A 138452-nucleotide genomic window follows, 5' to 3' on the forward strand; every position below is an offset into this window, starting at 1 on the left:
TGTCTATATAGGCAGCTCACTAGGTTTTCAAACTGAGCAATACAGCGTTGCAGGCGAGTTGGCTAACTTTGTGAATCAAATCCATTCAGGGTCTTTTGGGAATGTTTTGCTAGCAGTATTTGTGGATCCGCTGAGGGCTAAATTTAGCACAGGTCTTCCCAGAGTCTACACGGTATAATTAGGAGGTGTGAGAATCCTGCTACAATTCTAAGGTTACTGCCGATAACCGTCACAGCGACGACCTTAAAGGTGCAGCATGTGTGTGGTCTTCTACACGCTTCATTGCACTTTAATATGTGTGTGTGTGTGAGGGGGCGCTTGTACACCATGGTGCGTGTGGTCTGCCAGTTTGTGTTGTCTCTGTTTGTTTGTGTGAGAGCTGTTTTGTGAGAGTGTGCGTGTATGTTTGTCAAGTGTTTCCCACAGTGGGTGAGTAAAAGTGACACACTCAGTGTTGATATAGTCAATTAAATGTCTGTTTTTTATTTGACTAAAAAAGAAAAAACAGGCTACCTGTCTACGGTGCAGTAGCCCCAAAACATATTTGGACACTTAAGTCACTGTCTATCCATCTGTCTGTCTGTCTGTCTATCTATCTATCTATAGTGGCAAGAAAAAGTATGTGAACCCTTTGGAATTAGCTGGTTTTCTGCATTAATTGGTCATAAAATGTGACATTATCCTATAGGATATCTTGATAAGCTTGGGAATTAATTTTTTTTCTCGATGATGGCAAGCTGTCCAGGCACCGAAGCAGTAAAGCAGCCCCAAATCATGAGGCTCCCTCCATCGTACTTCACCGTTGGGATGATGTATTCATGTTGGTATGCGGTGCCTTTTTTACGCCATAGGTAGTGCTGCGTGTTCTTCCCAAACAATTCAACCTTAGTTCCATCAGTCCACAAAATATTTTCCCAGTAGCATTGTGGAGTGTCAAGGTGGTTTTTGGCAAATTTCAGGCGTGCAACATTTTTTTTATATGAAAGCAGTGGCTTCCTTCATGATGTCCTGCCATGGACACCAAGCCTGTTTAATGTTTTCCATATAAAAGACTCATGAACAGAGTTGTAAACCAATTCCAATGATTCCTTCAAGTCTTTAGATGTCACTCTAGGGCTCATTGAGCATTCTGTGGTGTACCCTTCGAGTCATCTTGGCTGGACGGCCACTTCTAGAGAGAGTACCCACAGAAATAAATTGTGTCCATTTATAGACAATCTGTCTAACTGTGGACAGATGAATATCTGAGCTCTTCGAGATAACTTTGTAACCCTTTCCAGCTTATCCAAAGCAACAATTCTTGATCGTTGGTCTTCTGAGATCTCTTTTTTGCGAGGCATGCTCCACATCAGCAGATGCTTCTTGTGAATAGCAAACTCAAAAGGTTTGAGTGCTTTTTATAAGTCAAAGTATCTCTAATCCACACCTCCAATCTCATTTCATTAACGGGATGCCAGGTTTGCCAACTCCTGACTCTAATTAGCTTTCATTGACGTAAAGCACTGTGCATGTTTAATGGGATGTGTTCAATAAAGACATGAAAGATTATAATTGTGTGTGTGTTGTTAGCTTAAGCACATTGTGTTTGTCTATACTTGTGACTTTGATGAAGATGAGATCACATTTTATGACCAATTAATAATTTCCAAAAGGTTCACATATTTGTTTTGCCACGATATCTATTTATCTATCTGTCCGTCCGTCTGTCAATCCATCCATGCATCCATCCAGACAACTATCCATCCATCCATCCATCTGTCTTTCTGTAAAAAAGTTATTGATTGTGGAAAAAAAAAATATACAGTTCATCAAGCACACATTGATCTTTTGTGACAACACACTCCTATAGTAAGGGATGTTGTCACACAATATGGGGTAAGTTGTCACAATGGAACCTGCCATTAAGGTTTAGGTGGCGCAAGCTTCATGTGGACATTGGGTGGGACACATTCCCCCATCGTCACCCAGGGGCGGAGCCAGGAATTTTTCACAGGGGTGGCCGGGCAGGGGCCAGTGATCAGTCTGTGGTGGCACAGAAATTTTCGGGCAGTACATGTTAAGTCTTGTGCCCAAAAATGGCAATTGTGAGTGGGGTGACCAATGGGGTGGCCAGTCTTCAGTCCATGGTGGTCACGGCCACCCCTGGCCACCCCCTAGCTCCGTCACTGTCGTCACCTTTTACAACCACCAAAACAAAATCTACGCCTCTCTTCAACTCTAAACCTGCCTTAAACAGCCGATTATAGGTTCTTCAGCTAGATTTGAAAAAACAAAACAAAAAAACAATCATAAACCACCAAATGGTTCATTAAACAACAAAACTGGAAAAGGTAACACACATAAGCATTGCTCTGGCCAACAAATATTGTAATTGATAAATTGTATAAATGTATTATTTTTAAAACACGTGACAACTCAAACCCCGACCTGACATTCATGAATAATACCTTTGTACTAGGAACACATTTAAACCTATCGGTAAAAATCTGCCGACATAATATAGTTGATCCTTGACTTGTATGGCAGTGTGGTTTGATTATGTTTGCTTGTTTAATACCTGCCATATTGTGATCAATTCCAGTTAGCATCTGCATGTCTCCCATCAAGAAAGAATGAAATCAGGTATTAACAGATGCATTGAGCATTTCACTGTGGAGAAGAGAATCTGAATTAGACAATAGAAAATGTCACTGATAAAGGAATGCTCATATTAACACATGTAGTAAACTACAATCACACACACACACAGACAGCAGCTGCTCAAAACTATGCTTTCAACAATTGGACAGCCATAAGACTATGAGCTCATGCTAGGATCATGCGTGCACACACACACACACACACACACACACACACACACACACACACTTCTTACATCTTCAATCATGTCAAATCACACAGCTCACTAGTTATGTCATCTTCTGAGTTTGTATTTGTACATGACTTCGTACATGAGAGCCACTATGTCCAAGTGTGTTTTTTGAAGAATGCTTTGCTTCTGAGCTACGGTGTAACATACAAAAAGTTCAGCAAACATTTACTGTACACCAGTGTGTGTGTCCATCAGTCGTGAAATGTAGACAGTAAACACAATATCGATAATAATCTTCATAGCACTGTAACAAGATCAAACGGCTCGCTCACAGCAAAAATTAAACGCTTTACTCGCTGCTCAAACACAGATCAACAAATGAAGTCTTTAGAAACTTGAACAGTCCGTCTGCGAAACCACACGACAGAAGTCCAGCCCTGCAGAAACAGTGTTGATATTTCTGTTGAGTCTGTTCTTTCCTTTACATACAGTACATGATCAAAAACGACACTTTCATTTGGAAATAGCTTCTGTTCTTCTTGTATTTTCAGTGTAGAATTATTTTCAAGTGCATTTGTTAGAAATATAATACATTTCAGTAATTCAGTGTATTTCACACACTTCAGTCCTAACTAGACATGACTTGATAACGTGATAAAACATGAATCGTTTTCATACTATTTAGAGTTTTTTTGTCCTAACCAGACATAACCAAGATAGGCGACAAGGCATTTTGGCATTCTGAGTAGCTCCGCCCACTGCAAAATAGTAATGGTCCGAAATTCCGCTCCACATAGCTGTATATTCAACGTCAAGTATGATCCGACTGGTCGTGACTTCGCTTCACACTTTGCTTTGCTTCACTTTCAGTGTGGATGGAAAAATGGTGAAGTCGCACCTGGTTACGCCACGGCGTCAAGAGTATCCCAATGAGTCCTTCACAATCTGTGTCTGTATGGAAATTTGGGAAGGGTATTGCAGTATCCCGAGGAACAGTGGACACTGCAGTGCACATAACCGCAGTATTGACCACATACAAAAACATCAGGACATAATGTTTGTGTGGTGATATCAAACCACCATCTGTCTGTAAACATTTCACTTGTGAATACTTCTGGAAGAGCTTTTGTCAACAAGTAAACAAGGCTGAATTTACATCTTCTGGTACATTACAATTATTCAGTTAGTCATATTAAAGTGACACACATTACTACGAAAGAGTTTTAAAGCAAGATTGTACTGTTATATTTTTTTGTTCTGATGTTATCCATGGCAAAACACACTTTAGCTAAACAGAGTTGTTATTTCTCTTGATCAGTCATGTTCTGTACACACAGTTTAGTTATTTTCAGGAGTGACAACCACTTTCTACAAATGATTTAGGGTCATGCTGTAAGGTCAAAAGAGACTCTTCACACAGGATGCGTTCACAGGATTGTTTTACTATTTAACATGCACCACTGCGATTTTTTTAGCATCCCGAAAATGCCGTATCAAGTTGAAAACAGTTCAACTTTTAGAAAAATGTGTGACACCGGTGCTTTTTTCATTCCGTTGCTGTCTGATAAACTTTTTCAGTGTCTCGTGCATTAGTGCGCCGTTTTTAGATTTGAAAAATTTACATTTAAAATTGTTGACACCTGTGTCCCGCACAATACAGTCACAATTTTAAGATGCCATGTCAAGATAAAAACAGTTAAACTTTTAACAATTTGAAATACCTCTTTCGCTGCGCTCCGTGTAACTTTTGTCCCGTGCATTAGCGTCAGATTTTGAGATGCCGTTTTAAGTTGAAAATAGTTCAAATATAAAAAAAACTATTGTTCCATTGCATTGCACTCCATCTAACTGTTCTCAGTGTCCCGTGCATAAGCATCACATTTTTAAGAAAGCGTGTCAAATAGGAAACAATTCAACTTAAAAAAACGAGTCTTGTGACACCTGCGTTTAATTACATTCCATTGTGCTTCATGTAACTTTTGTCCCGTGCATTGCCATCACATTACTGAGATGCCATTTTAAGTTGAAAATAGTTCAAGTAAAAAAGAAACTATTGTTCCATTCTGTTGCGCTCCATCGAACTGTTTTCATTAGCATCACATAGTTAAGATGAGTCGTGCATTAGCACGCCACTTTTAGATGTGAAAAGAGTTCAAATTAAAAATTGTTGACACCTGTGTTTTGTTTCATTCCATTGTGTTTCACGCTGCGTTTTTAAGACGCCATTTCAATTTGAAAACATTCAACTTTTAAAAATGCGAGACACCTGTATTTTATTTCATTCCATTGCGCTCCATGTAACTTTTGTCCCATGCATTAGCGTCACATTTGTGAGATGCCGTTTCATGTTGAAAATAGTTCAACTTTTTAAAAACCTGCGTTTTGTTCCATTCCGTTGTGCGCCATCAAATGTTTTAAAGTGTCCTGCACATTAGCATCGTGTTTTTAAGATGCCGTGTCAAGCTGAAAACAGTGTAACTTTTAAAAAACGAGTCTTGCGAAACCTTTGTTTTTTCCATTCCGTTGCATGCCATTTTTAGATTTCAAAAGAGTTCAAATTGTTGACAACTGTTTTTTGATTAATTCCATTGTGCTCAGTGTAACTTTTTCCAGTGTTCCATTGTTATCGCAGTTTCAATTTGAAAACAGTTCCATTTTTAAAAATGTTAGTTATATTCAATTCCGTTGCGCTCCATGTAACTTTTGTCCCATTTTTGAGACGTCGCTTAAAGTTGACAATTGTTCAAATAATAAAATAAAGATTGTTCCATTGCGTTGCGCTCCATCTAAATGTCTTCAGTGTCCCGTGCATAAGCATCACGTTTTTAAGATGCCATGTCAAATTGATAATTCAAATAAAATAAAAAAAAACACGTGTTTTATCCATTCTGATGCACTTTGCCTAAATTTTCAGAGTCTCGTGCATTAGTGTGCCGGTTTTAGATTTGAAAAGAGTTCAAATTTAACATCGCTGACACCTGTGATTTGTTCCATTCCATTGCGCTCCATCTAACATCTATCTTGCATTAGCATCACATTTATAATTTACAATGTCAAGTTTAAAACAGTGTAACTTAAAAAAAAAAAAAGGATTCTGGAGACACTTACATTTTGTTCCTTTCCGTATCACTCCAGCTGAACTTTTTTCAGTATCCCATGAATTACCGTCACGTTTTTAAGACACTGTATCGAGTTGAAAACTTTAAAAAATGCGAGACACCTATGTTTTATTCTATTTCGTTATGCTCTGTGTAACTCTTGTCCCGGGCATTAGCATTGCGTTTTAAAGACGATATTTGTAGTTGAAAACTGTTTAAAAGTTTTTAAAAACAAGTTTTTTTTTTCTTTTTCACCCAATTTGGAATGCCCAATTCCCAATGCACTTTTAAGTCCTCTTGGTCGCGTAGTGACTCGCCTCAATCCGGGTGGCGGAGGACGAATCCCAGCTGCCTCCGTGTCTGAGACCGCCAACCTGTGCGTCTTATCATGTGGCTTGTTGAGCGCGTTGCCATGGAGACATAGCGCGTGTGGAGGCTTCACACCATTCACCGCGGCAACCACGCTCAACCCACCACACACCCCACCAAGAACAAACCACATTATAGTGACCATGTGAAGGTTACCCCATGTGACCAACCGGGCCAATTTGGTTGCTTAGGAGACCTGGCTGGAGTCACTCAGCACGACCTGGGATTCTAACTAGCGAACTCCAGGAGTGGTAGCCAGCGTCTTTTACCACTGAGCTACCCAGGCCCCGACACATGTGTTTTGTTTTATTCCACTGCGTTCTGTCTAGTTTTTTTAAAAACACAAGGATACATTTTGTGTGAGCGGCCCCTAATGAGCATAAACAAAACATGGCACCTCTGTTTATGACAGTTTACTAAAAACTGCTGGACGTTAATATCACTTTGGTCAAAAATATCTACTGAAATTTCGGAAGTGATTCCAGTATTCTGTACAAACTCAAATGATAATTTACTTGATTCAAATGTGGTTGTCACTCCTAAAACTTTGTAGTGTGTATGTCACCCTTGTAAACACTTACTGGTAGTGCAGGGTGATGCAAGGCATCTTATGTAATCTTTTAAAAGGGATAATCCACCCAAAATGTAAAACTCTGCTATTATTTACTCACCCTCATGGTGTTCCAAACCTGTATGACTTTCTTTCTTCTGTGGAACACAAAAGGAGATGTTAGGCAGAATGATAGCCTCAGAATTTGTATTTGAGGTGAACTATACCTTTAAGAATCAAAGCTTGTGCAGTGCAGTTAAAAGCAGTGATAAACAGAGCAGATCTATACTAAGAACAGTACACCTGTATGGTTCTAGTAAACCCATGGTAAGACCTTGTGAGCTGAAACTAAGCAACAAGGAAAACACCAAAAGTCAGTAGTCGATACACTTAGCTTGTGTGTAAGAGTGTGTTTATGTACACGTGTGATAGTTTCAATGATCGTAACTGTGCATTTGTGTCAAACAGTAGTGGCTCGGCTGTACTGCAGCGCGAGTGGCGAGTACTCTTTGAAGCGGACGCAGAGTTTCCCACGAGTCCAGGGATTCTGTAGTGTGAGCGGACAGAAATCATCCCGAAGCCATTTCTCTCTCCCCTCCACCAACAGAACGAGCCCGAAGTGCTCCAGCTGCTCGGTTTCGTACACACACACCTCGGACACACACGTTGGGTAGTCGCATTGTTTGGGCGTACATGTGCACTGCTGGGTGGCTTTCTGCAGGTGGCGACAAACCACGTTGATTTCCTGGACTACTAAACGAACCATCTCTTTCGCCGATGTCTCTGTAGTCACACGTAGCTAAAGAAATAGACAATCACATGTACACAAAGTCAGCAGACAGAGGATGTAGTCATTTAGCAGAAGACTGAGATGCAGAAATGCAATTATAATTTAAATTTAAATAAGTATAATTTTTAATTGTTTTCCTTTTGAATTATGTTTCTTAGTTTTGTCTTGTTTTAAGCACAAATTTTGTTCAATTTCTCTAAAACAAATCTTAAAGGGAAAGTTCGCACAAAAATAAAATTCGGTCAATTGTCGTTCTGAACCTATAGAAATTTATTGTGGAAAAAAATGCATGAATATTCCGGTCCGTCTTTTTAGAGCGCTCTTGAATGTGAAATATGTCAAGATTTTCACTAACAAACGACTTACATTTCAGGTTGTTTCTCACCAAAACAAAACATTATGATGTACGAGCCGCATGGACTATATTTATGATGCTTTTGGGACCCTTTTTAAACTTTAAAGTGAGTTCCACTGTATTAAAAAAGATGGATATTCATTATTCACTATATATGAATATTCATTTTAAACTTTTCTTGTTGTGTTCCGCATAAGAAAGAAAATAACTTGGATTTGGAATGCTTGAAAATGTTTATTTTTGGGTGAACTATTCCTTTAATATCTTATGTCATTTTACTTCTTAAGTAAATTTATCTTGTTTTAAGGAGGTTTAGATATTTTTACTGGAAAACAAAACAAAAATACTGACTATTTTTGTCTCGTTTTCCAGTAGAAATATGTAAATGTACTTAAAACAAGATAAATTTACTTCAGAAGCAAAATAACATAAGAAATTAAGTTTTTATTTGGAGTTTTTGCTTAAAACAAGAATACAATTTGCCAATGGGACAAGAAAAATATGCTTAATTCAAAAAGAAACATCCTTTTTTTTTTACCCCACTGGCAAATAGATTATTCATAAACGTCACTAAATTTTGTTAGATTTTTCTGAAAAGAAGACTTAATATATTAACTCATTTTAGAGTCAGAAATTAACTTTTCCATTAAAGGATTAGTTCACCAAAAATGTAAATTCAGTCATTGTTTACTCACCCCTGTGTTGTTATAACTCTATATGACTTTATTTCTTTTTCTGAACACAAAGGGAGTAATTGTGAAATAATGTTGTGCTCAGTGATGTCATACAATGGCAGTTTATGGTGACCACCTCTTCAAGCTTCAAAAGAACACAAAAGTATAATTCAGAAGTCTAATAAATTATTCCATGAGACTCATGATTGTTATGAAAGTATACGATAAGATCTGGTGAGAAACAAACTGAAATATAATGTATTATTTAGTGAAAATGTTCACTGACCGTTGATCTCCTGTGTGCGTTCATGATAGAGCACGAGAGCAACAGTTCACGCAGCGCCCTTGTGACATTGGGGCATTCAAGCGAAAACTTGTTTGTTTATCTAAAAACAGGTCCTCCACAGCGATAGTGACAACAGAACACAACACATCTGCACACAAAACAGAAAACAGAACTTACTAAACATGTCTGAAGAGTTTGTAGTTGAAGAATTGATGCATTTCTATGCCCAGCCTTATTTTACTTGGAAATTAAACAGAAACATAGAGGAGTCTACAGGCAGCCACAGTCACACCATGTCCTAAACTGACGGCAAACAACACGAGATAAAATGTATATTTTCTATATTAATCAGAGTTTTTGTCCTAATCAACAGTGACGAGTGACGGTACATTCTATCGATCACTTGTTTTCTATTTTCGGCATCGCGCGGGTAACTGCATCTTGTTTTAAGAAATTGTAGGCATTTTTTACTAGAACAAAAATACTTTTTGTAGTGGATCCCAGCCCATTCCGAGTATTAGCATAAACTGCAAAAAAATATATTTTGTTTTCCAATAAAAACTTGTAAACATCCTTAAAACAAGAAATTAAATTAAAAAAAAAGAGAGAAGCAAAATAACATGATATTAAAGGGATAGTTCATCCAAAAATGTACATTCTCTCATCATTTACTCACCCTCATGCAATCCCAGATGTGTTTGACTTTCTTTCTTCTTCTGAACACAAATGAAAATTTTTAGAAGAATATTTCAGCACTGCAGGTCCATACAATGCATGTGAATGGTGACCAGAACTTTAAATCTCCCAAAAGCACATAAAGGCAGCATAAAAGTTATCCATACGACAGTGGTTAAATCTTTATCTTCAGAAGCGATATGATAGGTGTGGGTGAGAAACAGATCAATATTTAAGTCATTTTTCACCATAAATCTCCACTTTTACTTTCAAATTTTTCTTCATTTGTTTTTTTTGGCAATTCACATTATTCGTGCATATCGTCACCTACTGGTCAAAGGTGGATATTTAAAGTAAAAAAGGACTTAAATATTGATGTTTTCACCCACATCTATCAAATCGCTTCTAACGGCTTGGATTAAACCACTGGAGTGGTTTGGATTACTTTTATTCTGCCTCTATGTGATTTTTGAAGATTCAAAGTTCTGGTCACCATTTACTTGCATTGTAAGGACCTACAGAGCTGAAATATTCTTCTAAAAATCTTCGTTTGACTTGTGTTTTTTTATAAACTGTAAAAAAAGACCAACGTACTGATTAAGAACATGTTTTTGCAGTGCAAACACTCACTCTGACACTGGTGTCTTTGGGTAGCCCAGTCTGGTATTGTGGGTAAACCTTCAGCGTGCTGTGGCACGTTCTCAGAGGTGAACCAGTCGAGTGGGCCGAGAGTCGCTGCACGCCACTGTCCTCTGATAGGGTGCGTACAGGCGTGGGGCGGGGCTCGTGAGCTGAAAAGCACAGATCGAATGAGGAAGGGCGTGTCCAGCCTTTATGGGAGGCAGAGCTGGTCGGCGTGGTTGCTGCTGAGACAGGGGGCGGGTATTCCAGGCTGCTCGTGCGAACACACAGCGCAGTTCTCTTCTCTGTGACTCGCAACAGTTCAATTTGACGACTGGGAAGGATGAAATCACTATCGAATGCGTTCAGTCCTGTATTCTCCCATCTGCTCACACCAACAACACTTCCTCCTCCGGTTTGCAGGACATCGGGCTGGCAAAAAGAGGAGCGAGGCGATGATTGTGACGAGGAGGAAAGGTGGGTGGACGTTACGGATCGGAAACATGTTGGGGAGGGTGGAAGCAGGTCCAGTTCTCTGGTGCTTTGCGATACACTGGAGGTATACTCACTGTCAGTGGTGTGGAAGACCTCAGATGTGTTGTCTTCATCAGACACACTGTGGGGATCTTGTAAAGGGAGAGAGAATGATAGAAAGACTCTTCTTACAGGGATAGTCATAAATAAAAACTCTTCACACAGCTCTCTATCAACTGTCGTTGGCAGTCAAGCATGGACAGTAAAGCTCCAAAAATGACAAACAAACAAACAAACAAACAAAACAAAAAAAATCACCATAAAATTTGTCCATACGTCTCATGCACTATTTTCCAAATCTGCAGCATTTGTGGCATAATGCTGATTACTCCAAAATAATTTTGACTTGTCTCTCGTTTATTTAAAATAAATAAATTGCATTAAGGAAAATTACAGTGGTGAATGGGTTCAGTTCATAAACATTAACATACTCAAAAGTAAAGCCATAAAACATAATACACACACACACACACACACACACACACATATATATATATATATATTATATAATATATTAGCTTGATTTTAGTGTGATAAATTTGCTTACTAATCTTATCAATCAAAAGTTCTATACAATATTACAACTTATTTTCCATGATGACGCAATGCAAGTAAACCCCAGATTTTTTCACATAAAAATCATGTTAACATGAATTATGTTTATGCCTTGTGGGTATACTTTGGAAAAAGTGTGCATTATTATGTTTATGGACAGTAAGTGTCTTAGTGTAATCACGATTAAAACTAATTTTTTTTAAATAAACGAGGGACGATTCAAAATTATTTTTGTGGTAATCCATCTTTAGTTTAACTTGTACTGAACCCGGAAAATACCTTTAACCCTTTAAGCTTTGAAGGTGTTTTTAAAGATTTCCTGTTTCATTGGTATACCCAAAATGAAAGGCTTATATTTAAAAAAAATAAAATAAAAAAATAAATAAATAAAAAAAAAAACCAGGAGGGTCAAGTGTTTGGTATCACTGTAAAGAAAACTTTTCAATTTTTTATGATATAGATTATGATACATTCTGAGACTCTCAGCCTAAGAAACTGCTGAAAAAAAATAAAAAAAAATAAATATTGAGCCAAAATTTTTATTTTTTCCGTATTTTTCTTATTTGACATTATATATCTCTGGGTGTAAATACTCAGAAAAACTGCTTTTGTTTGGTTCCAAATCATGTCAACTGTATCTGAGAAAAATGTTGTGTTGATCCAACAAAGCAAGCAAAAGTTATAACATTACAAAAATAATTTATCAAGTTTCATTCTGTGCCATTTGAGTCATCACTGAGTCTGTTTCATGTATTTGGCGCCATCTCCTGGTGGCCATATGTAACATTGTGCTTCATGTGGATTATCTAATGATCTATGCATCTGATTACCTTGTGTGTGGGCTCGTTTGAAAGATAATCACCTCCTCTAAGAAATTATATGTGATATTTTATGTTCCGTTTATTTCTTGTGAAGTTATTAACTAAAAATCAGCATATAAGCAACACCAACATAAAAGACATTTACGTAGCTATTACTCGCTATATTTTTGTCTGTGATGTAAAACAAATAGGCTGGTTGTATTCTACTGTTTGAGAGCTTTCTGCTGGCAGGGCCCATCTGAGCTTAATGGGTTAAGTCCTTATTTACTAAAAATCTTTCCTTCCCTTTACATGAAATACTGCATTTTAGTCATATGGACAGCATTAAGATTGTTTTTTTTTGTTTTTTTTTTGACAACCTCTGGTCACTATAAATTATTGTAAATTCACTATAGTGAGAAAAAAAAAACTTTTTTACAGAACAAATTATTTCTCACAAGGAAACAAAGTAATATCACATTTTTCCAAATCAGAGAAAGAGAGACAGAAAGACATATAATTTACTGATGTCATAATACCCCCAAAACTACCTAAAAAAGGACAAACACCTTCAAGGTTCAACATCACAAACATCTGAAAACTGGAGTGGGAAAGGAGAGGTAGATCAGTACAGAAAGGAATAGCGCTCTCACCGTTGAGTTTTCGTGTAGTCTCTGGTGAAGGGGTTGGAGAAGGAAGGTAGTCAGGCTGTGAGGAGGTGGAAACTGTTTTTTCTGGAATACTCTCTTTAGAGAAGTCAATAATCCAGCCCAGACTCACTCCAGAGCTCTGCTGTTTATATCGAGCAGATTGCAGAACTTCTACCATCCACCTGGCATCACGCCACAGGTCCTCCATATGCTACAGAGACATAGAAAACACAAATGCACCGATTTATTCTGTATATGATATAAGGGTTCTGCTCTGAACTATTAAAGATGGAAAAATACAAATCTATCATTAAATCCCTTTTTAATGTTTCATTAAATAATGACTTACTAAAATAATTTTGTTCGATACACTATATACTAGAATAAATCTTATATTTACTTACTCTAGTGCTGTAAAATTTCATTTAAGACCACCACAAAAATTAAATAAACTAATAATATACAAAATAACATATTAAAATATATATTTATTATATATGGGTAATTCTTCAACCTGTCTTCAATGCCTTCATCAATTATTTTTAGTACTTTTCAAATGTCTTTTATGTCTTGATTTAGCTGTTTTAGCCTTTAGACCCAGACTTTCAATAATAAACTATGAAAATATATTCTAAAAATACAAATTATTACATTATTATAAAGAGTGAAATAAACAAGCCATTTCAATATTTATTGTGTGAAAATGATTTCTATCAATAGTTCAAAAATTAAGACAACCACACCAAACAATTTTGCCCCTAATAAATTTTTTCCAAAAAATGTCAGTGAAGCGCAAGTTTGAGATGAAATATTAGACCAAAATAAATAAATAAATAAATAAACCTTAAATTCTTTAAAAAATATATTTAAAAGAGAAAAGTCATAAATTTACATACTGTAGTTAAAATGTGTATAATTATCTTCAAGACCACCACAACATTCATAAAAAAAATTATCATATATAAATATGTCAATTATAATGGCGAACATTTTAATTATGAAAGTCAAAAGAATTTTCTAAGAAAGAAAATATTATAAAATCCAGCCTGAATGTTTAATGGTTTGAACTTAATTGCAGAAATATGCAGAAATGTGATACTTCCTTTTCAGTACTTGTCGATACAAATACCTGTTATTTGTTTTATTTCGTTTTTTATGTTGCAGTTTTCAAATACAATACTGTGAGAATGATGATTTGAGGATAACATTTATTATGTTTCAGCAACTGATCCTCAAAATACATCATCAAAAAAAAAGTATTTTTAGCTGTCACAAAACTATAACAAAATCCCAAACAAATGTAGAGAATTTTTTTATATATAAAAATAATCACTATAAACTATTGCTGTCAATTAATCGCATAATTTTTCGTAGTTAATCGTGATTAATCGCAGATTTGAAAGTGCTGAAATTTACTCTAAATATACTTCTTGACCTGTCAAAATGCATTTCTTTCCTTCTTAGGAAAGAAAACAAAACAATACGTAAACATATAATGCTTCATTAAAATTTTCCAAACAAAGCCTTCCACATTATAAAGAAAGAAATGGAATTAAATAGTACCAATTCAAGTAACATTAAACATTTCCTAAAGTTTTAGTAGGAGTTTGACGAATTGAAAGTCAATGAGTCTCGAACAATTGCATAAATGTAAACAATTGCCAATAAATTTAAAACATCACCAACATTGACCGGAGTCGTATGGATTACTTTTATGCTGCCTTTATGTGCTTTTTGGAGGGTCAAAATTTTGGCACCCATTCACTTGCATTGTGAGGACCTACAGAGCTGAAATATTCTTCTAAAAATCTTAATTGTGTTCTGCAGAAGAAAGAAAGTCAAACACATCTGGGATGGCATGAGGGTGAGTAAATGATGAGAGAATTTTCATTTTTGGGAACTATTCCTTTAACACGTAGGAATCTATGATATCAGTCTATTTATTTTTTTTTATTTTTTATTTATTTATTTTTTCAAATTTCGTTTTATTTTATTGGTTTAATTTTTTCAAAAAATTTTTTTTTCAGTTTTATTTTTTTAAATTCCATACTCAACAGTTTAATTAAATTTTAAAATAAAAAAAAGTGTCTAAATACTGTAAATAAAGTCATTAAAACTTTAATCAAATCAAAACAGAACAATTAATTTTCAACATAATGTTGCATTATTTTTATCATAAAAAATGATCTGAAATACAAAAATCTTATTTTTATTTGTCAGATTTAATGCTGCACAACAAAGCATCACAGATGTGAGATATTGCTTAAATATAATACAATTATTATTGATTTATTATTATTTCAGTGAATATTAAATAACTATACAGTGGTGATATATATCAGTCTGCTTCACAACTCCAGAAAAGCAGGTCACAACATGACCTATTGTGATTATTAAACCGCAAAAGGCTGTTATGAAATAAAATAAACATGTAGTCTGTATGTGCTGCATGCTACAATGTGTATGACCGCTCTGCTCTGTGTCATCTGCTACAAACAGAGCGTGCATGATGTTTATTATGAGGTATTTTCAGTGTATGAGCAGCTGGCTTTACATATTCACTTTGAAGTGCGCAGCACATGCAGACTGAATTAATTTAATAATTAATAATTAATAGCAACCTTTGAGGTTTAATAATCATATTGCGATTTGAATTTGTGTGCTGAATGTTCACGCAATGACATTCGCACGTCAGGTGGTAATGGTTTTTGGTATCTGAGCATTTTTACAAGTATGAGTATAAGTATGTGAGCGCAGTATCAGAATCGGGACATCCCGAATATATATTTATACAGTCTTTGCCTTGCAAGCACTGTGATTAAGAACCTAATGATCTTGAGCCATTAAAGATGATACTGTAAATTCCAGCAGTTGCACAGTTTGTTCTGTCTTTTATTGCTCTTCATCAGTTACATCTTTGAAAACTGAACTGTGGGTGACGGGCTGCCAGTGTTGAATTATACAGAGGTCAGAAATACCTGCAAATACTCTTCAATCTGCTGATGTTTGTGTTTGGCAGCAATGAGCTCCGACTCGGAGAACGCTTCCCGCAGAGACTGCTGGGACATCAGAGACTCCAGACCCAACAGAGCGCATACACGGCAATACAGAGCGATGAAACTAGGGCTGTATGACTCAAAATGAACTACAGGAGAAAAGAGAGACGGGTTATGAGTGCACAGCTCTTTGCAAACTGAAAGATGACACTTATGTTGTATGTATATGTCTGCGTCCGCTCACCTAACTCAAAGAGCTGCAGTGGCAGAGTGAAGAATCCTAAGCGCGGTGAGCACAGATGATTCTGACCGGGGGGTGAACACACCTCCTCACATGGAGGAAGGAGCAACAGAAAGGACACGCCCTCACCCAACTCTACCACCTCTTTTACATAAACACGGAAATCTTGTGCCTAATACATGAAGAAAAAAGAAAATTAAGATTCTTCAAATCAGGGTCCACATTAGGTCTTTAGATCAGTGACAATCTCATTGCACGTGCTACCCTAATCAATTTGAATAGAAACTGCTCTTCATTTTGAACATGTACAGTATACATACATCAGACATACACTAAAAAAGCATGATCATTACGGGAAATGTGCTATATTGAAAAAGTTGTGCTATTTTGCTCGTTTAAAAGACGCAATTATCAGTACATCATGTCATGTTTAGATTAAACCTTCAGTAAATCTACACCTGTATGCGACTGCACAAACCTGCTTGTTAGGAATGTTGACGTAGCCAAGCAAATCTTTGGCAGCTGTTAGCAAGTCCAATAGGAGGCGATGTGGAGCGCTTTGGGCATTGGCGCGCACCTGCACGCTATCCTCGAGCGAGGTTAATGATTGAAGCCACTGCCATTCCTCCCTACAAACAAAAACACACAATTACTAAACATGAATAGACACAAACATATGTGTAAAACACTCCCACACACTCTGTCATACCTGGAGACGTGGCCGTTGTCTCGTATTTTGGTGTGGCACAGCACATTCGGATGTTTATGTGACACGAGCACTCTGATCTGGTCTACTGAGGTGTACAGCTTCAGGTAACCCAGATACAGACCGGCGGACAAACACTTCCTGCTGCGTCGGTGATATGACAGTTTCTCCTGCATGGACATGCATACAAAGACGCATTGGGTGAATCTCATGAAACATGTCAAAGAACACGTCCGGGACATATATATAACCTCAAAAACAAAAGAAAAAAATAAGAAATTGCATTGTGATTTTTGCATTGCGACATTTTTTTTTTTTATGACTTTAAGCACGCTTTTCTACCAAATTCGCAAAAATGTAAAGCGAAAAATCCACTGTATATTATTTTTATACAACAGTTAGTTTGCTTTGGTTTCATTTGGAACTATTTTCATTTGTGGGTGGAACAGACAAAATAGCTGTCCATTATTGTGCCTAAATTTACATTTAAAACTAAAATTGTGTCTAAGGCACTGTCCACACTGATACATTTTCGTTTGAAAACACATTACTTTCACTATGTTAACATCTCTCATCCACACTATAACAGTGTTTTCCTCCACCGAAAACACAGCGTTTCAAAATTAGCATTCGGATAAAATTCTTATTAATATAACGGTTGTAAATTAGCAATACAATACAATGCAAAAAAAAAAAAAAAAAAAAATCTTATTGAGTATTTTCGTCTTATTTTCTGGTAAAAATGTATCTAAACATCCATAAAACAAGAAAGAAAATTAGTTACGAAGCAAAACGACACAAGATATGTCTTAGGAAATGTAGAAACTTAGGAACAATATTTGCCAATGGGGATAGACAATTTAACTTGTTTTCCTTTTTCATAGCACATTGGCAAATAGCTTTTTCTTGTTATAAGCATAAATGTTACAACACTTTATAACACTTTAAAATAAGGTTACATTTGTTAACAATGAACTCACAATGAACAATACTTTCAAAACATTTATTAGCATTTATTCATCTTGGTTAATGTTAATTTCAACACACACTATATGGCCAAAAGTTTGTGGACACCATATGTGCTTGATGAACATTTGATTTCAAAACCTTAGGCATCAATTTCTCCCTTTGCTGTAATAACAGCTTCCGCTCTTTTGGGAAGGCTTTCCACTATACTGTATGTAGTAACATGGCTGCAGGGATTTGCTCTCATTCAGACACAAGGCTATCAGTGAGGTCAGGAACGGATGATGGTCGATGGGACCTGACTTACAGTTGCTGTTCCAGTTCACCCCAAAAGTGATCAGTGGGGTTCAGGTCTGGGCTTTGTGCAGGCCAGTCAATTTCTTCCTCGCCATACACAGTAAACCATTTCTTTATGGACCTCACTTTGTTCACAGGGGCATTGTCATGCTGGAACAGAAAAGGGCTATCCCCAAACAGTTGCCAAAAATGTGGAAGCACACAAAGCCCAAGCCATTACATAAAGAAACATTACGATTTTTCTTTACTGGATTTAACGGAGTAACCAAATTCGTTAATCAGAAAGGGGTGTCCACAAACTTTTGGCCATATTGTATATACTAACACATTTTTAAAATTTAAAAAAGTTACAAGTTAACAAGTTAATGCACTATGAACTAATAATGAGCAATAGACCCTTTTCACACTCCGGGTTTTGGAACGCAGAAGTAAACGTTTGCAGGGTAAACTTTGACAGCGGTGAATGGGAGACCACAGCAAATATTATTTTCACTTACCCATTTGCTCCAAGATTAAAAGAAAAAATCTACTCTTACGTTTGAGTGACTTTCCAGAAAAGTTTTTTTTTTTTTTTTTTTAATCCCCTTTTCTCCCAGTTTGGAATGCCCAATTCCCACTACTTAGTAGGTCCTCGTGGTGGCACGGTTACTCACCTCAATCCAGGTGGTGGAGGACAAGTCTCAGTTGCCTCCGCTTCTGAGACCGTCAATCCGCGCATCTTATCACATGACTCATTGTGCATGACACCGCGGAGACTCACAGCATGTGGAGACTCATGCTACTCTCCACGATCCACACACAACTTACCACTCCCCCATTGAGAGCGAGAACCACTAATCGCGACCACGAGGAGGTTACCCCATGTGACTCTACCCTCCCTAGCAACCGGGCCAATTTGGTTGCTTAGGAGACCTGACTGGAGTCACTCAGCACGCCCTGGATTCGAACTCACGACTCCAGAGGGGGTAGTCAGCATCAATACTCGCTAAGCTACTCAGGCCCTGAAGAGTTAAAAAATAGAGAGCGGTGGATTAAGACAGTAAAATGGCAGAAGATGCCAAATTTACTATCACTCTCTCAGCAGCTGTAATAGAAACCCCCTCGCAGCTGTGGTAAATGGTTTTTTAAAACTAATTCCAGGTTAAAATAACATAAAGCATAATGTTATAAATTTACACTCAATATGTAAAAAATGTATAATCGGAAAAAAAAAATTGCGAGATTTACGCTGATAAATTATATATATATATATATATATTTCTTAAACATAAAATAAAGTATGAATGCATCATAGTAGTATTTGTTGTACTGCCTTTAATTTATGCTGATTTTAATAATTAAAATCACTGTATTACAAAGATGAGAATCTAATGTATATAATCTTAGATAATAAATAAAAAAATAAAAAAAATATAAATAAAATATCCAGATGAATCACAGTAATGAGTAAGTTTCTTTTGGATTACCCTAATAAGGATTTGGGGGAAAATGTGTTTTACTGTCAAAAAAATAATGTAAAAAAGCGAAAATGGCCTTTATTTAGCAGCTTGTTAGTAATATACACTTTTAAAAACTTCAAAATTCATGACTGTGGTATGATTGTGTGCAATTTATGTACAAAACGTGAAAAACAATTTTTTTAAGTAATGTTAACCACAGAGCTTATTTGACTTATAAATCAAAAACTGCTATTCTGAAAAGCCAATGGAAATTCCAGAGGGAACCCTTGGATCAATAATGCCAATTCTCTTCCGGTGTTTAGGACTACAAACTGAACAGCTCTCTAGATATACATTGTATGGAGAATTTTGCGTGTGGTCTAAAGAGCTTGATAGATATGAAATGGAAAATGAGCAAAAACACACACACACACGCACACAGAGTCAGTGCTGGCGGTAACGCCATAAAAATATTTTAATACTTTTTTGAGTAACGAGTAAAGTATGCAATATTTTTTTTTATTTTAGACCATAATATCGGAGTTACTTTTTAAATAAAGTAACACATTGCTTTTGTACACCTCTACTGTCCCTGTATTGCGAGAAATCAGGAGTAAAAGTGTGCAAACTTCGTGGAGGAGACGTAGTGCATGATGGGCATTGTAGTTCTATAGTGTGTGAGGCCAGAGACTATTAAGCAGATAGAGACGAGTCACTTCTATTTAAATGAACGGGAGAAACTGGAACGCTCAACCAAGAAGCTCTAGCACCCAACAGTCAATGGATGTAGAAAGGAAGTCCCGCCTTACAGGAAAAAGAGCCAATCACCTTTTAGATACAGACATCGCCTGTCAATCAACCCTGCATATGCATTTCGTGTTTTAGAGTAATATGAGGTCAACATTCGGTTGAGTGAAACGCAATTGATTCATGTGTTGATACACACTGCATTAAAAAAAAATCAGTAAACGCGTTTAGCCAGAGGGATTATAAGACTAGTCTTTCACTGGCCACGACATGATACACAGGGTGAAATACTCGCTCAATTCACTGAGTTATGCAGCCGAACTGCTCCGTGTTACAGCTCCCCATAACCGGGAGAATGGGATGAGAAAAGCTGACTCTGGATCAGTGGCTCCGAGCAAAGTTTTACATCGATTGTGTACACAGAGAAAATGTCGTAGTTTCTAAAAATATTCTACGTTTTTGTTTTATAATAAACAAGTAGTTTGATTCATGAAACAAACCGTTTGTATGACATTTTGGAAGCATTAAAGTTGTATCAACATGCGCCTTTGAAGTTGTGGCGTCTGCATGCACCGTGGATCAACAAAACAAGCGTGCATTGAGATGACTTAAGTGAAAAATATTCATTTATTCCTTGAACATGTTAGGCTGGCAATCCCCACTGAATTTTATCCTGACTTTTGAAAAACATCTTAAGTTGACTGGCATTGTCAACGGGCACCGCACATGATGGCATATGTGATGCAGGTTCAAGTGTTGGACTTTGCTGCTTTAAGTAAGACTATGGTTATTCTTCATTATTCATATTGGCTGCCATGCTCATGGAAAAACAAATCATGCATATTCATGTTTATGATTCTTTATTATAAATATGACGTGAAGACCTACTTTCTAAATATCTGTTTGCTTTCTATGTTGTTTTGAAATGAGTGTTGTACAGTAGCTAGCATGACCTGTAATGTCTCTTGTATGCAATGCATGGCTAATTTGTATGGAATGCATAACAGAAGAGAAAATGGCTGTGAGAATAAACGCTTTACTTTCCATAAAATGTACTTTTTAATTAAGGAGTAACGCAATATTCTAACGAGTTACTTTTAAAAGTAACATTACCTAACACTGCACAGAGGTATGAAGAACTTCCTGCAACAGCCTGAAATTGACCCACGTTTATCATTTCTAAACTATGTGACTGTGAGACTGACTCTGGAGCCATGTGGTTGTTGAGCAGTGGAACCACTTTACCACAAACACACACACACACACACACACACACACACACTGCTTTACCACAGGGAAAATGTGAGCAGCTCAGACAAAACATGATTTTCACACTGGGTCTGATGTTTTACAGGCGAGAGCTGCTTTCAGACACACAATCAGTGGTGGATGAAGTGTTTACAACATTCAGACTAAATCATCAACTGAACAATGCTACTGTTATACACCCACAATCCACACAGACACAGCACTCGAGGGAAAAGAAGGAGATAGAAAGTGAGAGAAAACAGATGTGAAGGTGTTTACAGTTTAAGCTACTGACAGCCCACTAACTGTTTGTTTTATACCGCTTTTCAGCCATTAACCTGTTGAGTTAAAGCAGGGTTTCTCAAACGGGAGTTTGCTATTTTCGCTATAAATCTTGACATCAGCAGTCTCTTTGGCAATCATGATTTTAAGCTCGATTACACTTCCTAGCGCCATCTAGCGCTTTGCACATGCATCAAGCACTAGGAAGTGTAATCGAGCTTGAAATCATGATTGTTCCTAGGGACTGCAATGACAAGATTTATAGTGAAAAAGGTTACATTTTGGTCTGTTCTCATCCAAAAACGATTGGATCACTTCAGAAGACATGGATTAAACCATTGGAGTCATATGAATTCCTTTTATTCTGCCTTTATGTGCTTTTCGGGGCTTCAAAGTTTCAGCCACTATTCACTTGCATTGTATGGATCTACAGAGCTGAATTTTTCTTCTAAAAATCTTTTGTGTTCTGCAGAAGAAAGTAAGTCACACACCTCTGGGATGGCATGAGGGTGAATAAATGATAAGAGAATTTTCATTTTTGGGTGAACTGTCCCTTTAAGAAACACATATGCTGCTGACAGACCCAAAGGTGTGGTCAATGTTGCATGTGACTCTCTCAAGTTTCACCATTTAATAACTGAATGCACTCACGTGCAGTGTGGTGAGCAGGGTCTCCAGTGCGGTGGGCTCTTCTGATGAAGATGAGGAAGACCTGCGTTGCAGCTGGAATTTACTGACGGGAATCCAGCGAATGCCTTCCAGCTGCGCACACGAGCTCATGTCTCTCATCAACACCAACAATGCATTACCATGCTTATCTTTGATCGGCTCAAAATACACCTGACCCAGATCCACCGTGCCGAGAAGTGCCTTCAAGCAAAATAAATTATATGTCAATATGTCAAAACTATATGGGAATTTTGAGAAAAAGTGGTCCTGTAACTATCTTTTTACTTAGTCTTGCAGTGTTCCCTGCAGTCTCTCAATTAATATGAGCTCATCAGATCTGCATGCAAAATAATTATAAAAGCACTAGCCAAATGCTGTTTAAAATAGCATTAGATGAAATATAGCATGTCAAATACTCACTACCTACTTTGGTTTACAATTTAAATTTTAATGGTGCTTAAGTAGCATTTATATTTTGGTGCAGTATTTTTTGTACCAGTGGTGGTTTTTGTTTTCATCACCTGTAGTTGTGCAGCAGCTTGAAGCAGTTTGAGTCGCGTCTGAAGCGTGCAGGAACTGGAGGCGTGTGCGGGACTGATGCACTGCTGCATCCAGCTGAGCTCCTCCCAGAGATGTGACACCTGCCGACACAAGTTATCATGGAGACAATGTTCAATGCGGAAAGATTGTTAGTGTCTAAAAAGTCTCAGATTAATGTACGCAGATACTAAAGAATAGATTTCGGAAGTTTGCTACAAAGTTTAACTTCTTTATAACTCAATAAGCAATGTGAATGTTTTAATTAGGACTGTCAATTTACAGCGTTAATTCAGTGTGACTGATTATATAAAAAAGGTATACAATCAATAATTTCCCCGGACTGTAATATCAGGACCGTTTCCTGCTATCGGAACAATTCAAGCTTGAAGTACCACCTGTTTTCAGCAGGGGGCAGTAAGCGAAACGCCAGCTGTACAGACAACAAACCACAATCAGGCTCAGGGCCGTATTAACGCACAAGCTTACTGGGGCTTAAGCCCCGAACTCCCGGTGGGGACGTTCTCGGGTAGGCGCGCATGAAAACACATTCAGCGGGAGATGCTGATGTAAACACAGAGAAGGTGAGCAATGGTTAAATCCGTCCGTTCAGCGCATGGTGATTGAGTGTGAACGCTTTTTTGTAGTTAAATCGCAATTAAACACAGATCTTGAAAGTGCTGAAATTTGACACTATCTACTGTGTACATGTACTTCTTTTCCTGTCAAAATGCATCTATTTCCATCTTTGGAAAGAAAACAAAACAATATGTAACGATACAATGCTTTATTAACATTAATATTAACATACAAACAAGGCCTTCCAAAGTATAAAGATAGAAAAGATAGCAAATCCAAGTGGGAGGTTGACTAACTGAAAGAACTAGTCTCACCATAGGATGCATATTCATTGCAATGTGCATTAAATCTCTTAAACTCTCATCCTCCACTATATTATTCTGCCAGTAGACTGTGGCTAGTGCTTAATTTGTAACTGAAGAATTGCCGGATCAAAAACAATGATTAAGAGGCATGGAGACCAATGTTGACCATACAGCCTCAGCTTTACCAGATCACACAATGATGTCACTAAACGCTGACCCATGAACCGTGTATGGATTACCGTCTGAGAAAAAAATCGTGGTTAACCAGTTTTACGATTATTTGCACATTTTCTTTTAATGCAACAGAACTGAGGCAAAAAATTCATTTCACATAACAATTGAACGTGTTAGTGGATGAGTTTCTAAGTGAAGCCATACAATAGGAAAACTGATTAATACACAAACTATAAATAGGAGGTATATAATAATAGATGCTCCAACATAGGGCACAACATCGCTTATCTGCATCCTGGGCACGCTTGAACATTACAAAAAGTTGCATCTCTTAATTCATCCCTTTTAAGGCACAACAGCAAACAATATTAAACTCACTAGTTTGTTTTTGGGCGACTTGTGAAACATCCTGTCCCATTGTTGTGTATCTTTATATGATTTCTGTCCTCTGACTTCTTTACATCTGCTGTCTTCAGTAACCCTCGGTCATTCAAATGCTCCCAAACAGACGATTAAAGTCGCTTTTTTTTTTTTATGTATGGTATATCAAATTCATCTGTCATATTTTGGAGTTTCTGTGTTTAAACCCCAGTTTCACATGTATTGAAAGTTCCTCCTGATTAGCATTGCCATTATTAGCGCTGTCCAGGGGTGTGGTTTCATTTTCTCTGGAGCTCTTTTGATCAGGAACACTTTCAGCTTTATTTGCAGTTTTAAAAAATAAATATAAGCTTGATTGTCTTTTTGAAATTTTCACTGAAATTAGGCTACTTTTATAGGAAAATTTCGCCAGTTAGATACGCTCGCTCTCCGCTTTCCTGTGCTCAGTGTGCATGCAACTACAAACATCAACCGATGAGAGAGATTTTGCACAAAAAAGCCGGCACACCTGCACGCTCTCTCTTTCTCTCAAACACATATACACGCACACACAGACTGTTGCAATTTGACAACGCTCTGGTTAATGCCGGATCATCTAAAACAACTACCGGAACACAAATATCCCAAATCAAAAAATTTCTGGAACAGGATCCGGCTCAAATTAAGCACTGACTGTGGCTATCCACCTTGTTACAGCAATCGTGAAGCTGCGTTCATTTTTAGCGTCAGAGCGTCAAACGTCGCTTTGAACTCCACATGAAAAGCGCTTGCAGGCAAAAACGTCTCATTCTGTGTTTTGGTGATAGTTTCGATTTGGTGTGCTTCTGAGGTATTTCAAATGTGCTTTACATACATGTAGACTGAAAAATACTTGATTTCTGTCACAAGTCCCATCTGGGCTTGTTTTGTACATCAAATAGGGTCAAGAGCTCCTTCTCCATCATTTGATCACTGACACGGAAGCGCTGTTGTGTGTGTGTTTGTGGTGTGTGCCTCAGTGTAATGACTCAGGGCGGACACATCGCAAAGTTTACGCCCATCCATCAAGTTTTATGACGTTTATGCTGTGTTAACTGTAAATGCGTTAATCACGGTTAAGAAAAATTAACATGTTAAACTTTTTAAATTAATCGAATGTGTAATGCGCTAATTCTGACAGCTCTTAAAATTATTATTTCATTATATTATATGTTGAGTTATTGTCATTTGAGGGCCTTTCTCAGCAAATATTTTTGCATACGATGAACTGCGATTAATTCGATTAATTAATCAGAATATCATAAAACTTTTAATCAACTGACAGCCCTAGTTTTAATATAACACAGCATGATATCCCCCCAAAAGATACTGCTGTATATTTTGTCTTACTCTATTGTAATTGGTCAATTGCAGCATGTTACATTACATTTACATTTATGCATTTGGCAGACGCTTTTATCCAAAGCGACTTAAAGTGCCCTTATTACAGGGACAATCCCCCCGGAGCAACCTGGAGTTAAGTGCCTTGTTCAAGGACACAATGCTTACCAGTACTGTGCTTTAGCCCACTACGCCACCACCACTCCATATCCACACCACGCAGCAGTCAGCGGTCAAACAATACCGAACAATGACCGCACACCGGGCTCAAACTGATATTTAACGAGTCATCCGGGTACTGTTATTTGCTAATAAAATCATTTAAACTGAAATAAGTAGTTCATGTCCATTTATTTATTCATTTATTTGGGAAGTAGCCATGTAATAAGTGAGATAAAACTCGAACGGGTTCATCAGAACTCTAACACAAACCTGATGTGAAATTAAAAGACTCAGTGGTCTCTTTCTTCTCACATAATAACATAATTTCAACTCAAATCAATATTTCATGTCCATTTATTTATTTATTTAGTAATTAGTCCATCTGTTAGTTTCTATATTTGCTATGTTTTATGTTTTCTGCATTGTGTAATGCTTTGAATTTTAAAGCTTTTATTTGAAAAATAAAACAACGATTAATCAAGTTGTGTTCCCTGAAGTCCCATTTACAGTTGTCGGGAGTCTTTTATGTAGTGAAAGATATATGCATTTTTAATCTACAATTGATCACTTTTATTTATACGTTTTTATTGAATTATATACTGTGAAATGCCACATTGTTTATGATTTCAACATGTCACCCCACCCAACAGTTTTACTCCAAAACAAAGTTCTTCCTGACAGTGATTTACACTTAATGAATCAGTTCAAATGAATTATTCATAAATAATGATTCTTTTGCAAATCACACAACACTACCAAACAATCCACCATTACACTCTGTGTTACCTTTGTAAACCAGAGGAAATCCTGTGCATGACAGCTGTAAGAATCGTCCACTTCCACGACAGGCAACTGGTCTTCTGGAGTGAGCAGAATATTCTCATCTTTGTAGAAAACACAGGCCAGATACAGACCTCTGCAGAGAGAAAGAGAGAGTCACAGACAATGCAAGACATGGCATTCTGAGGCCGTTATATATTGAAATGTTTCTCGTACCTTTTCAGATTTTTGACAAATTTGCAAGTTGGCTGGAAGAGATGCCTGAGGCTTTTAGACACTGAGTGTTTCCTGTTTGGCGGGGCTTTGCACTGTTCTAAACACACAGACCCAGACAGAGAGAGTCAGACACTATTGTACTATGGAATACAACAACGATATAAACGCAGAGGAGTTTAGAACAGCTCCTATCCACAACAGAGATGTGAAGTTTTTAACATTAGATGAAATGGGTAAACTATGCTGAAAGTGATTCCTGAAGTTAGTGCTTTTCTAGAGCCATATAACTTTAGATTCAGCAAGAAATGTTACAGATTGGATTTACAAATTAGTATAAAGTACACATGAAACATCATAGCACAGAAATCAAAAAGTAAATGGCTGAAATGGAATAAAAGCAAACAGGTAAATACATATAAATCAATGTTGACTTTACAAACAGGTGAGTAGGTCTATTCATATAACCTAAAAATGGATTAAGAATTCAATATACAGTATATATATATATATATATACACACACAGAATTCAATTAATTTGAAAATGGTCAAACAAATACTTCATGATTTCCCTTCTCTTACAAACATGTACTGTGGTGGTAACATGGTTCAGAGTTGGTCTCAGGAGGTAATATTGATATATACCATGGCAATAAATGACTGGGTGAATATTACAATAACTAAGAAATGTCTAGGTCATGTTACACCCCAAAATAAAATAAAGACAGAAAGAAAACAAGCCTATTTTTTATAGAAAATGAAGCTAATTTTTAGTACCATTAATATTTTTTGACACTCTGACATTATTTTCATGACAATTAAACACATTTGTTTCTGCTGTAATGTAAAACAATAACAACAACAAAAAAAAACATCCTTATTATTAATTTAAATACCACTCATGAAATAAATAATTATATCAACTTTACAGTGTTGAACAGGATCATTTTCATTACTGGCAATTTTTACAGAATCAGGGGTTAAAATGTACTTAATTGTCATGAAAATCATGTCACAGTGTAAACAATATTAACAGTCCTAAAGATAGGTTTCTTTATGCAAATATCATTTATCATTATATAACAAAAACATTGATTTTGGGTAAAATTTGACCTGGACACTTCTTTGTGAGATTCACCTGATGGCATATTCATGTGGTATTAACGTGTATTCCAATTTACTTCAAATAATGCCATGGTACTACCAAACAAAACAAAGTATTACCATGGTACATTTCCTAAAAAACATGATATTACCTTGGTAACATAAAAAAATGGTACTACCCTGGTAACACGTAACAACACGGTATTAATATGGTAACATTCAATAACATGGTAATACCTTGGTAACATGTACTAAAAAACATTGTATTACCATGGTAACATGTACTAAAAACATTGTATTACCATGGTAATGTACAAAAAAAAAACATGGTATTACCCTGATAACAGGTAAAACAGTATTACCATGGAAACATATAAAAACATGGACAAAAGAATGGTATTACCATGGTAACTTGTACAAAAAATATGGTATTACCTTGGTAACATAAAAAAATGGTACTACCCTGGTAACACGTAACAACACGGTATTAATATGGTAACATTCAATAACATGGTAATACCTTGGTAACATGTACTAAAAAACATTGTATTACCATGGTAACATGTACTAAAAACATTGTATTACCATGGTAATGTACAAAAAAAAAAACATGGTATTACCCTGATAACAGGTAAAACAGTATTACCATGGAAACATATAAAAACATGGACAAAAGAATGGTATTACCATGGTAACTTGTACAAAAAATATGGTATTACCTTGGTAACATAAAAAAATGGTACTACCCTGGTAACATGTAACAACACGGTATTAATATGGTAACATTCAATAACATGGTAATACCTTGGTAATATGTACAAGAAATGTGGTATAACCATGGTAATATGCACAAAAACATGGTATAATCCTGAGAACATTTAAAAAAACAGGTATTAATATGGTAGCATACAATAACATGGTATTAACATGGTAATGTACAAAAAAACATGGTATTATCCTTACAACATGTAAAAATCATGATAATATGGTAACATACAATAACATGGTATTACCATGGTAACATGTACTAAAAACATGGTATTACCATGGTACATGAACAAAAAAACAGCAATACCATGGTAACATGTACAAACAAATATGGCATTACCATGGTAACAAGAATTAATGTGAGTGGGGTTAACAGGGTGACTGCGTCACTAAAGGCCCATTTATAGCTTAATTACAGTTTAATTAACAGTGTTAAGACAGGAGCAAGAAGGCAGCAATTTCCTTATACAGTATGTGATTACATGCAAGAGAATGTGTGCATGTGTGTGTGTGTGCGTTTGTGTGTGTGTGTGCATGTGTGTGTGTGTGCGTGGCTAATTTATCCCCCTTAACTCACAGTAAAGTAAACCTTCAGCCCTGACGCCCTAAAAACAACAAACAAGACCCCCGGAGTCGACCCCACGAGACACACACACACACACACACATTTAGTCCATTCAGGATCCAAACCTCTGGAATATTAACTCAGCAGTTGTTAAAAAGCATTTAAATGTTTGTGTTGGTGTTTTCAGTGGCACAGTGAATGTGGGGAGTTTTCATTCAGGTCCTGGGTGAGTAAGTGGGATTTTACCGTGGCATGTACAGTGACGATGTGCCCCTTTAATATGCCCCAGGAGAAGCTCTAATGCCTCATTCACGCCCTGCTGGCGAGGTGACAGCCTGTCCACATCCCTCCAGCCTGACGAGAGAGAGAGAAAGAGATAAAACCAGTGAATACTGGATAAAATCGACAGATATACATGATAAAATAAGTATGACTGGAGATGCTTAGTGAATGAGTCTCTCTGTGAACTTACCTGCTATCATAATAAAACACTTTTATTGGTTTTCAGGCTCACATGAAATCACAATAAAATATAGATTTTATATAAAAACAATACACAATACACAAAATTTATATTCTATAATTTTGGTTACATTTTAATTGTTTCATGTTGTATTTTGTTAGTACATCATTTATTGTGTTGCAAATGTGTCTTTATCTAATACATGTTGTCATATGAACAGTCAATAACTGATTTAAGTTTCACAAACTTTTAAGTACACAAAACAATTCTCTCATTTTAAGTCGGGCATGACTGAAACGAATGTCTTTGCGTGCGGTTCAGTAAGTGAGTCAAATGTTTATTCAGTAACCGTTTTTGACTGATTCGTTGAGCTCACTTAGTGAAGGATTCATCAGACTGATTCAAACCTATAACATGTGAGTTGTTTGGAATGATTCATTCCAAAGAACGGTTTCATAAGAGTCATTTAGAATAATTCAGTCACCGAACCGGTTCATAAGAGTCATTTGGAATAATGCAATTCAAAAAATGGGTTAGAATGATTCAGTCAAAGAACCCTTTCATAAGAGTCATTTGGAATGATTTATTCCAAAGAACGGGTTAACAAGAGTCATTTAGAATGATTCAGTCAAAGAAACTGTTCATAGAAATCAGTTGGAATGATTCAGTCATAGAGACCCAGTTCATAAAAGTCATTTAGAATGATTTAGTCAAAGAACTGGTTCATAGAAGTAATTTAGAATGATTTAGTCAAAGAACTGGTTCATAAGAGTCATTTTGAATGACATTTCGGGGATGCTATCATGCATTTCTTCCCACAGATCGAACTGCTTTAGGGGAGCAGCGGAGTGCGTAAGCACTTAAAACAGTGTCGCACTAGGCAAATATATTGGAAGAGTTTATGATGCATCACAGACTGGTCTATTATTTTTTTCCCTTTTTGGAACTGGAGGTGCCGGAACGCTGCGCCGAGGTGCTGGAATGTGCCAATTGAACCCCTGCGTATAAGAGTCATTTAGAATGATTCAGTCAAAGAACCGGTTCATAAAAGTAACTTGGAATGATTCAGTCAAAGAACCAGTTCATAAAAGTAACTTGGAATGATTCAGTCAAAGACACGGTTCATAAAAGTAACTTGGAATGATTCAGTCAAAGAACCGGTTCATAAAAGTAACTTGGAATGATTCAGTCAAAGACCCGGCTCATAAAAGTAACTTGGAATGATTCAGTCAAAGAACCGGTTCATAAAAGTAACTTGGAATGATTCAGTCAAAGAACCGGTTCATAAAAGTAACTTGGAATGATTCAGTCAATGACCCGGTTCATAAAAGTAACTTGGAATGATTCAGTCAATGACCCGGTTTATAAAAGTAACTTGGAATGATTCAGTCAAAGAACCTGTTCATATAAGTAACTTGGAATGATTCAGTCAAAGACCCGGCTCATAAAAGTAACTTGGAATGATTCAGTCAAAGACCCGGCTCATAAAAGTAACTTGGAATAATTCAGTCAAAGACACGGTTCATAAAAGTAACTTGGTATGATTCAGTCAAAGAACCGGTTCATAAAATAACTTGGAATGATTCAGTCAAAGACCCGGCTCATAAAAGTAACTTGGAATAATTCAGTCAAAGACACGGTTCATAAAAGTAACTTGGTATGATTCAGTCAAAGAACCGGTTCATAAAATAACTTGGAATGATTCAGTCAAAGACCCGGCTCATAAAAATAACTTGGAATGATTCAGTCAAAGAACCCCTTCATAAGAGTCATTTGGAAGGATTAAATCAAAGAACCGGTTCATAAAAGTAACTTGGAATGATTCAGTCAAAGAACCGGTTCATAAAAGTAACTTGGAATGATTCAGTCAAAGAACACGGTTCATAAAAGTAACTTGGAATGATTCAGTCAAAGAACCGGTTCATAAAAGTCATTTGGAATGATTCAGTCAAAGAACCCCTTCATAAGAGTCATTTGGAAGGATTAAATCAAAGAACCGGTTCATAAAGGTCATTTGTTTGTGATTTGAACTTCAGCACACTAGTCAAACGTTGCATATTTATTTTTGGATAGCAGCCGGCCAACGAACAAATGCAATAGATTCAATTCACAACGCAATCATATTCAATTCAAACTACAAGCTTAGAACTCGTATGCAGTATTTATTTTGCCGTGGAGCTGGAGATTCATGACTTTGGAAACACTTTATGATTTTCTGGTCTCTAGACATGACTCGGGTTCCTCCTTCAATGTAAGTCTATGGGATTTTTCCACTGTTTTATCACCCACCAGGCAACAATCAGCAGTCTGATCACTTGGAAAAGCGATATCACACCTCTCCTCAATAAGTCGCATGACGGAATGAATTACATGCTAATGTTTAATACTTACGGTTAACCCTAAGTATGAGCAATAGTAGCTTGACTTAGTAAACACGACATATGATTGTGTAACATTTGAGTGTGTTGCTCGAGTTGAGAAAGCGTTACACACACATTCGCTGTGGTAAACAGGATGATGTTGTGATGGTGTGTTGGTTGCAGGCCGATTCCTGAGGAAGCAGGGAAAACACGGACGCTCTATTCCCGGAACGCTGAACACAGACCCTCTCTTCAGCCCGGCTAACCTCAGTGTGTGTGTGTGTGTGTGTGTGTGTTATGAAAGAGTGTGTGAGAAAAACACAAGACAGAAACATGTAAACAAGAGAAATTGTTTGAAATCATTTCTACATATCCCTGAAAAGCGCTGTGTATTAAGTGCAAGGGTAAATTGTAGAGGGAGACAACAAGTGTGAGCGTCTGTAAGTGTGTGTGTGTGTGTGTGTGTGTGTGTGTGTGTGTAAGTATGTGTGCGTGTGTATATAAGAGTCGTTCTGTCTGCGACTTTACGGTCTCTCACAGACATGCAAATATTTCCAGAGGGAGTCGAAATGGAAAACACAAACACACACATTTAAATGAGCATGCTCAAAACACACACACTCAGTGTAAAAGTGCTGTCAAATCCATGAGAGAAAAGGAGAGCTTGTCCTCATACATAAAAACAAGGACACAAATATCACACAACTAAAGCCACACATAAACACACACACAATCACTTAACTAATTCAAACACATTATACGTCATTCAGAATCTTCAGTTGACCTCAGCAGCAGTTTGTTGTTTAATTGTGGATAAAACTGTTTGTTTGTTTGTGTGGAGGTATGTGTGCTTGTGTGTGTTTGGATGTACTCACTCGAGGGTGTGGAACATGCAGGTTCAGATGTTTGAGGTGAACTCCAACCCTTCATGTTATATGCTGATACCTGGACATAATAACAGGTGCCCTGTAACATACAAACACACACACAGAGACATTGATTTTTGTGTTCCACAGAAGAAAGAAAGTCATAAATTTAAAAACAAAATGAGGGTGAGTTCATGAATGGTGAACTTTCCCTTTAAGTGGTGTAATCAGTAAGGTGTTTATATATATATATATATGGGGTGTATTGAGTTTAACAGGGTTGTTTCTAGCTATAAGCGGTATAAGCGGCCGCTTATGGGTCCCGGGCCACCAGGGGGCACCACAAAGCAAGGTCAGTTTTTATTTTTTGTTTATAGTTATTTATTGTTATTTATAGTCACTTACTGTTAATTTGTATAGTTATTTATTGGTAATTTATTGTATTTTTTTTTTTTTTTTTTTTTGCATTTTGTTTAAATTAATATAAAATTTGTGCCTCCAAGTAGGAACACATTTAGGGCCCCTATATGCTCAGAAACGGCTCTGGTGTTTAATAGAATTGTTAAACTGGAAATGACATGGATAGAACTGGGCTGGTGGAAATATTTGAAAAATGTATAGAAATAATTTTCACACAATAAATATTGAAATGGTTTATGTTTATTTCACTCTTTCTTTAGATGATCATAGTTTTAAAAATGTAATAATTTGTATTTTATAAAGGATTTTTATAGTTTAATACTATAGGGGGGCCTCTGTGGTAAAGACGCTCACTACCACCCCGTGAGTTCGCGAGTTCGAATCCAGGGTGTGCTGAGTGACTCCAGCCAGGACTCCTAAGCAACCAAACTGGCCCGGTTGCTAGGGAGGGTAGAGTCACATGGGGTAACCTCCTCATGGTCGCTATAATGTGGTTCGCTCTCGGTGGGGCGTGTGGTGAGTTGTGTGTGGATGCCGCGGAGAATAGCATGAAGCCCCCACACGCGCTATGTCTCCTCAGTAACGCGCTCAACAAGTCACGTGATAAGATTGACGGTCTCAGATGCGGAGGCAACTGAGATTTGTCCTCCGCCGCTCGGATTGAGGCAAGTCACTACGCCACCACGAGGACTTAGAGCGCATTGGGAATTGGGCATGCCAAATTGAGAAAAAAAATAAATTATGAAGGCATGGTAAAAAGGTCTAAAGTGAGGTTTTATGTGATTTTCAAATACCAAAAAAAAAAAAAAGAAAACAAAAGTGTAACTCCTGGGACAAGAACATTTCCAGAAGAAACCTGTATGTTAATTCTAAGTGTATACATTGGTGTGGTATGTTATCCTCTACATACACAAATCTATATACTAACCGCTGTAAGTCCAATTATGTCATACTGAAGTTGAGTCACGTCTTCAATGGTCATCTCACCCAGTAACGGGCTGAATGAAGGAACGCTGCTCCAACCCACTGAGATACAATCAAAAATAGTCATTTAGCATGTGCTTTTACAGGACACTTACTATAGGAACAATCCACTTGGAGAAGCCAAAAGTTAAGTGTCTTGTCCATGGTATGTTCCTTGTGAGTTTCAAACCTACAACCTTGCGGTTATCAGCTCAGATATACTAGCCCAATAGAGAAATAAATAGTTTTGGGTAAGAATTTAAAATGTAATGCATTACACTAATGTTTTGACTAAGAAGAGATTAGATTACTGTAACTAATTCATTTGTAATTAGATTACACCCAACACTGGTAATAATCAATGTGTTTATGACTTTTTGATAAGTCATAGAAGATCACGTGTCTGATAATGTGCTTTAAAGGTGAAGTGTGTGATTTTTCATTGAGTTTAATGTGCAGAAACAACTAAGTAAGCTATTTGTAATTTGATTCCCCTGAAAAGTGTAAACAGTGTGACTATGTGGCACTTTCAAAACACTGCCCTGTTTATTTGAGCAGTCTAACATGTCTACTTTTGCTTCAAACAATCATGTGAGTTAGAGGCGGGACTGCTTGTTTGTTTGGAAAACAATGTAAAACGGGGCAGAAGTGTTTGGGAAACCTGTTTGGAAACCAATCTTTCCATTTGGTGTTGCTAGTGATGCCAAAAATGACACGCTCCACCTTTAAATTACCCACTAAAACACTGTACTGACTGTTACTCACCACGGTATTTGGTAATAACAGCAGAATTGTGACATAGTGGCTCTTGGAAGTGGACTCTGAGACTGGTGTTACTGCTGACGGAGAGATGGACTACGCTGGGCGGCTCGGGAGGACCTGAAATCAGAACACACATTTAAAACAATAGTTCGCCGGGGGGCCTGGGTAGCTCAGCGAGTATTGACGCTGACTACCACCCTTGGAGTCACGAGTTCAAATCCAGGGTGTGCTGAGTGACTCCAGGCAGGTCTCCTAAGCAACCAAATTGGCCTGGTTGCTAGGGAGGGTAGAGTCACATGGGGTAACCTCCTCATGGTCTCGATTAAGTGGTTCTCGCTCTCAATGGGGCGTGTGGTAAGTTGTGCGTGGATCGTGGAGAGTAGCATGAGCCTCCACACGCTGTGAGTCTCCGCGGTGTCATGCACAGCGAGTCACGTGATAAGATGCGCGGATTGACGGTCTGAGAAGCGGAGGCAACTGAGACTTGTCCTCCGCCACCCGGATTGAGATGAGTAACCACGCCACCACGAGGACCTACTAAGTAGTGGGAATTGGGCATTCCAAAATTGGGGAGAAAATAAATAGTTCGCAAAAAATTATCCTTCTGTCATACTGTGTAACTCACTGGCGTGTGTATAACCCATCTGCATGCGCTTGTAGAGGCGGAGCTTCCATTCCCATGCCTTTAGCTGTCTCTCTCTATTTGACTCCTCCCTCTCCACTGGTTCCTCCCCCGTCACCTGGGCGACCAGCTCAGCTATGCGATGCTCTGCCTCTTGCACCAGCGAGACCAGGTGAGCAGCTCTGCCTTCAAGACTTAAAACTAGAGAGCACATAAAATATATTTAACTGTCAAATCATGCAAAAGTTGTCAATACTATTTTTCATCAGTCTGGTTGAAATCTGACATTGTTGAAGCATGCAATCATCATATGAACACATTTATAGTTCACAAGCATAACCAAGGTCTTTTTCCCCATGACACATCTTACATTTGAGTGTGAGAGATTTTTTATACCCTCTTGCGTGTTTGATGTCTTTGATGTGAAGTGTGTTTCTATAAAGTACATTAAGAGATGTTATTAAAACTGTTAATGATCTAGATGAACACATGTGTGCCAGCCAGACAGCTCCGTTTGGATCTCACACTCTTCCAGGACACACAACGTGCAACCACTCCTGCATTGTAATGGATTGAACTTTTGTAGAACAGTCTAGAACTTGAGATTACCTTCGCCTTTCTTTCATAATGATTTTTGGAGGTGAGGTTCAGAATTTGGTTCCATGTCTTTCATATGACTAATGCTGCAATACAACAATACAGTGTGTACACTCATAACCTTGTGCGGACCCGTGAACACATGTGTGGACATTGTATTTTGGCTTCGCTATATGCAGCGCATAATTTAATTTAATTTAAACTGACTGATCTCAGTTCAGGAGACTCTGTGCTGTCAGTAAAGGGTTAAACTTTCGACGTACGGAGTCATGTGACAGAACAACATGGCGCCGATCACAGCGGAGTTTGTCTTTCGGAGAAACGGCAACAAAGCTACATCTTGTAAGAAACCTAATTAAGTTTGTACATTGAAACCTGTTTGAGTCAAAAGGTTAGAGTCTCTAGTTTCATACAACATGCCATTTTTCAGATTTGAGTGCTTTATTGCGAAACGCCATGCTGCTAAACACAATGTACACTAATGTGCACAACAGCACAAGGTTTACAATAGAAATCCTATATTGTGCATTTTCACACTGAGAAAAAAAAAATCCTTTCAGAGGCTTTATATGGAGTTAGGATGAAAATAAGATGCATTTAGAACTGTTCTGAGACCAGTGCAGACAAATAGCACACTGGAGGTTAAGTCATTCACTAAATAGGGAGCAAGGGAGCATCCTATAGCTCTCTATGCAGTTAAGTGCATTCACTCCTAAAATCTGATCAAAAGTTCAGTTTCAGGCTGCAGATGATGTTTGGATCACTCAACATGTTTGACAGACATGTGACAATGATAATCAGTACATAGATTCAGAATTTATAATGTATCATTTTATTTTAACATGGTTGACAGTGATTGGATGATGCTGGACATTACTTTGAATCTGAATTAATTATGCTAGTTTCTGATTGGTAAAATGCTTCAGCACTGGCTATCACTTGTTTGTTTGACAGTGCAAAGAGAGAACATTGAGATATTGTTGCCAAAGTAGAAAAAAAAACAAACAAACATTGTAACATAAAAGTAAAATCAAGTCAAGCATTTGTAAAGCTTTTTATCCGTGCTTTTCCCAATACTCATTGTTCCAAAGCAGCTTTACATAAAATCAGCTGTAATGTCTGTAATGTCTCTAAGACATGAATAACCAACACTTATTGACACTAAAATATAATAATAATTTGATTTAAAAAAAAATCTGACTTTCTATAGCGTGGTATTTAAAAATTCACAACTTAGTCCTGTTGTCCACATGTGAGGACATACATTTTTAAGAAAACTATTTGCTCTAGAATTATTATTTTTTTTGTTTGTTTGTTTGTTTTTGCATGTTTATTAGGTGCTACATGTTACAAATTAAAAAGGGAAATGCACACAGCTGTCACACTTGTGTCTCAGGAGGATAAACATGGTTTAAATTGATGGGATTCACTTTTAAAAGTATATGTACACCTTTGACTGCACATCAATTAAATTCTGTATTAAAGTAAAATAAAATTGGTAAAAGTCATGTTGCTTTTTTTATCATAAAAACTTTAATCTCGCAAACAAATGTCTAGGTCATATTTCACTGCAAAATCAAAAGAAAAAAATAAGTAATTATATTAAAGAATATTAAGACTGTTTTTAGGACCACTAGGGGCATTATTTTAAAAACGAATATTTTAAAGCAAATTTATCCCCCAAATTCACATCCATCCTGTCTGGACACAATATGTTTATTATTATTATTATTATTATTATTATTATTATTATTTTTATTATATACTGCATAAAGCATGGATTAAATTCTGCACGTCAAATACTGTCATTACAACTGTACTTTACAAAAATAATTTACTATTTAAATTAGATTTCTTTCTTTTTCGATTTTCAGTACAGTAATAAGAGTCAGATTTTCTTATGACAAATTATTTCCTTAATTATCATGAAAATATTGCCAAAAAATCTTAATTGTCCTAAAAATAGGCTTTATTTTTTTTAATGCAAAATATAATGAATTTTTTTATTATTATTTGTGGTTAAATTATATAAATCGGAAAATTTATTGGTGCATGGAGATTCCCAAACAGCCTACAGTTAGGATAATGAGCTACATTAATTGGTCAAAAAATGGTTAACTATTATTATTATTATTATTATAAATTCTAATAATTTATTGAACATTGGAGACTTTTATCCTGTTGCTGTTCCTGCTGCTTGATAAAAGCAATAAGCCCTTATTGCTTACTGTATTGTATCGCATGTGGCGTGCATCTGTGCATTTAATGCATGCTTTATGAATCATAAAGGGGCTCATGCTCATTTGTTTGATCAGAGCGAGTGTGTGTACTCACAGTGGGGGCTTTCTTTGGCACCAGCCCTCAGCAGAAGTTTGGCCATGGGAACGTTGTTGGTCATGATGGCGATGTCGAGGGGCAGCAGACCTTCACTGTTGGGTGTGTTTAAATCCAACTCCTCCAAACTGAAGGTGTTCAACAGAGACTCCACCACATCGAGCTCCTGATGCTCAACAGCTTCAAACAGAGCCTCATTACCCTGAAACTGTAAATACATCTCACACATGTAGAAATATACATGCAAACACATGCAGGCACACTAAACAAACATTGGAAATACAGATATGCACTCAGTGTCAACGTTCTGTCAGATTCTACATTGTTGGTCAATTGCAGAACCTTAGATTCCTCTTGTTATCTTATCTGTACAGCGTTCTTGTACAGGGACACCATGAAAAGGGGGGAGGGACAATCTCATTATAGAGAGCATTTTCCTGGACAAAAATGTGCCTGCGCCTCTGCGGATAAGATCAATATTCATGGAGTCTTCAAAAAAGTTCTTGATGCTTCATTACATGTTTTTCCAATTTGTGTGCTGGTTTCTAAGTATCTTTAAGTTTGAAGTGTTTTGTGCTATGTTGCAGGCTGATCTCACCATAGTGTTTTTGTGCGATTGATCCTTGACCGACTGGCCCATAAGTGGCGTATCATCCTGAAGCAGGTTCACCGTGCGGAACTTTCCAGACAGGTTTCTGTAGAGGCGTCGCGCCGCGCTTGGAGGAGACGAACATGACGCACTGGAATACTTGCGTGGGATCAGAGGATGAGGCTCAGGGATCTGTTGAGTCATTTTGGATTTGGCCCTGAAAGAGAAACGACACTGAATGCGGAGGAATGAAGAGAGATGTTGCCTAGATGATGTTATGTCATTAAGGAAAACCCTTGCATAAAAGCAGTGTGGTGGTATAATGGTACACTGATGGTATCAGATGGTATAGTACATTGACTGGTACTTAGTTCATGTCACTCAACTAGAAGAGCAACATCAAAGTCATGAGTTTGATTCCCAAGAAACACACATACTGTTAAAATGTAGCCCTTTAATGTACTGTAAGTCACTTTGGAAGCATCTTAAATGCATACATGCAAACATGACTTCAATTAATATTGCAGTTCCCAATCAAATGTACATGCTACTTTTAAATATAACGCGTTCGCAAAATAAAGTGACAAATGTAGTGTTTTGTCAATTTACTCGCAAAGATTGCCGGCGGCCTCGTGATCGGTATTGTTTGCATTTACATTACATTTATGCATTTGGCAGACGCTTTTATCCAGTGACTTACAGTGCCCTGATTACAGGGACAATCCCCCTGGAGCAACCTGGAGTAAGTGCCTTGCTCAAGGACACAATGGTGGTGGCTGTGGGGATTGAAACAACTACCTTCTGCTTACCAGTTCAGTGCTTTAGTCCACTACACCACCACCACTCCATTTCACAGTTATGAAAATTAAACCGTAATAAATGATGCACATACCCATTCAATAGTGTAAACTCCCAATTATTTATCTCTTGTAGGCTTCAGTGAACAACATCCAATAGAATGTTTAGTCCAAAAGTGAGAACATTTAGAGAAATATTGATGGATTTTCATTTGTTTACTTAATATTTCTTCAGAAGAAAAATTGCACTAAATTATGCATTCGGAAGCACTAAAGCGCTATAATACTCTCGCACTGTGTAAGTTACATGCATCAAGAACGGGGAGGCCGCTGTTATAATTTGTCATGCTAAAAATGGACAATAAAAGAATAAACTTCTACATGTACTAAATTGAAATTAAATATATTATTATGGCAATATATAGTTATCTTTATATTCCAGTCTCTTGTATTTTTCTATATGTACATTATAGAAAAGACAAAGCTGTCACTGCAGCTGTCATTTGCTCCATGCTGCATATTCTATAAATAATATCCTTTCTGCCTCATTCTATCCATATTAGATGCAGTAGATTGCGTAATTTGTCATGTTTATTCATGGTACAAAAGCCAGGGCCGTCCTAAGGGCAGTCACTACCAAAACGTTCACGATTGATAGGGGACCGAATGTAAACGTTTAAGAATCACTCACTGAAAACCCCATATTGGTGGAGCACTTATTTGAATATTGGAGGGGACGTGTCCAAGTTTTTGTAGAGCATGGCATTCGAAATGCTAAGGACATGGGTTCAATTCCCAAGGACTGACAATATGTACATCTTGAATGCACAGTAAATCACTTTGGATTAAAGCATCTGCCAAATGCATAACTGTAAACGTGTCGCATTCAATGTCTCTGGTGCTTACGGCCCTGAGAAGGCTCTGAAACTTCATTCAGAGGAGCTGCATGAGTTTAGGAGTTCCTCCTGCGGTTTGGAATTTGGAAAGAGAACAAAGCGCTCCAAGAACTACAACTGTCACAAATGTTCTCATATTAGGACGGACCCATTGTCTGCGTGGGACACACAAACACACATCCAGATACAGGCGAACATCTCCTAGTGTTCTGATAATAACGTGCTTATTTTAACGGGCAGGTATGTGCTGTGAGCAGATAAAAGTGGGTATATTTGTGGCAGGCGGGATCAGTTTCAAAGGCTGCTGATCTCCCAGCTTAAAGTTTCTCATCTTGCGCCGAACACACGGGCTGTCGAGCGAACAGCGAGCACACTCGCATGAAAGACTAGCAGATGAAAGAACGAGGGATAAAGAGAGAAAGACAAAAGAAACAGGGACACCACATGTTAACACAGCCGCCTCAACAACCCATAAGACACATAGTGATAGAATACAACACACACAGAGGAAAGTTTCCCACCACACTACCCGTCAAAAGTTTGGACACACAGACTTATTCTTTATATAACTATTTTCTATCTTTTTGAATGAAGTCAATGGGAATTTTATAGTGACCAAAAATACTTATCAAATTTCTGGGCAAGGAATGGGTCACCAAGTTCAACTAGTCATCCAACAACCAACTAGTCGATTAATGAGGCTGACTAGTTAATGCCAATTTTGTTCCTATTTTCGTATTTTTTTAAGCAGCGATGCTTCAGTTATCATGCAGACAGTTTGCTATGCTTTAGCTGTTAGTCTTTTTGCACACTGAAACTCTTCCTGAAAAGTTGCGTCTTTACATTTTTCCTCATTAAAACTTTTCCACTAAAGCCATTCACATTCTGACGAACATCTTTCGCTGTTGTGTTGAGTTTCACACTGTTTTAGATCTCCCCGTATCGAACATTGCAATAGAATGCAACAATCTGGTTCCGGAAGTAAAAGTCACATTATTTTTAATTTTTTTCCATAGGTGAATCGATTTTAAACAATAACTTCTTTAAATCTTTAAAGACAAACCTACTGTGAGCTCAGAGGTTGTTAATCGATGGTGCATGCTTCAAGTCGGTCCCTACACTTTTAAACTACTTGTATATTTGCAAATATCTGAATATCTTGCAATAAAATTAAAATATATTGTTTCTGTACTTATAATAAATAACATTAAATCAACAGTTTTTTATAGTTGTGATTCACCTCGGAGCTGGTTGGATTGGTTCATGGCTTAAAACTCTATGAAGGATTTTATGAAATCCCTTTGGAAAAATGAATGGGAAAAATACTTCCGAAACCAAGACGGCTAAAAAAGTAGACTGGCACTGTTGCTCTCTGTGGTGCCGTGTCAAGTTTAAAATGGTTGAACTTTGAAAAAACAGGATTACTTTTATTACTGGATAAGGAATTAAAAAAAAATAATTTTATAGAGTTTGCACTCATGAAGAGTAGTGATACACCGAAATGAAAATTCTTGGTCGAAACCGAAAATTCTGGACACACTGGGCCAAAAACCAGAACCAAATCCAACACATAAATTGTGGACACACTCAGCCAAAAACTGAAACGAAAATTCTGGACACACTTGTCCGAAACTGAAACGAAAATTCTGGACACACTGGGCCGAAAACTGAAACCGACACAGAAAATTCTGGACACACTGGGCCGAAAACTGAAACCAACACAGAAAATTCTGGACACACTGGGCCGAAAACTGAAACCAACACAGAAAATTCTGGACACACTGGGCCGAAAACTGAAACCAACACAGAAAATTCTGGACACACTGGGCCGAAAACCGAAACGAAAATTCTGGACACACTCAGCCGAAAACTGAAACCAACACAGAAAATTCTGGACACACTTGGCCGAAAACTGAAACGAAAATACTGGACACACTTGGCCGAAAACTGAAACCAACACAGAAAATACTGGACACACTTGGCCAAAAACTGAAACGAAAATTCTGGACACACTTGGCCAAAAACTGAAACCAACACAGAAAATACTGGACACACTGGGCCAAAAACTGAAACGAAAATTCTGGACACACTGGGCCGAAAACTGAAACGAAAATTCTGGACACACTGGGCCGAAAACCAAAACCAAATCCGACACATAAATTGTGGACACACTCAGCCGAAAACTGAAACGAAAATTCTAGACACACTGGGCTGAAAACCAGAACCAAAACTGACACAGAAAATACTGGACACACTGGGCCAAAAACCAGAACCGACACTGACACATAAATTGTGGACACACTCAGCTGAAAACCGAAATGAAAATTCTCGACACACTTGGCCGAAAACTGAAACCGACACAGAAAATACTGGACACACTGGGCCAAAAACCAGAACCAAAACCGACACAAAAATTGTGGACACACTCGACCGAAAACTGAAACCGAAAATTTTGGACATACTGGGCCAAAAATCAGAACCAAATCCGAAACAGAAAATTGTTGACACACTCGGCCGAAAACCAAAACCGAAAATGATGGACACAATCTTCTAAATTAGATTCATGGTTGCAAAACTGACAGTGCATGCATGTGTGTGAGAACTGCCAATCAAAGTAATTCCAATTCTATTCACATAGTCGTCAATAAACAAAAAATAATAATAATAATTTAATTAAACAAATTCTAAAAGTTATATTACATTATATTACATTATTATAATATAATATATATAATTTATGTATTAAAAAAGTATATATATAATTTGTATAAGTGATTACACTTAGAAAACGCACATATAATATGAATAATGAATAATATTTCTTAAATACTGAACAAATCTATAGATGTAAAACTTTGGGCAAATATAAGCACATCTTTACCCTACAAAGTGCTAATTAAGTGCTTAAGAATACACAACAAAGGACAAATGCATACTTTCTATTCCCAATAGTTTCCTTGCGTCGGTCCATCATTCATGTTGTCATTATTGCCGTGAGTGGGGAAAATGAACTTGGTTTCTCTGTGACAGTGTCACTCATAGATCCAGTTTCCAATGAAAACCGTGAATTTGTGGGAATTCAAATTTTACCACAGTATGCATTAATGAACTTTTTATTTTTTATTTAATTTATGTCAGTGTTTCATAGCGGATATTAAAGCAACAGTTTCTGTTTACATTTTCGAAAAACAAAAATAGCATTTTATGCCATTTTCAGACGGAAATTTTCAGCGGCCGAAATTTTGGTGCATCCCTAATTAAGAGCAATTGCTAGCCAATGAACTATTTTTCTAGACCATAACTAGAAAAATGTATATTTACAGTAGAAATTTCCATTCTTTTTCCAGGCCTGGAAATTCCTATTTTAAATTTCCCTGATATTTCCAGGTTTTCCATGACCACGGGATCCCTGTTAAACAGTATTGAAGATGTTTCCATGTGTGCAGGACACCTGTTGGCTACTTTTCCTTCACTATCAGCTTCAATTTATCCATAAAATAAAAAATAAAATAAAAAATTATAAAATAAATGTTAGTTATGTAAAGAAACTCATATGTACATACTGTTTAGATTTGTCTATAAAACTATTTTCAAGAATTAAAGCATAGGCCTTTAGATCAAAAGGTTTTCAACATCATGACAAACATTTCAGCCAAGTGTGTCCAAACTTTTGACTAGTATAGTTCATCAAATACAATCTCCACTTCCATGCATACACACACGGTCAAGTCTTCAAATATCTAGGGAGTGTGTCTGGCATCATAACAAGGCGGCATCAAAAGGCACAACAAAATTTAGCACACAAATACGAGCACATAGTGCTGTTTAACACATCCAGTGAGCCAAGGCTAAATGAGAATAGGCCATGGTATGGAAAATGTAGCGAGTAATGCCTCTGTCTAAGAATAATAGCCATTGAGAACAGTAGGCGCATATAAACACATGCAATCCCGCACACATGTGCAGTGTTGAGCTGACTGCTGGTAAGAGATTACTTTGTGCCGCTTTCCCGAAGTTAACACACGTTTTACCTCTGAGATCAAGTTCTGTCCGATGCGACAGCTAATGTATCCTGTAAATTATCTGCCTGCATTAAAATGAAACAACGGGAAAAGGCTGCGAGGTTGTAAAGAGTATTTTTGTCACTCGTTTGAAGATGCAATGTTTCCATGCAACATTGTTATTCGGACACTAAGCAACAACAACAACACTGTTACTTTGCTATTTGCTCGTTTAACTTCATTGTCATGATGTGAACACAGAATAAATTGATAATTCGAGATATTTGATTATTCTGTTCTACTTGATCTTCTTTTTATTTTGGATTTTTCCCCTTTTTCTCCCAATTTGGAATGCCCAATTCCCAATGTGCTTTTAAGTCCTCATGGTCGTGTAGTGATTCGCCTCAGTCCGGGTGGCGGAGGACGAATCCCAGTTGCCTCCGCGTCTGAGATCGTCAACCTGTGCATCTTATCATGTGGCTTGTTGAGCACGTTGCCACGGAGACATAGGCTTCACGCCATCGACCGCGGCAACCACGCTCAACTCACCACACGCCCCACTGAGAACCAACCACATTATAGTGATCACGAGGAGGTTACCCCATGTGACTCTACCCTCCCTAGCAACCGGGCCAATTTGGTTGCTTAGGAGACCTGGCTGGAGTCACTCAGCACGCCCTGGGATTCGAACTAGCGAACTAAAGAAATCCAGGGGTGGTAGCCAGCATCTTTACCACTGAGCTACCCAGGCCCCCTGTTCAACTTGATCTTATGTAATTGGGACTTGATGCTTAGATGGATCTTGTAAATTAGATTCACGGTCGCAACTTATCCAACACTGACCAAACTGCCAATCAAATTAACAGACCAATTCTATTCGCATACAGTGGTGGCCAAAAATATGGGCACCCTTGGTAAATATGAGCAAAGAAGGCTGTGAAAAATATGTCTTTATTGTTTATCCTTTTGATCTTTCATTCACAATATTCACAAAAATATGTCCTCTAATGGATATCAAACACAACACAAGTTTTATCATAAAACAAATATTTTTGTCAAATATGTGTGGCACAATTATTGGCACCCCTAGACATTCTTATGAGTAAAATATATCTGAAGTATATTCCCATTCATATTTTACATATTTTAGTACACCTGGGTGACTAGGAACATGAAATTGTTCAGCCATGACTTCCTGTTTCACAGGGGTATAAATATGAAATATGAACACACAAGCCAAATTCTCTTAGTCTATCACAATGGGTAAGACCAAAGAATAAAGTTATGATGTGCAGCAAAAGGTTGTCCAGAAAATGGAAAATGGCTATAAGAAAATAGCTAAAGCATTGAAAATACACATTTCCACCATCAGGGCAATAATTAAGAAGTTCCAATCAACTGGATATGTTAAGAATCGGCCAGAAAGAAGACGCGTGTCTATATTGTCTCCATGCACGGTGAGGAGGATGGTTCAAGTGGCCAAACATTCTCCAAGGATCAAAGCTGGAGAATTGCAAAATTTAGTTGGGTCTTGGGGTCAGAAAGTCTCCAAAACTACAATCAGATGTCACCTTCATCACAACAAGTTGTTTGGGAGGGTTTCAAGAAAAAAGCCTATGCTCTCATCCAACAACAAACTCAAGCATCTTCAGTTTGCCAGACACTACTGGAACTTCAAAAGGGACTGGGTTCTATGGTCAGATAAACAAAAATAGAGTTTTTGGCAGCAAACACCAGAGATGGGTTTGGCGCACACAGAGAGGTAGCCATGTGGAAAAGTACCTCATGCCAACGGTTAAATATGGTGGTGGATTTGTAACGTTATGGAGCTATTTTTATGCCAGAGGTCCTGGACATCTTGTTTGGATACATGGATTCATGGACTCTATCAAATACCAACAGATAAAAAAATCAAAACCTGACTGCCTCAGCCAGAAAGCTTAAAATAGGCTCTGGTTTGATCTTCCAGCAAGACAATGATCCAAAACACAAAAATGGTTCACTGACCACAAAATCAAGGTTCTGCCATGGCCATCCCAGACCTGAACCCCATAGAAAACCTGTGGGGTGAACTGAAGAGGAGAGTCCACCAACATGGACCTCTGAATTTGAAGGATCTGGAGAGATTCTGTATGGAGGAATGGTCTCAGATTTCTTGCCATGTGTTCTCCAATCTCATTATGCATATAGGAGAAGACTCAGAGCTGTTATCTTGGCAAAGGGAGGTTGCACAAAATATTGAATAAAAGGGTGCCAATAATTGTGCCACACGTATATTTGACAAAAATATTAGTTATTTGATAAAATTGTGTTGTGTTTGCAATTGTTTGATATCCATTAACGGATAGATTTTTGTGAATATTTTGAATGAAAGATCAAAAGGATAAACAATAAAAACATATTTTTCACACCTCCTTTGCTCATATACCAAGAGTGGCAATATTTTTGGCAATAAAATGACGTTTTGGTGATGTTTACAAATGTTTCGTGACAAACACTCAAACAACAGGGATGACATAAATGACATTAAACATGCATAAAATGACAAAAATATGTGTAGAAGTCCCAACTGTTGAATGCAAACATTGTTTACAAATATAAAACTCATAATTACGAGAATAACGAAATAACAAGAATGCAGTATGAGGGGCCCGGGTAGCTTAGCAAGTAAAGACGCTGACTACCACACTTGGAGTCGTGAGTACGAATCCAGGGCGTGCTGAGTGACTCCAGCCAGGCTTCCTAAGCAACCAATTGGCCCGGTTGCTAGGGTGGGTAGGGTCACATTGGGTTAACCTCAACAAGCCATGTGATAAGAGGCAACTGAGATTCGTCCTCCGCCACCCGGACTGAGGCGAGTCACTACGCCACCACAAGGACTTAGAGTGCATTGGGAATTGGGCATTCCAAATTGGGAAGAAAAGGGGAGAAAATCCAAAAAACAAAATAAAAAAATAATGCAGTATGAATTAAAACATTTTATGGTCTACAAAATATTACGTAACTGGAACGTGAATCTAATTTCTTCAAAATTAGATTCATGTTTGCAAATTACGCAAAACTGACAGTGCATGCACGTGTGCGAAAATTGCCAATCAAACTAGCCAATTCCAATTCTATTCACATAGTTGTCAATAAAATAAAGTTTTGCCTATGTTTACGAATGTTTTGCGACAGAGGCGAAAAGGACAGGGATGAAATAAATGATGTTAACCCTGCATAAAAAGACCAAAAAAATGCATAGGCGTCCCAACTGTTAAATGTGAATATGTTTTACAAGTCGGAAACTCGTAATTACGACAATACCGAAATAACAAGAATACAGTATGAATTCAGTATTTAGAAATTAGATTAACGGTCGCAAATTACACAATACTGACGGTGCATGCAAGTGTGCGAGATTTGCCAATCAAACTAACCAATTCCAATTCTATTCACAAAATCGTCAATAACATAAAGTTTTGCCTATGTTTACGAATGTTTTGCGACAAAGAAGAAAAGAACAGGGACAACATAAATTACGTTAACCGTGCATAAAAAGACCAAAAAAATGCATAGACGTCCCAACTGTTAAATGTGAATATGTTTTAAAAGTCGGAAACTCATAATTACGACAATACCGAAATAACAAGAATACAGTATGAATTCAGAAATTAAGATTTTCCTGTTGTACAAAATGTTACGTAACTGGAATGTGATTCTGAGATTAATTTCATCTAAATTAGATTCATGGTCGCAAATTACGCAAAACTGACAGTGCATGCATGTGTGTGAGAATTGCCAATCAAAGTAACCAATTCTAATTTTATTCACATAGTAGTCGATAAATAAAGTTTCGGCGAAGTTTACAAATGTTTTGCGACAAACGTGCAAAGAACAGGGACGACATATATGGCATATATTTTTCTGTTGTACAAAATATTACGTAATTGGAATGTGATTCTGTGATTAATTTCTTCTAATTTAAATTCACGGTCACAAATTACGCAACACTGACAGTGCATGCATGTGTGCGAGAATTGCCAATCAAAGTAACCAATTTAAATTCTTTTCACATAGTCGTCAACAAAATAAAGTTTTGGCAATGTTTACGAATGTTATTTGACAAACACACAAACAACAGGGATGACATAAATGACATAAAACGTAATTAAAATTACAAAAATATATGTAGAGGTCCCAACTGTTAAATACAAACATTGTTTATAACACAAAAACTCGTAATTACGACAATAGCGAAATAACAAGAATGCAGTATAATTTAAAATATTTTATGTTCTACAAATTTTACGTTACTGGAACGTGATGCTGAGATTAATTTCTTCAAAATTAGATTCATGGTTGCAAATTACGCAACACTGACAGTGCATGCATGTGTGCGAGAATTGCCAATCAAAGTAACCAATTCTAATTTTATTCACATAGTCGTCAATAAAATAAAGTTTTGGAGAAGTTTACGAATGTTTTGCGACAAATGCGCAAAGAACAGGGACAACATAAATGGCATTAAATGCGCATAAAATAACAAAAATAAATTTACAGGTTCTAACTGGTAAATGTGAATATGTTTTACAAGTCAGAAACTCGTTATTATGACAATAACGAAATAACAAGAATGCAGTATAATTTAAAACATTTTCTGTTCTACAAAATATTACATAACTGGAACATGATGCTGTGATGAATTTCTTCTAAATTAGATTCACGGTCGCAAATTACACAACACTGACAGTGCATGCATGTGTGCGAGAATTGCCGATCAAAGTAACCAATTCCAATTCTAATCACATCTAGTCATCAATCAAATAAAGTTTTGCCGATGTTTATGAATGTTTTGCGAAAAACGTTCAAAGAACAATGATGACATAAATTACATTAAATGTGCATAAAATAAAAAAAGTGTACTGTTGAATGTGAAACGTTTTACAAGTCAGAAACTCATAATTACAGCAATTCCGACACATGAATGCAGTATAAATTAAGAAATAGAGATACTTGATTATTCTACTTGATCTTACATAATTGGGACGTTATGCTGAGATGGATTCACGGTCACAATTTACGCAACGCTGACAATGCATGTCCTGCTAACAAACGCTGACATACTGTTATCGAAGTATCAAAAAATCTTTTCACATAGTCGGCAATCAAATAGACCTCAGGTGATGTTTATGACATGTTTTACGACAAACGTGAAAACAACAGGGACGATCTCTCTCTTTCTTTAGAAATAGTAAGTTATAATAGATGTAAGGGGGGCAGAGGGACTCCTCTCCAAGGGTTATATGTGGCTGTAAGAAGGAAAGTCTGAAATTTGATTCTTGGCACCAGACAGACTGGAGGCCGAGCAGCCAAATTTCAGAGTGGGAGTGTGTGTGTGACAGTACGCAACAGGAGGAGGGCAGCGAGGACAGTATTACCGATTAGTGTGTGTGTGTGTGTGTGTTACTAAGGTCAACAGATCCCCTCTCTCTCTTATGTACTTCAGGCCTGGTGGAGCCAGCTTAACCCTTCGACCTCTGACACACACACACACACACACACACACACACACACACACACAAACACAATGGGGAATCAAAGCTAATCAGTTGATTCCCTACTCGTTTGAAAGGCATGCCGACTGGTTTGCATACCACCACACAGATCTTTAGCAAGCAAAAGCTTCCCGCCAATCAGATGATGCGGGTGAATCTCAAGAAAACATGTCCAGGTCACATTTCAACCCAAAATCAAAAGACAACAAATATATATAATACTATATTTTGCATAAGGAAAATGAAGCCTATTGATAGAATTACCACAGAAAATAATTTTGTCATTGTTTTCTTTAAAAAAAATAAAAGAGAGTGCCTCACTGTAACCCAGATTTTTGCTTTTTTTCAAGAAAAGGAGGAATGAGTTGAAATTAATTTTAGTGGTAATCAACATTATGCCACAAATGCTGTCAATTCAGTTTAACTTGTATTGAACCCGGAATATTCCATTAAGATTTTTGGCACTGAAAACATAATTTTTTCTCTTAAATTCTCATTACTGTAATGCAATTATATATATATATATATATATTACATTACAACATGAATTTAAAACAAATTCACATTGCAGTAACGGCAATTGGGGTGGAAATGTCCTTAATTGTTAAGAATATTAAAATTTTAAAAGTATTTATACACCATGATAGTATTTGCTGTACTGCCTTTAATTTATGCTGATTTAAATAATAAATAAAAAACATTGTTTTACAATCATTTTAACCATAATACAGCAAAAATTACAGTAATGTATTGAGAATAATGAGAGTTACAAAAACATTTTAAACATTAAAACGTCTGGATATAATACAGTAATGGAAATTTTGGAGGAAATGTGCTTAATTGTCATGAAAATAACGTCACAATGTAAAAATCGCCACAATATTAAAAACAGAGGGGGGCTTCAGTTTCTTTCTTTTGATTTTGGGGATTGTATTCTTGGCTGATTTCGTGAGATTCATCCGTGCACACGTGCACATCGCTTCAATGTCATTAGAACAGAAGTGAGTTTGTCTAACGCCGTAAAGCCGCGTTGTCTTTTCCAATCAGCCGGACGTCTGCTTGCTTGCGTGTTCCTGCAGTCGGCATATGTATTATAATCCCGTCAGATTAAGAGATTAACCGCGGGAGTATTTGTGTGCATATGCCGGTATGCGCATTGTGTGTGTTGTCGCACTAGTAGTCGCTCCCATGTGAGAACGTTTGCTGTGTTGAGTTCAACTGCCTGCCACCTGTTGGCCCCCCACCCCAGCCCACCCCAGGGGGCAAATCTCTCTAATTCTGATGAGCAGAGACAGAAGACCGTCGCCATGGGGATGTTGTGCATGTGAGAGCGGGATCAATCAATGTATGGATGCGTGTGTATGGATGTTTGTGCATCAACCCCATACGTGTGTGCGTGTGTGATGTTAGTCCAGTCTAAGAGGCACTGGCGACAGACAGCTCGGCATGCAGGAGGTGACACAGAGTCTATGTGAGCCTCTGTGTGCCTCCCAAAAGCAGGGGGGCCCAGCCCTCATCATGCCCAGCCAGGGTGGCTAGAACCTGGGCACACACCGCCCCATGGTTCCCTGGATTTATATGCGTCTCTGGAGCTCCAGTCTGCCATATGCCACCAAGCAGGAAGGTGACCCAGATGCGACCACCAGTCTCCATGAACGGTTCTCTTTTCATTCACAAGTACAAAGAAAAGCACATAAACTCTTTCAAAGCATGATGAAAAGATTTTAGTGTGCATACTAGCAGGTTTTTATTTTTTGGTTGAAAAATAAAATGCCTTGGAAGAGTTTGGCGGGTGGAGATTGTGAACATTTTCAGTTTGTGGTGCACAACCTTCCAAAGTTGATGGAAAACACAAACGAGATAAAAAAAAAAAGTTACCATGGTAACATAATGGTATATGGATATACAACAGGGCCGGTACAAGGATGAGATCTTTGAGAAAGGGGCATTTTGACCTTTAGGGTGGGCAATGGGCTCTCTTGCTTTGCCGTCCGGCAAGGGAAGGGGGGGCTTGGTCGTTTTGCCATCCGACCGCAGTGGAAGCGTCAAAAATGTCTGGGGGGGTATACAATTTGATATATATCAATCATGGTATATTTCAAAATACTATCTGATACTATCACTGAAATACTACTTTTTTAAGGGAATACTGACACCATTTTTATAGTAACATGTATTCCATAAAATGGACACAGTAGGTTTAAAACTGTGCATTTATCATCTCTCTTCAGAATACATTTCGAAAGTTACAGAGATTTGTGACCTTTGGATGTAATGAGATAGAGGGAGCCATAGATGGAGCCGTGGTGTCTGCTGGGATGAGCCAACATGGCTGCACTGCAGTGTTTAGAGCCAACTTGGCTGAACTGCAGTGTTTAGAGCCAACATGGCTGCTTTGCAGTGTTTAGAGCCAACATGGCTGCACTGTAGTGTTTACAGTCAACATGGCTGCCTTGCAGTTTTTAGAGCAAACATGGCTACACTGCAGTTTTTAGAGCAAACATGGCTGCACTGCAGTGTTTAGTGATAGAATCCACCTGTAGAGCCGCAAGCCAGCAGTTTCAGGGTGCAGCAGAATTCCCAAAACGTAGGATGGCAGGGAAAGAATCATTTAAATTAAAGAGAAAAGCAATACCTGACTGAATGATTCAGTAATATTCTTCAGTAAAGCACTACCTGACCCTAACCCTACCCCAAAACCTAACCCTTACAAATCAGGTAGCGCTTTACTTGTACAGTAAATATGAATTACTCTTCCAGAAATCCAGTCTCAGGGCGGAAGTTAAGGCGGAGCTAGAGCCTTACGTCAACACAGTTTCCAGCCAGTAGTTTCAGAATAAACTTCACAGCAGAAAATAACTGTTGGGTGAAGTTGTTAACTCGCTATTTGCTTAGATGTATTTTCTGTTAATGTTGTTAAAGCTTATTTTGGCTGTCGTGTTTGAAAAAAAAAAGATCAGGGATATTGTGTTTACTGTTCGGTTTGGTGAAGTGTTTATTACATAGGTTGTCCAGTAAAGTTACTGTAACAAGTTTAATCAACATTTATGTGTTCTGAGTGTTTCTAGAAATAAAATCTACTGTATATATATCCACAGTTTTCCTGAGCAACCACTGGGCGGCGCAATGATTCTTTTCTTTAAAAAAAAAAGCAAAAATCGAGATTACAGTGAGGCACTTACAATGGAAGTGAATGGGGCCAATTTTTGGAAGGTTTAAAGGCAGAAATGTGAAGCTTATCATTTTATAAAAGCACTTGTGCATTATTTGAGCTGTAAAGTTGTTTAAGATGTTTTTATGGTCATTTAAGGGTTTGTTTACGTAACGTCATCATGGCAACAAAGTTGTAAATTGGCTATAACTACTGTAACATGCATATTGTTTACGTCTTGTGGCTATACTTTTGAAACAGTGATCATTTTTACGTTTAAGGACTGGCCCCATTGTATCTCACTGCAACCCAGATTTTTGCTTTTTTTTTTTTTTTAAAGAAAGGAGCGATGAGTCGAAATGATTTGTTGTGCTAATCAACATTATGCCACAAATGCTGTCGTATGAGCTCAACTTGCATTAAAGCCATTCTATAAATAAAAGTGTTGGTGATAAAACAATATCTCAATATCTCAGTTAAAATAGCATGTCTTAGCTCGCCCTCACTTCCTGCAGATGTCTGTATCTCGAGTTTAGAGCCAGCATGGCTACCCTGCAGTGGCCCAAGTGGTCTTATCAGCATATAATGAATTTCAGAGGTGGAGAAAGTTATTACATCATCATCATTTTGATTATGAAAATGCTTTCTTTTTCCATGCACAAAAAGACTAGGGACATTTATTTAGAAAGTAAAATAAGTGTCAGTTTTGATATTATGTCTTCTTTAACACTGAGCATGTTTACATGCACACCAATACGCTGATTACTCCCAAAGATCAGCTTATTAAAAAAAATCAAAGCAAGAAAACAAATAACTGCGTTATTCTCTACGTTTGACGTTAATCCGTGAAGAGACAAGCGCTCAACATGTACGCACGTTGGATAAGCCGGTGAGAACACCGGTAAAGCTGTTTACATGCCACGTGAAATCGGCGTAATGGGCAAAAATCTACCCGTGTCGACTGGTTTATTCTTACATCGTTTATGACCATACACCAATAAAGGAATGCTTTTTGTTGCTTTTACATTTCCACGCACGTTGTCGTCTAACGATGCATAATCAGTGCAAGAACGTGCATGTAAACGCGCTCAAAGATTGGGATGATCTACAGTGGTGACGCACTGGATGTTGTGTTTCTACATGATTCTGTACTGTTGTCATTGGTTAAAAGTTGATGCATATGTTGTTATTAGTAACATCGATTCTGTCTTATTTACTCTTGTGTAAATGGCAAAAAGGGTTTGTGGTACCAGTCGACGCTGAGAGAGCGCCTCCTGTAGGCCGGGGGTCTAGACTGCAGGCTCCTGTCATCCTTCAAGTGTTTGTCCTTCAAAGAAAGTCGCTGGGTAAACTTCACAATCCCAGATTCACTCCTGCAACACACACACACACACACACACACACACACACACACAAACAGAGAAATAGCATAATTACTGTCATTAGTTTTGATCAGTTTTGTGTAATGCATATCAAATTCAATTTCTCATCTAGTAATGAGAAAAGTCAGTTCTGTCATCATTTACTCAGTCTTAAGTCGTTCCAAACCCATAAGACCATCTTTCTTCGGTGGAACACATAATAAGCGGTTAGACAGAATGATTGCCTCAGTCACCATTCACTTTCATTGCATCTTTTTTTTAATACAATGAAAGACAGTCATTCTGCATAACATCTCCACAAAAGAAATTGTTATACAGGTTTGGAACAACACATTTTCATTTTGGGGTATTTTTAGGACCATTAAGATGGACAATTGAGCACATTGTCCCTCCAAATTCTCATTACTGCACTACAGAAAACAATAAGATTCCCCTGTAACTTTTTGTAAGAGGCAAAAGTGTCGTCATAACAACAGCAGTTGCCTGGGCAGCAATGGGCACTGCATATTTGTGTGTTTTTATGTTGAGTTTGACAGCCCTGTAAAGGCGTGAATGAACTATCTTTGACTCACTTATCAACAAACAAGTCAACAAGTGTGACTCTGGAGAGATCTGTCGATGATACGGCGCTCACGCATGAAGAATGTTTAAACAGTGAAGGACAAGGTCACCGAGCGGACGCCGGTGCCAGTGAGCAGCTAATGTGTCCAAAACTCTCATGATATCAAGAGCTGACCGCATCCGTATTTCTAGCGGGAATGTTCCTAGAAGAATCCATTTGGGAATAAGAGAGGAAGAAGGACAGCGGCATGGATCTGATTGCGCGGCAGCTGTTCCCGATGACACGATGCACAGTAGGGGTCCCGCGTGCTGATGTAATGCCATTAGAAGATTTCTTACAGGCCTGAGTGATGACATCATCTCCTTCAAGAGATGCACACGCGCACCGTGTGTATAGACGTGACACATACACACAAACACTAGTATATAAATAAACACCAAACATAAACACTGCACAAGTTGACGCTAAATTTGAACGCACTTTTAGTGGAGAGAGACTAGATCTGTTCCAAAACCTAGTGAGCTGCCTTGCTGCCTACTGCCTTCTAAGGGAGCATCCTAACCAAAATGGAACCCATGAACAGGCCCATAGGGAATCATTGAATGTATCAGAAGAATTTGCATCAAAATATCATAGTTTAATTGGACAAGCAGCCTTTGATGTCAACATACAGACCATGGATATTATCGTATACTAAAACTAAGACAAAAACGATTGATTTTAAAATACTTTGGTAAACTGAAATATAAAAACTAATGCAAGGTAAACTAAAAATAGTGGTTGAAAATCTAACTGAAATTTTGTTTTTTATTAAAAATAATGGCTTTATCAATAATTGAGCACACATCATAACAAGGAAGAATAATCTAAAAAAAATCTAAAAAGGTGATTCTCACGAAACCTGTCAAGAAAATGTCCTGGTCCTATTTTTATTCCAAAACCAAAAGAAACAAATTAGAAATCATATTTTGCATACAGAAAATGAGGCCTATTTTTAGGACCATTAAGATATTTTGTGCACTTTTCCCCCTATTTCTCATTACAGCAATGCAAAAAAGATGATCATTATGATATTATTATTATCACAACATGACATTTTTTTAAATAAATAAATAAAATGTAAACTTAAATAAAATATATTATTTAAATTGTAAAGTATTTATACTAAGGCTGTCAATTAAACGCATGAATCCAGTGCGATAAATTACATAAAAAGTAACGTGTTAAAAATATTTACGCAATTAATCATGTCCCCGGACTGTAATAAGGAAGATTCCTGAGCAATTCAAGCTTGAAGTACCTCCTGTTTTCTCCAGGGGGCAGTAAGCGAAACTCGCTGTATAGGCAACGTGCAGCTTATACAGAGAACAAACCAACCCTTCAGCAGACAGCACAACACGAGGACTCATTCTTGCATTCAAAACACTTAGGAATCTCAAGACGTGTTTTTCTAAGTATTAAACTACGTTTAACTTGACGCAGTGACCTAAAAATGGACGCAACCAAAGTTAGATGTTCCAAAAGTGTCCATTGACGGGTCCTTAGACAACACCTCATAATAAATATCGGACTGACTGACGAATTCAACTGCAAAATGGATTGCTGTGAACTGTAGACCAATGATTAGCTTATGTTCAATAATATGGAAATAAACAATTTATTGCATTCTAAAGCCACTTTTTGTCTTATCAATGCTTAACTCCTCTGCCACAATAATGTAATGCAATTTAATTATCTGATTTTTATAAAATAATATATATATATATTTTATTTAAAACTTAAGTTTTACATTTTATAATTTTAATTATTTGTAATAATTTAAATATAAGTATTTATAATTATTTCATCATTATATTGAATTATTGTTTTTGAAGGGCTTTCTCAGCAAATATTTATACTGTATATGCGATTAATTGCGATTAATTCGATTAATTAATCTACACACCATGTAATTCATTCGATTACAAATTTTAATCAACTGACAGCCCTAATTTGTTACATCATACATTGATTTGATTTTTTTGGTGAAGTAGATATAGCAGACAAGATTAAGTACTTTCTATATTGAATAAGTTAATTTAAGCATTAAGTAAATTCTACATTTATACTCAAAAATTAATGCTCTAGCTTATAGGTAAATATTACTTATGATTGTTTGTTATCTTTACAATGCGACAAGCAGTGTTGGGTGTAATGCTTAATTACTAAGTAATTAATTACTGTAATTAAATTACTTTTTCATTGAAAAATTAAAGTAAGGGATTACTCTTAATTTTTCAGTAGTTTAATTAGTTACTTCTGATGTAATTGTGTTAAATACTGTATAGACTATAGAACAATTCTATATAAAACAATAGTGAATTTAAAATTGAAATTTAACATCTAATGTTAAAATATATGTTTTCTAATTTAACACCGCCCCCTTAAATTCTTTGGCCAGTTCATGATTCATAATTTATTTGATTTTATGATTTATTTGAAAGAATTAAAAGAACAGTTTCATGTCTATTCTTGTATTTTTCATCTGGTCGAGGTTGATCAGCGTTTTATAAAGTAATTAGTAATAAGTAATTCAATTACTTTTCAGACAGAGCAATTAGTACAGTAATCGAATTACACTGTAGAAGATGTAATTACTAGTTAGTAAATTTTTTTTTTTTAGAGTAACTTACCCAACACTGGCAACAAGTATCAATCCTAAATTACTCAGTTATTACTCAATTCAAAAAATTACTCGATTACAAAATTGCCGAATTGTCAAATCGAAAATAAGGCGAAAGTGTTGCAGTTCACGGATGAGGGTAAAAATGCAGGCTAATGAACACATTTTAGTCAAATGTGACTTCACCTCGACAACGTTATGCCATCCGAGCTATTAAATTCTTTTTCCGATTACTCGATTAATCGTCAGAATAATCATTAGATTACTCGAGTACCAAAATACTCGATAGTGACAGCCCTAATGTCATGTGGTTCATGATTAAATGTGTTTATAAGGAAAGTTCAAAATGTGAAATGCTCTAATAAAATGTATTAGTATTATAGTATATTTAAGTACAACGTCCATTAGATAGTAAAAGTTACTGAATTAACTGAAATGTTTAAGTTAAATTTATTTAGAAAAACTGTGTAGAACAACAGCAAAAAAGTTAAATCTCACTAGTAATTTTTTCACTGTAGTAGTTTAATTTTAATTAAGAAAATCATTGTAAAACAGCACTATTTTTATTGTGATACAATAAAAACATGACTGTGTTACTGTGATGAGAATTCCCATGGGAAGAGTAAAAGTAAAACTTAATGGCTCTAAAATAGGCTTAATTTTTTTTATTTGCAAAATGTAATTTAATGTTTTTTTCACATTGATTTGAAGTTAAATATGACCAGGACATTTTCTTCACAGGTTTCGTGAAAATCACCCAAAACTGAAAAATTAAAAATTAAAAAGTGAAATAGAATGTGTCCATAAAATAAAATCTAAGCAAATTTGACCAAAGCCATTGCTGAAAAGAACTAAAACTAGAGAAAATGCAAAGAAAATGTTAAAACAGTTTTAAAATAAAAATGAATTTAAAAATGCTAAATTGTAATCTCGATATAGCATATAGAAGTATTTTCTCTCCCCTCAGAAAAAAATTATTTTGCTATCCTAATAATGCACGATTATATGGTTAATTGCATTTTATTATTTGCATTAGGCAAAGTTTTTATTTTCTATGTCTGCAACAATATCAGAACAGACCTGCAACCCATTTTGGGATCATGACCCAACTTTTGGAACAAAAGAAAAAAGTCATACAGGTTTGGAACAACATGAGGGTGAGTACATGATTACAGAATTTTCATTTGTGGGTGAACTATCCCTTTATCCCTGCTGTCTAAGTAGGTAGCGCACTAGGATTTGGAACAGAGCTACAGGAAATGAGGGAGAGACGAGCGTCTGCCTTCGTTGTTTGATGTCGATCAGCGCTCAGACTGCAGCCAGCACATAGATCCAATGCTTCAATCCCGGCTGCTCATTAGACAAGCATATAAATACCAAACACACACAGCATTAGCACCAGTGCCAGCGTAGACATAAATTGGTTAGTTAAGACTAAAATAAAAGCTCTCCGTACCGCACATCAAATGTGTCTTGCCATGTTATTCAACTTCAAGGCTTTGACCCTCATACACACACACATGCAGACTTCTGGGGTTTGTGTGGTACTTTTACAGAATAATATCACTGTTAACATCAATATGAAACGACATTCGCAAGCCATTTTAATTCTATAATGTGACGTATTTCCATGTGAATTCCATGTGACGATATTCAACGAGGAATAAAACTGTCTGTTTTACTTTTCCAGTAACAAGCTACGTTTTCCAACAAGAAGCAGCAAAACATGACAAAATGCTTCATCTATGTTTTTTCTCACATTGCGCACGCAGCCTTACAATCTGCAATGGTTACTGTATATTTGTTCACCAACAATAATTAATTCTAGTGAATCAGTTCATTCAAATGTACAGTACATGAACCGGTTAAACATAATGATTAATTGATTCATTTGATTCTTACTTGCTGATTCATTGTTGATTCAAAAATGTGGTAAAATGCTGCTGTTCGTACATCTGTTTAATGCTGATCCTCCTAATTGAGATCCGATGCATTTTTGAGCCAAATAAATAAAAGTATTTTTTTTTCTGTATGGATTCGTATAAAAGAGTTGTAAGTCATGAACCAAACCAACCAGCTCCGAGATGAATCACAAAATTACAAACTTTGATTTTAAGCAAAAAAGTATTTGAAAATTGGACAAAAAGACAAGGGTACAAGACTGTGTACTTAACGTATTTAATGAGGGAATTAACTACAATCCCATGAGGCACTGCGAATGATGTTATTGAATTAAAAATGATGGTAAAACTACCACCCCTGGAGTCACGAGGTTGAATCCAGGGTGTGCTGAGTGACTCCAGCTAGGTCTCCTAAGCAACCAAATTGGCCCGGTTGCTAAGGAGGGTAGAGTCACATGGGGTAACCTCCTTGTGGTCGCGATTAGTGGTTCTCGCTCTTAATGGGGTGTGTGGCAAGTTGTGCGTGGACCATGGAGAGTAGCATGAGTCTCCACATGCTGTGAGTCTCCGTGGTGTCATGCACAACGAGTCACGTGATAAGATGCGTGGATTGACGGTCTCAGAATCGGAGGCAACTGAGACTTGTCCTCCACCATCCGGATTGAGGTGAGCAACTGCACCAACATGAGGACCTACTAAGTAGTGGGAACTGGGCATTCCAAATTAGGAGAAAAGGGGATACATTTTTTTTTTTTAAATGGCATAAAAAAATAAAACTACTGATTTAAGTTGATATAAGTATAGAAACAATATGTTTACGTTTATTGCAAAATATATATTTATTTGCAAAGATATAAGTAGTTGGAGAGTGTAGGGAGACTGCAGAGCTCTTTTGGTGCACTTTGTTCTCCATGATTCTCTGATTGGTGGATTTTCCCTGTTAGGATCATGGTTAGTGTAGTTCTTCACCAGTAATTTCGCTATTAAGATTATTTTTTCAGCAGAAGCATGCACCATCGATTAACAACTTCGGAGCTCATGGTAGTTCTGTCTCTAAAGGTTTAGAAGTTTTTGTTAAAATAAATTAGTCTATGGAGAAAATGAATGGGATTTTTACTTCAGGAACCAGACTGTTGCATTAACATCATGATGTTAGCCGAAAAAGAAAGTAATTTCAGGAAGATTATGAAAACATTATTTTCCTTTAGAATAACATGCACTGATTAATTGTTTACCTTTAAGTGTTGTATTATGGTTAACATGTGTTATTAAAGGGACAGTTCACCCAAAAATGAAAATTCTCTCATCATTTACTCACCCTCATGCCATCCCAGATGTGTATGACTTTATTTCTTCTGCTGAACACAAATAAAGATTTTTAGAAGAATATTTCAGCTCTGTCCAAAACTTTGAAGCTCCAAAAAGCACATAAAAGCAGCATAAAAGTAATCCATATGACTCCAGTGGTTTAATCCATGTCTTCAGAAGTGATATGACAGGTAAGGGTGAGAAACAGGAGTCTTTCTGACTATAAATCTTGACATCAGCAGTAGTGATAGACCGATATATCGGCCAGGCCGATATTTGGCCATTTTGCGATTATCGGCAGATAACGGTGTTCGCTTGGACGATTACCAGAAGTGTTAACTTTCCCTTGTGTCAGTTCCAAAATCTACCAATAGATTTGTCAATGGATAATCAACACTTTCTGTTTTCAAAGTTTTTTCTGTTCAAGTTTATGCAAATTTGAGTAAATATTGCATTAAATAAGTGTTCATTTCACTTTAGAAATTTTGTGTACATCTGATTTGCTGTTAAATTGTATTATGTTTATCGGAATTTATATCGGTCATCGGCCATCCTGCTCTCTAGATATCAGCCATTGAAAAACACATATCGGCCGACCACTAATCAGAGACTCCAGTCTCTTCTAAAAGCGATCCAGTCGGTTTTGGGTGAGAACAGACAAAAATGTAAGAACTTTTTCACTACATCTTGCCATTGCAGTCTCCAGGAATGATCATGATTTCATGCTCGATTACACTTCCTGGTGCTTGACGGACACGCAGAGTGCTAGATGGCGCTAGGAAGTATAATCAAGTCTTAAATCGTGATCGTTCCTGGAGACTGCAATGGCAAGATGTAGTGAAAAAGTTCTTACATTTTTGTCTGTTCTCACCCAAAACCAATTTAATTGCTTCAGAAGACATGGATTTAACCACTGGAGTCATATGGATTACTTTTATGCACCCTTTATGCGCTTTGTGCAGCTTCAAAGGCCTGGTCACCATTCACTTGCATTGTATGGACCTACAGAGCTGAAATATTCTTCTAAAAACCTTTATATGTGTTCTGGAGAAGAAAGAAAGTCAAACACATTTGTGATAGCATAAGTGGGTGAGTAAATGATGAGAGAATTTTCATTTTTGGGTGAACTATCCCTTTAAGAAAGTAAACTTTGTTTTTGACTTTCATGTTGACTTTAACACTAATTACTCAAATAAACTGCCTTAAACACACAATGTAGTACACACACCATCTGACTCATGTTCCCAGAATTCCAAAATAAAAAGCGGCTTCCCTAGAGGGCCACCTACTCGCCCTCTCTCTCTCTCTCTCTCTCTTTCTTTTTCTCTCTGTGGTTGTTGACGGAATGTCGTAATGGACGGAAAGTGGCTTCCATCTCGATGTTCCCTCCAGAACCCCACAATTCCAAACGGCGTCAAGATGGCAATCAGAGTGCAGACAGATATCAGGGTGATTATTTATGCTGGAGTGAGTCGTGAGTGTGTGAATGTGTGACACATTAATAGATACATAACCATATACTACAACACACGAGTGTCTCCGCTGTGTCATCGATGTACCTCCATACAACAAGAACTGGGACGAAACGTTTATGTTCCGAACTAGCGAACTTCCATGCTGTCTATTGCCTACATAGGCAGCTGCCTTCTAAGGAACCCTGCTTAACAAGCATGCAATTATGATAATCTAGACTGGTTTATGCTAGTTTAGTGCTGGTCTAGGTGGTGGACCAGCATAGCCATGTTGTTCACCAGCAAAACTTAACTTGAGAGACTGAAAAATGCACAATGGAGTGAGATGCCATGCGTGCGTTCCTCGAGATGTTTTTTCGCGGGAAAGTTCCTCTGGCTTTATTAAAGTGTGTGTGTGTGTGTGTGTCTGGCACAGTGCTGTTCCGTCAGACCGTCAGACTTTTTCATAGTCAAACCACATCAAAGATACAAACCACAACGCCAGCCCCTCCACACACGCACACACACACACCGCTGAGTCAACTGTTACACATACACACATTAACCACAAAACCAAACAGTAAAACATGCACACTTATTAAAGTTATTAGACTGTCTATGTGAAAAATGCTTATGTGGGTCAGAAAGAGAGAGAGAGAGAGAGAGAGAGAGAGAGAGAGAGAGAGAGAGAGAGAGAGATGACCACTACTACAATATATAATTTAACCTGATTCGGTACATTTTGAACATTAGTTGTGCCAAACACAATATTCCTCCATCTCAGCTGGTCTTGCAAATTACAGTTTGTGTCATTTGTTCACAACTGTACACTGGACTTCAAACATACAGAATGCAAATTAATTTTACTTCTTGATGATTTTACAAAAGCATCACCCTCTTAGTGCCCAAACAAGACATGAGGAAATAAAGTGAGAAGCAAGTCTTCCATGATAAAGTTTCTGTCCAAAGCAATCATGACTGTGATTCTTAAAGGTGCGTTCAATAATTTGGGGCTACTTTAAAACGTTTTACACATTAACGAATGAATAGTGCTTTTGTGAAGAGTGATCTGAATGGTGTCACATGAGATGAAGATTGTACTCATAATGGTTTTCTATAAAAAGTGTTTTATTTTACATGGTCATGGTATTTTACGGGTCACCCCCTTCATTGTGTTTCGCCATGTTGAAATGACATGACCTGCGGTGTTTCACTAAACTAGAGTAAACATCGGTACGGCCTACACAAGGTGGAAAGATTTGATGACGGAGAAAACTTGAGTAGTGATGCCAATGTTGCTTCTATTTTGAAGGACAGGTAAGGAATTATTAATTGTCTACAACAGTAACAGTGGAATTGACAGAAAACTCGTACAGGTTTTCCTCGAACTTTTTAAAATGACGTGTGTAGTCAACGTATGTTAGTAGTTTTCAGCATTGTTACAAACGCAACCAGAAAGCAACGTGTAATTTTCTTTTCTTTGTTATCACAGCTATAGTAAGAGGGGCCCATCTACCTCCACCTCTACGAAATGGCACATGTCTTCATTCGTTTATTGCAAAGTATCTTGGCAAAGTGATTGTGGGTTTTGTGTAAACCATGACTTTGGATTCTTGGAAACAAATCAAGTTCACCATATACGTACAGTATTCGTGGACATGCTAAATTTGATCATCAAAAACAATTCTAATCTTTCCTTTACCATGACATTCTGTATCGCTAGATAATTGAGGGATAAAACTTTAGAAAGTACCTCAAACTCATTTTCCAGATGCAAATGATATTCCAGAGCTGGCGAGGACAGCAGAGACAGTCATGCTGATCCACGTCGATAGATGGCAGTATAGTGTCTAACACCACTGTCGCGTCGGTATTTAAAGTACATGAAGAAGAGCAATGCTTATGCTAGCTAGAGAACAACTGAGGCTGTGTCTCGTTTGGAAGGCTGCGTCCTCCGGAGGTCGCATTTGTTGGCCGCATACGTCATCGTGGCTGTCTCATTTCATAAAAGCGAGTACGACACTTTGAATGCAGCCTTCGAATGTGACCTTCTTTCATGGGAATTCGGAGGATGCATGAGGTGTATCCTTCGTGGGCACTCACAACCCACAATTCTTTGCTTCAACGGAAATGATGCCAATTTGCCCGTAAATATGATGTTCAAACACAAGGAATGTTAATTCCAAAGTTGAAGTACCTCAGTAGATGGGTGCAGAGTATATAATATGTATAATTATATTAATATAAAGTATTAGACTAAAAGTACACTTGTAAAATCTATTTTCTTTTCTCTTTACATCATTATAACTCTCCTAAAATGTACCTCATACATTCCCTTCCAGAGGGACTATGTTACCGTCTCATTCGAAGCGCTCACGCTTGTTAAAGAGTGGCGTGCTGTCATAGCAACCATGTTACGTTCCGTTTCCGTTTGTCCTACGGAGGCCGTCTCATTTAAACGAAACTTGTTTAAAGGAGGACGCTCAGTATACTGCAGCCTTCAAAGGACGCGTCCTACCTAGCACGCAGCCTTCGAAACGAGACATAGCCTGAATGCCCTTTTGCTGGGTAGCTCCACCCACAATTAAATCCCATTGGTCCAAAACCTGGCTCTGAATATGCTTTGTTCATGAGGTGCCGGAATTACCATTATTGGGTGTTTCTTCAACTTCAGGCTCTTTCATGTCCCAGGGGTTATTTTTATTAAAAGAATCAGATTTCACTTTATTTTCTTTTTGTTATATGAAGGTCTCGTTAAAACTGAATAGGAAACTTTTTACCAGACCTCCATCATTTATTTTTGGTATTTTTAAAATGACTTTCATGCCTTTTATACAGTAGATTTGACTGTTTTAGCCTTGACCCTAGGCATGGGACGATACGGTTATCTCACGATTCGGTTCAATATACAATATGAGGTTCATGATTCGATATAATCTCGATTCGATATAGTAACACTTAAATGACAAAGTTTTACAGAAATGTTTTTCTTTTCTGATTTTTTTTTTTTTTTTTTGGCAAAATGCTCATTATAATTTCTCATCAATATAAAGTTTTTAATACACAATATAAATGCTCAAAGTTTAAATAATAAGAGTTTCTCTATAAGAAAAGATCACAAACAAATAAGCTTTTAAAAAATTAGTAAGCTACATTCAGGCTGATCAGGTGCAGAACAAGCAACAGAACTGAACAAAACCTGTCCTGAAAAAAGTGAAAATGTATATTTTACCTTTTAATAATTTGTTTTTCATCATTATTATAATAAAAATGTAACTTTGTAAAAATAAAAAAATCTACATTATATTAATTAATATTAGATCATGAAATGGTACTGTATATATAATAATGATTTGAGCTATCACTGTTTGAAATAATGTAATAACACTGAGTTTACATTCATTTGTATAAGAAACACTAATAATGTTACTGTCACTTTAAGAGTTCAACGAGCGGCTCACAGTGTTCCAGTTCAGCGAACATCAACGAGAATCTCTCGGTTTCTTTAGTGCATCCAAGCTGTGTTAGATTAATATTAATATTTCATTTGACATTTTTATCTGACTGTAAAGAACAGAAGGATATTAAGACACATTATTCAATGAAAGTGGAGTCGCCTCATCTTTGATGGACACACATTACACGGAGGAAACGATCTGTTTTAATCTCAAGCACTTTTCATCAAAACAAGGTGATTTTCCAGTTCTTGAATTTGTAAAAGCTTAATTCAAGCACTTTAAGGACCTTGTGTGAACTCTGTAAACAGTGTAGAAAAAGTACAGCAGTGGTAAAATCAAGTGTTAGAGAGATTCTGATGTTTGACGGGTCATTTCATATCTGATCACGTGGACAGAAAACAATGATGCAAATTTCAAAATATAAAATTATGCCACGATATGGTTCGTAATTATTTTGGTTCGTGATATATAGAAATTTTATACATATATATATATATAGTCCTATCCCTACTTGTCCCAGACTTTCAGTATTAAACTATGAAAATACATTTTATATATATATATAAACTGTTGGACATTGTTAGAAGATAAATTTAATAAACAAGTGAGTGTGATTTTTGTTTATTTTTAACAAGAAAACCCCAATTACAAGTTGACAACTCTAATTTTCTAAGATGTAAACTAGTTAAAATACTTAAACACTACATTAATTCACTTTATATTGATCTTGCAAAATATCAAAGAACTAACAAAGTGCGGCAGGTAACAAGCCATTGCCATTTTGATAGTTTTTACATAACATCACAACGATCAAGTGGGAGGAGTCTGAGGCCATGTCCACACCAAAACATTTTAGTTTGAAAACGCATTTTTTCTCTACGTTTTGGCCTTTCGTCCACGCTGAGATGACGTTTTTGACAGCAAAAATGTCGCTTTTCGAAAACGCTCTCCCAAGTGGATAGATTTGAAAACGCCGAAGATAGAGATATCTGAAAACGATGACGTATTTGTTGTCATGTGATGCAGTCAAATGATCCCAAAACAATCAAGATGGCGGCCCACATTGTAGCAGCATTATTGTGCCTGTTATTCACTTTGGAGCAGTGTTAAAGACAAATGTTACTTTGTACAACCTTCTCAATGCATTCCTTCATAGGCGACGCAAAGTTTACTCGGAATTGGTGTCTGGCGACAAAACACGAGGACAACTGCGTTTCAGCCCATACATGGAATGGGAATTTTTCGCATGCGCAGTAAGGTGATTTAAGCGTTTTCATACGTTTTAGTGAGGATGAACAAGTTTTGGAAAGCGCTTCAAAACGGCAGTGTGGACAGAGAGCATTTCGAAAACAAAAATGCCTTTTTCAAATGTATCCAGATTAATGTGGATGTAGCTTTAGCTTTCATAAAATTCAGAGTTTCTAAACTTTTAATAAAGAGTTTTATTTATTTATTTATTTTTTAATTTGTATCCCCTTATCTCCCAATTTGAAATGCCAAATTCCCACTACTTAGTAGGTCCTCATGGTGGCACGGTTACTCACCTCAATCCGGGTGGCGGAGGACAAGTCTCAGTTGCCTCAGTTGTGCATGACACCGCGGAGACTCACAGCATGTGGAGGCTCATGCTACTCTCCGCGATCCACGCACAACTTACCACACGCCCCATTGAGATCGAGAACCACTAATCATGACCATGAGGAGGTTACCCCATGTGACTCTACCTTCCCTAGCAACCGGGCCAATTTGGTTACTTAGGAGACCTGGGTGGAGTCGATCAGCACGCCCTGAATTTGAACTTGTGACTCCAGGGGTGGTAGTTAGCATCTTTACTCGCTGAGCTACCCAGGTCCCCTAATAAAGAGTTTTATTTACAAATTTACAAAACCATTTTGAGATTCAGAAACTAATTTTTATGGTAATTGCGACATGACGTGAGCATTAAACATGTCTGGTTGCGTTTGACTGTCACTTTGCACAGCATTTGTTTTATCAAATATTGCAAAGAGCAAATTACTTGAAAGTAATTCATTACATGTTCCAGGTTCAACACAAGTTAAGCTGAATCGGCAGCATTTGTGGCATAATGTTGAACACCACAAAAATAATATTTAGACTCGTCCCTCATTTTCTGAGTTTTTTTAAAAAAAATCAAAAAATCAAGGTTCCAGTGAGGCACTTACAATGGAAGTGAATCGGGACAGTCCATAAAACGTTAAAATACTCACTGTTTCGAAAGTATAGCCACAAGTCGGAAACAATATGTGTGTTAACATGATTTTACTGTGATAAAATCGCTTACTAACATTTTCTGTGTAAACTGATATCCAATTTTACAACTTCGTTGTCATGGCATGTAACGCCAGTCAGTCTAGTAATCTGGTAAATGCAATTATGTGGGAAAATCCCTAATTTTATCACCCTAAAATCAAGTTTCAATCAATGTTTACGTCTTGTGGCTATACTTTTGAAACAAAGTGTATTTTAATGTTAATGGACTGGCTCCGTTCACTTCCATTGTAAGTGTTTTTTCTTATACAGTAATAGCTAATTGGACCAATTAAAGCCATTATATATCTTAGTTTGGGTAGTTTTGTGAAAGCTACTCAGAAAGACACAACTGAAAGACTTTGTCTGCATCGTTAGATCAGATGTGATCAGTGATTCAGTTCTCATAACCAATTGTGAAAGATTTATGAAATTTGCATTTTTGATCTGGTAACCAAGGTAACATGATGTTATTTTTGATAGGAAGACTCTCCTACCCCACAAACAAACAAAGCACCTCTAAAAGACAAACTGTAGCTAATTTAAGATCTTCAGACCACTAAAGCATTAAAGAGTCATGTAAAAAGGCGAGGTAATATGTAGAAGCTTTCTATAAAATGGCATTGGTTGTGTGGTTTGTACAATTTGTATTTGTTAGTGTCAAATTGAAAAGGGGCACCATTTTTAATATTACAATTTCTTTCACTAATTTTCTTTTATTTTTTGAGATGCTAAACGTGTCAGATATGGCAAACTTCTGGAGACAAGTTTGTCCCCATAGCATAGCTTTGTGAATCAACACACACATACAGACACTTAACATTTGGACACAACATGGCGATGAGGTGCCGAGAGACACGACGACTCTTCCCGACTGATACAACCATGTTATGTTTGTAGGTACAGGGGAAACACGCAACAGGGATAAACGTGAAATTACGCACAAGTAATCAAAACAGGAGATTCTTCTTCGCCCGAATTCCATTAAATGCTATAGCGGTCATATAAAGCACACTCTGCTTTACCCCGCTGCTGGAAACCAAAAGCTGTACATGGCGGTGGAGAATATCTGGTTCTACTCTCTACTTTCTCTCGGTTACTGTGGATTATCCTCGCAAGAGAAGCCCTTGTCAGTGGAACTGAGCTGTGGTGCTGGTCCGATCCATGTGGTTCTGGAGCCTGGGAACCCACTGCTGCTGGATTGCCACCTGGGGGCCAGTGAGCCCCCACTCAACGTGACCCGGCTGCAAGATGGGTTGGTCTTCTCTGAGAGCCAGACCATCCGGCCTCTGCCCAATAGCTCACTGCTCATTCTGCCCTCCTCCATGGATAGTCAGGCTTCAGCAGGTGTGGAGGGCGGGTACAGCTGCCTAAGCACCAGCTCAACAGGAGCCATGACCAGCTGCGCTATCATCCTGCATCTCGCCAGCTTGTCCCGTATTCTGCAGGTTCCTGAACCTCAGGTGGTGTCTGTAGGAGGCACTGCACGGTTTGAGTGCTATGCTGATGGCATGCCCACCCCAAGCATCACCTGGAAGAAGAACCAGACACCTCTGCCTGCACCAGCTGAAGAGCCATCCAGGTATATATCTCTCCCAAACGGGGTGCTGCAGATTTTAGGGGTCACAAAGGAAGATGAAGGCTCATATTGTTGTGTGGGCTTCAACTCTGCCTGAAAGCGCTTCAGCCAAGATGCATCTCTCAAAGTCAGCCCAGACTTCCATGTACAATAAATGCCTTCTTTGCATGTGAAATGAGAATCACCGCTTTGGTGCACTTTCGCTGCATTCCATTCAAAGTCAGATGTGAAATATTCCTCATTGCTATCTTCCGACTTCCGAAAATAAGGAAATCCATTGCTCAACAAATCGGATGAAGACATGAAGCCACTATTCCACTACAATCACCGAAGTATGTACATGTAGCCTTCTGTTTAAATAGCATTTAAATAAATACATTTAAAAAATAAATAAAATAAAAACACACACATACAAACACATTCACAAACAACTCATAAACTCAGTGAGTCTAATACAGTAATCACAGTCATGTTGGGATTATAAATGTTCACTCTAGATTACAGTTAGTCTAAAACTAGATTAACTCTCTTTTCTCTGGGTCATTAGGCCCAATTAAGGTCAAACTGTAAAAGCATGTGGGATTAATTACTTTCCCTATGCCTGCTAAAGCAATATTTTTTTTATTATTATTATTATTATGAAAACTCATTAAACCATTCCTCAGCATTCTAATGAGAGCACAACAACATGAGAACAGAGAGAAAGAGTGTCTTACCTTCTCTGATGCATCCCCTTCCTGTCTATGGAGCCCAAACTCTGTAAAACACACAGACACAAGCTCAGGCCAGCAGAAAGAGATACAGTTACCTCAAAAAATACATTTAACAAAGACTGTTACGCTCTGGAGCAATTGATTCTGATTGGTTAATCACGTCATTCCCACTAGATTAAATCATTCATTCTAGACAGACAATGCAGATAATTTAACTGGATGGATGGATGGACAGACGGACAGAATGACAGATGGATGGATGGATGGATGAATGGATGTATAGAATGACAGACAGAACGATAGATCGATAGATCGATAGATATTTTTCAAGACAGATGGATGGATGGATATTTTTCAAGACAGACAGGTTATGGATGATGGATACAAAGACAGACAGAACGATGGCTGATGGATGGATGGATGGATAGAAAGACAGACAGAATGATGGATGGATATTTTCAAGACAGACTGGTGATGGATGGATGGATGGATGGATGAATATTTTTTAAGACAAACTGGTGATGGATGGATGAATATTTTTCAAGACAAACTGGTGATGGATGAATATTTTTCAAGACAAACTGGTGATGGATGGATGGATGAATATTTTTCAAGACAGACTGGTGATGGATGGATGGATTGATGGATGGATATTTTTCAAGACAGATTGGTGATGGATGGATAAATGAATATTTTTCAAGACAGACTGGTGATGGATGGATGGATGGATATGTTAAGACAGACTGGTGATGGATGGATGGAAGGCTGGATAGGTGGATGGATGGATAAAGATGGACGGAGAGAGAGAGAGACAGATTGATGGATGGATGGATGATGGATGCAAGGCTGGGTAGGTGGATGGATGATATAGATGGACGGAGAGACAGAGAGAGAGACAGAGAGATGGATGGATGGATGGATATTTTTCAGACAGACTGGTGATGGATGGATGGATATTTTTCAAGACAGATTGGTGATGGATGGATGGATGAATATTTTTCAAGACAGACTGGTGATGGATGGATGGATGGATGGATATTTTTCAGGACAGATTGGTGATGGATGGATGGATGAATATTTTTCAAGACAGACTGGTGATGGATGGATGGAAGCCTGGATATAGATGGACGGAGAGAGAGAGAGAGAGAGAGAGAGAGAGAGAGAGAGAGAGATTGGTGGATGGATGATGGATGCAAGGCTGGATAGGTGGATGGATGGATATAGACGGACGGAGAGACAGAGAGAGAGAGAGATGGATGGATGGATGGATATTTTTCAAGACAGACTGGTGATGGATGGATGGATATTTTTCAAGACAGACTGGTGATGGATGGATGTATGGATGGATGGAAGGCTGAATAGGTGGATGGATGGATATAGATGGACACAGAGAGAGAGAGAGAGAGAGAGAGAGAGAGAGAGAGACAGAGATTGATGGATGGATGGATGGATATTTTTCAAGATGGATGGATGGATGCAAGGCTGGATAGGTGGATGAATGGATACAGATGATGGAGAGAGAGAGATGGATGAATGGATGGATGCAAGGCTGGATAGGTGGATGAATGGATACAGATGATGGAGAGAGAGAGATGGATGAATGGATGGATGCAAGGCTGGATAGGTGGATGGATGGATATAGATGGATAGAGAGAGAGAGAGAGAGAGATGGATAGATGGATGGATGGATGGATGGATGCAAGGCTGGATAGGTAGATGGATGGATATGGATGGATGGAGAGGGAGAGAGAGAGAGAGAGAGAGAGATGGATGGATGGATGGATGCAAGGCTGGACAGGTGGATGAGGATATAGATGGATGGAGAGAGAGAGAAATGGATGGAGAGAGACAGATTGATGGATAGATGATGGATATTTTTCAAGATGGATGGATGGATGGATGGATGCAAAGCTGGATAGGTGGATGGATGGATATAGATGGACGAGAGGGAGAGAGAGAGAGATGGATGGATGATGGATGGATGGAAGGATGCAAGGCTGGATAGGTGGATGAATGGATATAGATGGATGGAGAGAGAGAGAGATGGATGATGGATGGATGGATATAGAAGGACGGAGAGAGAGAGAGAGAGAGAGAGAGAGAGAGAGAGAGAGATGGATGGATGGATGCAAGGCTGGATAGGTGGATGAGGATATAGATGGATGGAGAGAGAGAGATGGATGGAGAGAGACAGATTGATGGATAGATGATGGATATTTTTCAAGATGGATGGATGGATGGATGGATAGCTGGACAGGTGGATGGATGGATATAGATGGACGAGAGGGAGAGAGAGAGAGATGGATGGATGATGGATGGATGGAAGGATGCAAGGCTGGATAGGTGGATGAATGGATATAGATGGATGGAGAGAGAGAGAGATGGATGGATGGATGGATGGATACAGACGGACGGAGAGAGACAGAGGGGGAGAGAGAGAGAGAGAGAGAGAGAGATAGATGGATGGATGGATGGATGTGTGTGTCATTTGGAACAGTTCATGTGGTCTTTCAAAGGCAACAGCTGGAAACAGGAAGATCACTGCTGTGATTGTGACCTTTACCTGTGTGTGTCTCGCAGAGAGAAAGAGAGAATTTTAGCACAATATCGAATATGTGGTTTTTAAATAACCTTACCGACTATGATTAAAATCTCTGCCACTCATACAGTTGTTTATGCACCTGTTAATATCTGGTAATGGTATATATCATCCTCTGACAGTGTGTACACCTGTACCCTTAGGAAAAACCCAGTGTGAGCTACAGTCAGACATTAAGCTTTTGAATCACAACAGCGATGTTAATGTTGAATGAAATCACTGAACTTCATAAGAAACAGGTCATTTTGCAACTCAGCACCCTCAAACCAGAGAAATTAGACAATTTATCAGCAAAATGAGTACTACAATAAAAGCGTAACCACTATCATTAGTGTGCTACAGGTCATCTACAGCTATTTAACACAAGCGCACACACTAAGAAGACATTCCAGTGATCACATACCTGTGCAGCCAAGTCTGACCCAAAATTAGGTGCTTCAGGTACGCACAAAGTAAACCACATGCGCTGTATCTGTCTCTCCTTCTCTGTCCTAGTGTTTAATCACAGCCTGTTTCTGTGCTACTGCTGAGTTGGTGTACTTTAATTGTGGTTGCCAGGTGATAAGTTTCACTAACTGTGCAGTGAACAGAAAGAGAGCGAGCGAGAGAGAGAGAGAGATGGGGGGCGTTCAAAGTTGGGCCAGTGGCACATCACACTTATTGTGATTGTGTGTGTTGCAGAGAAAGAATTAATAATCGTGTAATTCTAATTCTTATTCTGTCACTAAGAAACCCCTAAATGTCTATAAGATTACGAATAGTGTTTGTTAAGGCAAGCATTACTATTATAACAGAGTGTTTCTTCAACTTTGAGCACTTTCATGTCCCAGGGGTTGATTTTTATTAAAATGACCAGGTTTATTTTCTTTTTGTTATATGAAGGTTTCATTAAAACTGAATTGGAAACTATTTACCAGACCTTCATCATTTATTTTTAATATTTTTCACATGCCTTTTATGTATAAGGCTCTAGCTTTTTTATTAGCAGATATGGAACATTGTTTATCAGACAGAAATTTATGTCATATTTTACATCATGCTTTCTTTCCAAGTGTATTTCAGTGATCCGTCTAATCTGCGTTAACTCTTTGATTTTTCATATTTTAAACTGCCTAAAACACCACCTGAAATGAGCTACTTTTCTTGTTTGTAATATTCAGATTACGTGAAATTGCAACATATTTCTCGCATCCGATATTTGTGTAACGCAGAAGCGCAGGTGAGCAGGAATGAATTATTGATTAATTCACATCAGCCAGTAATTCCCTCCTTTATCCTTTTGCATGACACTATTTCTCTTTTACTCCATTGATTTAGTTAAGATGACACCATTAACAGCTCTTCAAATATTCCTTTAGAAACCTCTAAAAAAGTATTCTACCCCTGCTAGACAACCAGCTGAACGAATGCAATTAAAAGCATGATCGGATAAACAAAATAGTTCCGATAAGGAGATAGTTGTGCATATTGAAGCATGTTCCTGAAGAAAAATATATAAATCCATGATCCAGCACTCGCTACGGTTGACAACTGCAAACTGTGAGAAAATCATGAAAAAATCTATCAGTTTTCACAAGGTTTTCAAGTAATGAATATTTGAATCAGTCAATCGGACAGTGAAATACAATTTCAAGCATCAACAAATACTAAAATATCCCAAAATGATGGTGTGGTGGCAAAACTTAAGATGTGATCGTCTCGGGGCCTGGGTAGCTCAGCGAGTATTAACGCTGACTATCACACCTGGAGTCGCGAGTTCGAATCTAGGGCGTGCTGAGTGACTCCAGCCAGGTCTCCTAAGCAACCATATTGGCCCAGTTGCTAGGGAGGGTAGAGTCACATGGGGTAACCTCCTCGTGGTCGCTATAATGTAGTTCTCGCTCTCTGTGGGGCATGTGGTGAGTTGTGCGTGGATGCCGCAGAGAATAGCGTGGGCCTCCACACACACTACATCTCTGCGGTAACGTGCTCAACAAGTCACGTGATCAGATGCACGGATTGACGTCTCAGACGTGGAGGCAACTGAGATTCGTCCTCCGCCACCCGGATTGAGACGAGTCACTACGCCACTACGAGGACTTAGAGCCCATTGGGAATTGGGCATTCCAAATTGGGGAGAAAAAAAAAAAAAGATGTGATCTTCTGTTAGAGTGAATCTCACGAAACCTGTCAAGAACATGTCAGGCTCGTATTTCAACACAAAATTGAGAAAGAAATAAGACATTATATTTTGCTTTAAAAAGAAGAAGAAAATTACTTAGGATCTTTTGCATTGTGACATTATTTAAATAAAAAAATTATTACATTTCCTCTGCAAGTTCTCATTGGTTTAATGTAAAAAACAAATATTATTTACACAGCAAGGTATTTATACATCTTGGTAATTTTTTGCATGATATTTGTTGTACAGGCTTTCATTTTTGATGATTTAACTCTGTGCGACCCCCGCGTCCACATGCGTGGATGTTGTATTTTGGCTTCGCTATACACAACACATCATTTACATTAATTTAAACCAACTGAATACTGTTTACAAGACTCCAGACTGTCATTTAAGGGTTAAACTTCTAGCACACCGAGTCATGTGATAGAACAGCATGCTGTCGATTTCCTTGAAGCACTCCTATGGGCACAGAGCCGACAAAAGTGCCACTGGTAAGAAACCACTTTAAGTGTTTTTATTGAAACCTGTTTCGGTGTAAACGGTAGCGTCTCTAGTTTCGTTTGATGTAACGCTTTAAAAAATGCATACATTTTTTGAGCGTCAGTGCGCTGATAAACATGATGTCCACATACGTGGATTTTGAGACATTATTCCCTCAAAAGTTACTTTTAATAACTTTCAGCTCTAACACATCTGTGGGTCATTTCGCTTCATTTTAATATACATTTTGTTATATTTTATTTTATCACTGTGCAATACGATTCTATTCATTAACATTAGTAAATTCATTACTATATATTTACTGTACATTATCACATTGAGAATAAATGGGTTCATCCAAAAGCTGAAAAATGTTGCTTTCAGAGGCTTTATATGGAGTTAGGATGAAAATAAGGTGCATTTCAAACTGTTCTGAGACCAGTGCAGACAGACAGCACACTGGAGGTTAAGTCATTCACTAAATAGGGAGCAAGGGAGCATCCTATAGCTCTCTATAGAGTTAAGTGCATTCACTCCTAAAATCTGATCAAAAGTTCAGTTTCAGGCTGCAGATGATGTTTGGATCACTCAACATGTTTGTCAGACATGTGACAATGATAATCAGTACATAGATTCAGAATTTATAATGTATCATTTTATTTGAACATGGTTGGCAGTGATTGGATGATGCTGGACATTACTTTAAATCAGAATTAATTATGCTAATTTCTGATGTAATGTCTGTAACGTCTCAAAAACACGAATAAGCAACACTCCTGGAAACATAATAAACAATTTGATTAAAAAAAAAAAAATCTGACTTTCCATAGCTGGGTATTATTTAAAATTTCACAGCTTAGTCCCGCTGTCCACATATGTGGACATACATTTTTAGGAAAACTATTTGCTCTTGTTTATTAGGTGCTACTAGTTACAAATCAAAAAGGGAAATGGAAAATGCACACAGCAGTCACTCTCAGGTCTCAGGAGGTTAAACAAATTATTGCGTTATGTAAAGTAACAGATAAATCATGTGAAATAATAATGTCTATCTAATGATTGTCATTCAAACATATGGCTTATGTACTAACAATGCTAAATGCATTAATATTTGAACATATACCGTACACTCGCTTTTCAAATTAATTCCTTTAACTACAGCTGTCCAGACATAGCTTGGTGTATAGTATAACTCCTTTTCTTTAGTGAGGTTGTTCTAGTAAGAAATGGAAAATTGGAAAACGTCTGCAGTGTATAATATGAGATGGAAAATTTAAAACCGTCTCTCTCTCTGTGTTCGTTTCCCAAAATCATCTGCAGTTTAGCTCCAGTCTACACGCACGGCTGTGCACTAATTATAAGAGAAACAGTTCTCCAAAGCATAAGCGAAATAATTGTTGGGACATACATATATATATATATATATATATATATATATATATCAGGCATGTGCATCAAAGATTTTTAATACACATTATTAAACACTGTGCCCAAATCGCGTTATACGGGTGAGTGTAATGTCACGGAAATGTTATTGACGTAAATGGTTGTCTTAGAACCCACCAGTCAATGGAAACAATTATGTCACAGTGGCGAACTTCATGTCAAATTGTTTTAAATGCATGACAGTAATATTGCTCATATCACACAAATGAAAGATTGTCATATATTGAGCCAAGCATGTTTATGTCCATTAAATCATACAATGAACCATAGTGCCGGAAGAGCTTGTTCTGACATGCAACAAGAAGAAAAAGAAAATACTGGCAGTTAATACAGTAGTTTCAACATCACAGGCCACACACGTCGCTTTTCCCACAGTTCAGAACCACTGGAATGGACAGCAGCTATTAACTAATCTGACCACAAAAGACAACAATCTTAACCTGAATGCACATTTAGTTTTTTTAAACAGACACTACGCCCTAACGTTAGAACTATGTAACAGACAGAGCATAGCACAAGAAAGACATGACTGCCACATCACCACTTCATAGTCTCAGACTAACCAGAAACAATGACCAAGTATCAATAACACAGATTTTTAATAAATACATTAACTTACCTTTACTTAAACACAAAATCCATGCATCTCTGCTTGCGAATGAACATCTCCGTCACTTTGTTGTAAAAGTCACCCTCTTGTTGAAGTTTCGATAGCCTCTCTTTCTCGATTTTTTAATTGAAATGAACTTTGCCAAATCCACGTAGGTTGTCGATGCTTACACTATATCCATATAAGTGCTTAATAATGCATTAGTTACATAAACTTGAACAAAACAAAAATCTAGCCAATCAGATAGCATGACTGAAGGAAGGAGCTTCTGATTAGCTTACTCATTTTGGTGAGCATGCTTACCTTGGCCATTGGTAGTAGTGGGCGTGGTTCAATTTGAATGAACGTACAGTGTTAATGAAAGGGCAGCAAACAATGGAATCAGAGAAAGCATAACATACAGTGCTCATACCTGAGGGTGGCGCTAAAGCGAATACATGAATAACTGTCTGTGCTGCTCAAGATGACGAATTTGAACGAAAATGGTAGTTTATATTAACCATTATATTTAAATATTTCATATTGTCATTTTTCTTTTCACCCTTCTGTTAGGTAAGCATTGTTTACCTTGCTTATATACCACCTGCCTTATATAATAACACCTACCAACAATCATGCCCCAGTCCAAATCAATGAGATCACATTCTTCCCCATTCTGATGGTTGAAGCTCCCATGGATGATTGTTGGTGCCAGATAGGCTGGTATGAGTATTTCTGGGATTTTCACACACAACAGTCTCTAGAATTTACTCTGAATGCTGCCAAAAACAAATAACATCCAGTGAGCGGCAGTCCTGTGGACGGAAACGCCTTTTTGATGAGAGAGGTCAAAAGAGAATGACCAGACTGGTTTGAACTGACAAAGTCTACGGTAACTCAGATAACCACTCTGTATAATTGTGGTGTGAAGAATATCATCTCAGAATGCTGTTCTGAGATGCGGGCTGGCACTGTTTTGGTGGCACGCGGGGGACCTACACAATATTAGGCAGGTGGTTTTAATGTTGTGGCTGATCGGTGTGTATATATATATATATATATAAATAAACACACACACTGGCAGCCAAAAGTCTGGAATAATGGACAGATTTTGCTCTTATGGAAGGAAATTGGTACTTTTATTCACCAAAGTGGCATTCAGCTGATCACGTATAGTCAGGACATTAATAATGTGAAAAATTACTATTACAATTTGAAAAAAAAATTTCAGAACTTCTTAAAAAAATCCTACACGTGCAGCAATGACAGCTTTGCAGATTCTTGGCATTCTAGCTGTCAGTTTGTCCAGATACTCAGGTGACATTTCACCCCACACTTCCTGTAGCACTTGCCATAGATGAGACTGTCTTATCGGGCACTTCTCACACACCTTACAGTCTAGCTGATCCCACAAAAGCTCAATGGGGTTAAGATCCATAACACTCTTTTCCAATTATCTGTTGTCCAATGTCTGTGTTTCTTTGCCCACTCGAACCTTTTCTTTTTGTTTTTCAAAAGTGGCTTTTTCTTTGCAATTCTTCCCATAAGGCCTGCACCCCTGAGTCTTCTCTTTACTGCTGTACATGAAACTGGTGTTGAGCGGGTAGAATTCAATGAAGCTGTCAGCTGAGGACATGTGAGGTGTCTATTTCTCAAACTAGAGACTCTGATGTACTTATCCTCTTGTTTAGTTGTACATCTGGTCTTCCACATCTCTTTCTGTCCTTGTTAGAGTCAGTTGTCCTTTGTCTTTGAAGACTGTAGTGTACACCTTTGCATGAAATCTTCAGTTTTTTGGTAATTTCAAGCATTGTATAGCCTTCATTCCTCAAAACAATGATTGTCTGATGAGTTTCTAGAGAAAGCTGTTTCTTTTTTGCCATTTCTGACCTAATATTGACCTTAAGACATGTCAGTCTATTGCATACTGTGGCAACTCAAAAACAAACACAAAGACAATGTTAAGCTTCATTTAATGAACCAAATATCTTTCAACTGTGTTTGATATAATGGCAAGTGATTTTTCTAGTACCAAATTAGCAATTTAGCATGATTACTCGAGGATAAGGTGTTGGAGTGATGGCTTTTGATGACTTTTTCAAATAGTGATGGTGCTGTTTTTTACATCAGTAATGTCCTGACTATACTGTGTGATCAGCTGAATGCCACTTTGGTGAATTAAAGTACCAATTTCCTTCTGAAACAGCAAAATCTGTACATTATTCCAAACTTTTGGCCACCAGTGTATGTATAAGTGCTAGAGAAGTCCTAAGAAGTGCTAGAAATACTTAAGAAAAGGGTGAATCTTAAATAACTCCTTGAGTTTTCTGAGCTATGAAACAGCAACCTCTAAACAATCAAATGTTCATCTGGGTGAGGATCCTGCGGAAACAGGCAGCATGTAAGAATGAAAGAACCGCAGATCTGCTTTCAATGTCACTGGACAATTAACATCAACATGATGTGAGTCATTCTAAGAGAGACACGTGCGCTGAAGTGTGTGTGCTGAATGGGTGCGGTTTGCAGAATCGACCATGTCTTGTGGTTACTGTGAGCGACTGAATGCTACTCATAAATCTCTGCAGTGTGGCCAGGGTGTGGTCAGGGTAATAGGGCTGGAAGACATGCTGTCATATGCTTGATGAAGTCATTCAGAGACAGACCGATGCCAACCAATGGTGGTGGGTCCATCAGACACTACTGTCACATACTGCTGATTTACTGACTGCTAAAGTTCATATACAGAGGCCCCAAATAGTAGCCCAGCTCCCAGAGAACAAATATACATGTGAGTTGTAATTAATTCATTCAGCATTGACCAAATAATTTAGAGTTTATTGTGTTTAAGTTTTAGGTCATTAATGTACCACATGTATTTACTGACACAAATGAATTTTTAGCATTCATAACTTAAAGTATATTTCTGTATATTGCTCTGTGTATTTGGATGTATTGTTCTCGTCATGTGCGTTAGCATATGTTGTGTTCTGTCTAATGATGTCACTGTAGGAATTGTTAGGAGTTTTGAGAGTCATGCGATTTAGCCAGAGGAACTGAAGAGAAGAGCACTCTCAATTTATTATTCACCTCTGACCCTTATCTGATGACCAACTGAGACTTAGTGGATCTGAATAATCAATGTTATGTCTCTAAATAACAACTTTTGGGTAGAGCAACAGAACACCATGTTTGGACGTTTCTAGAATTATCTGTACTGTTCACCTATCAAAAGCCTGTAAACATGAAGTCAATTAATTTGCATATGCCTATATTTGCACTCGTTTCAGTAATCTGAGTTAGTTTGAGGTTAGATCTTCAGCTCATTTTCAGTTTCTGTCTTCTGCCTTTGGAAATGTGAAGAACTTTGTCTTCAATACATTCTCTTTCTCAACTAATGACTCCTGGTCTTCATTGTTCATACTGGTCTATTCATCCATCCATCCATCCATCTATCTATCCAGAATTAATATCTATCAGTCTATCTAGAATTAATTTCTATCTATTGATCTAGAATTAATATATATCTATCTATCTATATATCTAGAAATAATATCTATCTATTAATCTAGAATTAATATTTATATATCGATCTAGAATTAATATCTATCAATCTAGAATTAATATCTATTTATCTATCTAGAATTAATTTCTATCAATCTAGATTTAATATTCATATATCAATCTAGAATTAATATCTATCAATCTAGAATTAATATCTATCTATTGATTTAGAATTAATATCTATTTATCTATCTAGAATTAATTTCTATCATTCTAGATTTAATATTCATATATCAATCTAGAATTAATATCTATCAATCTTGAATTCATATCCATCTATTGATCTAGAATTAATATCTATCAATCTAGAATTAATTTCTATCTATCTATCTATCTATCCAGAAATAATATCTATCTATTAATCTAGAATTAATATTTATATATCGATCTAGAATTAATACCTATCAATCTAGAATTAATATCTATTTATCTATCTAGAATTAATTTCTATCAATCTAGATTTAATATTCATATATCAATCTAGAATTAATATCTATCTATATATATATATAATTAATTTCTATTAATCTAGATTTAATATTCATATATCTAGAATAAATATCAATCAATCTTGAATTAATATCTATCAATCTAGAATTAATATCCATCTATTGATCTAGAATTAATATCTATCTATTAATTTATAATTAATATCTATCAATCTGTACATCTAGACATATTGTCTGTCTGTCTGTCTGTCTGTCTATCATTAAAAAGTCTGAAATCTTTCTTTAAAATACTGTAAATGCCCCTTGATATTTTATTATGTAATGAAATGGTTTTAATACATTTGTTAAGTGTTGCTTAAATGTTTAAATATATTTTGGGGTCACTTATAAATTGATCCGATCAGAGATTTTTGTTTAGGTGTGTGTGTGTGGTTTATGACGAGTGTGGTTCTTTTCTCAATATTTTCTAAATGCTATGTCTCAAAACAATGACTGTAGCTACAGCAGCACACAGCCAAGACCACAAAAATGCTGGTTAGATCACTTCTACATGTTCTCTCTCTCCCTCTTTCTCTCATGCCTGCCTGTTTATTTTCCTTCATTAGAATTAAACTAGCCATTACACATCAAACACTACTCTGGTCTCTGCTAATCATGTTTGCGTAATTAAGCATGTATATGTGTTTGCATGCTCAAGTAATGTTCTGGAACTTTGTGTTGTAACCAAAAGAATGTTTCAAAGAGAAATGAAAAGAGAAGAAATTCAGGAAAAAAGACAGACAACAAAAGAAGAAAAGGATTTGGGGTGAAGAGTCTATACGTTATTTCTTAACTTGTGGGTCACAACCTAGGGGTCAAGGTTTGGCTGGTTAGCCTCTGCTGGTGGACGTTGCAACTACACCATCAGGTTACCAAAAACATCTTTCTCCAATGACACCCATTTAAAGCCGTAGCCGTGTTTTCGGACAGAATACAATTTATCGGATTTAATCATCACATAAAACGTAAATGCACAACAAATCCTATTTTTTTTGTTAAATCAACCTCTTGACATATCCCAATGGAAATCTTTTGTTAACTGTTATTATTGCTGTAACCTCTTTTTCATTAACATTAATCTTCATTAAATTGCGGCGTTTACTATCGGCAAGATTTTAGAAAGGCAGTAGCCTAAAACAACGTCTAAATAGCTATTTGGCCATTGGTAAACATTAACCACATTAACATGACTTGGGTGACGTCCCCCCCAAAAAAGAAAATTATTTCAGAGACAAAGCAAGCTATACATTTTTTATTAAAGATTACAAAGAAAATATCATTATTATTATCATTATTATTGCAAAAACATGCACTGAATAATCATGCACAAAAAGACCAGGAACATATATTTCAAAAAAAAAAAAAAAAAGTAATATTAATGTTGATTATCAAGACTAGTACATCAGAAATAATACAAAAGCATTTTAGAAGACTACAAAATATAATAAGATGCAGCTTAAACCTTGATTTTCAGTAGCCTTAACAGTAAAAACATCTATTTGGCAATATATATTACAGCCAAAAGATGCCACAAATTAAAACGAATCTTTCCATGACATTTGTACTTGTATTTATTTTCTCACCCTCATGTTGTTACAAACCCGCATGACTTTATTTCTTTCGTGGAACACAAAAAGAGATGTTAGTCAGAATGTTAGTCACGATTTACTTTCATTGTATCTTTTTCATTACATGTACAATTAAAGTGAATGGTGACTGAGACTAACATTCTGCCAAACATCTCCATTTGTGTCATATGGGTTTGGAACAACATGAGGGTGAGTAAATGATGACAACATTTTCAGTTTTAGATGAACTATCCCTTTAAGAATGTATGAAAAACAGTACTACTAAAGTAACACTCAAAAAAAGAGGAAAATCCCTAAATAAACTCAAAAGAAATGATCCGGAGAGGTCTTGAATATGTGAAAGTGGTGGTCTGTTTACTTGTTTGTTTTCTTTAAACTCGCCTGTGAGTGTGATAGGCACTCTATCGTGTTCTGCACGCAGGGTAAGGAACGATCTCTGATTATTTGCTGACACAAGAGGAAAACTCATTTTGGAGTTGGAGACAGCCTTGGAGACAGACGGAGCGACTGAGTAGGAGAGAGCGAGAGATAGACAGAGAGAGAGAGAGAGAGAGAGAGAGAGAGAGAGAGAGAGACGGTCTGATTCACACCTCTCCATTCCCACGGTATTTAGTTTGTTTACGTGCCACAGTCAGACACAAAAACAGTCACATAAATGCAGACGTGCACACAACAAACCGCAGTCAATATTTGTGCTTTCAATTATCAGCAAGGAACTACGAACAACTTGCCAACATGTTACAACACAAAAGGACTTTTCCACTAATCTTTCTCACTGCCTTGATCTCAATTTAGTTTTAATTTAGTGTGCTTTATTGGCACAACAAAAACAGTACATTTGTATTGGCTAAGTGTTGCAGAATAGTTGCGTACAATAAAAATGGCAAGTAAAATAGCAATAGCGCAAGTAAACAAATGATTTTAAAGGTGAATTTCCATAGTGTCAACAAATGAAAAAACAGGTTTCCAGAACACTCCCACCATCTGCCATTGGGTGTACAAACAGATAGTCCCGTCACAAACTCACAAGAGTCAATATTGCTTTGTCGTGCTGGTCGGGATGCTCAAACAAACAGAGGAATGCTTTGATTGCACCACAGAGTTACAGTGTTACACTTTTTAAAGGAATCTATCGACAAATGGTGTACTTATCATTTTTAAAATTCTCATATAATGGCATAATGGAGGTCACAATGAGGCACTTACAATGGAAGTGAATGGGGCCAATTTTTGGAGGGTTTAAAAGGCAAAAGTGTGAAGCTCGTAATTTAAGAAACTGGTGTATTGTTTGAGCTGAAAAGTTGTTTTAATCATTGTTTTTGCAGGATTACAGGATTTACAGCTTGTAAAAGTGGCTATAACTTTACACTAAAAAGGTTAGTAAGCGATGTTATCACACTAAAATCATGTTAACACGCATTATGTTTGTCTTGTGGCTACTTTTGAAACAGTGAGCATTTTAACATTTATGGATTGGCCCCATTGACTTCCATTGTAAGTGCCTCACTGTGACACAGATTTTTAATTTGTGGCTTAATGTTGATTACCATAAAAATTAATTTCGACTCGTCCCTCTTTTTCTTTAAAAAAAAGCAAATATTGAGATTGCAGTAAGGCACTTTCAATGGAAGTGAATGGGGCCAATTTTTGGAGGGTTTAACCCCCTGTGGTAGGGTGTTGTCACCAGGCAACATGATCAAATTTGGCTTGCTGAAACAAAACAAACAAACAAAAAAAAAATGGCCAATTTATCAGTTCTTTCTTTATCAAGAAGGGAAAAACCCAACAGTAACCAACAGAAATGCAAAAACTGATGAAATGATCTACTGTGAGACATTTTGATTCCTCTTTCGGGAGGTGTGCACATGTGCTGCAGTACCATATTTTCCAGCGTGAAAAGTATACCTTTAACTAACGTTCCTGTCATTAAAATTTGATTCACATTTATTGGTAAGTAAAAATTTTTTTTTGAAGAACTTTTTACTATATATTAGGCCTGTTGTGATTATTAAATAATGTGATTATTGTGCACTTTTTAGTGCCCAAATAAAGGAATTTTAAGCGACTATATAAATTCAATGAATGGTTTGTGTGTCATTCAGTTGAACTCTGAGCGTCACTGAGCCGGACCGCAGACGTCAACCAGAGCAGCTCCTGTCCGGAAGAGTGCGTGAAACGCTTCTCAAGCGCTCTGATACACGCACCATCAGCAGAGGCTCACGCCAATCCCGTAAAAATATAAACGAACAAATATAAACTCTGATAGTGAACGCAAAGCGCTCCGGTTTCACATGAACTGAACGATTGTGTAATGGCAAATGTTCCTGGTCAAAGCGGGTTCATACACACTGTGTTAATGACACACAGTGACACAGAAGAGGAGACTCCCGCTACTCTATTTCTGTAATAAAATGATAAAACTAAATCTCAAAGTTTTGGCTATTTGAGAAATAAGGGCTTGTGGGTTTAATCAAAGAGCATTAAAATAAGGTGTGAAAGTGAAGAATTAGTAAATATTTTACTATTGCTTAATAACATTTTATACTATATAAATATAATAAAGAATATATTTTGTATATTTGTTTTTTTTTTTACATACAATTTTTTTAATATATATATTTTTTATGAGTTCCAAAAACAACATTGAAAATGTAAAATTGACCAGAACTGAAGTTGACCGAAAAGAGAGACACAGTTTAAGCATTTAGAAATATTTTGATATTTAAAAAAGTCTTTTATGTCTGGAATTATATTTATTTTAGGAAATCATTTATCCCTATTTTATTATTTGATTTATATATTTGAAGTTAAATATGTAAAAATGACTTCTTAATGTGTATGAAGCACACATGCACCTTAAGAAATTACATGTATATGACAGTTAATCATGAAAGCCCTAAAAGAGACAATTAATCGTCATAATCGCAATTATTCGTTTGACAATTAATCGTCAGTCAAATGTCATAATTGTGACTGCCCTATTATATACACCGATCAGCCACAACATTAAAACCGCCTGCCTAATATTGTGTAGGTCCCCCTCGTGCCACCAAAACAGCGCCAACCCGCATCTCAGAACAGCATTCAGAGATGATATTCTTCTCACTACAATTGTACAGAGCGGTTATCTGAGTTACCGTAGACTTTGTCAGTTTGAACCAGTCTGGTTATTCTCTGTTGTCCTCTCTCATCAACAAGACATTTCCATCCACAGAACTGCCGCTCACTGGATGTTTTTTATGCATGTTTTATAGAAAATTACAAAAATGTGCATACTGTAGCATAATGGAATCACACTAGGCCACAAGTATTAGATATGAACGTTTTTATGTTATAGCCATGATTAAGCCTTTATAAAATAATTAACATATATCTCAAATCCTATAGTATATGTTCTGATTGTATTTAACTGTATAAAATTATATATATATATTTTATCTTCAGAGAGAATGTGAGAGTGAGGATGAGGAAGATGGAGGTACAGTCTGGATGACTCAGCAAAGCAACTGAACACGATTTGTAATTAAATGCAACATTTGTAATGAATAATAAGTAGATAAATGTGTTTATGTTATTGGCTATGAAAATGTATGTTTTCAATAATTTGTTTTCATGCAATAAAGTAAAGAAAATCATTATTTCAGTTTGTTCCATTATTGTACAATGTTGCCTCAAAATGTAAAAAAATAAATTAAATAAAGATAAATATATATATATATATATATATATATATACATTATGTTTAAATATTCAATTTTAAAGTCAAAATAAATTTTTGTGGTAATCAACATTATGCCACAAATGCTGTTGATTGAGCTGAACTTGTATTGAACCCGGAATATTCCTTTAACAAATAAAATAAAATATTTGTAGTGCAAAATAAAAAAATGAAATAATATAATGGTGCAGAGTAAAATAAAATGTAGCAATTTAAACAAAAAGCATTGAATTTAAAGATGTAATATTAAAGGGACAGTTCACCCAAAAATTAAAATTCTAAAAATGAATCATTTACTCACCCTCATGTCGTTCCAAACACATAACAAGTCAAGTTCTTTATTGTCACTGTAGAGGTGCAATTAACTGATTGGTTAAAAAGCATTCAAAGCCGCTGTCGGTTCATTATGATCTGATGAATGAACTCGCGCCTCATTTGGACTTAATTACGCACTGTCAATTGTGATAAGACATGCCAGTGTTATGGACGTCCCCATCGTTAGTCACTGTCACTATGGTTACAGCTGTCAGAATACGGGCTTGACTTCGGTTGTTCATTCATGCAGACAGTATTCAAGCCGCTACTGTTCACTGTTGTATGAACAGGACATTTAAAAACAAAATAAAAAAAAAATTTAAGTAAATGTGGTTGTCAATCCCAAAAACTGTCTGTGTGAACATTGCCAAAGTCATTCGGGTGTGGATTACAACTTCATGAGGCTGAATAAATGATGACAGAATTTTCATTTTTGGGTAAACTATCCCTTGAAATAAATAGGGATAGTTCTTAAGTAATTAAGAAGGATAAACTATTGGTGTTTATTAATATCTCTGTCTGTCTGTTAATGTATTCTCCAGTGCAGTTTATTTCTGAGTCATGGTTGGTTAAGTGACATCTAGAACTCAAACCTGCTGACTACCTGAACCCTAAGCGCTCTCTCTCTCTCTCTCTCTCTCTCTCTCTCTCTCAAACAAACACACACACACACACACACACACACACACACACACACACACAGACGCAAACACACTCACACATGCATGGCATTTCGGAAGAAAATACCACAGACCCCACAGCTCAGCAGAGCTAATAAATAAAGGGGTCTGGGCGCCACCTCAAACTTTCCCAGTGTGTGTAAGAAAACTGAGGGGGCGGGGCTCTAGGGAGAAACACACGGGTCTAAAGTTGCATCACCAGAGCATCTCTCTCTCTCTCTCTCTCTCTCTCTCTCTCTCTCTCCTTTACTGGCCATCTATCTGTAACTTAAACACCTCAGTGAGAGATGCTGCTGATGCTGTAATAAAAGAGACAGTGTCCCCGTCTCTGAGTTTTGGTGCATATCTGCATATATGTGTCAGTATAATCTTTAAAGGGATAGTTCACCACAAAATGAGAATTCTGTCATATTTACTCACCTTCATGTTGTTCAAAACTTATATGCCTTTCATTCTTTAAAGAGAGATAAAAGGAGATGTTAGGCAGAAAACAATTTTTACACTTTCATTAAGAATAATATTTTTGCAGTACATCTTTGCTCTAATATCAAAGGTCTTACTTGAGAAAAAAGTTCTCTAACGTGAATTTTCGTCATAGAATTCATTATAAAATATAATCGTGCCTGGTAACACATGCATGTAAAGGCAAGAAATAGCATTTTAGCTTAGCATGAAGCTAAATGTTCACATGACAATTTACACAAAGTTAACAACTAATAAAGTAATTACATTACAAGTTACTTTATGAAAATTACATTCAAGGTACTCAAGAAAATGTTCTTATTATTAGAACAATTGAAAATGGTTGCGCTACCATGTGGAAATCACAATACAGTGGGTTTTTTCCCCATTTGCTGAGGTACTGAGTTCTTACAAGTTGCTTTACACTTGCAAGTAAAATTTTGGTTTTAAAAATATGCAAAAAGAAACATTTCTCCTGAAATTCTATTTTCTCCTAAAGTCTATTGTTTTAGAGAGATGAAAGCTATTCCATGCGTTACTATTTTGAAAAAACAATCTCTAACTGATAGAGAGGGAAGTGGACGGCCAGATGCTCAACAAAAAGACAAGTAAATCACTGTCTCTAGTTTGAGAAACAGACTCCTCACAGGTCCTCAACTAGCAGCTTCTAAATACCAAAGACCTGCATTGCTGCAAGAGGATTCTTGGACAAACAGAAAATTAAGAATACAAAATTTATTTAAATAGAAATAGCCATTTGTAACATTCTAAGTGTCTCTAAATCATCCTTGAACTACATAATGTGCATTGTGACTGAAACACATTCCTATTTCAGGTTTATTCTCATTCACGTATGGCCAAGTATTTTGGCTCTTAAGTTAACAGACTATACAAAACTAATATAATGCAATATCATAGAGGAGGAAATTTATCCTCAATGATATTTCAGCAATTATTCAGATTATTAAGCAAACTGTTATCAACTCCTACATGCCAACTGAATAAAATAAGGCAAAAATAAACATTTCACACGTTGTTTAGTGAGAGATATGATTGATTCAAACACAAAAAGTGGTTGTTCTGTATATGTATAATTGTATTACAGTTGTAATAATAAAGTCTTAATTAACATTATGGTTATTTAACATATTGAGATATTATTATTAAGTAAATTGTAGCATTTGGTTACATTATGTTTTGTGATTTCTCATACATTCTTTATATAACATCCATCCCTTGCACACTTTCGGCCTCTAGCGGATGAGGCTTTTCAGAGAGATAAACAGCAGTACAGGGCAGGGAAGTACAGTACAGCACAGTGAGCGAGTGTTACTGGCTAGGACAGTTTATTTCTTTTTATAAAGCAGTTTATGCAAGCTGCTGTGCTCATGATGATGTGCCCTGCAGGCTTCCGTCGTGCCACACACAGCGCGTTTTAGTTTATAAACAGATTTAGCGCATATAACTTTCTTCTTCCCAAAAATTCAGAAATATTATGTATTTTTTTGTACTTTTAAATGTGTGAAAAAAAAACAGTAGCGAAGTTGAATACTTCATTTTTAATCAACTCAAATAAAAGTAAAAGTACTATTATTTATTTATACTTAAAAAAAAAAGTAGAAAAATGTGAAAAATTTACGCAAGTACTATAACAAGAGTAGTTGTAATTCATTACTTTCCACTTCTGTAAGAGCAGCAATAATATTAATACTGCCGATATTAATAATGTTAAAGGAATATTTGGGGTTCAAACAAGAGTTTAACTCTCTCTTTTAAAATCAGACCACACACACACACACACGCGCACACACACACACACACACACACACACACACACACAAGTGTGTGACAGTGACAGAATCCTTCGTTCACACAGAATGTGGTCGGATCATCCTTACAAGAGCAACTGCGCATAACTGTGGAACATTCCAGCATCCACTAAAGAACGATCAACCCCAAAACACACACACACACATGCGTAAATATTTATTACAACACACCGGGGGGGAAATGCATCCCGTGATGAGCACACCCTCCTGGCATCTCGACTATCCTCAGCTCACAGGAAGCATCTTACTACCAGCATTCGTCAATTAGTGCCCGCTTTCATCCAAAGCAGCGCATGGCACCCTCATGACATATACGGTCCCTCGCGGAGCAGCCCGGGGTTAATGCTGCACTCAAGAGCACTATGGGCTCTAGATCTCTATAAATCGAAAGGGTTCAGGGATCGAACCGATGCCAGGGTTCAATTGGTGAGCTTTTGGAACCATGGCAGCAGGGCAAAACAGACATACTATATAACATCACATGACATAAATGAGAATTTCAAAATCATTAGAATGTCATTTAATTGAACACTGATGCAGGAATGGTGTGTGTATTTGGAAAAAGTCAATATAAACACGTGTGCCCCAATGAGAGTGCATATGGAAGTTTGAAAACATCCAAATGGCTCAATAACATTAACATAGAAAGAACTCGTTTCTATTCTGGTTGCAGAGCTGCCTCCAGCTCTAAGATGTAAGGAGGGCCATTGGACCCGCTGGGTGGGCCAAACAGTTGGAGGGGTGGGTGTAGGTGTAGGCCAAGTTCATGATTGGGTGGGACGGGCCCACTCAGGCCCCCCTGTGGAGCCGGTCTGGTTGACTCTGGCAGTTCAAGAATTCAAATATTACTGTTATATAACTAATACGAAATATAAATTATAATATATATAGATAATTATTATAGAAAATTATAGAAAAAAAGAATATGAAAAATAGCATTTCATTTATATATATATATATATTGATCAATCATAACTTCAATCAAGTCATCGCCCCAAAAATCACCAATTTCTTTCTTCAGGTGTCATTTTGTGTCTTTGTCTTACTGAATATGTCTACAAATAGATGATTTTTAGATTACTAATTAATTGGGATAAAGTTAGTTGTTTTGTAGTACATTGTAATTCTGAAAATCAACTTTTGTTCCCTTCGAAATGTAGTACATTTAATTTTGTACATTCTGTTTTAGGGAAAGAAAACAGAATAATATTTAATGTTTTGTGTCTATTGATTGTGGTTCTATTATTACCATAATTGTTCTGTAGTTCATGACTATTGACAATTTGCCTCTAAAAACAGTATGGTGCATTTCGCTTATAGATGAGATTTCATTGTTATTGAGCCTTAAAAATTACAAAACATACAAAGACTGCAAGTGGGGGGTCTGGGTATCTCAGCGAGTAAATGCACTGACTACCTCACCTGGAGTCACGAGTTTGAATCCAGGGTGTACTGAGTGACTCCAGTCAGGTCTCCTGAGCAACCAAATTGGCCCGGTTGCTAGGGAGGGTACAGTCACATGGGGTAACCTCCCCATGGTCGCTATAGTGTGGTTCGCTCTCGGTGGGGCACGTGGTGAGTTGTGAAAAACTTTTCATTTGTGGTGAAAATAATATTATATTTAACAAGACAAAACATGCCAATTTTCAGTAAAATTGGTAAAAACAAATAAAATAAAAAATGTAAGAAGTATCATTTATAATTTACCGTTAATAGTGAACATTTGTACAAGACAATAAATGTACTTTTACGGTGAACTATTTTTTTTAAAATTATGATGAAAAACAATAATTGGCTGTTCCTAGAAATTCCCTATGTGACCTATCACATTTGATTATATTTACTGAATTACTCATGTTTCTTCTTATTTTTGATATCAGTTATGCACATTATGTTGTTTCATTAATGTCTATTACATTATTTAATGTCACATGTGTTACACTCCAGGACGGGTTCTCTTGATATATTTATGTTATTATATTTAGTTCACTGCCTGTGTTACTATGGTGGTTACAATTACATTTAAAAGTGCGTAGCAGATTTGTGTAGTCCCGGTAGGTTGGTACAGTATATCATTAATGGCATATAGGTTAGAGAACTATAAAATACACAAGCACCATTATGACAACCCGTAATGCCTGAAACATAGCCCCTGTATTTTATATAGTGAATTTCTGGCAATCACAGTTGCCATTTTTTATCAAAAATGTAACAAGATATTTTTTTACAGTGTACTGTATAAATGGCATTATTTAGTATACAGTAATGTTGAAGAATATCACGGTATGGTGCTATTGAGCCATTCCTAACAGACTAAAGCACACGCACAGCACAAAGAGACACGTGCCAGACGCCAGGGATAAAAAGATTTCAGCGCACTCTCTCTTTCACTCTGTCAACTCTTCCATCTCGGCATTAAGCATCCTTTCATCTCCCAGCCGTCCACTGCTGCTGACTTTCCACACTCTACATCCCTCTCTCACTCTCAGGACAGGGAGTGAGAGAGAGCCAATCAGAGTGCTCAGAACACAGACACTACTACTGCCCAACATGAATATAATTTCCCCAAAATTCCAGAGTGGAAAAAACTTTAAAGTCCTGCTGAGACCCGGATCAGACCCTGGAATCTTGGGGATTTGAGATAGCAAGAGCCTGGTCTATGAATGGACACACACCTGTGTGTGTGTGTGTGTGTGTGTGTGAGAGAGAGTGTGTGTGTGAGAGTGTGTGTGTGTGTGTGTGAGTGTGTGAGTGTGTGTGTGTGTGTGTGTGTGTGTGTGTGTGTGTGTGTGTGTGTGTGTGTGTGTGGGCAGGTTTAAGTGGTTTAAGAGGACTTTTTTTTAGGGTACAAACTGGTAATTACAAGGGTATTATGCTATAAATGTGGTTTATGAGGACATTTCTAGTGTCCCCATAATTACTTAAAAAAACATACTAAACAATGTTTTTTTGAAAATGTAAAAAGATAGAAAGTTTTTTGTGAGGGTTAGGTTTAGGGGTAGGGGTAGGGTTAAGGGATAGAATCTATAGTTTGTACAGTATAAAAATCATTATGTCTATGGAGAGTCCTCATAAGGATAGCCGCACTAGCGTGTGTGTGTGTGTGTGTTCTGCAGTTCTCATAACTCCGATCACGGATAAACAGCATGCTATAAAATGCTGATTGTGAGCACAGGGCGGTATTCAGCTGGCAGAGAGCTCACAAATGAGTCGCTGGTGTCCAGTCACAGTCCAGTGTGCAACAACGCATGAATATTCATTTGGATTAAATCCAAGAATTTATATAATTGGGATGTGTGTAGTATGACGGAGAAAAACACAGAATTAAGTAATTAAACAGAACATAACCAAACATCTTCCATGTAAAGCGGCAGCATTTAATAAACAAATTCCCAGAATCCAGGACGATGGGTGTCAGTATAGAGTCCAAAACCACAAGTACAACTGGGACCTATGGGACAAGTAAGAGCCAGCTAATATTTTAACCTCTTAAACTTTGAAGCATTTTTGGGCTGCTGCCTAAATTTTTTTTACACTCAAATTTAAAAGCTCACCATTTATACATACTGTAGAATAATTGCGAAAAATTGGTCTAATTTTTCAGAGAACTCCCCCAAATATAATCAAAATGACTCCAATTATTCAAAAATAATATTGTATGTGTTTATAATCTTATTATAAACAGATTGTTTTTTGTTTACTTTTTTTTTGTTGTCCTAAATTTGTAAGCATGTAATTTTGGTTCTGTTCACCCTATCTCCCTCCAAATAGTTCTATTTTATTCCACTAGATGGCAGGAAGTACTAGAAAAAATCATTTTTCCTCTATCACCTTCCTTCACAAAATGCCGATCTGAAATGTAGGTGGCGCTCTAATGCATTTAAGCCATCGCAGATGTGTTCATCCATAGACATTCAGTCTAACTTTCAGTACAAGCACCACCGCCATATTTTTCATTGAATATCTCAGCCTCTGAGTGGACTATAAGCTCAATCTAGGTGTCATTAGAAAGCTGAGATCCTCCCCCTTTGCAATGATGTATTTTATCATTAATAGTCGATAACATAAATTTCTGATGAATTGTTTAGCATGCTTTTCCTGCTGGATGGCATATTTTGTTCTGGACATCTAAGATATAACATTGGATTATTCATACAAGCAAGCTCATAGACAAGTAAAAAATGGCTCATTTTTTAGAAAACTTCCTAAAGTAAAAGCAGATCTAAAGTTTTTAGCTATTTGGGGGATTCTTTTGCAAATCTTTCAAACTGTGGTATTGGTGCAACAAAATAAACTGTACAGTCACACTCCCGAGAATGAGAGCTTTCATTTGATATATGACTTGTCTATTTAAGTGCTATTTTAAAGACTTTTATATTCTTATTAATATTTCTACCACATAACCACTAGGTGGCGCTTATTTGCGACATGGATGTTTTAAGGCCTTATTGTGTTATTTTAAGTAACATAAATGCAGAAGTGATGTTATATATGAAAAGTTCAGATTCTAAGCTTTCAAACGATACCACATACTGTAGGCATGACTTATGTATACGGGGACTTTACCATTTTAAGCATAAACTTTTTCGTGATATAGCGCCCCCTTTTGAACATGGCGGTGGGTCCACAGAGTTTAATTAATGAGCGCACCTTTAAGGTTAGTCTTTATGGTACACTAACCTAATATTTATATAATTTACTTTTACATAAAAACAAGAGTTTATGTCTCAGTGAAAACACATATTAACGACACATTTTGACAAAATATATGACTGAAAAATATGACCGAAATTAGATATGTCCTGTTTGGTACAAATCCAAGTAAATTTGAAGTTATTTCTGAAATTTGAAGTTATTTCTCAGTCATCATTTTGCCTTTTTAGGGCACTATGTTATGTCCTCATTTAGATGTAAAAGACAAGTAAACATGACTATGTGCGAGATAACATAAATATTAACCTTCTGTTCTGGGAATGACTGATTTCTATGCTCAAATCCATTTATTTAGCCCAGAAACATTCTTTGCGCAAATATGTGTGTGCAGATGCAAACACTTGGTCAATGCATTGCCAACACATGGTCCCTTTGAACATATTAACATGCTTTATTGCTTTACTGTTGCGGCAACAAACCTCAGTGCTGAAGGGAGCGATAGAGTTACCTTAAAAATTGTGAAATTCTACTTCAAAAATTTTCACTTGTATTAATTCCATTGCTGATATCAAGAATGAGCATTTTAACTAGTGAAAAATGCACTGTAGATATCATAATTTATATCCTCCATATGAGTAAATGTCAAAGAGCTTGCGATACCACAATAGTGCCCCTTGTGGCAATGTTGAGAATGCAACGCGTAATTGCGTTTTGTTACAAATTGCGATCTGACATATTCTAGAACGCAACAACGCACAAGAATGTACTTGTGTCAAGTATGTTTCTTTATGCATTTGATCACATGTGTATGCGGGTCCGTATGCGTGTGTTTGTGTTACTATGGCTGCGTGAATCTGTGTAGTCCATGCTAATGTGTTTTATACTGGAATATTTAAGTGCTCTAAAGTTAGCCGACGAGCAGCTTTCGTCTGCGCCACTGCAGGGACCTGCTCCATGGAAATTTGTTAGCGTATGGCCATGTGTGAGTGTGTAGACTGGTCTCAATACATTCCATTCCTGTCTTAATGGGGGCTTATGGGGGCCTTTCAGTGTCCGTGTGAATAAATAGAAGCCGACAGCCCAGAATACCTCTGTTTCCTGGACGCTATTATGCCAAGAGCATACACACACATTCATACACTGATCTACACACACAAACCCACTGACCTACACTGTACCTGCACCTCATATCTGAACTCATAAGTACATTTACACAAATTATTTAATCATCCTAAAGTTTTGATTGGAATACATCACAAATCTAATCACATCACTGACTAATCACACAATAAGAAATACAGTATTCCAACCAGGGTCAGAAATTAACCAGGATTCGGGGCAAAAATGCCACTGAGAGTGGCCAACAAGCCCCAGATATTTAACATATGGGGGAATAAACTGAACTGAACTGAAATCTTGAAAAGGTTTTTTTATTTTTTGTTTCATTAAATTCTATTCTCAGCCTATCTAGGTATGGGTTATGTATCTGATGCCCTCACAAAGGCAAAAATTGTCCTGAAAATCTATTCCAGGGGACAACTCAGATCCGACAATAGAAATAAATGAAATAATTCTTGATACATTGTGCTGATAATAATGGTGACTGGTGCGATGATCAAAATAATTATTTTGGTTATTCCATATCAAATCAAACAAATTTCATAAAATTCCCCCACTGTAATTCATTATTTTGTATGAATTTGGAGCAAAACTACAGGTAAAAAAAATACCCTAAGAAAGGTGTCAGCATCATAATTTTTTTTTTAACACAGAGATTGGTAGGTCTATTATAAAAATGAGTTGACTTCAGAACCCCTTGTTGTTTTATATGCCAATAGTGTGAGCCCAAAAATGGGAAAAAAGCACTTTTTTGTGTGGCTTTTCCGAAATTGGAGTGCCTATAACTCAAAACAAATTAAAAGATATCTTAATATGCTTTTAGATTCTGGTTCAGAACAAACTTTCCTTTTAGTATCGTCATTTTTAAGGCCCTATATCATTAAATCCCAGAGATATGAGGCTCTCAATGTGGCTCCATGCCAAAATGGTTAAAACTCAATGCATTTTCAATGGTCGAAACCAAATACGGGTCACATGGTATGAAGCAATTTGTTTTTGTTTTTTTATCCAAAACAAAGATCTGATGTAGAAATAATGCTGAAACTAGAAATTTTCCTACATTATTTATTCACATAAAAACAATGATGTCAAAATCTTAAGAATAGAACATCCTCCACAGTGATAGTGACAACAGAACACAACACAGCTGCACACAAAACAGAGAACAGAACTTACTAAACATGTCTGAAGAGTTTGTAGATGAAGAATTGATGCATTTCTATGCCCAGCCTTACTTTTTTGAATGGAGTACTCGGAAATCAAACAGAAACATAGAGGAGGCTACAGGACGCCATAGTCACATTGTGTCCTAACCTGACGGCAAACAACACTCGATAAAAGGTATATTTTCTATGTTAATCAGAGTTTTTGCCCTAACCAGCAGTGACGAGTGACGGTACATTCTATCGATCACTTGTTTTCTATTTTCGGCATCGCGTGGGTAACTCCGTCCACTGTGAACTGGCACTGGTCCAAAAAACTTTCAATAAAATAAGGCTGGGCATAGAAATGCATCAATTCTTCGACTACAAACTCTTCAGACATGTTTAGTAAGTTCTGTTCTCTGTTTTGTGTGCAGCTGTGTTGTGTTCTGTTGTCACTATCGCTGTTTTTAGATAAACAAACGAGTTTTCGCTTGAACGCCCCAATGTCACGAGGGCGCTGTGTGAACTGTTGCTCTCGTGTCCTATCATGAACGCACACAGGAGATCAACGGTCAGTGAACATTTTCACTAAATAATACATTATATTTCGGTTTTTCTCTCACTAAACCTCATCGTATGTTTTCATAACAATCATGAGTCTCATGGAATAATTTATTAGACTTCTGAATTATACTTTTGTGTTCTTTTGAAGCTTGAAGAGGTGGTCACCATAAACTGCCATTGTATGACATCACTGAGCACAACATTATTTCACAATTTCTCCCTTTGTGTTCAGAAAAAGAAAAATGACATATAGGGTTATAACAACACAGGAGTGAGTAAACAATGACTGAATTTTCATTTTTGGGTGAACTAATCCTTTAAATTCTATTCTTAGCCTATGGGTTAAGGGTTAAGTGTTTGGGTTAAGTATATGATGCCCTCACAAAGGCAAAAATTGTCCTAAAAATCAATTCCAGGAGGGCAGATATTTCACTCTAGTAAAAAAAGTGAATTTCTAACACTGATTTAATACATCCGATGCTAAACTCAGATACGAAAATAGAAATAAAAGCAATCATTCTTGCTACATAGTGCCGATAACGATGATAACAAATTGTAAATTATTATTTTGGTTATTCCATGTCAAATCAACCAAATTTCATAAACTTCCCCCACTGATATTGTTTCCCCCAACATAATTTTGTAGAGGGGAGTCAAAATGACAGTTTTCACCTATGATTTTGGAGCAAAACTACATGTAAAAGAAATACCCTTATAAAAGGTGTCAGTGTCATTATTTTATTTTTACACAGTAGATTGATTACTAAAATCAGCTGAATTCAGCACTCCTTGTTGCATTATAAGCCAATGGTGTGAGTCCAAAAATGGAAAAACAAAACCACTTTTCGTGTTATCCAAAGTTGGAGTGCCAAGATATCTTAATATGCTTTTAGATTCTGGTTCAGAACAAACTTTCCTTTTAGTATTGTCATTTTTAAGGCCCTATATCATTAAATACCAGAGATATGAGGCTCTCAATGTGGCTCCATGCATAAATGGTTAAAACTCTATGCATTTTTAAAGGTTGAAAACCAAATGTGGGTCACATGGCATGAAGCATGTCCAATAAAAACAAAAGGTCTAAAGTACAAATAATGCTGAAACTAGAAATGTAACTACATTATTTATTCAGTCAATTTTTGAGAGTCCAAAAATACACTATTTGAAATAATAATGTGTATTAAACACAACAAGCCGAGAGGCTTTTACAATACTTACAATTACAATTCAATTTATCACAATTATTTCACTATATACAAAGAAAACTAAATTGGAATCAACAAGTATTCACATTTTCATTATAACATGTAAAACTCAACATGTAAATGGCAAACAGCTCATATCTGCATGCACATACAATTAGACACACAAAATGTTTTTACACACGTGTGCATACTGTGTTCCTGTCTGATCATTTTCAGTTCATTTATTGAATAACTGGTCATGCAACGAGATGTTTGTGTATATGTGCAGCATGTACGACAGGTGAAGATTATCTTTAAATAGATAGTTATTTTGAGCTGATTTTCAAAGGCATGTAAGACATGTAATAAGTGAAAAAACAACTTTTCAAATTTATTATGATTTCAGAAGCAAATGAAATACTGAAATAAAGGATATGAACATAAAGCCAGCTGGATTACATTATTCTGATTGGTCTTTGAAACTCAGCTTGCGTTGCCTGGCTATTTAAATATTTAAGTGGCTTATGCATTTTATGATTTTTTAATGTCAGATTTGATTCTTCTTAATTAAATCAAAGATGGGCACAAACCTAAAACCATTACTAGTCCACTATAAAATCAAAGTATGATGAAACACATAAGTACTCCTTTGAAAACAATCTGTTTTGCCCCATTAATGTACATCTTTCCAACACAATACGCTCAGATAGTCTTTGTTATCTTGTTGCTCTTTGAAGAGCGTCTCTGTCTTTAACAGTGTCAAAGTTCCTTCACACTAGCTGCTGAACGTGACAGGAATGGGATAATAAAAAATCTTCCAGTGATGTTGACCCCCCAAATAAAATGAGAAAGATTGTGACACGCCCCAAACAATATACTATACTGGAGCTATAAAAGGCAGCAAATCATCCGACCTGATCTCATAGAAACACATTACTATACCTACATTTTTTAAAAACGTTTTTTCCGTGGCTCGTCTCGTGGCAGTTTCCTGGCGAAATGAACACTAGAGACGCAAAACAACAATGACTTTTATTCCCTTTCACACAAATCACGAGTAAAACGGCAGATTATCAGTTCATAAAAACTTACTTTTCACTCTGTTCCTCACACAATGCTATCTTATGACATCTAAACACTTTTACTATAGCGCATGACTCATTTTAACATTTGCATCACATAACCAACTACATTTGCAAGCTTGTTGGAGCCCAATCAAGTTGTGTCCACAAGAGCACATGAGTCAACAGATGTGCTGAAAGTGTCAAAGAAGCATCACAAAATGATGTTAGTTGCGTTTTTCATCTCACGTTTGCTTTTTCTAACACTATCGGTTAGGTTTAGGTTTAAGGTTTAAGGTTTAGGGTAGGGAGGTCTGTTCTGTTGATTTAAAACTCGATAGAGAAATAACCTTAAAAACCTCATCTGTTTAGGAGAACATTTAACTCGCTTACAGCGCCCCTCAGTGGACATATCCCCTCGGAACCTCCGCGATACACGTAACGAACTACAGAATTTAATTATGTAAAATTGTCGCCACAGTCATTCTGAGCAATGATATTGCATTTGAATCACATTTTCTAGATATGATTTTTGGATTGCGTTTGCACCGAATGGCTTTACACTACATGGTGCATCAATTTCTAACTTATACTGTAAATATAAAACATCATGCTGTAAATGGAGCTTAAGCAAATTCCAGAGTCTTAAATGTAACAAAACATGCAGGTATCTGACATTTGCATTCCACAGAGCATGTAGTGTGTGTGTGAGAGAGATGGAGTAGACAGATTCAGAGACACACACACACACACACACACACACACACACACACACACACACACACACACACACACACACACATGTACACACATACACACATCTTCTTGTAGTAGTGCTCTGTGCAAGTAGAATTTTCAAGGACTGTTTGTAAGCATATGAAGGGCGGCATTCTCTGGCCATACTGCTGGGAGTCAGCCAGTCCACACACACACACACACACACACACACACACACAGTATTTATACACCCTTCACGTTGAATAACTAATAAGTGTCAGTTTATTAAAAACAAAATAGAGGCTCTGACGGAACGTTACCAACCATGAAGGCAAAATAAAAAAACAGCTTGTAAACAAGACGGAATAAATCCGCCCACTCTACCAGAGAGAAATACAGCCGGTGAATCTGATGGCATTTAAGAGGCGTTCACACTGAAAGCAATTTGCAGCGACAAAGCAACCAGAAGTCATTTACATTAATTAAGAGATGTTGATGATTTGACATCACATCAGCAATGACACAGTCCCTTTAAAAGGAATGTTCCAGGTTCAATACAAGTTAAGCTCAATCAACAGCATTTGTGGCATAATGTTGATTACCACAAGAATAATTTCGACTTGCCTCCCATTTATTTTATTTTATAATTCCTTACATAAGTTCCTTACGAATAGCTATCTCATGGACTCAAAGGAATCGGCTGATAGTTTTTTTTAATTATTATTGATATATAAAATCATTTTAAAAAATCGTATTCTTTCCTTAATATGACGGACACAGACGTAGAGGCTGGAAGAGTCCAAAATGAATAAAATCCCAGGTGCAATGTATTGCGCAACCAAAATTCCAATAATAACCTCAAAAAAACTGAAGATTTGGAGCACAACACAGGACTATGAAAACGCCCGAAATACACTTACTTATTTCGACACTGTTAGTTTGAAATGACAGAGACTTGGCTTCATTACAGTGCTCTATATTTAAGTATTTACCATATTAAGGTTTTTATAGCCATATATATATATATATATATATATACACACACACACTGTATACTGTATATATACATATTTAACCAGATGTATTTTTTTATTATTATTCACAAGATATGAAGTTGGAGACACAATGTGTTGACAGGGCATGTTTCCATATAGTCAGATTTTCCTTTTAATGCTTTCTTTCCTTCGCTTCAATTTAGAACACTTATATATATATATATATTAGGGCTGTCGATTGAACGCATTAATTTGGTGTGATTAATTAAATTAGTTTTTTTAATTATTTAATTAGTCGTTTCTAACGTAATCATGCAGACACAAATACATAAACATGTCTGCTTTCATTCTCTATCTAATATAAAATATATTCTCTATGTGAATTTAAATGTGAGGCGTGTAATTTAAAAACGTCGTTATTTCTGCAGTTCAATTTGGTGATGTCAGTGGCGCAGAAAATACACATTTATGCATTTCAAACTTGCCGTATGATGAATCATTCAGCTAAACATCTCCTATTGTGTTCCACAGAGGAAAGAAAGTCATCCATGTTTAGAACGACGTGATGGTGTGTAAATGATGACAGAATTTGGTAACACTTTCTATGACGCATTCTAATGCATTGTAAAGGTGTTATAATGCATTAGTAATGTCTCATAATACACCTTATAACATGTTATAACTTCTCTTAAATAATTGTAACCTCAATTAAAATACATTATAATACTCACCTATTCATGTTTATACTTAGAGTATAATGCATTATAACATGTGCAATATCCAATTTTATCTGCAGAAGTTATAATGTATGATATATATTGTATATACTGTGTGTTATATATAATAGGTATGCTTTAAGTAAAGTGACAAAAGCATTGTCTTCTTATAAGCATCCATATGATATTTTTAAGTGGTTATATGACATTAAAAGTCATGCTGGAAGTTATAAACATTACACATGCACAAATACATAAATAACACACATTCAGTGTACATTTTGAGCTATTATTAAAAACACTTGTAAAGCTACGAGGTTAAAAAAGATCAGAAACTGCGTAAAATATGTATTTTGATCACACATGTAAACACACCCAAGAATAAAAACAAAAAATTACTGATTTTATACTGGACTCTATTCAATAAACTTTCATGTTTGTGCATCTTATTTTATAAATAACTTCCATTATATAAGTTTGACTTGTAATGTATGTTACAAGTTTATGTCATGACTGTTTATAAGAAGATATTGCTTTTGTAACGTATAACCACTTAGAATCACGTCTTAAAGACTTTTGACTGTTTACACTATACATCACTTATACCATTAACTTTATTAACTTCTGCTGCATTAACACTTAATACTGCTTGTGTTATTATGCATTATACCCTTTGAGTATAACTATGAATAGGGGAAGTCTTATGATGCATTATAACTGGAGTTATAATTATTTATGAGAAGTTATAAGGTGTATTATGAGACATTATAAATTCAGTAAAATGCATTTATAGTGCCTTTACAATGCATTATAAATATGGGCTTCATAGAAAGTGTGACACAGAAGTTTCTTTTTTTTGGGGGGGGGGGGGTGGACTATCCCCTTCTCATTTGCATAATGCCAAACGACCTCTTCGTCTATCTCGTAAACATCACACAACTACTACTTTTTCTCAGAAACTCATTCCATAGACTATATTCTTTTATCTTTTTTGTGTGTGTGTTTATTCTGGCTAATGTTTACTTCGCATCTTAATTTAAACATGATTTCTGCTGTCAGCCTTCATTTAAAGTTCTCATGGAAATGAATAGATGTGATAAAGACAGAGATATGGTTCAGTTTATCCAATTTATAATAATTTATTCACACAAATATTCAGCCAAATATGCGTCAGAATGTTTTTTGGACTGATGGGTCTTTCCTATTCCGATCTCTACCGGATAAAGTAGCCAATTATACACAATCTAGAAAGAATCTTTTCTGTTAGAAAGACACACTGGAACGCATAAACAAGAGAAAGATGAAAAGAAAGAAAGATCAAACTTCAAAAAGGAGGAGGAATGAGAAAGCAGACGAAAGTGAGGATGAGAACGACCCATATTGAAATGCATAATGACCCTTAATGGACACTGTTTCACCACGTAACCAGCAGCAACCACTGCTGCAAGGAAAACATGTCCAGCCTTTCGCCTCTCCAATGTGTACGAGTATGTGTGTGTGTGAGAAACAAACATTTCAAGAAAACAACAATTACATAAGAGAGAGATGACACACTTTAACCGTCACTAAGTTTCTCCCTATCTTGAAACTTTCTAGTCTTTAGTCATGATCGTCTTTAACTTGGGAGTTAAAGGTCTGTGGGTTTGAATGAACTCAAGTATGATTTCACACAGTATTAAGTGATACAGACTGACAGAGAGTTTGTGTCTATTCACTGCTGCCATCTAGAGCTCCATCTACAGAACTACACAGCTTTACAACACATAAATGGCTAAAATCCTAATGCAAAAATCCAGCATTTAATGCACTGAATGTATTGTAATATTGTTTAATACATCAAATGAAATTCTCATGATTACAAACAAAATTCGGACAAATTCAAAAATGTCCTTATTACATCACATTCATGGAGCGAGTTCTCTGCATTATGCCAACATCAACATAAACACAAGAATGTCTTCATATAATATAGGATTAGTTCATCTTATATTATATTAGGATTAATAATAAATCTTACATTTTAGTTTGAGTTTGCATTCATTTACAAATTGCAAATCCTTTACAAATGCCAATCTCAAGAATAATGTCATAAAAGTCTTGATCATATGTCAACCTTTTTATAAGACTCTATATTTTCCTTTTAGAAAATGATGCTGATTGAAATAATTATGTTCATGATAACTACAATTAAAGCATATTACAGTATAATTCCATTATTACAGTGTCACTGTAAAAAATGAACTTGCCTTTTAGTTATTATAACTTCAAAATATAGAGATAGAATAACTTGTTGAGATAATTATCCAAGTTTGTGTTGGCTAAACTTGTGATATGTTTATAAACTTATCATTTTAAATATTCAGCTAAAATTAAAAATATAAGTTAAAGGTGCTGTAAGCGGTTTTTTCATGGAAAAGTATGCAAAAAATGTCCTACTCCCTGAAAGATATTAATGAAATAAGTGTCGAGAGATATCTCACCGGTCTCTGTGACAGATCTAGACTCTGTAAATAGCAAACAAAAATGTGTTCACGGGCCGCGGACAATGACGCTTTCTGCCTGTCAATCATTTTAGTATAGTATTGCAGCTGCATCGAATTGAGGCGTAATGCCAATTTTATGCCATGTTGCTCTTAACAGTTGTCAGTTGAGGGCGCTACTTTGCCGCTGTTGTTTTTGACAACCGTTTCTGCTTGTGTCGGTCTCAATAAAGCTAATTTGGTATCTTCGGACCAGTGCGGGGTTTTGGTAAATGGGGGCGTGGCTAATCCAACGGCTTAGCTTCTTGAAATTCTAGAACGCCTAAAATCGCTTACAGCACCTTTAAGAGAACTACGCACATCACGCTCATGTATCCGGATTCCCAGAAACAAATGATTCGTAATCATAAAATAAATGTCTTCTACTCAGAAATGTACATCATTACCCATTTTTAGCTTTACTTAATTTGCATAACTGTGCACAACACAAAATATTAATTATGAGGTGAACTTAGAGTGAGACACAGAGTACGGTAAGAGAATAACTGAGAGTTCCTTGAACTTCTTTGGCTTAAAAATTCATCAAATTAAGATTATAAGTACTACTAACTCAAACGAACAAGTACAGAACTGAGGAAGTCAATATTTTCTTTTAAGCCAATTAAACCAAGTAGAAACAATAATATTAAAGTTATCTGAAACAACATGCTATTATTTGTTACATTTTATTCATGTGACATACCTTTTTAAGTAAATAAAGTTGAATGAACTGATACATTTGTGTATATCTAACAAATGTTTTCAAGTTATGCTGACATAAATTGACCATAAATTGAATTTACAAAAAAAAAAAATGCTATATACAGGATGGCCCCCAATTTTTTTTTTGATTGCTCATATCTTAAAAGTGCATACATTTTTTGCCATACTTCTACGACTTTTTGTAGACAGCAAAATGATGTCACTGTGATGTCATCGTAAGCAATAACTTGCTACAAATAAATAAGTAAATCATTTGGCCCCAAAAAACAGGGCATATGGCAAAGGAGAAGAACCTAAGTTTGCTTTCACTGAAAACTTAGCTAAATTATTTACATATTTATTTATTGGTAGCAAGTTGTTGCTCACAATGATGTCACAGTGACGTCATTTTGTTGTTTACAAAAAGTCGTAGAAGTACGCCAAAAATTGTACAAACGGCTTTATGCACTTTTAAGATATGAGCAATCAAACATAGTGGCCCCGTTTGTGTGTGTGTGTGTGTGGTGGGGGGGGCACGCATAATTTTTTTCAGTAAATCCAACGCATAATTTTTTTCAGTGTGCAATGTGGCATTAATACATTATGCAAATTGCAGTGTTACTGCCTTACTTTTCGTTTCTTTTCTTTTTTTTACTGTTTGCTTCTTTTTTATTTATGCTGCCGGTTGTTGTGTTTGTTGTCACTTTCAGTTATTTGTCATGTAGCAATAATTCAAAGGTCATCTTTTTACTCAATGTTTTGTTTAATGATCGTCACCATCATTGTGATTTGCGAGTAAAGTGTTGAGGCCAGTGTGTGTCTCCTGGACAAGCTTAAAGGTGCTGTAAGCTATTTTTTCATGGAAAGGTATGCAAAATGATATACTGTAAGTGTCGTGAGATATCTCACCGGTCTCTGTGACAGCTCTAGACTCTGTAAACAGCAAACAAAAATGTGTCCGAGGACAATGACGCTTTCTGCCTGTCAATCATTTTGCGCGTTCTGATAGTATTGTAGCTGCAGCGAATTATTGAGGCTTAATGCCATTTTTATGCCATGTTGTTCATAACAGTTGTCAGTAGAGGGCGCTATTTTGCTGCTGTTGTTTTTGACAACCGTTTCAGCACGAAGCTCATTTGGTATTTTTGGAGTGCAGGGTTTTGGTAAGAGGAGGTGAACGGCTGAAATCTCTTACAGCACCTTTAAGTCTTATTATTATAGAGGGATCAGATTTTGGTCTCTGATCATCTACTGGCCATTTCCAATGAAATGGTTTATTTTACCTGACAATGGGATGGCCATAACTATTTCTATGGTTATCAGTAATAATAAATGATAATTGAACTAACTGAACATCTACGTATATTCAGTTTAAATTGAATTAGAATGATGCTGATTGAACTAAGAAAGTTTACTTAAAAAGACATTAAGCTCTTTTAACATGTTTATGTTCTTTCTGAACAACTTTCCGTGTTAAGTTGACACAACTTAAAATTTTAAGTCAGCACAAACACTTACTTTTTTAAGTTGAAACAACATGCTTTTTTACAGTAAGGTGAATCAATTGAAGGTCAAAGTTGACAATATAGCAAAAAGTAAAACATCAAGATGCATTGCATTTTTGAGAATTGGGGGAAACTGTCATGATAATAATGTCCAAGTGCATGAAAATGGATATAAATCGATCACTATAGATCGCACAACATTGATCACTTGCTAGTATGCCTCATTGCAAATTTGCACTTTACATCACTTATTTGTTACACTTACTAGATTTGTACTTCTTGTTAAATGCTAACTGTATTGTATTAGCTTCGTACTTGCACTCTGCAGAATGACAGTAAAGTTTAATGTAATCTAATATAAGCTTTCTTTTCTTTATGCAAAATATACATTTTAATGGGGGTTTTTTTCTTTAGATTTTGGGGTGAAATCATGGTGATGATTTGTTTTCAGCTGACCAAGAGATTCACTAAAATATAATTTTTTAGCCTGTCTAGTCATAAAAGTCATAATATACTATGTATCATAAATATGTGCAATATTTGTCCTCTTATAAACATATTACAGCATGCCTGACAGAGGTGTAATTGGGATGCAAGAGATCTGTAAAGTATTTGACTTCAGTTGAGGCATGTCTGTGCATATGCATTAACATGAGCTTTGGATTACCGTCAAGCATAATAATTACTTAAATCTCCTGAGCTCTAGTCCTGATGCAAACACAATTTAAGAGCACATATCGATAGAAACAGACACTCTGCTTTTAGCCATTTTCAATATACCATTTCAAAATTGTTATACTTCAACATTATAATACAGAACCAATCTAGTCTAATTGCATCATCATGCATATAAAGTATCTCACTAACATGCCATAAATATCCATATTGAATTATATAAATGCAGCTTTCTGACAGAACTGTGGCTATAATTTCCCCCATAAACAGTAGTATGCTTTACAGGTATACAGAGCCAGTAAAAGATGTCTACTTACAATTCTACTCAACAATCATCTGTAATCAGCAGGCCATTCACACAGGAAATCCTAATGCACAGCAAAAAGCTTTTCCAGCCATTTTCTCCAGCAAATCTCACTGCATTTAAGCAGGCAGTTGTCATCAGACAGCCAAGTCTATGTGTACAAATACTGTAAACTGTGATAACTACACAGTCTGAAAATGAAGCATTTTGTAAACCTGGAGTGATTTCTGAATGTGTGTGAGAGTTATGAAAGAGTACACTTGCTCCTATAAAACACACTCTTACACAATGTTACAAAAATAATAATCAGCTTACAGTACCATGATCCTATACTGAAAATTGAAGCATTCAGGGGTAAAAGGAGCTTATAAAATACACATACAAGTAGGAATGGGTCTGGATGCTGAACTTGTCAACAAGTCGTCCAACAACGAATTAGTTGTTAGCAGGAATGGAAATCAAAAGGAATTTAACGAATCCGGTCTGATTCCACTTATCGATTCCAGTTCCTTAACGGTTTCATTAGCGATTCTTTTAGTACTTTTGAGCAAGAAATATTTGGAAATAAGAAATGCAATTCTTAAGATTCTAGTAGATTTGAAAGAATCCGTTCATAAGATTAATTCATTCAGAATTCTGACTACACAGATCATGCTGTGTTTTTCTTGCTGTAGATTTAAAATAATCTGTTTGTAAAGATTATTAATTCGGGGATCATACTACACAGATCACGCTCTGTGTTTCGTGCTGTAGATTCAAAAGAATCTGTTTATAAGATTCAGACGTTCAGTAATCGGACTACACAGATCATGCTCTGTGTTTCGTGCTGTAGATTCAAAAGAATCAGTTCGTTAGAGTCATTCATTCAGGAACTGGACTACACTGGTCGCAATGTAGATTCAAAAGAATCAGTTCATTAGAGTCATTCATTCGGGAACTGGACTACACTGGTCGCAATGTAGATTCAAAAGAATCAGTTTGTTAGAGTCATTCATTCGGGAATTGGATTACACTGGTTGCAATGTAGATTCAAAAGAATCAGTTCGTTAGAGTCATTCGTTCGGGAATTGGACTACACTGGTCTACTGTAGATTCAAAAGAATCAGTTCATTAGAGTCATTCATTCGGGAATTGGACTACACTGGTCGCACTGTAGATTCAAAACAATCAGTTCGTTAGAGTCATTCGTTCGGGAATTGGACTACACTGGTCTACTGTAGATTCAAAACAATTAGTTCGTTAGAGTCATTCGTTCGGGAATTGGACTACACTGGTCGCACTGTAGATTCAAAAGAATCAGTTCATTAGAGTCATTCGTTCGGGAATTGGACTACACTGGTCGCACTGTAGATTCAAAAGAATCAGTTCGTTAGAGTCATTCATTCGGGAATTGGACTACACTGGTCGCACTGTAGATTCAAAAGAATCAGTTCGTTAGAGTCATTCGTTCGGGAATTGGACTACACTGGTCTACTGTAGATTCAAAAGAATCAGTTCGTTAGAGTCATTCATTCGGGAATTGGACTACACTGGTCGCACTGTAGATTCAAAACAATCAGTTCGTTAGAGTCATTCATTCGGGAATTGGACTACACTGGTCGCACTGTAGATTCAAAACAATCAGTTCGTTAGAGTCATTCGTTCGGGAAATGGACTACACTGGTCTACTGTAGATTCAAAAGAATCAGTTCATTAGAGTCATTCATTCGGGAATTGGACTACACTGGTCTACTGTAGATTCAAAAGAATCAGTTCGTTAGAGTCATTCGTTCGGGAAATGGACTACACTGGTCTACTGTAGATTCAAAAGAATCAGTTCATTAGAGTCATTCATTCGGGAATTGGACTACACTGGTCTACTGTAGATTCAAAAGAATCAGTTTGTTAGAGTCATTCATTCAGGAATTGGACTACACTGGTCGCAATGTAGATTCAAAAGAATCAGTTCATCAGAGTCATTCGTTCGGGAATTGGACTACACTGGTCGCACTGTAGATTCAAAAGAATCAGTTCATTAGAGTCATTCGTTCAGGAATTGGACTACACTGGTCGCACTGTAGATTCAAAACAATCAGTTCGTTAGAGTCATTCGTTCGGGAATTGGACTACACTGGTCGCACTGTAGATTCAAAAGAATCAGTTTGTTAGAGTCATTCGTTCAGGAATTGGACTACACTGGTCGCACTGTAGATTCAAAAGAATCAGTTCATCAGAGTCATTCGTTCGGGAATTGGACTACACTGGTCGCAATGTAGATTCAAAAGAATCAGTTCATCAGAGTCATTCGTTCGGGAATTGGACTACACTGGTCTACTGTAGATTCAAAAGAATCAGTTCGTTAGAGTCATTCATTCGGGAATTGGACTACACTGGTCGCACTGTAGATTCAAAACAATCAGCTCGTTAGAGTCATTCATTCGGGAATTGGACTACACTGGTCTACTGTAGATTCAAAACAATCAGCTCGTTAGAGTCACTCGTTCGGGAATTGGACTACACTGGTCTACTGTAGATTCAAAAGAATCAGTTCGTTAGAGTCATTCATTCGGGAATTGGACTACACTGGTCGCACTGTAGATTCAAAAGAATCAGCTCGTTAGAGTCACTCGTTCAGGAATTGGACTACACTGGTCTACTGTAGATTCAAAAGAATCAGTTCGTTAGAGTCATTCATTCGGGAATTGGACTACACTGGTCTACTGTAGATTCAAAACAATCAGTTCGTTAGAGTCATTTGTTCGGGAATTGGACTACACTGGTTGCGCTGAATGTTTTGCACTGTAGATTCAAAAGAATCTGTTCATAAGAGTCAGTTGTTCAGGAATCTGGATTTTTTTTTTTTTTTTTTATGGTATCCAACCCTATTGGTTAGTATGGTTGACAAATTAGTTTATCTTGTAGACTTTTTAGCTTTTATATATTGTTTTGCTTTAAATTAGATAAATTCAGAGTTCTCTGAGAGGGTTTTAGCATGCTGACAGAATAACACTCTCAAAGAAGTTGGAGATGCATCTAAATGTATCTAATTTAATTCTCTGCCATTACAGCCATCAAAGCACTTTCTCAAGAATAAATCTGACTTAAATTCACAGTCCTCACCAAAAATGAACCCACAAAACCAACAGACTCTAATAGGTTTGTGCAATAAAGGTTACAGTTATTTATTCTGTTTCTTTGTTGAAAATCTCATCGTCAATTAAACAAAACTATTCAGGGCTTCCTTAAGACCGATTAGTTGACTAGTCGTTCAAACAACTCATTTGAATATATGAAAGAAACATGAAACACAGCTGAACTCCCAATCAAAGTGCTGCTGCTCACTTTGAACAACAATAAAGAACTTAAGAAAAAATATTTAAGATTATCAACAAATAAACTTACACTAGACTTCTTACCCCTAAACAGCAACGACTCATTAGTTCCACAGACGAGCCCATTCTAACAGTGCATACTCCAGCAGACACAGTCTTTGGTTCTGTCTCTATCTATCTGAATTCTCTACACATGTCAGGTTGCACTGGAACACCTGAGCCTCTATTACACAGAATAGGCAGGTAATGAGGGATCAGCTTACCTGCTTTAATACACCACATGAAATATTAATGCAAAGCCCTCTTAGTGTATGTGTACCAGTTTGTAACCATGTGCTTTGAAACAGAGTTTCCAAATATTATAAACTTTAAAGCTGAATTGTGTACTTGTTTAGATGTTAAAACACATTGTCCAATGCCAGCACATTATGTACAGACAACATTATTATTGCAATTCCATTTGGGACGCAGAAAAGCCGTAAAGTGGGTGTAAACAATTAAAGATTGGACAAATGTACTTACAAACTTCCTCTTCAGTTTAACTTTTGGGTCGGCTAAGCTCCTCCCCTCCATCTGGGTGGGCTCAAATTCAGAATCAGCAAGGTGGTCATCTGCAGAGACGCTTTTCCTTAGATATGCCGCCCGGCGACGGAAATGTGAGAATGGCGACTGAGAGCGTGGACGGAGGTCAATGGCATCCGGAGCACCATCCCCATCATTTTCATCTTCTAGATGCCACATCTCACCTGAGACAGAGTAAGGATTTGATCAAACATTAGTAAAATATCAAATACTGCAAACCTGTGAACATTTGTTGATGATGGTTTCTCCATGACAGCCCGTGGCGCACACGTAAAATGACTAAGTGTGGCAAAGAGTAGAGTGGGTGAGATGTGTCACCCACTTACCAGTAAATTCTGTGGTTATTTAATCACCCTCATGATGTTTCAAACTCATATGACTTTCTTTCTTCCATGCAACACAAAAGGAGATGTTAGTATGTTAGTCTCAGTCACCATTCACTTTCATTTCATCTTTTTTTTTTCCATACAATGAAAGTGAATGGTGACTGAGACTAACATACTAACATCTCCTTTTGTGTTGCATGGAAGAAAAGAAATGTTTTTGGAGTAAATGATGACAGTATTTTTTAAGGTGAACTATCCCTTTAATATAGCAAACTGTGCACAATGTTTTGTCATATGACCATATAATTAGAAATTAAATCTTCTACATGGCAGGTGATTATTAATTTTTTGTCAAAGCAAACTTTTCCAGGTCTCAAAATATACATCACACATGTTGGTGAATTGCCAATGCATAAATCTACGTAAATTAATTGTTGAATTATTCAATTAAGCATTTAGCTTAAAATGGTAGAAATGTTTCAGTGGCATACCCAAAATTAAAGGTTTATAACAAACAAAAAAAAAAAAACAAGGAGGGTGAAGTGTTTTGTATCATTGTTAAAAAAAATTTTTTTTTTAAATGATATAGATTATGATACATTCTGAGACTCTCAGCCTAAGAAACTGCTGAAAATAAAAATAAAAATTGAGCCAAAAATGTACTTTTTTAATTTTATTTTTTATTTGACATTATATATCTCTGTGTGTAAATAAGATGGCTCCGAAAATCTGCTTTTGCTTTTGATCCCAATCATGTCAGCTGAGTAAAATTTTGTGTTGATACAACAAAGCAATCAAAAGTTATAGCATTACAAAAATAATTAATCCTAGTGTCCAAAAGCCTTCCAAACAAATAAAACATAATAATTGTACATAAGAACTAATTACACATGCAAACACAACAATGACTAAAGGTTTGCACAGCATGCAGACATGATTTTAGTAATGAGATTTCACAGAATGAGTTTCATTCTGTGTCATTTGAGTCATCATTGATTCTGTGTCATGTATTTGGCGCCATCTCCTGGTGGTCATATATAACATTGTGCTTCATGTGGATTATCTAATGATCTATACATCTGATTATCTTGTGTGTGGACTCGTTTGAAAGATAATCACCTCCTCTAAATAATGATATGTGGATGGATAATTTATGTTCCGTTTATTTTTCGTGAAAACACGGCATATGAGCAACAGCAACATAACTGTCAAATACATATACTTAACATTTACTCACTATATTTTTTGTCTGTGAGTAATTGCTGGACATATTCTACTCTTTGAGAGCTTTCCAACAACATATGAAACATGGCTATTTGATCAGTTTGATGTTTTTAATGATTGCAATATGTATAATGCAACATTTTTTATAAATTATCAAAACAGAACACTTCTGATTAGTCTGCAAATTTCAAAGCACTTGTTCAGTTTTTGTCATAATATCAACATGTATTGTAAAGTAGAGCTTCTGAGCTTTCAAATGATACCTATTTTGTGTTGGTCAAGACTGGAGTTATTAATAAAAAACATTCTCGCATTTGAGCTTAAAGTGTTAAAGGCAGAAATGTGAAGCTTATAGTTTTATAAAAGCACTGACATTAATTCTTCTATTAAAACGTATGTATTATTTGAGCTGTAAAGTTGTTTAAATTGTCGGTTTTAAAGTCGTCTTAGGGTTTAGGGCGATACATCATCATGGCAACAAAGTTGTAAAATTGGCTTTAACTTTACTTTTTAACTTTGCGGTTAGTAAGTGATTTTATCACACTAAAATCATGTTATCACACATATTGTTTATGTCTTGTGTCTATACTTCTGAAACAGTCAGTATTTTAACGTTTACAGATTGGCACCATTGACTTCCATTGTAAGTGTCTCACTGTAACCCAGATTTTTGGTACAAGTCGAAAAAAGTTACAATACATTTTTGTGGTAATCAACATTATGCCACAAATGCTGTCGATTGAGCTGAACTTGTATGGAACCCGGAATATTCCTTAAAGACAAAAGTGGCACATCTTGCCCCACTCTTCCCACACTCTCTTATTCATGTTGACTTGAGTCATTAATTTCTGGGTCAACATTTCTACGTGATATTACGGCCCTTATTTGGCACAATGCCAGTATAATGAGCGGTCAAACATGCTGAGAAAGACAGCTGGGATTTTGGAGTGTATGAAACAGCCACATGCTCCACTGTTGGCGATGGCAGTTGCTAAGCAACTAGAATGGGGAGGAAGCCAAAGACTTTAGGTTTAACATTGGAGATATGGCAAAAACAATGCTACACAAGAGCAGCTCGGCTGTGAGAATTGTGGAGAAAAGCGTGAGGAAAAAAAGAGAGAGGATTTGGCCCAGCGGAGCAGGGAGGAAGTAAATATCGAGTGCATGCAGACTGCGAATGTGCTAAACAATCACACATGGCACGGCACTCACACATGATGTTGTGAATGGAATGTGCCGTGTGGACACTTCTCGTTCCAAATGCATGCTGAAATGTTGTCCATTGACAAATCTGTCGAATCTCTCTCTGGAACATTTGTGTATGTAATTTAATTCATTTTTGGTCAATAGGTCAAATTAAAGGATTCACCATTCACTTCCATTGCATCTTTTTGAAAGGTGACTGAGGCTAACACTCTGTCTAACATCTCCTTTTGTACTCATCTGGAAGAATGGCATACAGGTTTGGAATAACCGTAACAGTACCTGCCGGGGGAAGCGTGCAAGCTTCAAGACCACCAGGACTGGAGGGAAGACGTCGGTGACGTTCAGGTTCAGAAAAATGTTCTGACAGCTGCACGCGCACGACAGCAGGGGACTGGGGAATGCTGGGTAATGTTCTGGATTTGGCCAGCACAGGCCTCTGTAGTCGTCGCTCCAACGACCTGGAACACAATCACTCATCAATATTTAAAATCATCAGGTTGTTCCCTGCTTTTTTTTTACATGCAATGTGAAATCAGGGCAGATCGGTTTATGACCTTACACCGATAAAGGAAAACCGTTTAAGGCGTTTACATGACTACACACATTGTTGGCTTATGAAGCACAATCAGTGTAAGATTGTGCATGTACATTCACAGTGCTGTGGAAAAAGTAAGTGAACCCTTGGATTTAATAACTGGTCGATCCTTCTTGGGCAGGAATAACCTCAAGCAAGTGTTTCCGGTAGCTGCGGATTAGACCTGCACAACGTTCAGAAGGAATTTTGGATCATTCTTCCTTACAGAACTGCTTCAGCTCAACCATATTCTCAGGATGTCTGGTGTGAACAGCTCTCTTGAGGTCATTGCACAGCATCTCTATTGGGTTAAGGTCTGGGCTCTGACTGGGACACTCCAAAAGGTGGATTTTCTTTTTTTGTAGCCATTCTGTAGTGGATTTACTTTGATGTTTTAGGGTCATTGTCCTGATGCATCGCCCAACTTCTACAGAGCTCCAGCTGGCGTGCAGCCACCCTGACATTATCCTGTAGGACATCTTGATAAACTTGGGAATTAATTTTTCCCTCGATGATGGCAAGCGGTCCAGACACGAAGAAGCAAAGCAGCACCAAATCATGATGCTCCCTGCACCGTACTTCAGCGTTGGGATGATGTTTTCATGTCGGTATGCGGTGCCCTTTTTACGCCACACATAGTGCTGATTGTTCTTCCCAAACAATTCAACCTTAGTTTCATCAGTCCACAAAACATTTTCCCAGTAGTGTTGTGGAGTGTCCAGGGGGTCTTTGGTAAACTTCAGGTGTGCAGTAATGTTTTTGATGGAAAGCAGTGCTTCCTTCGTGATGTCCTGCCATTGACACCATGCCTGTTTAAAGTTTTCCCTATAGTAGACTCATGAACAGAGATGGTCCAATGGAATATCTGAATAAACTATTGAAAATCATTTCTTTGCAATGGTTTGTCTACTTGAAACAGCACTATGTGTATGTCATTGCGCATTTGCTGCCATTTCGGATCTGATTTTCCTGTAAGAAATCACAAAAGTACTGTTAATTAGGGGTTGACCAATGTTTTATAGTGGCCAATGCTGAAATTTACAGGACAGGGTGGCCAGTGGTGGCCAAAAACAATTTAAAAACAGCAAATACTGTAAGATAAAAATGCTCAATTTAAAGCTCAATTCTGCAATTAATGCACCACTAGCATAACCAAAGGGAATTGAATAAAATTATTCTTTTCAGATAAGTTTCCTGAATACTCCGTCTGTTATTGGTAAAAAAAAAAAAAAAAAACCACATAGTCCCAACTCAAACTTGCCATGTAGTGATGCTCAAACAAACAGAGCAATGTTTTGATATTCGCAGTGTTTGCACTTTGAGAAAAATCAACCTACGAATGGCTTGACTGCATATGAAGCTGAGATACAAATTATTTTTTATTAAAAAAAAATTACACTTCAGCTTTAAATTAACACCTTATTTACTCTCAATTCGCTAAAATTGATTATGTATTATTATACTATCCATTAGGCTGTTGGTAGATTTAGGAACTGACACTAGGCGCAATAACAACTTCTGTTTATCTGCGACATTTATAGATCACCAGCGATATTAAATAGCAAAATATGGCAATTAATTTACCTAGCTGGCCAAAGCAGGGTTATTATAGTTTTAAACTTTTAATTTAGTTGTAATTTCTATTTTATTTTCAATTTGTTATTCCAATTTAGTATGGTTTTCGTTCGTTTTTCACTAGTTTTTATTTTATTTTTAAGTGTTTCCTATTTTCAGTTTAGTTAGTTTTAGTATTTTACAAGAGCAAAAGCTAAAACATTTACCGATATCATTTTATATATGTTTAACTTCGTTCATTTTCTCTGGGCAGTCTTGTGTTACTGCTATTGGCACTTTCATCTTCAATGAAGCCGGCTGTAAACATTTCAAATTTAATATAATATACTGTGCATCAAAAAGTAAAATTACATTTAATTTGAGGTTAATTTTTATTTTATTTCAGTTAGTTTTGGAGATATAATATTTTTTTTTCCTAACCATTTTTTATTTCAGTTAACGAAAATGTTTTCATTTAGTTTTTGTTAACAAAAGTAAGCCTGTGAAGTACACTTCGGTTTTCTGCATACTTGCACAAAGTGCGCGTGATGTCATCAGCATAGTATGCGGAGACTCTCTGCGTGCAAAACAGTTTTTCAAGAAGGGAGAGTGCACGTCTAGTGTTGACTGTGCTAAAAGAGTACGCCATGGGAGAAAGGTGCCTCAGGTTGTTCCTGGCAGGGTACTCAGCCTCACAGGCTCCATATGGCCAGGATTAGGGATGAGGGTGGGGTTAGATCATCTGCTGCCTTCCAGGAACAAACTCAGGCACCTCTGTACAATGGGCAAAAGAGTATCACAAAGCAGTCATACTAGGCATGCATCAAACAAGTCTATATGTGCTCATGGTCAAAGGAGTATACTTTTCAAATCTGAGAGCTCGACCATTTGCAAAAACAAAGTATACTCTAGCCTTAACATTACATATTCAACAACAAGGGAAAACACTCATTTTTACCTGAAAGTATCAAATGAGAGCATCTTAGTTTGATGTTTGCATGAATTCTATGTTTCGTAACATTAAAAAGTGTTATTCTCAAAGCATTGAGAATGGAGTATAACAGTGTGTGTGTAAATTTGGCTCTCTGTGTCTGAATGTCTGGCAATGATGGACCAGTAAATTCCAAACTGTGAGAGGAAATTCTACAGCAGAATGTGACAGCGTCTGTGTGTGATCTGAGCAGCCGTTGAGTTATGCAACATGATTGCGATCCAAAACACTGGAGTAAATCAAAGCTACAGCTCATACAAAAGATATTCTGTATTTCACAATGACTAAGACACAGTCAAGATACAATAATCTCACAACAAACATCCCGAAACAAGTGAGAAATAGAGCATTTGATTGAGGTTGGTGGCAATAAATATGCTTCTACTATTGATCAAATATTAAAGGCTTTGTGTGGTTCTCCCAACATTGGCACTTCCCGTTTAAACCACTTATTCAATAAAGTTGAGCAATGCAAAATGTTATTTGCACTGTTTGTTAAAGGGATGTTCAACCCAAAAAACACATCCTCACCCTTATGTTGTTCCAAACTCGTTTGACTTTCGTTCATGGAACACAGAAAGAGATATTAGACTGAATGTCAGCCTCCATTCACTTTCATTGTATGAAAAAAAAAAAGATGCAATGAGAGTGAATGGTGACTGTGACTAACAATCAAACAGGTTTCAAACAACATAAGGCGAGTAAGTGATTACAGAATTTAAATTTTTGTGTGAAATTGCCCTTTTTTTTTTTCTCCCCAATTTGGAATGCCCAATTCCCAATGTGCTCTAAGTCCTTGTGGTGGCGTAGTGACTCAATCCGGGTGGCGGAGGACGAATCTCAGTTGCCTCCACATCTGAGACCGTCAATCCGCGCATTTTATCACGTGGCTTGTTGAGTGCGTTACCGTGGAGACGTATAGCGTGAAGCCTCCACATGCCATACGTCTCCGCGGCATCCATGCACACCTCACCACACGCCCCCCACCGAGAGCGAGAACCACATTATAGCGACCACGAGGAGGTTACCCCATGTGACTCTACCCTCCCTAGCAACCGGGCCAATTTGGTTGCTTAGGAGATCCGGAGTCACTCAGCATGCCCTGGATTCAAACTCGCAACTCCAGGTGTGGTAGTCAGCATCTTTACTCGCTGAGATTCCCAGGCCCCTGGTGAAATGACCCTTTAAATAGCTTTATTCCTAATGATGACCGATATGACTTGTGACATTACAACTTGTGACATCTCGATTGACTTAATTGATTGATTGTGGATATTGTGTCTTCATTAAATGAAAGGTACTAAGTCAGTATGATTCATTACTACTTGCTATAAATACATAAAGGACTGAATTCATAATCTGAATAAAACACGAGACTTAACTAAAATCCTTTTCCATTATTACCTCGGACGCAAAAGCGAAGTGTGTAATTTCTGGGCAGGACTGCATGCTTATTTTTTTAATAATGGAAGATGAAACTTTTGTTTCAAACGTTTGAATGTCTCAATTCTGTTTGGTGCTTCTAAAATGACACACTTGACCTTTAAAGTTAAGACTTGAGACTTGATCTCAGACTTTCAACACTGTAAAAAATGTCTGTCATTTTAACGGTAAAAGATTGTAAAAATGCTACAGTAAAAAAACATTAATTGGTTAACAGGTAAATTACCTTAACATACAAGGCAAAAAATTATAATATATTTAACAAGACAAAACTTGTAATTTTACAGTATTTTAGATTAGTAAAAAGTATGATTTTACCACATAATTAATGGTAAATATTTATATTATGTTTAACATGAGAATACATGTACTTTATACGGTAAACTATTGACAAATTTACAGTAAAAAACAATAATCAGGTGTTGCCAAAAGTCCTTGCATGACACATTTACTTAATGTTTATTGCATTATTTTAGTGTCACATGTGTTACCCTGATGGTGTTTTGTGTTTGTCTCTACATGTGTATTAATAATTTCTTCTAGAAAGTCACTCTTGATTAACTTTAAGTCATTATGTGGCCTTCTGTAGTTGCCACGGTGATTAACAATACCTTTAATATATAGTTCCAGAAGGTTAGTATATTAAGTTTAGATCATTTAATAATATAAACAGTAGTAAACCGTAACAAATACTGGCATCAACATGACATCCCGTAAAACCTGAAACATGGTCACCGTATTTTTTACGATACATTTCTGGCAACCACAGCTAATAGTATTTTACCGTAAATGTAACTGATTTTTGATCACTGATGTAGAAAATCACATAAAGGTAGCATATAAGTAATCCATACGACTCCAGTGGTTAAATCTATATCTTCTAAAGCAATGCAATCACTTTGGGTGAGAAAAAGATCAATATTTCAATCCTTTTTTACTATAAATCTCCACTTTCACTTTCACTTGGAGATTTATAGTAAAAAAGTACTTAAATGTTGATCTGATTCTCACCCACACCTATCATATCTCTTCTGAAGACATGGATTAAACCACTGTAGCCGTATGGATTAATGGCATGCTGCCTTTATGTGATTTTTGGAGCTTCAAGGTTTTGGTCACCATTCACTATAATTGTATGGATCTACAGAGCTGAGAAATTCTTTAAAACATTTCTTCATTTGTGTTCTGCAGAAGAGAGAAAGTCATACACATCTGGGATGGCATGAGGGTGAGTAAATAACGAGAGAATTTTCATTTTTGGGTGAACTGTCCCTTTAAGACTTGAGGCGTGCTCTTGGACTTTCAAAGCAATGACTAAACTATGAAAAATGTCTGTAATTTAACGGGAAAAGAAAAATGCTACAGTAAAAAAAACTTGAATTGGTTAATGGGTAGTTACCTTAACATAAAAGGCAAAAAATCATAATATATTAAATAAGACAAGTAATCTTACGGTAAAATATATATTTTTTTTAAATATGTTTTTTATATGACAACAACTGTCTCATTTGTGTCTATTTTTTACTCTCCCAATTCATTTTAGTTGATAGTTAAGAGAAACATAACTGAGAACTCCTGAGCAATGAAAGAGCAACTTCTGAGTAATAACACTGCAAAATAATTGTATTTATGTCTTATTTTCTGGTACACATTTCTAAACATCTTTAAAACAAGAAAAAAGAAGCAGAATGACATAAAATATGAATTAGTTTTCAGGCAAAACCTAACAACATTTTGTAGGGTTTATGTTTAAAACAAAACGGTAAGAAAAATACATTTGATTTCCCTTTGAATCTAATTTTTTCTTACCCCATACGCTGTTCCCTCCATCCAGATTTTCTCATTTCATTGGCTGTTCATTTCTCTCGCCCCGCCCTTTTTCTGCCCACCCTCTGACCCGCCCATCTCTGCTCTATCCAGGTGAACTGACCACATTTTAACCCTCGCCTGGAAATATTACTGGCATCAAGATACTATTAAAAAAGGCCTCTAAAAAGATTTTTGATGTCCACTCTATTTATCAGCGATTTAGGCATTTGCTCACTCAAGTACTGCCACATTAAATTCCTATAACAGCAGCATCATTAAATAATTAATCAAATATAGGGGCTGTTTTCAAAATAAAAGTCATGAAACTGGTTTAAACATTCATACGTGCACACACATCATTTCAAGAGCTTCACCAACACCACATACACTCTTAAATCTCTTTCACACTGTCTGTTATTGAAGTACCTGGCCTCGGCTACCGTGCAGCAGTAACTGCCACTGCGTCGGGCATCTCTCCGAGCCACGAGCTCGTCTCTGGAACGGCGACGGCTGAAGTAATCCGTAAGTTTCCCGAAACTTGCCATTCTGTCCTTTGCGTGTATGCATGCGTGTTCGAAAATAACGTCTCTTGTTAGTCCACAAACGTGGTCAGCAGCAGTCCTGTTGTTTACCTGAGTATCATATTAATCATTAATTCATCCCTAGATTCCCTACATTTCCCCCTCTAAAACAGCAGTGAACATGGCACGGGAGCAGTTATCTGCCTGCCTGAGTGATGCTCGCTCACACACTGAAAATAGCAACGCTTATAACTTCCTCCGAAGCGGCGCAGAGGGCACAGAGGTTCTCCCCCCTGCTCCGAGAACGATAGAACGGCACAGACGTGTGTGAGTTTAGAGTGTCTTTTTAGCATTGTCCCTCCGGAGCATCACCAACGCTGCCGCAACATCATCAACATCCATATCTCACCATCCGTATCTCACCATCTGTATCTCACCAACCGTATCTCACCATTGCACTCTCTCTCTCTCTCTCTCCCTCACGTGCCTGAGCAGGGGAGGAAAAAATGAATGAATAAAGATGAATCAAGGTTTTAATGTGATTTGGCAAGACGATGCACTCGAGATACACGAGTAAAGAATCACTGATATTTGTCAACTGCTGTGCATTCAAAACGATGCCATCTCCATTTTTGTGCATGCATGCATGTATGTGTTTGTGTGTGAATCATTCTTTAAAAGAGACGGCAGTGGGCTGCACTTGTGCCTTTCGAGTGGAGTTCACAAAATCAATAGCAGAGGAGGGGTCTTTTTTTGCATCCTTTTTTCAAAACCCTTTGATGTTATCGCTACAATGTTTTGATAAAAATGTGCATGAAATGCATTATGCTTCACAGTAAATTGTGTCATGCTTTATAAACATCACAGATGAGAGCTATGATGAGAATGTATGCAAGTATGTGCGCTTGAGTGTATAAGTGTGCCAGGCTAATAACAATAGAGATTTTGATTGTGATATCCACTGTCTTTGTCTGAAACATCAAAATAACTCGTATGTATCATAACCTGACTTCAACAATCAATACAGCTTCAGATCACAGCTGCGATTAAAGACATATACTGAACAATACTCTAGCTTAAAGGGACAGTTCAACCAAAAATGAAAATTTTGTCATCATTTACAGTTTCTGTTTCTTTCTCCCAAAACAAAAGGAGATGTTTCGAAGAATGTTAGCCTCAGTCACCATTCACTTTCATTGCATGGGAAAAAAAGATCTCCTTTTGTGTTCCACAGAAGACGGGATTTGAAACCACATGAGGGTGAGAAAATGATGACAATTTTCCTTTTTGGGTGAACTATCCCTTTAAAATACTTTTGCCTGTCCCAGCTAAATATCCATAGAAACCATAGAGTGCAACGGTCTGGTTCCAGTCTAGTTCATTTTTTCCATAGGGAAATTAATTTTAATGTTAACTTCATAACCTCTAAAGCTCAAAAGGTTGTTAATCGATGGTATATACTTCTGTTGAAGCCATCAGTCCGTGTTATTTCAACTTAATTTTTAAAAAATCGTGTTTATTAGCCAAATTCCTGGTAAAGAACTACACTACCCATGATTAGGGATGGGACGATACATCGAATTTCAATATATTGCAAACCAAAAAATGACGAACCATATTGTGGCATAACTCGATATTTTGAAATTTGCATCATTGTTTTCTGTCCACGTGATCAGATATGAAATGACCCGTCAAACATCAGAATCTCTCTAACACTTGATTTTACCACTGCTGCTTGAATTAAGCTTTTAGAAATTTAAGAACTGGAATACCTGGAAAAAATCACCTTGTTTTGATGAAAAGTGCTTGAGATTAAAACAGACCGTTTCCTCCGTGTAATGTGTGTCCATCAAAGATGAGGCGACTCCACTTTCATTGAATAATGTGTCTTAATATCCTTTCTGTTCTTTACAGTCAGATAAAAATGTAAAATGAAATATTAATATTAATCTAACACAGCTTGGATGCGCTAAAGAAACCGAGAGATTCTCGTTGATGTTCGCTGAACCGGAACACTGTGAGCCGCTCGTTGAACTCTTAAAGTGACAGTAACATTATTAGTGTTTCTTATACAAATGAATGTAAACTCAGTGTTATTACATTATTTCAAACAGTGATAGCGCAAATCATTATTATATATACAGTACCATTTCATGATCTACTATTAATTAATATAATGTAGAATTTTTTTATATTTACAAAGTTACATTTTGATTATAATAATGATGACAAACAAATTTTCAGGACAGGTTTTGTTCAGTTCTGTTGCTTGTTCTGCACATGATCAGCCTGAATGCAGCCCACTAATTTAAAAAAGCTTATTTGTTTGTGATCTTTTCTTATAGATAAACTCTTATTATTTAAACTTTGAGCATTTATATTGTTTATTAAATAACTTTATATTGATGAGAAATTATAATGAGCATTTTTCTCAGACATTATTTCAGAAAATAAAACTTTTTCTGTAATACTTTGTTATTTAAGTATTATTATATTGAATTGAGATTATATCGAATCATGAACCTCATATCGTATATCGAAGCGAATCATGAGATAACCATATCGTCCCATCCCTACCTGTGATCCTGAAGGGAAACTATTCACAAATCAGAGAATCATGGCAAACAAAGTGCACCAAAAGAGCTCTGCAGTGACCGCCCACTCCAACACTCTCAAACTACTTGTATACATATATGAATATTTATCAATAAAATTAATATTGCTTACTTATAATCAACAACTTTACATAAATAGTTTTATGTTTTTCCATTGTTTTTAATTCAATTGCGTTATTCGCAATGCTTCATGGGATTGTAGTTCATTCCCTCATAAAAGACGTTCAGTAAACTGTCTTTTTGTCAGATTTTCAAATAGTGTTTTTGCTTCAAACCAAAGTTTGTACGGTTGTGATTCACCTCGGAGCTGGTTGGTTTGGTTCATGGCTTACAACTCTTTTATGAAGGATTTTATGAAATCCCAGTGGAGTTAATTATTGCGAAAGGCCACGTCCACACGAATACATTTTAGTTTGAAAACGCATCATCTTCTCTAGGTTTTGGCCTTCCGTCCACACTGAGATGCCATTTTTGAAAACGCCATCTTCGTGTTGTAGTGTAGTGCAACTGGGGAAACGGAGATATCCGATAACGATGATGTATTTTGATGTCATGTGACGCAGTCATGTGATCCATTGAACCCAAAACAATCAAGCTGGCACCCCATGTTATAGCGGCGTTAATGTGCCTTTGACAAGACAAATGTTACTTTGTCCAACCTTCACATTGCATTTCTTTAAAGGTGACAGGAGGTTTACTCGGAATTGCTCTCCCAGCGGCGGAACACCAGGATAACTGCATACAGTGAAGACGAGCAACTTTTGGAAAACGCTTGAAAACACCTGTGTGGACAGAGCGCGTTTTGAAAATGAAAACGCTGTTTTCAAATGTATCAGGATTAATGTGGAAGTTGCCTAAAAGTAAGTGTTTCAAGAAGGAGGGTGGGGCCGGGCTGTGACTACGCACACCCGGCCCCCAATCGGGCTAATCAGCTGAGGAAAGGGATAAATGCAGCCAGATGGGGCAGTCCGGGAGAGAGAGAGCCACACGCAGCTGCCGTGTGTGCATTTGTGTTTTGTCTTTATGTTTTAATTTTACATTTACTTTGATGGTTCGTCTGGTTCCCGCCTCCTCTTTTCCCATTTTAATGCACAAACGCACACACGGCAGCTGCGTGTGGCTATACCTCTCCTGAACTGCCGCATCCGGCTGCCTTTATCCCTTTCCTCGGCTGATTAGCATGATTGGGTCCAGGCGTGCGTAGTCACAGCCCAGCCCCGCCCTCCTCCTCGTCACAGTAAGCCATTCGTAGGTTGATTCCCCAAAAAAGCGTAAACACTGTGGCACTTTCAAAACATTGCCATGTTTGTTTGAGCATCCCAACCAGCCCAACATATCAACACTGGATCAACCAATGGCAGGAGTTAGGGGCGGGGCTAAGTCCAGCCAATGGCAGTTGGGGGGAGTGTTCAGGAAAGTCATTATTTTGGCGATTTTTCAGACTGTGTTGACGCTGTGACGAGGAGAAGGGCGTGGCCGGGCAGTGAGGGTGCACGGCTGGCGCCGAGTCACCTAATCAAACAAGCCGGGGCGCCAGTTCAAGAGGGAGAGAGACACACACGGCCGCTGTGTGTGTGCGCGTCTACGTGTTTTATGTTATGTTTCAGTTCTTTTATGTCATTAAAGTTATGTTGACTGTTCTGCCGGTTCCCACCTCCTCCTTGCCCATCACGTACCCGTTACAGACGCGTTTACGCCTCATTTAGCAGCGTAAATCTAGCTAACTTTTTATATGTTCAACGTATTAATTATTTAGTGTAAATTTATAACATTATGCTTTGTGTGATATTACCCTGGAATTAGTTTTAAAATAGTAGTTACCACAGCTGCTGATGGAGTGACGGTAATCCGGCGCTCTCTGTTTTATTCCTCTCGTGGAAAGTCGTGGAAACGTAAAAGTGTCTTTTTTTCTTTGGAAACGTGTGAGCAAAAATACAATTTGCTGTGGTCTCTTATTCGCCGCTATAGAAGTTTACCCTGCAATCATTTACTTCATTTCATACACGGAAATGTGAAAAGGGTCTATTGGTATATCGCTGGAATCTTGTCGCAACACGCCTGGTGTCAATTAAAGACAAGAAAAATCAATTCAGTCCTAGTCTATCACATTAAACAGTGAAGGGGTTTGAATACTTAAAACAGTACATCAAGGGCTTGCAGTCCTGATGCTTTTTTAACATAATGAATGTTGATGTGTGTGTAGATGATAATGAAATGCAGTGAACGTGAAGACTTACTCCATCAGTGCGTCTGTCCTGAATACATCAGCATATCATTTGGCTAACACCACAGCAGAGCCATCCTGAGAGAAAGACAGAAAGATACAGGTTATGATTTCTGCTATTCATTTTCACATACAGGAAAAGAGGAAACAGGCAGCAAACATTTCAAGAGTTGCTACTCTTCACCTTTAAACACAATCTCCATTGTGTCATTTTTGGTATCACTCTTAAATTAAACTGAGTTGAATTGCACTGAACTAATTTGCTAAAGAGGTCAAGTTCAACAGCAGATTTCATTTTTTATTTTTTTGCTTTATATAACTTTTAAAAAGAAAATGAAGCATATTTTTGTACACTGAAAAAATGACGTAATATTTACTTAATTTTTATTTCGCAAGTTTTTGCACAGTTTTTCCTAAGTAAATCTTAACAGTAGAAAATTGAGTAAAATCTACTTAACTTCATGACATAATATTGATTAAAGAGAGTGAGTAAAGTTAACTTAAACATTTTAGTAAATACATTAACTTTTACTTACAAATATGATATACATGGTATTTTAATAAACGTAGTCAATTTAAATGAACATATTATTCAGTCGTCAAATTTTCAGCTGTCCATACAAACATGTTTAATCGTGTCTGGGAACACCAGCTTTGAAAAGTTAAGTAAAATTTACTTATTTTATTTACCAATAAAATGTATTCAAATTAGTAAATAAATATGACAAGGTTTTCTATATTGATACATGATGACACACTGTAAAGATAACGAACAATCATAAATAATATTTACTTATACGCTAGAGCATTTATTTTTACATGTTTGAATATAGAATTTACTTAATATTTTCAAGTTCACGGTCAAACTGCTTTATTCAAGGTAGAAAGTACTTATTCTTTTCTGCTATATTTACTTAACCACAAAATCATTTTTTGTCAGTGTACCACTGAGATGTTTTACATTATGAATATTTTTTTTAATTATTTTGTACAAAAAGTTTTGTAATTATTTTAATGATTCTCTTTAGTTTCTCATTACTGTAGTGCAATTTTTTTTTTTTTTTTTTTTTTTTTTTTACATTTAAAGTCAGTATAAATTAAAGCAAGTGCAACAAATACAGCCATGATGTTTACTTAAGTAAGTGCAATTTAAATCTTTTTTCGCATTACTGTAATGAGAATTTGGACCGAGAATGTGCTTAATCGTCATAAAAAAAAATAACGCCATAATGCAACAAAATTTTAATTGGTCCAAAATTATTATTTCAGTAGCACTTTACAATAAGGTAATTTTCGTTAACATTATTTAACTACATTAATTAGCATGAATCAACAATGAACAATATTTATACAGTTAATTTCAATATACACTATTAATTATTTTTCATTAAAGGTTGAACATGGTCACAAAAAAAAAAAAAAAAAAAAAGTCATGTGGTGCAACCCTAAGAAAACTTCCTGATATTTTTGACTTAAAAATTCATGTGTACAAAATGTGTTAAATTTTGTTTTTAATTAATTAATTAATAATTAAGTCATAATTTTAGTATTAAAATTCATAACATTTTTGTGTGTGTGCGTGTGTGTGTGTGTGTGTGTGGGTGTGTTAGGGTAAGGTTTTGGTTAAGATTTTTTTTTTATTTATTTAAATTCAATAAATGACTCTAATTGATGTTGAGGTGAAATATGGCCTAGAAAATGTTCTTGACAGATTTCCTAAGATTCACCCTGTTGGACATAAAAATTTGCTCTTCCAAAAAATGTATAGTGCATAAAAATGATCTCTTAACAATTATATACCAATTCAATCTCATTTTCACATTAAAACAGATATATAAAGAACTATTAGCAGCCTATGTGTATAACTAATAGTACAGTACGAGCATAAAAATTGCTTAAGTAAAGCAGTGGTTATGTTCTCTGCGATATATGTGGTTATTATCAATTGAATTATTACATCCATGACTTTTTGTCTTTTCGAGTGTGTGTATATAATGTATTCTGGCTCCTTAGGGCTTTACATTATTATTACATTATTCCAGCGTCTCTACAAGTTCAAACACAGTCACACCTCGACATGTGCAGATGCTCTTCGCATGACCAAAACTTCATCAACATATGCTTTACAAATCTGTCAATGAGATGATCGGGCACGTTAACCTTCCGCTGACACTTACAGGATAATGTAATTCATGAATCACCGGCCTGATAACTCTTCACAGCCGTCCATGCTCACTTTCCTGCACTCAGTGAATCTATGAGTCACTTCACTGAATGTCAGGCAGGAATAAAAGAGTATACTTCACAATGTGTGTCATGATTCACAAACAGAATGAATGGAGGAAATGACACACTTCATATCAGCTAATTTCCTGTGGAACTGGACAAATGCGTCTAACTTCAACGTCACCCACTCACACACTTTGTGTTCCATCTGTTAAACTCACGAGCAACAATAACAGCCCTTTCCTTCAGTCATTATAATGGCTGTGTGTGTGTGCATGAGTGCGTAAGCATCCTTTTCCTGACCCCGCTGTATACAGGACACACCTTACCATCTGACTTCCTCAAATCCTCAACCTGCGATTTCATTGATCCACAGACAAAAACACACACTACATATAAATGTGGATGTACCACTGAGTTCTATTGTTTTTATATAAAGCTAATTGGGTAAAATCTTAAAACATACACCAGCGGCCAAAGGTTTGGAATAATGTACAGATTTTGCTGTTTCGGAAGGAAATTGTTACTTTAATTCACCAAAGTGGCATTCAGCTGATCACACAGTATAGTCAGGACATTACTGATGTAAAAAACAGCACCATCACTATTTGTACAAAGTCATCAAAAGCCATCACTCCAACACCTTATCCTTGAGTAATCATGCTAAATTGCTAATTTGGTACTAGAAAATCACTTGCCATTATATCAAACACAGTTGAAAGCGATTTGGTTCATTAAATGAAGCTTAACATTGTCTTTGTGTTTGTTTTTGAGTTGCCACAGTATGCAATAGACTGGCATGTCTTAAGGTCAATATTAGGTCAAGACAAACAAAAAGAAAAGGTTAGAGTGGGCAAAGAAACACAGACATTGGACAACAGATAATTGGAAAAGAGTGTTATGGATCTTAACCCCATTGAGCTTTTGTGGGATCAGCTAGACTGTAAGGTGTGTGAGAAGTGCCCGATAAGACAGACACATCTATGGCAAGTGCTACAGGAAGTGTGGGGTGAAATGTCACCTGAGTATCTGGACAAACTGACAGCTAGAATGCCAAGAATCTGCAAAGCTGTCATTGCTGCACATGGAGGATTTTTTAAAGAAGTTCTGAACATTTTTTTCAAATTGTAATAGTAATTTTTCATGTTATTAATGTCCTGACTATACATTGTGATCAGCTGAATGCCACTTTGGTGAATAAAAGTACCAATTTCCTTCCATAGAGCAAAATCTGTACATTATTCCAAACTTTTGGCTGTCAGTGTATTAAAGGCAGTTCACACAAAACAATTAGGCCTACATGAAAACATCTCTTCTATGATGAACATTTTTTCAATGACTGAGTTTAAAGTAATTTTAATAGTCAAAATGTCCAGAGACATAAAAAGTGACAGAAATCGACCATAATAAATAAACATAATTTTGTCATATCATTAAATAATAATATTTTGACTCTTGATATTTGACTCAAAATTTCATGATATGTGTACTAAATATTTTACACCTTAACAAATATGCTTCAAATGTTTTTTAAATTAATGATTAAGTTGCAATTCTAGTTTTAAAATGCATAATGTTTTTTTAGAACTAGGGTTAGGTTTGGGTTAAGAAAATAATTATTTAATTTTATTTACATTTATTTAGTGACTAAATATGTCATGTGGTGTAACCCAAAGAAAACTTCTTGATGTTTTTTCACTATAAAATTCATGATATGTGTAAAACATATATTACACCGTAACAAATATGTTTAAAAATGCATTTCAAATTAATGATTAAGTCACAATTTTAGTATTAAAATACATATTTATTATTTTAGAAGTAAGGTTAGGTTTGGGTTAAGAAAATAATTATTTAATTTTATTTAATTTTATTTACATTTATTTAGTGACTCTAAAAATGTCATGTGATGTAACCCTGAGAAAACTTCTAGATATTTTTGACTCAAAAATTCAATATTTTACACCTAAACAAATATGCTTAAAATGTTTTTGAAATTAATGATTAAGTCACAATTTTAGCATTAATATATATATATATATATATATTAATGATTAAGTCACAATTTTAGCATTAATATATATATATATATATATATATATATATATATATATATATATATATATATATATTTTAAATAGGGTTAGATTAAGAAAAAAATTATTTTATTTTATTTAAATTTATTTAGTGACGCTAAAAATGTCACGTGGTGTAACCAAGTTAAAAAATATGAAAATATAGACATATATATGAAAATATATACACTCTCATGTGTTAAAAGATTTAGGGAAAGTATTTAAATTACCTTTAACTTGATGGTTACACCATTTAGTCATTAAATAAACTGAAATAAAATAGAATAACATTTTTTAAAAATGTACCAAACCCTACTCCTAAAAGAAAACATTATGTAATTTAATACTAAAAAACGTGACTTATATAAACATGTAAACACTTTCAGACCTTTCAGAATGATCAGAAAATGCATTTTATAAAATGTCCCAAATTAACAACAAAACAAAGTACAATATACACAAGTGACTGTTAATTTCACACATTTACATTTTGAAAGGTATTAGTGCATGAACTTTAGCCCAACTCTGGTGTGTATAGGTGTGAATGTGATAGTTTGCAACAGTGACTCAAGGCGACATCTGATCGCCATGACAACAGCAGAGGACGAGCACGCAAAACCAGAAACCAAAGATCAACTTGACCAAACCAGCTAAAGTTTATACACAGATAGCCGCTGAGAAAACACTCAATTGGTTAAAAGCATGTCTCAAACACATACATACACACACGTACCTTCAACACAAAGGGGTGTCCGTGAGAGTTACACACAAACTCCGAACGCTTCAATCAAAGTGTAAAAGTTTTTTAACTTTATAAGTGTTCCGGGCTGTTGTTGAGTTCCTCTGAGCATCTCTTACATCTCGCTGGCCACTCAATGGCTGGCTGTATCTCTAAACATAGTGAACTACCCACCTAAACAACATTGTGGCATCAAAGACGCGTTTCGAGCAAGTCAGTCCACTCGGCGGGCAGCTGTGTAGCCAACTATGTAAACAAGCGCCATAAAAGTGCAGCTCCTATCTACTTGAATGGGGAAGGACCAAAATCTCTAAATCGATTGGTCAATATTACAACCAAAGAACATATTTCAAATCAGCAGTCAAATCGGGCAACAATGGTATCATAAACTGCGCTCCTTTAGCTCATTTTACACCAAAAAATAAAATACGTAAAAATAAAATAAGGCTTTTTGTCAGGCTGGTCTAGCTAATGCGCATGCACGTTCTTCAGTTGACTGACAGGCAATGTCAATGTTAAGGATTAGTCACCCCAAAATGTAAATTCAGTCATTGTTTACTCACCTCTGTGTTGTTACAACCCTGTATGTCTTTCTTTCTTTTTCTTAACATAAAGGGAGAAATTGTGAAATAATATTGTTTACGTCAGTGATGTCATACAATGGCAGTTTATGGTGACCACCTCTTCAAGCTTCAAAAGAACACAAAAGTATAATTCAGAAGTCTAATAAATTATTCCATGAGACTCATGATTGTTATGAAAGCATACGATAAGATTTGGTGAGAAACAAACTGAAATATAATGTATTATTTAGTGAAAATGTTCACTGACCGTTGATCTCCTGTGTGCGTTCACGATAGAGCACGAGAGCAAGAGTTCACACAGCGCCCTCGCGACATTGGGGCGTTCAAGCAAAAACTCGTTTGTTTATCTTAAAACAGGTCCTCCAGAACGATAGAGACAACAGAACACAACACATCTGCACACAAAACAGAGAACAGAACTTACTAAACATGTCTGAAGAGTTTGTAGTCGTAGAATTGATGCATTTCTATGCCCAGCCTTATTTTTTTGAACGTTTTTGGACTGGTGCCAGTTCACAGTGGACGGAGTTACCCGCACGATGCTGAAAATAGAAAACAAGCGATCGATAGAATGTACCGTCTCTCATCACTGCTGGTTAGGACAAAATCTCTGATTACCATAGAGAATATGCCTTTTATCGAGTGTTGTTTGCCGTCAGTTTAGGACACTGATTGATTTTCGAGTACTCTGTAAAAAAAAATACAAAATAAGGCTGGGCATAGAAATGCATCAATTCTTCAACTACAAACTCTTCAGACATGTTTAGTAAGTTCTGTTCTCTGTTTAGTGTGCAGCTGTGTTGTGTTCTGTTGTCACTATCGCTGTGGAGGACCTGTTTTTAGATAAACAAACAAGATTTCCCTTACGAAAATTGAGAGTTCATGGCGAATTTGCCGCAAACTTGCCAAACATTCGCTGCTAAATAGTCTCTGGACAACAATTGTTGTTGCTAGTAAATGTTTACGATGCAACACAAACTTGCCTTCCTCTAGGGGGCGCTCTGTGGCTCAGACAGCTGAGTAATTGGTAATTGACATGCACATGGAAATTTCGAGAACATATTTTATAAAACACTGACTATTATTGGTCAATCAGTGCTGAGAAAAGTCACAGGTAACAAGCGACAACGACGAGTTTGCGTTGCTTCAGAACGGATCATGATTTCAAGCTTGATTACACTTCTTAGTTGTTGACGCATTCGCAGAGCGCTAGATGGCGCTAGGAAGTGTAATTGAGTCTAAAATCGTGGTCACCAAGGAGTTACATTTTGGTCTGCTCTCACCCAAAACCTATTAGATCGCTTCAGAAGACAAAGATTAACCTTTTCGCACGTGAGTTTCTCCTGTACTGACAGACCCCCCAGTGTGAGTTATTTAATGTGTGCTGTAATTAAAAAAATAATCTTACTTTACACTTCACAGCAGATGCACTGGAGGACAGTTTATTTCACAGCAGGTGTGCTGAAGGTCAGATTATATATTATCAAACATATAACGTGGTTTTTAGATGTTTATAATGATTGATTATGATAGATAAGAGGCGATCCCGAATGCGCTTGCAGGCTATGCACGCCGCCATATTGTTTACATGTAGGGGAGGACTGGGAAGAGAAATCGGCCCTGGATTTTACATAGAAACTGGCCCAAAAGTTGTTGGAGGGGGGGGTGGGTCGCTGGCCCAAAAGTTGTTGGTTGTCGCTGGCCTTTTCTGCATATCGCGTCTCCCTTCAGCATATCGCGGCGCCGTTTTGCAGGCCTCTTCAGCCAGTCGTGGCCCATTTGGGAAATGCGGCAGCCCGTTTTAGCTTATCGAAGCCAGTTTGGCCCCGTATCACGGCCGGCCCACTGGGAAAACTCCCGGTTCTCCCTATGGCCAGTCCACACCTGTTTACATGCAATGCAGCATGGGAATCTGAGTTCGTCATAGAAGCATAGAATGTTCTAAAAATCTGGCCTTTCCACTTTTCCAGCACCGGAAGTGGTTAGAATGAGTGACGGACGGAATGGGAGAAGGCTTGAGTGGACTTACTAGTTTGTATATTCTTTGTTTTACATCAAAAACCTTGCCGCATCGCTGCATCAAAACAGTGCGCTCCGACGGTAAAGGCTTTAAACTTTTATTTAGAGATTGTTTAAATGTTTGCAACATATAAAAATAAAGATATTGTAAGCTGGTTCATTATGACAACTGCTTCAGTCCCTCTTTGCTGGTAAACAGCAGCACGAATGCAGATCACACCAGTTTGATTGTACGCATCTGAGCCCAGCATCGTGTGATCACACCAGTTTGTTCGTATGTGCGAAACGGTTAAAACACAGGAGTCATATGGATTACTTTTATGCTGCCTTTATATGCTTTATGGAGCAAGTTTTGCTCATAATTCATTTGCATTGTATGGATCTACAGAGCTGAGATATTCTTCTAAAAATCTTCGTTTGTATTCTGGAGAGGAAAGAAACTCATACACATCTGGGATGGCATGAGGGTGAGTAAATGATGAGAGAAATTTCTGTCCCTTTAAGGTGCTCAGTAGTGCTCAAAGTCAAGGCAAGTCAGTCCACTCTGCGGCCATCTTTGGAAAGCTCACAGCACAGCTGCTATCTACTTGAATGGGGAAAGACAGAATCTCCAAAACAGCTGATCAAGATTATGATCAAAGATAATGTCAGCAGTTAAATCTGACAACAATGCTATTATAAATTGTGCTTCTTTAGCTCAGATCATGCAAGAAAATGCTTCCCCCCATATTGGGTGTTTCTAAGTTTCCCATTGATTTAAATACAATTGCTCTGTCTCAGGCTATACAGTCTCTGCTAAGCACTTTTAAAATAAGATAATTAATATTCATACCATCATACCTGACCAATTAGAAGCGACTTATGTTTGGCTAAATCCCGCCCATTCAAACATAGTTGTCTTATGTTAATTACCGTTATTTAGAACACAACCAATTTCTGTCTCATTCATGAATCTGTCCTGCACGGGTTCTTGTGCAATGAGTGATTCTTTAATTATAGTGGGATGTTCTGTCCTCTAGGATGATTTTAAAGATTTGTTTCAATCATTCTAGTTTTAATATAAATGTTATAATTTTTGAGAGAAATGTTAAATGCAGAAATTCTTTAATTTGGGCTTTTCCCCACACCCGGACTTTTTAAATACCAATCTATTTTAAATTTAGCCTATAAAAAGTGATTTAAGATTTCAGTTCAAAACTGTCCCTAACTGAAGAATCACCCAAAGTGCTGAAGTTGTATCCCTTGTTGTTATAAGTATGTGATTTCTGCGCCACCAAACGAAATTGCAAAATAAACAATGTTTTCAAAACAGCTTTCTGAATACGCCCCTCGTCTTCTGTTGTTCAAACAGTCAGACAGTCCCGCCCCCAACTCACGCCATTGGTTGAGTAACATTGTTGGGGGCGGGGTCCAAGCAGGTCGCTCAAAACAAACACAGGATTTGTATAGTCCCACAGAGACACAGTGTTTACAGTTTTCAAGAAAATTAACCTATGAAAAAAAGTTGAAAAAGTTACACACTTCAGCTTTAATGCTTTTAATGCACAATCATGAGATCATGATAATTTAATATATGATCATATTTACTTGATATGATATATCTACTTGAAATTATGAGTGAGTTTCACTCAATTAAAGCACACAATGCTTTGTTATTGGGGTAAGAAATGTACTTTTTTATTATGGGGCACAGTGGATCTGATTTTTAGTGGTGCTTTTACCTTTATAATGTCATTATTACAAGGACATGTTGTCCTTTTCGTAAAATACTTGCATTTAATCAATTTATTCATATAAATTACACATTTATTCAGCAAGGCTGCTGGCTATAAATGTAATCGTCATCAGCTCATATTTTGTGATAATATGTATTAGGCTTAGAATTAAATATTAGACAATGCATCCGATTTAAAAAATAAAAAAACAGGGAATTCAAACTTCAGGGGCATTTTTGCCCCAAGCCCCGATCACTTTCTGCCCCTGTTCGTCACGCACAATATTTATACAGAAAAAATAATGGCTAAATTTCATTGGAGTGACCATTTGGATGTCTTCAAGGAACATTATCTGACTCAGGGAGTAATTAATGCTTTTAGAGGAACTGAATATGAAAATAGTAATGGAAATTATTTATAATTGCAAAAATATTAGAACTGACAAAACGTAGTCTTACCAAGATCTTTACAGTTTTACTGTTGCTCTGTTGCTTTGGATAAAAGCATCTGCAAGAATGAATAAATGTAAAACTTGAACCAGAAATAAAAAGGATGCATTCAGACAAGTTCACTTGTAATATAGCCACAACAGTAGTTAAATGAATTGCCTTTTAGTGTTGTCTTTCATCACAGCTTCATTCACCATCAGCATATTAAATGCAAGCTAAAAGAGATCACATTTAGCGGATGGACTCAGTTGCTCAGATGCACAGAGTTCTGTACATTATGGATGAGAGTTTCATACCAGTTCGGATACACTAGGTGACCCACAATTATCTGGATTAAATCTGTTCACGTGCTGCTACAAGATCAGACTGAAAAAAGGCAACATGATTATGAATAAATCAGAAATATCATTAAAACCCTGGAGAAACCAAACTGCCCCGATACTGTCCCTCTCATGTAGGGGTCTTGGACCTGCATGATCTTCTAAGAGCACTTCAGGAACCCTGAATACAACAGAAACACTTAAGATGGAAACTCAAGCTTCCTCTTTTCTCACATAGTTAAGATCTGGATTAGTACAAAGTCCTGCTCTCGCTGCGCTGAATTAATGAAGTATGGTTGCACCAAACGGATCTGAATTATGCAATGATTTTATTACTCTAGTAATGGTTCTTTGGCTAGAACTAAAGATATAATCTTTATATGATCTTTAAAAAAATAATTATGTGAACAATCATAATACAATATTACTTATATAGACTAAGGACCATTTGAAAATTGAGCTAACAGACAAAAAAAATAAAATTAAAATAAATAAAATGATGTTAGCCTCTTTATAAGATTTTCACATTTACAATACATAACAACTTTCCATCAAATTAAATTATGTAATAAAAAAAAAATACAACTTATGAATAAAAATTAAAATCAGTTCAATTGAATACAAATTTGTTATGAAATTAAAATGTGTAAAAAATAAAATAAAAAACAAATACAATAAAAATGTATTTAAAGTTTCCTGCCTACACTAAATATTTACACATCCATTTTATTATAGGGTTTTCCTTCACCAGTTTTCTTTTAAAAATAAACCAGGAATTATGTTTATATTATTATTTACCTATTTAAAGGTCTGTTTTCTCTATTTTTACTCTATTCAGTACCCAATCCAAATCCCAAAATCCTTTTTATCCTATTTGTTTTATTAGAGAATATATGAACTTCCACTGTTGGCCACTAGAGGGAAACTTTTGATTGTTTATATAGTCTTGGTCCATGGATAACTTGATACCACAGTTGTCCAGCAGTACTGTCATTTCTCCACTAGATGTCGCTATTTATCATCAACTCAAAACATCAAGCCAAACAGCTCAAGGGACCCCTTTTACTTTTGCTTATCGAAGTGAAACTACAATGTAGGTTAAAATACATGTAATATATACGTATAAATAACAGTGAATGTGTCAGTCAAACGTTAAACCACTCACTCTCCACAGCGTAACTTCAGGTTTAGGGTACGTGTATATATTGATTTGACCACATTAGTTATTTAAATATA

The 138452-nt window shown here is 36.6% G+C and overlaps 1 protein-coding gene across 1 annotated transcript; it reads right to left on the reverse strand.

The window, feature by feature from the left end:
* Positions 1-2919: 2919 nt before the first annotated feature.
* On the reverse strand, positions 2920-112641 carry LOC127432141 (ankyrin repeat and fibronectin type-III domain-containing protein 1-like). The gene is made up of 21 exons (XM_051682981.1): positions 112543-112641; positions 70934-70974; positions 54897-55019; positions 39274-39481; positions 38676-38883; positions 35748-35945; positions 35126-35239; positions 34326-34423; positions 32987-33077; positions 29535-29642; positions 26854-26950; positions 26644-26773; positions 22882-23001; positions 22343-22561; positions 16716-16882; positions 16485-16635; positions 16010-16178; positions 15748-15914; positions 12773-12980; positions 10240-10856; positions 2920-7628 (listed from the first exon to the last, which is right to left on the reverse strand). Exons 1-21 carry the CDS (start codon positions 112591-112593, stop codon positions 7290-7292), a joined length of 3624 nt encoding a protein of 1207 aa, XP_051538941.1. The 5' UTR covers positions 112594-112641; the 3' UTR covers positions 2920-7289.
* Between the last annotated feature and the right edge of the window lie 25811 nt (positions 112642-138452).

Source organism: Myxocyprinus asiaticus, chromosome 41 (assembly GCF_019703515.2).
Source record: "Myxocyprinus asiaticus isolate MX2 ecotype Aquarium Trade chromosome 41, UBuf_Myxa_2, whole genome shotgun sequence".
Classification (NCBI taxonomy): Eukaryota; Metazoa; Chordata; class Actinopteri; order Cypriniformes; family Catostomidae; genus Myxocyprinus; species Myxocyprinus asiaticus.

Coding starts and splice junctions, on each gene's coding strand:
- LOC127432141 (XM_051682981.1), bottom strand. CDS start 112,593: ATGGAGGGGAGGAGCTTAGCCGACCCAAAAGTTAAACTGAAGAGGAAG. Junction 39,482..54,896: donor CGCTCTCTCAGCGTCGACTG/GTACCACAAACC, acceptor TTTCTCTTTCAG/GGCCAAATCCAAAATGACTC. Junction 16,179..16,484: donor TCAACATTCCTAACAAGCAG/GTTTGTGCAGTC, acceptor TTCATGTATTAG/GCACAAGATTTCCGTGTTTA.